Source organism: Boleophthalmus pectinirostris, unplaced genomic scaffold (genome assembly GCF_026225935.1).
Source record: "Boleophthalmus pectinirostris isolate CB_2022bp ecotype Guang Dong unplaced genomic scaffold, ASM2622593v1 HiC_scaffold_9, whole genome shotgun sequence".
Lineage (NCBI taxonomy): Eukaryota > Metazoa > Chordata > Actinopteri > Gobiiformes > Gobiidae > Boleophthalmus > Boleophthalmus pectinirostris.
The window spans coordinates 14,484,048-14,624,581 of record NW_026571541.1 but is presented as its reverse complement, the minus strand read 5'-3'; the positions used below and the strand labels follow the sequence as shown (position 1 = coordinate 14,624,581).

Here is a 140,534-nt window from a genome sequence, read left to right as displayed (position 1 = left end):
ACAAAAGGACTCTCATTCAAGTCTCACTGTTTTTGTTTGCACTATATGAACACGTTTAATTCTACAGTTCTCTGAAATTCGGCATTAAATTTGGCACAACTTATCTTGAGGACTTCCAGTGATCAGGCGCAGTAACCCCAGCAGTAGCAGTCTCAGTTAGCTCACACTTGTCCGGGTCAGCTTTGTGTCAGTGCCCTCTGTCCATGGATGTCTCTGAGGTGCTGTATTCTCCTCTGCAGCTTCTTCCTCATGTGGAGCTCCTCTCTCTGCTCCTCTGTATTTAACTCCCTCGCTGCCTCTCTCCTGGAGCTTGTCAGAGCTTGCTGGTGACAAAGTGATTTGTGGGCGCTGTAGGCTTAGATAACTTTTCCTTTACACTCTCTTGCTCTGCCTCGCTCTCTTCCTCCCTCCCCCTAACTCCTCTCTGGTTCCTGTTACTGGTCTAATAGTGTGGGGAGCTCTCTCCGCCCAGGAAATGAGGGTAACGGCCGCAGTGTAAAACATCTGCTGTTTAACATAGATCTTCTCTGCTCCTGTCCTCACTAAGAAGCACCAGCTATCTGTAGAGAGACACTTTGTCATATTAACTATACTCTGCTGAGTGAGTACACAAGCTTTGCATGGCACACTATTATTGGACAAATTTACATACTGGATGTTCCCCTCAGTACAGATAGCCCCCCAACACCCCAAAAACATCTCTCTCAGGATAAGTGAGCTAAGGAACTTTCAAAACCATGCGATGCACTGGTCCTTTGTTTTGGGTAATGGAATAATGTGAGCTATTTTGAATGCAAATATCAGAACAATAGCTTAGTTTTTTTTTTTTTTTTTTTTTGTCTGTTTGTTTGTTGTTTGTTTTTTGTTTTGTTTTTTCAAATCTCAAACAGCATCAGATTTTATGACGATTTAATTGTTTAGTGACTGGCTGCCAACTGTACATTGTTGCTGTAAGTAGGCCCTATTAGCTACTAAGTTACAAAGTAGGCCTATAACCTAATTTATTGGTCAATGATACATTCATGACACCAACATTAAACATAAATTGTTGCTAATAGGCCTACTAAATTACAGATGGTGAAATAGTAAAAATTACTTTCCAAGTGAGTAATGACGCCTCTTCATGTCTCCCAGTTGTTCTTCGCGGTCCACAGTGCCATCTGGTGGACATGGACCTAAGTGTAAAAACAAGAAAATAGCATACTAACAAAACTATGTAAATTCGCCTGTTTTGTTATTAGACTGAAAGGGACTACAGTTATTTTCTCTGACAACACTGTTCATGATTCGTCGCGTGAAGTATTAATTCATTACCTCCATTATGTCAATCTCAAATCGCACAAACACACAGAAAGTCCCATCAGGCGCGCTTACCTGCGGTTCACCACCTGTCGGAAATGGCGTTCTCCCTGGTAACCACGTAAGTTTGTCCTTGTGCGTCTTGAAACCTGCGTAACGTGTGTGGTGAATTGTCCTTCGTATTGCGCTTTCAGGCGCTCGAGTCTTTTCTCCCTGTGGCCAAAGTGGCAGAGGGGAGCGCACACGTAGTTGTGCTGTCGAGCTTGAGCTAAAGTGGATAAATTATTTGTGGAATATGAAAAATAATAAATGATGAAGACTGAATCTACATTTAGATGGTGGGTAAAATCTGGAGTGCATCCTGGAAACTGGCGACGCACCGGACGAGGATAAAGCACGCATAAAGTGAGTGAACGTTAAGAACGTTATACTGTCATCAGTAGGCTTTGATAATGGCGCACACATAGATTTGGAGATTTTTTTCTTAAAACCCACTCAGTATCAGTTTAGACTACCCTATTAAGAAATGGGCTATTTATCCGTTTATTTTATCAGCAATGCATTTTATTATTATTGTTCATTTCACCTTAAAGATGCTATATGAAAGTAGTTTTAGTTAAACCATTTATGTGAAGTACAACTATATATATAATCATTTTGGCGAGAGTGCATCTGGTAGACGAGTAACATAGGCCTACTACTGAATGTTTCAAAGTGGTTTTAAATTTTATATTTGCCAGCTGAAAATGGAGAAGTATGAAAAGCTTGCCAAAATCGGTGAGGGTTCCTACGGTGTAGTGTTCAAATGCAGACACAGAGACACCGGTCAGATTGTTGCCATCAAGAAGTTTGTGGAATCTGAAGACGATCCAGTCATTAAGAAGATTGCATTGAGAGAAATACGCATGTTAAAGGTACGGTTGTGTTTGTAGGCCTATTTTAATTTGCTCTTGTGACAGTTTTCGTAGTGATTTAGATCCTAATTTCATAATTTATTTTTTAAAATAGTTTCTGTCTCTGCATTTCTTGCAGTTAAAACATGTGAATCTGGTGAACCTACTGGAGGTGTTCCGGAGGAAAAGACGGCTGCATTTGGTCTTTGAGTTTTGTGAACAGACCGTCCTCAATGAGCTGGACAAACACCCCAGAGGGTAAATTTTACTCTGTCCCTGAGTGCATGGGTTAGAGATTATAATGAAGTCTGAGAAGTTAAAGAGTTACTAACAGTATGGTGTGTACAAGTTTGGATAAATATGAAATAACTTAATAACTCTGTTGTTTTGTTGCTTATCCTTACTATAGATAATCATTTAATACATTTTATTTTGCACATAAATATGCAAATCATACTTGAATGTTAATACATATTTATTTATACAGCTCTGACTGACAAATTTAGAACCTTAAAAAGGTGGGGTCTGTTCAAAATTACATTTATAATTAAACATGAACAGTACCCAATAATTCAAATTATTGAAAGTGATGACTTTAATTTGCATATAATGAAAAACTAAATTCTGTATCTCAAATAAATATACAAACAAATATAAGCAATCTTTTGCATAATCATTACCTTCACAATCTAAGTAAATCCTTAACATATTCACCTATCTTATCCATTTTTTCATATTTAAATGAATTTATGCTTAACTATATACCTGCAATGAAAAGGCAAAGATTAAAATTATTCATGCACAGTTTGCTGTGGCTGTCCCTGCATAATGTCCCTCCATTCAACACAGTGCCATTGCTTGTTTCTATGTAAATGTCACTGTGAGCTGTCGCCTCTGCAGCCATGTTTCTTTTCCCACCAGCGAACTACAGAAACTCTAGCTGCTCTTGGAAACAAAGGCACTGTTGCCTCTAGTGACAGGCCTAAGGTTACCCTGGCCATCAGAGCAACCAGAGCAAAGAGCCACTTCTTCTTTTCAAAATACTGAAATAATGGATGTGACCTGACGTGATAGCACTTAATAGTATTCTCCCAGTGTTTTAAATGTAACTCCGCTCTTGGTCTGCACAGTGTCCCCGAGGCCCAGCTCAAGAGTATAGTGTGGCAGACTCTCCAGGCTGTCAACTTCTGCCACAAGCACAATGTATGTATTACATTATTATTTATAAATGATATTATATTATAAACAACAACACATACCACAGTGGTATTATCCTAGGTCTGCTTTTATAAAACGAATGTACTGTTATCAATCATGCCTCTTGATTCTAAAATGTTGTTCACACTTAAACATAGTAAACATATTAAAAATACTTTAACATGTGGAAACTATAGTATAGTACAAAGCATCTCTTCACTGTTTTCTTTAAGGTCCCTGTATAATAAACTAAATAAATAAGCTGTTACATGATATCTATTTCCATATTGATTTTTAACCAAGAATATAAGAATAAAAATCTGCCATTTGCCTTGTATATTACTTATATGGTCATGTTTTGGACTAATCATGTAAAGACCAATATTGCAAATAGCTTGCCCTTTTCTCACTTTTTTCTTTTATTGAACTTTTTCACAGTGCATCCACCGTGATGTCAAACCAGAAAACATCCTTCTGACCAAAACTGGTGTAATCAAACTGTGTGACTTTGGCTTCGCTCGGATCCTGAGTAGGTCACCCAGAGAGCAGTGCATTTATGAGCATTTAGAGTTAATGTGCCACTGATGACTTATTCAGCAAGCGCCTTATATCAGCTCCTACTACCTCCTCACTTTCAGCGTTTGAGCGAATCAATTGCATAGGAGGGGCATTGAGCCAGTTAGTGCACCTGTGTGTGGCGTGTCTCTGTTTACCCTCACTGCCTTGGGTTTCAGTGTTATGTTTCCATACCTTAACATGAAGACATTCAGTGAGCCTTGTAATCCCTTTCTCTACAATGTACCTGCTATTTAGTGTCTATTATTCAGTATTCCCTGTTTTTTCTTTGTGCTTAAGCTGGGCCGGAGGATGACTACACTGACTATGTAGCAACGCGCTGGTATCGAGCCCCTGAGCTGTTGGTGGGGGACACTCAGTATGGGGCTGCTGTGGATGTTTGGGCTCTGGGCTGTGTCTTTGCTGAACTTCTCAATGGGAACCCCCTCTGGCCTGGGAAGTCCGATGTTGACCAGCTTTACCTGATTCAGAAGACTCTAGGTATCAAACACTGCCAATACTACCAAGGTTGAACAATAGTTACAAATAATTATGAGTTCAGTGTACCCAAATGCGATTGTAACAATTTAAGGAAAAATTAGCTTATGATTTACCTTTATGTGTACATTACATAACATTGCCTTCTCCCACACTGGGCAGGCTGTGTTCCTATGGAATAAAAAATATATATATTATAATAAAATTTGTTGGGAAATGCTCATACATTAAGATTGTGCCTACAAAAAAAAAAAAAATTGACAACACATAAATCATTATAAATATCTTTAGTTTCTGCTTTTATCTTTTTGTGTATATAGCTGAGAGATGTATTTGTATTACCATATTTCTTTTCTTTCTTTTTTTTTACTCATACATATACATTTATATAATTATGTCTTAATAATAATAATAATCATCTCAGTCTCTAGTTATTTTTGCTTTACTTATTATTACCATTTATACTTTTGCTCATTGTTATTATTATATATTGTGATGTGCAAGCTACTGCGTCTAAATAGTTTCCCTTGTGGATCAATAAAGTTTGTCTAAGTCTATTAACATAATTTATTAAAACATTGTCTTTTGTCCATACCAGGTGACCTGATCCCCCGACATCAGCAGGTGTTTCGGTCCAATGTTTTCTTCAATGGAGTCAGCATTCCTGAACCAGACACTACAGTAAATGTTTGAAAACTGGTGTATGTTACTATGAACTTTTAATTAATTTATATTTTTCTGTATCAAACTCAGGAGCCCCTTGAAAAGCGCTTCTGTGGTGTTTCTGCTAGTGCCCTCCAAGTAATGAAGGTGTGTAAACAATCCATCAGTTCTCCCTTTTTGATGATTAATAATGTTTATAATGCCTGTGGTTTAAGCATTAAATGTTTAAATTCTCATAAAAAGTATCATGTCTTTTTACATTTTAAGTATAAGGTTTTGATGACAAAGTTACAAAAGATTGCTCAGTAACATATGCATTGATCACACATATATTCTGTGTGTGTTTGTGCATGCGGACAGTCATGTCTGGTGATGGATCCCTCTCTGCGGCGGTCATGTGAGGAGATCCTGGAGCTGCCGTACTTCCAGGAGGAGGCGGCAAACTGGGCCAGAGACACAGATCGCCCCGGGAGACGCCACGACAAGGGCTCCAGGCGCAGACAAGCAGGGGTGAGTTACATGGTCCTAATGAGAATGAAGTAAGATTGATATTCAAATCTATGATCCCTCTGTTACAATACAGTATATTGTATTGATATTTGTTACTAAAATAGTCTTTGATGATGTGATGAGACTTGCTGTTAATGCATCATGATGCTGACCATAAATCCATCCAAAACAACAATATCAAATAGATTTGGAGTCTGTTTTTGTATTTCTGCACTTGTAGCATGTCCAAATGATGGAAACACTGAAAGTACTTATCCATGTTTTCTTGTTTTTAGGCCCAGTACCTGCCACAGTTACCACACTGCAATCTCTCTCCAGCACCTGATATAAAGAAACAGGTGAAGCATAAATATCATCTCCCAAACATCTAGATTTAAAAGACAAAAAGAATTTAGCTTTATGTATGAACATTCTTTAAGTCATTACAAAAACAATAACTCTCCTAACATACAATATCAACCCATTTCCTTATTGGCAACAGGCACATTTCAGTAAAGTCATGAAGATGTTTAAATGCCACAGATGTGCCATCCTCTATTGGCATGCTTTATGTGCACTAAGAGCAAATACTTTTATCTATATGTAATTACTAAATACATAATTTGTGTTTATAGAAAATACTTTATATTCTGCACTACTGTATACTTGGGCATCTCACATAAGTGTAATGTGAAACAATAACTGTAATGCGTGAATAGCCACCAGTGTGGTGTTTTTGTTTACCATTTGCAATTAAAACATCTTCTGCTTCTACTGAAGACTAAACTTTGTATTTAGTATCATGCTTATTTTAGTACTGTATTTGCATCCAAGCAAGCAATACATTGGTAGTTGGGACAAATGCCATCCATCTTGTTATGGGTCACAGGGAGCTGGAGTCTTTCCAGTGAAACAGGTAATGAGCTGGCTTAACAACCATTTTGTTCAATGGTGCCTTTATGAAAGCTCCAGAATATCCTCACAGACTGATTGAGTAATATAATGCTTCAAAGCACTGGTCTTGACAATGATCCAATGATGCATAGTGGCTTCTTTAGCGCGCTAGGATTCAAATTAGCACTCTGACAAACTGACACTCTAGCTTGATTGATCACCACTTTAAACTGCTCAGATTACAGCCTTTGTTTACGGTAGTAATGGGAGTAAGTGTAGCTAAACATGTTTTGTTTGAACGCAAGGATATTGAATTTCTTTAAAACTCGTCTTTGTTGTTTTAGCATAAAATTTATATTTACAATGATATTATCAGCAATATTTTAATTTATACACAGAAGTCAAATGTAGACAATAAAATAAGTGTTATATAAGTGTGTGTGCGTGTGTGTGTGTGTGTGTATATATATATGCATGTATGTGTGTGTGTGTGTGTGTGTGTGTATGTATGTATATATATAATATAATATATTATATATATTTATATATATATATATATATATATATATATATATATATATATATATATATATATATATATATATATATATATATACATAAAAAAAATGTGTTTCTCACCTTCCACGGTGGTAGGTCTCTCTCACCCTCATTCAGCTCGGGTCCTCTACCAGAGGCCTGGGAGCTTGAGAGTTCTGCGCAGTATCTTTGCTGTTCCCAGTACTGCACTTTTCTGGACTGAGATGTCCATTGTTTTTCCCGGTATCTGTTGTAGCCACTCTTCCAGTTTGGGGGTTACAGCCCCGAGTGCTCCGATCACCACAGGCACCACTGATGCCTTTACTTTCCAGGCTCTCTCCAGCTCTTCCTTGAGCCCCTGGTATTTCTCTAGCTTCTCGTGTTCCTTTTTCCTGATATTACCATCGCTTGGTATTGCGATGTCAACCACCACGGCTCTGCTCTGTTTCTTATCCACCACCACTATGTCTGGTTGGTTCGCCATCACCATTCTGTCAGTCTGTATCTGGAAGTCCCACAGGATCTTGGCTCGGTCATTCTCCACAACCTTTGGAGGTGTTTCCCACCTTGATCCTGGGGTTTCCAGCCCGTACTCTGCACAGATGTTTCTGTACACTATGCCCGCCACTTGGTTATGTCGCTCCATGTATGCTTTCCCTGCCAGCATCTTACACCCTGCAGTTATGTGCTGGACTGTCTCAGGAGCCTCTTTGCACAGTCTACACCGTGGGTCTTGTCTGGTGTGGTAGATCTGGGCCTCTATTGCTCGAGTGCCCAGGGCCTGCTCCTGAGCAGCCAGGATCAGTGCCTCTGTGCTGTCCTTCAGACCAGCCCTCTCAAGCCATTGGTAGGATTTCTTGATATCAGCCACTTCAGTTATGCTCCGGTGGTACGCCCCATGTAGGGGTTTGTCCTGCCATGATGGTCCCTCCAGCACCTCTTCCTCTGGACCCCACTGTCTGAGACATTCTCTGAGCACCTCATCTGCCGGGGCCTTGTCCTTGATGTACTCAAGGAGCTTGGATGTTTCATCCTGGACAGTGGTTCCCACACTCACTAGTCCTCGGCCTCCTTCCTTCCGGCCTGCGTATATATATATATATATATATATATATATATATATATATATATATATATATATATATATATATATATATATATATATATATATATATATATATATATATATATATATATATATGGGTCCAGTCAAGCAGTAACGGAGGGAAACAGTGGCAGATTTTTTTTACATTCAAATAGTTCTTATTCAGAAACTAGAGGGACTATTGAAATAAGTAAGGTATTAGAATGTAGGAAAGAGTTAACACTCCAACAGGATAAAGTTAAACCTGCAATATTCTTTTAAGTTGTTGACAAAAAATTAAAAAACTCATGTCGGTAACGGAGGGAATGAAATATGCAGCACTTTTTGGGCAATAAATACAAACAGCGATAACTAGCGGTTCTCACTTACATATCCTTAACAAACTGGTTTGAATATTTGCTTCATATAGTTTTCTACCATATGGTACAAGATTAGGTTGAAAAACCTCTTACTTTTTGAGTAATGAGATTTTTTATTAAGAAAGGTCATGGTAACAGAGGGAAAAGTAACAGAGGGAAAATTGTGCAAGCAAGTAGAAGGTGCATGATTTTGCATAATTTGTCATCTTTTTTCTTCCGAATACTTTAATATTACTTCAAAATGAAAGGTAACTATTTCTATAAAATATGTCAGTCCTTCCAAGCAAATTTGTATCATTTTAAATACTTTTTTTTTTTGAAAATTCATGTACCTTCATCAACAATTCAAAGATCGAATAACACAAGATATAATGAAATACATCAGTTTATTTACATGATTTGCAGGTCTTTGAAATTTGGGAAATAATTTTTGTTCCATGTTGCATACATGGTCTGTTTAAAACGTATGTAACTTTAGAACCAAAAATGGTACAGAAAAAAGGTAAACAGTTTCATAAACTACAGTACATATGCTATCTGTTGAATACATTTTTATATCAGATGCATTAACTTGAATTTTTGGCCTTGCTGTGTACTTCTGTGTATGTATGTATATATAATTTAAAATGTGTCAAAATTGTAAACTGAGTAAGCACAATTATCAAATGTCGCAGGCTGTAATTATTTAAATAGTAACATTTCTGCAAAGATCAAAATATCCTGTTGTACCTGTATTTTAGACATCTAACAACATGTCCAGAAATGCATAAGATTGTATTAGTTTATCAGTTCATATTTCACTCTTCTCTTAAATGTTGATGCTCCTGGATTTTTTTCAAAATCATGTAGCCACTAACACCTTGGTGTTGCAATAATGTTGTATCTACGATACACATTTGCAAAGCTGCTGAATTCTGGAGTCAGTACAATACTGTCCGGTCCTCCAGGGCAACTAAATGTAAAACGCTGCAGTAGTCTCACCAGGAATAAAAAAATCTCCATACGGGCAAGAGACTCCCCAACACAAGCCCTTTTTCCTGAAAAACAAATATAAAAGATAAAAGATTATTTAGATTATGATCCAACTTTTACATTTACATGATCTACTGTATATTGTACTTGTGTGTTTTACCAGCAGAAAAGGGAAGGAAGGCTGGATTTTTCTTGAAGTTGTCGTTTTGGTCTAGAAAGTGTCGAGGGTTGAATAAAAAAGGAGTTGCCCATTGTTTATCCTCTTTAAGAACAGAGTGCAGAACTGCGAAAATCATTGTGCCCTATATTCACAAGACAATATTTTTTATATTTTAATATTCGTACAGTCAATAAACATTTACTCTTTTGAGTGATGAATTGACCTTAGGTATCGTATAGCCCCTAAAGGTGATGTTGTGAAGAGCATAATGTGGAGCTCCTAGAGGTACAAAGTCAATAAAGCGTTGGACTTCATGGAGAACAGCATCTACAAAGGGGAGGGACTTTCTGTCTTCCATAAAAGGAAAACGCTCTTGTCCAATCACACAGTCAATCTCCTTCTGCATTCTCTCTAAAAATGAACACATACAAATAGAGTATAATAATAATATTATTAATAATATCAGTTAGGTCTTTTATTTGTAGCCAATAAAACATCTGTCACTCTACTACATCCACTTACAGAGTAAAGACCTTTTTTTCCTTTAATTAGTTGCTGTTAATCTAGTGGTAGGCTCTGCTCTTGTAGCTGGCAAGTGCTGGTGTTCTTAAGAATAACTGCTTAAATTGATGTACAACTCAGTACTACTTGTTTTGTTGGTTGCATTTTGTAGAATTACTTGTGTTTGCTGCTTGATTAATTGTAAAAGCAATGGGTATTATTACTATTATTTCTTCTGAACAGACATGTCATTCTATTTATAGCCAGGTCATTTCATGATTTTGAGAAATATTGCCTACCTTGTATTTCTGGATACTTGATTAATAGAGTCAAAGCAAATCTTATAGTGGAGCTAGTGCTTTCTGTTCCTGCAGCATACATATTCAGCACAGTGGAGACCAAGTTGTCATAGTGGAACTCAGTGGAAGTACCCTTTTCCTAAAATATACAAAGATACATTTTAGTAGGAATATTTTTTTTGAGTTTATTGATAAGTACGAAAATATAACCTTTATAGCTCTTGTAAGAAAACAGTCGATGTAGTCCCTTGGAGAGTTTGGGGCTAGAGTGTCCTCATGGTCTTTCACCTTCTCAGTTACAAACTCTCTGAGCTCTTCAATACTTTTAAATGCTTTTTGATGTTTCCCAGGTAACCACTCCATCAACCGAGGAAATATGTTGTACAACTGTGGGCAGAATAAAAAGGCTTTCACAATTCAAGCTATAAGTCTTTTGCAGCAACAGTGTCAAAAAAGTTGTCAAACAAAAACTCTTCGTTTGAAAACTCAAGGAAAAAGTACAAATGGATGTAAACAGCACGTTTTCAGGAGCCTGTGATCCATGCAACTGTTCATGGTCCTGTTTAGGTGTTTGATTTTCAACAAAAAAGTGAGAGAGACTAGTGACTGTAATTTAATGTGTGAGAGACAGCACAAATTATCTCAACTATTGTAGTTCTAACTAAACCAGCTCTTTATTACCAGAAAACAAACAGTTAGCATCACACTCCCAGGAAATGTTGATGACATCAGCTGCAAAGTGTCCATAGTGCAATGTATTGAGCTCTGATTGAGTTGAGCATTGAGACATTGTCAGTAGAGTGTCAGCTGTAATTGTTGTACCTTTTTTTTTAAACCATAGAGCACAGGCTACATATATATACAGCTTCCTTAAGTGATCTAATTAAATCATGTTGAAATATGTAGATATAATGACATCATCTTACCGCTGCCCAGGGACTGCTCATCGATGTAATTATTTGAGAAATATTCTGCAGGAGGTGGAGGAAGTGCTTGTCATCATAGGAAAAGCGCTCACCAAAAACCAGGCAGCAGATGACATTGGACACAGAGCAGCTCAGAAAGAAGGTGGGATCAAAAGGTTCACCTGCACAAAATGATAGATGGGGTCAGAAACAGATATGCAGGCTGCTATAAGTGTTGAATGTCTGACTGTAGATCACTATGCTGACTTGGTGGTGATGGAGTGTGAAAACTGTGTGCCACATAATAGATTTATGATTTTTAGATTATTCTATGGTTGTAGCTTTAATTGCTTAGGAGGTGTGGCCATACCTTTTAAAACTACAAAATTGTTTGAAAATTATAAAATGGTAGTTTTTCTTGATCACTTTGCCCTTCATATTTGAGCAACTACAAAAAGAATTTTAGAGCAACACGCCTGACTTAAGAAGATATAAAACATGCGCTGACCAAGTAAAAGTATTTTCAGTCTAACTAATCATTTTCCTCTTGCAATTATTTTATATATTATGTATTTGAAAAAAAAAATCAATTATCATTTTCTGTTATAAATACAGCCAATTGTTTCCCAAATATGAATTCTTTTATACAGTCTATGGAATGAACAAATAAATGAAACCTGTTAAAAGAGAACACAGACACGCATTAATTCATTACCTTTAATGTACAATTGTTGCAATTCTTTATTATTATCATTATTTTTATTAAGTTAATGCAAGACCTAGACAACTTTGTTAGGTTGTATTTATGTATTTATTTTTTAAAAATGTAGCGTACCATTCATTGTTTTGATTCGCTCCACCAGATGTGAGCTCTCCTCTTGGATCCACTGCTCCATTCCTTTGCGCCCCATCCCAAAGTCCCTCAGCGTGCTTAGAGTGAACTGCCTCAGCTGCCTCCAACGTTCTCCATTACTGATCACCAGCCCTTAATAAAACAATAAGGTTGTCCCATCATATGCTTGAAGGTGCACTATGTAACTTTTTGGTTGGAGGGTCTGTCATCTTCTTGCTTCTATGGAAGTGTCACTGCTCTGCTTAAAATGTTCCATTGTATGACATGGCCTGGTAGGGTCTCCATGATGATAGAAAGGTTTAATGCCATAGTGTGAAATATTCCAGACAAAGTAATAACATCTCCATGGAGAAAAGGAGATGACAGACCCTCCACCAGAAGTTGCTGGTGTATCTATAAGCATATTTAAAATAAGTAGTTCTAGTGTAGTACCATAGCCCCTGGTAATTTTGATTAAGAAAGGCAGTGGTCCTCTCCCGTTGAAGTCATCTGCGTGATCTACAAGAGCCTCCTTCACCGCGTCATATCCGACTAGAAAGACGACGCGCTGCAGTCCAGTGTTCACCATAATAACAGGGCCATAACTCTGACTCAGCTGTAGATAAACAACATGTAAGATTGTGCAAAGGAACTCTTGCCCCGCACTGTCTGCGTTACTTCCACATTTTTAACATTCCTTAGGGAGAGTACTTGGCTGCGGTGAAGTTTAAAAACACAATAACATGTCAATCTTTTCCTGCATTTGCCATAAAATTAACTATTCTCCCTCAGGTCCGCATAAAACGACTCAATACATACGGCAGGCATTACTCTTACCTTAACCACAGATTTGTACGGTGCCCTCCTGTCCAGTTGAAGCAGGTTTCCTAAAAGGGGGAGGCCAGTAGGTCCTGGGGGTAAATGCAACTGTCTGGAGTGTTTTCTACCCAAAAGCCACAGCAGAACAAACACGAGTAATGCCAAAATCACAGAGTCAAAAAATGCCATGATGTTCCTTGCATTACACTATCACTGAAAAATGAAAACTTTGCAGCTGTGATTGCCCAATCTTTGCAGAAGGGGGTGTGGTCTCAAAGTCCCTTTTTTTAATGTTGGGTCTATGTGACATACTTACCGGATTAACTATGTTCCCAATTAAAATGTACTTGGTGGCAAAAGCCATTTTTTGCACAGCAGTAAAAAAATAAATAAAATGTATGTGCTTGACATGTACCCATATCAATAAGTGTATCAAGTCAGGTCCAATCCAGTTTTAGAATTTTGGTCAGCAGAAATGATTACACTTTTATCAGTTTAAAATGAAAATAGGAAAATAGCCAGATATTATATACCACTACATTAATACTATATTATACATTATTATTATTACTATATATAATACTATTATATATAATTATTTATAATTATAATTATTTACTACTACAGTCAACTATTTAGCACTGCTTATATTTACTCTGCATGCTTAATTTTATACTTATTTATAGGGGAATGACTTTACAAAAAAAAAAAAATGGATTTGGGAGGGAAAATTATCAACTTTATTACAATATACACACAATTATCATATTACACACACACACATACACACACACACATATATATATATATATTCACATTTATATCCACATTTTACCTACATATAATTCTACAAAAAGATCCATGTAAAAGGAAAATGTTATTACACAAGTTGAACCTATTGCCTCTCTTTGGTACCATAACATCACTTATTTCATTGCATTATGAATTAGCTCATCGCGTTGTGGCAGTGACCTCATATCTTCGGGGCACATTGCCAAAGCCACTGGTCTCAGGAGTCAAGTTGATGCTGTCAGGACCTCCACTGCATGAGAAGGTGAAGTGCTGCAGCAGAGACACTATAAAGATGAACAACTCCATACGGGCCAGGGACTCCCCAACACACGCCCTCTTCCCTGTGACCAGAGGAACACAGCAAGCATAGAAATCAAATAATATAGATCATACAGACCAATCAACTCTATGCATTAAAGTTTACCTGCAGCAAAAGGCATAAAAGCTGGACTTTTCTTAAAGTTCCCGTTTTGATCCAGAAAGTGCTGAGGGTTAAAGGTGAAGGGAGTGGCCCATTGCTTTTCTCCTTTCAGCACAGAGTGTAGCATTGGAAATATGAAAGTGCCCTGTAACAAATACATACTGTATTATACATTCAAAACCCCATGGTTTAAAGCTTATCCAGAACCATTATAATGTATGTAATTTGTGAAAATGAAGTACATGCACCTTTGGGATTGTATAGCCCCTGAAAGTGATGTCTTTGACTGCATAGTGTGGTAGACTGAAGGGCACCATGTCTAGTGAGCGTTGAACCTCGTGAATAACTGCATCACAGAAGGAAAGGGACGTCCTGTCTTCCATGTTGGGACTACGCTCTCGACCAATCACAGTGTCTATTTCCTCCTGCATTCTCTCTGAATATGACAAAAAAATATCAACACATTATTAAGTGTATGGTTTAAAATGGGCGGTCTGCAATAGATGCATACTCTGAATGTCAGGGTATTTGATGAGAGCGCTCAGAGCATATCTGATGGTAGAGCTGGTGGTCTCTGTTCCTGCTGCAAATAGGTTAAGAACTGTAGACCACAGGTTCTCAAAGTGGAACTCAGTGTTTGAGTTGTTTCTCTCCTGAGGGAAAACAAGTGTGTTAATAAACAATGGATTTAGAGGGCTGAATTTATAAAAAGTTCATATTGATATTCAGAAAGATCTATGACCATGTGACATTTGAAAACAGTCAATGTACTTTATGAGACAAATCAATTTGACTTTTACCTTCAATTTTTATTTTTTATATTTTTATATATATTGTAGAATAGTTTTGGTTACAGCAATCAACTATAAGTATGATTCAAGTCTTTTACCTGATTCATGCGGATGAGAAAGCAGTCGATGAAGTCTCGTGGAGAGCTGGGATCCAGTGTCTTCATGTGCTCTTCAATCTTCTTCCTATTGAACTCTCTCACCTCATTAATTTCTGCAAACTTAGTGTGATGTGGGCCAGGAAGGCGATCCATCAGCCAGGGAAAAATGTTGTAGAGCTGAAGAAAGGTGGTAATAAACATGATTTTCTATAATATTGTATGCATGTAAGATTACTTTTAAACTCACCTGTCCAAAAGGGGTGCTGTTAAATTTTATAAACTTGTTTAAGATCTGCAGTTGTCGAAGGAACTGTTTATCTTCACTGTGAAAGCGTTCTCCAAACACTAGGCAGCAGATCACATTGGAGACAGTTTGACTCAAGATAAATGTGGGATCAAAGCACTTCCCTGAAAAAAAAAGTCTATGATAGAAGAGTCACTCACTTCAAACCAGCAATATTAGACACACATTTTGTTGTCAACTTAGCACTTGCAGTTCATTTTGTTTTTTTGTATTTTTTGTATTTTATATTAATTATTATCATCAGTGAATTATATAAATATTTACTTTGGTCAATTGTGATTGGATAAGGGTTAGATTGAGCACTTCCAAAAAGCTAAAGTTAGTGTTAAGCATGTGTTATTAAATGGACTACCTTGAAAGACAGAAATTTGGGGATCTGGGGCAAGAAGCCTCACAACTCAAGCCTTTAATATTAATTAATAGGCAGAGGTTCCAATTCTGGATGCCTAAGACCCTGGGGCCCAGGGCAACAGACCCCTTTGCCCCCCTCTGTCTATGTACCATTGAATGTGTTGATGCGTGCTATCATGTGCTTGCTCTCCTCCTGGATCCACGATTCCATAGCTTTACGTCCCATGCCGAAGTCTCTCAGAGTGGTCAGAGTGAAGCGTCTGAGTTGTTTCCAGCGCTCACCATTACTGATGCCCAAACCTGAATGAGATGATCAGTACAACATATTACTAGTGCTGAACCCAGGATGGTGGAAAAAACTTAGAATAACCTAAACTTACCATAGCCCCGAGTAGCTTTGTGCAGAAAATGTATAGGAGCTCTACCAGAGAAGTCTTCTCCTTGGTCCACTAGAGCCTCCTTCACTGCATCATAGCCCACAAGAACAACAGCTCTCTGCCAGCCCAGGTATATGGTCATCACAGGACCGTATGTTTTACTGAACTGCAGTTAAAAGCAAGGAGCATGTTAAGTAATGCATGCACAATCATTCCTAAAACATTCAAGTGCATTAAACCTTACCTCCATTATGGATTTATATGGTGCATTTTTGTCCATAAATGGCAGGTTTCCAACAATGGGAAGTGCCAAAGGTCCTGGAGGTAAATTACTGTTGCTTTTCACTCTAAATATCCAAAACAGAACTAGTAGAAGCACGCCAAAGAGTGCTGTTGTGTACAGCTCCATGACTTTTCTCTCAGAGTCTTAGTGACTCTGGCTGGGGCTCTTGTATGTTTTTCTTTGACTGAGAGTTGACAGAAGCACAGCTATAGGCCATGAGTCAACCATGTGACTTTTGTGTTCACCTTTGTGCGCTCTCACCTGATTACTGACTTTGATTGACCCGTAAATCTGGTTGCAACAGACTTGACTAAACATGAACTGTCATCCAAACAACACAACATTATGGCTCAGTTACAATCAATCACACTTTTTCACACATTTTTGTGCTTTTTGACTTTTGTTTCTTGCATAACTTCATTTTTTATGTAAATGGGCAGATTTTTTTGGCAGAGCAATGCATATTTGAGTGTTTTAACATTCTTCCATCAGTGTTTCAAGTTTTCAGTTTCTCAAGCCTATTCTAATTCATTCTAGGAAAAATAATGCCTTTGTAGGCCCTTGAGCCCAAAAATGATCAATTGACTTTGATAATCACTATTTTTCAATCTGCCATTGTACAAGTGTAAAGCATGCAATATCCAAGTGTTAGATATTTTCTATATTTTCTATAACCTCTGGCTTTAAATTAGTGTTCTGGCATATTTTTTAGAGGATGATTTCATTTTACCTATATGGTCAACAATGGAAATGCATATAACTGACTTCCATTATAATCACTAGTTTTTAAGCTGCCCTATACAGCATAAATCATGTAATATCTCATTTCTATTTATTTGCTGAACCCTCTGAATCCTCTGTCTTCAAATTAGTGTTCTGACATAATTTTTGAATGATGAAGTAATTTTTTAACCTGATTAATCAGCTGGCTTCACTTCGTAGAAACCATCTGACCTTGCATTGTTAGAATTCGTTCCCTTGACAGTAGGCGGGTACTTTTTATCATGTAACCAATTGCTGCTATTTGGTAGTCACGTATGTAATGTGCCGCTAACGGGACTAACTGGTATATTAATCTTTTCCCAAATCCCGTAGGAAGATGGGCAATAAAGTCTTTCACCTTGATGAAATTCACCAAATATTCTCCTTATTCCAGCTTTAAATCTTCGATCTTGGGAATTGCTGACAACACTGAATATATGGCTCTTCACTGATTGGCTGGTGCCCAAACTTGCACTTCCGGGGTTTTTGCGAACCATCTAGTGTATTTTGATTCCTGACCTAGTTGCTGGAGGGAAATTAAATTGAGTGGAGGCACTAGGTGGCGCCAGCCTGACTAGTAATTTTTACCTTTTATGGTAAATGGTAGAAACACATTTATTTTTGCACTGGTGGGACATTGGTCCTAGCTCCTCCCCTCAGGGCTCCATGACCTCAGGTGTATGTGACTGGGTGAAAGACAGTATCTGATTTTTACTCCAAGAACAGAGGTACAGTATCAGATACATAGGCATACAGAGTGGTACATATGCAGCAGCAACAACAAAGGTATGAAATATATGATGAAATACAAACTGTCCCAAATGTGGTCAAAAAGTCCTCTACAAATCAAAGGAATCATTATTGTCATGATTAAAAGACTCAGAGAATCATATTTTACAATGATTATAAAAAGAACACATCCATCCATCCATTTTCTTCGACTTATCGGGGGCCAGGGGCAGCAGTCTAAGCAGGGCCTCCCAGACTTCCTTCACCCCAGACACCTCCTCCTCCACTGCACTTCCTCCAGTTCCTTTGAGGAAACCCCAAGGCGTTCCTTGGCCAGCTGAAAGATATAGGCCCTCCAACGTGTCCTGGGTCTTCCCCAGGGCAGTGGACGCACGAAAGAACACATGTTGGTGTAAAACTTTGGTTTCATATATGATGTTTACAGCATGATTTTATATGGGTTTCAATCGGAAAAGTAGCCTTTTGTTTACATTGCGCTAAATATCCAAGAAATTACGTAAACAGCAAAATTTACCTCAGAATATTGCTTTAAAGCCAAAGGGTTCAGATGATGTAAAGAAAGATGGACATGCACACGTTTTAGAAAGTCTTATTACATCAGGTTCAAAAACAGTGATTTGAATGGGTTCCAATGGGCACACATAACTCCCACAATGAGTTTGTTTGACTTTGCAGTGCAAAAAAATAACTGATGCTACTAATCTTTCACATACATCAGTGTTTAACAATCAGCACCAAAAAAAAACAGGTTGCCTCGACTGAATTGAAAAGAATCCACTTTTTGTGATATTTGAACTGTGAAATACAATGACTTTATGACAAAATGTTGAGAAATAAAGGGTTAAACATATTTAAAATACAATTTTTTGTGATTTTTAAGAATGAAATTCATTGACTTGAAACAAAATCTGAAATAAAATGTATGTTTTTCAAGGTATTTTTTCTAGCAATAAACCTAATAAACCTAAACCAAACTCCTCACAGACAAAAGAGTTCATCACGTTTGCATTGCAGTATTGGCAGGATATTTATTTTATTAGCCTATATCATTACAGACATTAGGTCTATTTACAATAGCAACAGTTTAAAATGGCAATGCAACAGACCAAACATTTACATTATATCACAACTAGGTTTGTAATTATAATTATCTACTGCACATTAAATTAACATGACATTATTTACAAAATACTGAGGTGATCAATAGCTTTCAAAGGTGCGTTAATTCATTTATGCATGTGGTTTTATTAAATTATAGCATTAAAATAAAGATTTGCAGTTGTTTGTATTTCTACAGATGTTATTATAACCCAGTCTGTGGGTCTAGCAGATGCTCAGACAAATCGCCTTCAACGCCCTGAGATCTGAGTAGATTTGTTACTTTACAAGCAGCTACAAAACAGAGACACACGTGAAGCAAAACAGTGCTGCAGTAACATTAGGGTTTACAAACCTGCATTTGGGGTTGTATGTGCATGTAACAGCTTAGAGCATGATCTTTGACAAATAAAATTAAAAGTAACCAGTGAAATGAAAATATTGATTGATGTTAACTCCAAAAGTCTAAAATCGACACATACAGTTACAGTGGATGCTTCCCACAAGAGACGGGTTTGGGTTTCATTCGTTAAGAGTGTGTGACTATACAGTGTCCCTGGCTGACCTGAGGCTTTTCTGTGGCTTGGAAATAGTGATACAACACAGACAGACAGTGTTCAAAGACTCAGGGTCATGAATGATTTACCTGAGGAGCAAGGGCACTGTGCCAGGAAGAATATGCTGATTCATTTATTTATGAAAAGACGTACACATAATCACATTTCTGAAAGAAAAAAAAGGAATTAAAAAGCAAATGATCCACAGTCAAATGCATCAAAATCAGAGTCCCCCTCAAAGTCGAAGCTGTTGAGGTGTGGGGAGTCCACATCCTGGCTGCAGGCGTGGAAGGCACCCCCTGTGGACAGCTCAGAAAAGCCCCCAGAGCCACTGGTGATCTCAGGAGGCCGACTGGTTGCGAGGGGGGACGTAGGCGCACAGGAGTTGAGGTATCCCAGAGCTGAGGAGGCAGCGGCCCCCCCCATCAGTAGACACACTGCCCGGACCGCACGTGCATCACTGCTGTTGCCATGACGAAGACAATCTGACACCCGGTGTGGAGGGGCTACAGACACGCTCCTCAAAGGTCGCCGCACTCCATTCACTGGATACAAGTAGATTAACAAACAATGCGTTTGAGTGTTATAGATGAGCAATTAATCAAATTCTGATCAAGACTGAAATTCAGTCATTTCTAACTGTCAGTGAAATTTTATTTTGTCAAATTTTATCAGGAGGTCTACAGTCAGTAAAAGTTTGTTGCTTGGTGCAGAGTTCAGACTTGTGATTAATAAACAAAAGGAGAAAAGAAAACTTTTACATATAAGATTTGGAATGGCACAAATAAAGCACTGGATGAAAGCATTACAGTGCATGCCAGTAATTAACCTTTATTGTCACCAGCTATCAGGTGCCAATGGTGCATATTCATACCAACTGTTTCATTACAATGCACTACATAGGAATGTCATTACACAATTTCAGTTATACAGCATAGACTACCTTGATTTGGCTCTTTAAAGGATCCCCCTCTGTCAGCCATGCGACTCAAGGGTGGGGTGTTGTCACATATTTTGGGGGAGCCTGGATCTTTGTCACTGCAGGAGTCCAGCAGGGAGTCTCTGTCTGAGATACATGGTGTGATACTGCGCTGCCTCTGGAGGCTCATGGGAGACATTACACCCTGTGGATCAAAACAGTGCAGAATAACACTGCAGAGTATTATTATGCAGGGTAAAACTAAAGGGCAGAAGTTATTGGCAGATACAGACTAACCTCTCTCACTTTCCGGATCAAATTGAGCCATAAACTGAAAATATAGAAGAGATTAGTCATTCATGTTTGCCTCTTATCTTCTTACACAAACATGCGTAATACTCAGTGGGGCAAGGGAGACATTTATTTTGGTCACTATGTACCAGATAACAACTGGGGTAAAAGACTTACTTGCAGTCATCAGGATTGTCAGCGAGCAGAAGAAGGAACTTGTTTTGAGGCAGGAGAAGGGCAAAGCAGCAGTCCCTCCTGGCCCCCACGGGTAACTTGGGAAGGTCAAGGATGTCTCTGCCCTCAGCGATGGTCTCACAGTTACTCTGCAGAGAAATTACCTGGTCTGGTGGGGACTCTGAGTCACGGCACACCAGCAGACTGCCCTCTGCTGTCAGCACCAGATACTTCTCCTTCCACTGTTTGAACATGAAGCCTCCTGCAAATGAGAAATAAACAACACTGTATTATAATAATTATTATTATTATTATTATTTCACAAATTTGTGTTTTAACTAAATGCAAACAAACTTTAAGAAAAATGCAGTTAGTTGCCTCTTCAATGAAATATAAGGAAATACAATTTTTTCAAGAATTGTGATAAAAGTGTATTGTCCTAAATATATGTGTGTGTGTGTGTGTGTGTGTGCGCGTGCGTGCGTGTGCGTGTGTATATTATTGGGTTTCAGCTCAATATTTATAATAACAGTATATTGAAAACACATGTTAATGGATGGTGAGGATCAGCTCTCTTTCTCTGAGCAGAGGATTACAGCTGAACAAATGCACACTGAGATGGCTGCAGCCTTTCAGCTTTGGAAAATGGAAACATGCATTGTTTATTCACACACACCCACATTAATCATTTATAATACTATCACTACTACTATTCACAATAGTAACTGGTTACCTCAAATACTTACTAAGTAGAATATATCTGGTTTAAATTCTTTTTACTACAATAAAAACAAACACGCAAAGACATTATTCCAGAGCATATTGCAACAACATATACAAGTTATTTTAAAATGCCTCTTCAAACAAATTTGCAGTAAAATATTGAAATAATATCCCTAAAAATTATGTACATAAAAATTAAATTTCATTATATATGTACATAGAAAATATGAAATGAATCTCACCATATTTTCGGAGGAATCCCCGATGCACTCCTGTGTTCATGTCTGCAGTCCACAGTGCAACAAGCTTAGGAATAATGGAACAACGATGGATTCTGAGATAATGCTGAAAAATAGGCTAGAGAGAGAGGAGAGGGAGAGTGAGGCTATAATCCCTACAATTTGGGCCTGTCTATCTAAGCTGGGTCGGTCACTTGTGCGGCTCTACGGCTCTACAGCGTGTATTGATAGAATAAAAATGTACGGAATTTGCACATGTTCCATTAACCCATATTAACTACAGATGAGATGCCTTTTTGTCAGACAGTTTATCGGGGTTTTTTTCTGCTTGCTGTATTCAAAAGTGTGGTATATCAACAAACATTTTAACTCAATTTCACAGCCACACATCCAGAGATTAAGCATTGTTTATCAAGTCAGAAAGTCCTTATATAATAGTGTAGATCAAGTGGAGTCCCATCACAAGTTCAGATCACACCTTATGAATATAAACACCGGACTCTTGTTACTAAAAACATGGTTGGTTTTACTGTGAAAAATAACACATCATTTATATTTGTAAGATTGAAGTTGTTGAAATGCTTTAATTTTTTTCTATTGAACTTTAATGCAGTAAATCTTTATATATTGTGTATATATCTTTGCCCTGAGACGGCTTCCTAAATAAGTGTTGAATTCCGCCCTGCTCAGACAGATTAAAACGGAGGGATTATTATTCTTGTGCATCTGGACACTTGTTGATGTGGAGGGTTGATATGCCAAACAGGGATTTCATTTGTGCACTCCAAATTATCTTTGTCAAAGATATCAACTATGGCAAGTATTCAATGGGGATTAACTATTGTGTCAGAATGCAATCATTGCACTTCAAATAACATTATGTAACAGACTGAGAATAGACCAGGACAGAGGGCATGCATTCAGAAAAAAAGCATTAATCAAAGTGTCTATATTTATAACACAATTGAGCAACAAAAAAGATTTATATGTGAAAAGGTTTGTATGTGATATATTCTGTTCAATCTGATGTTCAATCTGAATGTATCTAATGTATCTAAATGTAACAATTACTTATTAATACCAATTAGTCACTAGTCCATATATGTCCACATACATGTAATTTAAAAAAATGAAATGATTCAATAATTGCTGGTTTGATCACTTTATATTGTCTCTAGCTCACTGCATTAGTAAATTGTCTTTGAAGTCTTTAATTAAAATTATTTCCGAGAGAATGAAAAACAAGCCCATATGTCACTATACAGCTAAGGCAAATAACAATTTTACAATTGGCTACTCTGTTTTTACCCAGAAATAATGCAAAAGAAACTGGTCATGTGATATAGCTTTAGTGGAATTGCATGTGCATCTCTTACCAGGAGATGGCGACATGCACATTCTTGTAAATCTTCAGTAGTCACGTGTCTTCACAAATCATCTGATGTAGCAACAGGTTGAAGACAGTTTTGTTTGTGTTTGGTACAACCAAGGGTAGAAGCCAAATGGATGACGTAATAAACCAGTGCATCACACTTGTCAGAAATTATGTTTATCATATGTTTGAGAGAACGCCCATATTGTTGTTGTTTTAATCTGTCACACATCCCTTACATAACCACTCATTCTTCACTAGCTTTTTTTTTTTTTTTGCATTGAGCCCCTTTAATCCATTTGGTGTAAAACTCATTAATTCTTAAATGGATCATAGTATAAGTCAGCACTTTGGCTTTCACACAGGTTGATTTAAACATTAAGCTGTGTAGCCTGAGCCCATCCCCCTCATCTCAAAAACTCTAGGAAACATCCTCCTCTTTCCAACTCAGTTCAATCCAGAATATAATGCTTTGGAGCAGAGTAGAGAGGAGGACCCCCTTGGTGACGGCCGCCCCTCTTTCTTGTTTCTTTCTATCTGGGAGCAGTGAGAGTGCTATTGCTCAAGCTCCCATTGAAAAGCCAGTGTATACAATGGGGTCTTTCTCAGTCCTTTTCTGTCTCCATTTAAAAACCCTGGGAACACAACACTGTCCACACATCTACTTCTTAAAGGGCCAGAGAGGCTCAGGTCTGCACAGACAACCTGCACCTCCCATTAATTTCATGGGAACAGGAAAAAACAGGAATGCACACAGCAAATCAATTATGTGTGAATGGTACACTACCTTATTGGCTCTGTGCCTGACAAACTCCGCACAGACTAAACATACGTTACCTTATAGGCCACATCAGACAGAGGGAAAACAAACAGCCATCTGTAAAACAACACATTGAGTTATCTTCCAAATTAAAAGAATTTAACTTAATTTAACAGAAAAAATATGTTTTTCTTTGGATAATGAAGGATCCGGTATCTTTAGATATCTTCACTAGCAGCATCGTAACAAGCTCTACATGCCCATGAACACTAAACAGGAAATAAGGTGACAGCCAAGCAGTTTGCCAAGTGACACTGCCAAAAGAGCCATGCTGAGTAGTGACTGGTCCAAGCTCACATTGGCACACTTTCTTAATACATAGATCTAAATAAGGCACCTAGGAGCAAGTTAGAAATCCCTACAAATACGTAGATGTTACCAAGAGATGGGGCTGGAATGACTGCTCAACTAACAATTTGTGATTTTCAGAGATATCTCTTTATTCTAACCTTTATTTGGTTTGATTAGTCAACAAATGAACTGACAAGTCGGCTACTAAAAGGTTGCCGTATGGTTAACATGTTGATCTTCCAGAAAATTAAACATTCTGACTAAAGAGGCGCTCTAAATATGAAAGTTCTAGTCTGTGCGCATAAAACCAAACAAACAATGATTCAGGGACTGTGAATAACAGGCCAATATCTTCCCCAGTCCATTCTGTAATTTTGGGTGAGCCACAACATTATTCTAACAACCACATAAGCCAACTGCTTCTTCATTGTGCAAATCAACTACTGTTATCTTGCTCTTATTGAACTGGTCAAAGAGGCCCGAAACAAAGCACATTCTTGCCTTGTTTCAGATATTTATGTGAATGTAGGTTTTAAAAGGCCACTTGTTTTTATATAGGATAGGCCTATTAGGTTAGGTCTTTTAACATGTTATTAACCTGCCCATATACAGGCTCACTTGTTTTGTCATCATAATTTTAATTTTTAAGTTACTGGATGGAAAAAGATTTCAAAATGGTGCCTTAAGTATCATAAAATCTTAATATGGGTAAAAGCTGATGTTACTTCTAAAATGTGTAAGCTACTGCCCACGCTATTTGGAGACTCGGTTGATTTGTTGTGGCGGGAAACGTGTCCTTTTTCAGCTTTGTATTTACTGCCCAAAGTGGACGTGCGTAATTAAAAAGCGAATGGGGGATTGTATTGAGACAATCAGCATGCCGCGGGGTTACTCACATCCTCAAAGAAAAGCAGCCACGCTCAGCAGGACCAAGAGGAGGAGGCGGAGGGAAAAAGTCGAGTTGAGGAATTTGAATCTTGTTTGAAGGAGGAGAGGGAAAAGAAAGAGCCAGGGGAATGTCTGAGTGAGCCGGTGGGTAGGAGCGAGACTTGGGACGACGCGCGGCAGTAAACACGGGCTTAAAATACGCACAGGCGCTTAACATACAGTTTGAACAGTTTTATCTGACTTTTTGCGCTTTTTTAGCAGTAAAGACACGGCGAGGTTAATAGTGTACGATCTGGGATTAAAACAACTTGAGTGAGACAGCGCAGATTTTTTTTTCTTTTTGAGGGAAGTGAAACGAGAGGATCCTGTTTGATTTGGTCAGTGGATAATCGCATTTTCATCATCAAGCCGGAGTCAAAAGAGAAGTTTTTAAGCTCTTTGAAGTTGCCATGTTTGTGAGATGACCGCGGCTGTATATCTGAACCGTCTTGCCACGAGAAGAATCATGAGCGCATCTGTACGGTGGTTCCTGCTATGTTGCGTAGTCGCGTTGTGTATTGGTCCTGTGAAACCACTGACAGGTAAGAATGCTACTCTACCTGTCACAAAGTTGTTGATACTGTTCATTATTGTTGAATTAAGTGGAAAAAACATCATAACGAGCAATTAGTCCACCTTTTCCTTCAGCTCACAGTTCATTAATTCAATTTGCTTTGAGGTGGAGAGGCAGACCACATCTGTGTGCCTTCAGCATCTGGGAACATGATTTCTAGACTCGTAAAAGAGCCAATAAGCACGGGCAACAAAGAAAACAAACATACACCGTTTATAGGCAGATTTTACATTTTTGTGGTCCTGGTAGAAAAGGTCAGGGTGATGTGAGGCAATGGACAATTACTATAGACTTACTACGCATTCATTGTAGCATGTTCTTCTACATTGTCTGATTTATTTATTGCTGTGTTTATGGTGCACTGTGTCACCTGCCCGTCTTCATGTTATTATTGTGGGGTTTAATAATAAGTACATGTGACATTCGATTATCTTGCACTTATTCTATTAAGCTACACTTTTATATTCTTAAAAATACTTCTGTGAGTGGAGCAGCCTCTCCATAGATCTGACATGTTAATTTGGCATGTTCATGTCACCTGTAATGGAGAAAGATGTAATGCCATACTGTGAAACATGCCAGGTAAAGCAATAACATCTCCAGGAAGACAAGCAGGTGACACATCCTCCACCTGGCATATAGTTTTTTCACACTGCAAAATAAAAGAAAAAGTGAATGATAAGCTGCTGGCAAGTGCGTGTAAATATTAAAATCTTAAAATTGTTAGAAGACATGCTTAAAATGTCTATAGTCACAAATGCCTTTCCTATGATTTCAGGCATAGAGTGTCTGTCATGTTCAGTCCTAAAATGAGCACCAATAAAAATCTGTTAGCTCATGTGTTTTGGTCATTACAGACCAGCTGTGTTGCCTGGGCCCCATAACTTCAACCTTTCGTGGACGTATGACCAGGACAGGCACATCCCTATGATTTACAAGCTCAGAGTGAACGCTTTACAGTTGATTTTTCTTCTTGGAGGACTTTTGGGGGTTTTGCATTAGTTTGGGGGCCCAGGAGAGTGAGGAGGGGATGTTGAGGGGATGCAGTTTTAGTCAGAGCGGGCTGACTCAAACTAACAGGCACATGATGAATGGGGCAAGAGGGCAAAAGTGTAGGGGCGAAAAAGTTTGGGAGGGGAGGTGGCTAAATGTGTAGTGTTCATTTGAAGAAAGGCATGAAAAGGAGACTAGATGAGAAAGGGCAAAGGCGCCGTACTGCATGGGAGGCTGAATTATGTGGTGTTAAAAAGCCATTGGGAATAGGACAAATACATGGACTGTGTTGGGTATTTGGGGAATGTGCCAGTCCACTGACATTTAGCATGGGGGCAAAGACTGGAAGACTATGGCACCACAGAAGGGAAGAAAATCTGTTGGTCATTGAGGGAGCTGTTGAGGACAAAAGAGGAGGAGACAAGGCCTGGATACCTCACTATGGTTAGTGTCTATCTTGGCAAACATAAAAACATACAGGTCAGGCATGCCTCTCCACCTCAGCAGGCTTTGTCCTGCTCTACAAGCTCTATTATGATATGAAAGCAACATCAAGAGAGCGCAAAGACGAAACTAGGTCCGCCTTTGTCAAATGTGGTACTGAAAACAACACAGACACGGCCATGCTCCTCTGAAAGCACCCAGTCAAGTGTAAAAATAAGGGACGGCAATGACTTTTAATGCTCAAAAAGGGCAGTGAGATGTGGGGGGAAATGCATTAGTGGTTTGTTTAACTAATGAAATAACTTGGACCAATATGTAGGTTCACTCCATAAATCTAGTCCCTTAAATGTGATTTGTGTGTGTTTGTGTCTGCTTGGGTCACTTGAGTTACCGTGGAGTCCCCCCGTAGGGTCACAATGATGGGGCCAAAGTTCAAAGGTTGGCAGTGAAGCAGACCAGGAAGGTGGGCCGACAAGCTTGAGAAAATCTTTGCAGACATGGCACTATAAATCAGACATGGGATATTCTTGCCTCAGGAGTCAATAACAAAAAAAAAAAAACATGGCTCTTCTAGTTTTCAGATAGGCACTTTATTGTGACACTTCTGTTATGTCAGTTAGGGCTGCAAGATATATTACAATTTAATCCAAACCTCAAATTGTCTGGCCACAGTTAGCAAAGTGCAAAGGGTGCAGTTCTTTGGGTATAATTATTTCATTTACAAACAACAAAACATTCCTCTTCAAATTGGTTTTATCAGTTACTCAGTTTTCTCTCAAATTTTAAAGGTGCTTTATTACATAAAATTGATTTTTGCGGGCTTTAAGCCATGTTATAATGCCCTTACCTCATCAAAAACATACCTAGAATTGTGTGGGTTTTTTTTCATTCACACATTATTATTAGTCTGTCTACATCTCTAAAGCTCAAAATTCTCTGTTCCACCACCAGATTGGCAATTACAGCTGCTTACATTACCCAAATAATTGTAGTGAAGGTGTATGGAGTTTTAAAACATAGTGTAGCACTTCCTGTATTACCACATGACATCACAAGGAGTATTTTCTGTTTGAGAGAAGAACTCTGTCTAAATATGCAGGGTTTGTGTGCTAAACATGTGTGAATGAAACAGAACACAATTGTTTGTGATGACAACATTCTAACAGAGTTCAGAAAATAGCATTATTTAAGCCCTTTAATGGCCTTAGACATGCTTTCTTAAAATACAATTGCATGTTTGGGCATGAATGAAAAAAACACTTGATAAAGTCATGTTCTTCAAATCTTTTACCCACTCAGCTACATTTTTCTAACTTAAGCAGATTTACAGATGTTTTTGTGGTTCAGCCTTAACCATGTTGAGTTGTGCACTGAGCTGAGTCCAGTTAACAAGAAGCCTTTGTCCCCAATCAGCCCATCCCTCAGGTCGACTCCTCTATCAGCAGAGACACCAGATAACTCCACTCTGTTTGGGACTGGAATGATAATGCTGCTTCTACGTGGAGCAATTTAGTTAATAGGCAAATAAAACTCGCTCACTGAGTCACCAAGAATATCTATAGTAAACTGTAAATCAATATATAGTTTATTTTTGACTATGCTGTTCTTTTTCATCCAAGATAGACTAGGCGGTGGTAAAAGGTAGAACTAATAGAAACTAACTAGAGATTGATTTTTAGTGGTTGGGGTGTGCAGTATTATGTAGCAACTAGCAAGTGCACCTTTTTTTCCCTTTTTTTTTTAAATTAGTTTTTTGGAAAAATACATTTGTAGAAGTACTATGATTAAAACTAACCTAAAAAAACAACAACAATGTGTGTAATCTGTCATGGTTTATTCTGACAGATTTTGAGTTTGAGCGCAGTCCTGCCACAGTCATCTCATCTCTGGGGAAGCCTGTGATGATGCAGTGCACTTTGAAGGGGACAGGAGGAGAGGAGGAGGAGCCCCCTGATGTGCTCTGGCTCCATGAAGGAGAGCCCCTCCAGATTGCAGACACAACCCAGTCCCAGGTGCACACGGGCAGCCACACCTGGACCATCATGAGCACCTTAAGGTGAGAACACTCAGCTATGACCCCACATATCTGTATCTACAAGTGACAAGCCTGGAGGAATCTGCTATGCATTTCCTATATGTTTGGTGTCTCTGTATGTAGGTGTAGTTAAAAGTAAAAACTTTTTGGTGTAAGGATTTATTTTTCTTGTAATGGGAATATTTCAATATAAAGTAATTAATAAATAATATATGGTGGTACAGAATGCTTGGACATACACCAAAAGGGAGTTCTGACTATGAAATTAAATGTGCTATGTATACTTAAAAATAAAGTAGTTGTATTATGTAATATGTGAAGTTGAGAGTGATTGCTGGTTCTTTGTAACATTCCTTGTCTCTGCTGTATACTAAACAGGATTGAGAAGGTCCAGCTGACTGATATGGGCTCATACCAGTGTGCTGTCTTCATTGAAACGGAACAGGCCTTTTCCAACGAGGGAAGCATTCAACTGGAGGGTGAGATTAACTTATGCCTGAACTAACAAACATCACTGGATATTCAAATATGAAACATACCCTTTTATGTATATATTTACAGGACTACCTCATTTCTCGGTGGAGCCCCAGCCCATGTCCATAGTGGCCAATGTGCCATTGATACTTCTCTGTGTCGCCCACGGGCCCCCTGAACCCGTCCATGTCATCTGGCTGCAGGATGGGGTGCCCCTCAATGCTTTAACTGACCCTGTAGCTCTGTCCCCCTCCACACTCAATATTACAGGTACCTCATTTTTTGGTTTATATCAGTACTTATGTGTTGCACTGTAAATAATGTGTAGTAGTAATAGAGGGTCTGAGGTAGGTGACTGGGTGCTGTTGTGTGTTTTGTCTTTGTGGATGGGTAAATACAGGTGACAGAATAGAAAAGACAACTATACACATAATACTAAACACTGACAAGCTCTGAAAGGAGAAGTAAAGGATTTGCTTCAAAGCAAACCACAGTACTGTGCCAGCTCACAGGCTGCTGTGAAGTCCAGTGGTAGACCCACATAGATGAGTCATAGAGGAAGGAGTGAGCAAGAGGCAGAGGCAGCGAGTTGGGCTAAAGGTTTGACTCATGAGAGTAGATTGGCACTGACCAGGCCCCTTTGACGGTAATCTGTGCTCATGACCCAGGAATGGACAGCTGCTCTGGCACACCACAAAATAAGACAAAACTTCAAAACAAAATTTTAAAACATTTACAATCAATAAAATAGAGAGATTGTACAAAACATGTACCAGCTGTGAGATATCCTACTGTGTTTGTGCTGGCACTCACTCAGTAAACCAACAGAGGTAACATAAAGCAGATGCAAATTGACTGTACTTTTCCATACACTCTCAGCATATATTTTATATGTGTGTTGTTTATACCTACATGTATTATAACCAAATAGTATTGCAGTTTACTTGTTCAACAATTTCAGTTTTTGTGAATCCATGCTCAAGGAAAACACCAGGAAAACATTTTTAGGGAGGATGTGATTTGAGCTGTCAGTCACACCCAAATTAGCATCCTAACACTATCTCACTTTGGGAACCCCTTGTCAGTTGTAGCAACAGCACAAGTAGGCACAGACATTTTTAGACTTTGCACTGTCAACTCTCTGCTTTTACTAAAGGAAAGTTGATTCAAGAACTTAACCTTTCCTGCAGACTCAACTCATAACATCCAGGTGTGAGTGAATATGGTGCTACTTCCTTCTCATGAGCCATCAGGAAGAAAGTAGGGATGGGTGATATGCCAGAAAAATCATCACAATACCACGATAGCCATACAGTTATTAACTTTAACTTACTTAAAGGTGCACTGTGTAAGTTTTTGGTTGGGAGTCCGTCAACTTTTTGTTTCTATGGATATGTCATTGTTCTGCCTTGAATGTTCCACAGTATGACATTAAACAGAAAAACAGACATTCTGACTGTGAATGGGGTTACTTCTCCACAGATCTGACTTGTAAGTTCTTCATGATAGGATGGTTTAATACCATATTGTTAAACATTCCAGACAAAGCAATAACATCACTATGGAGAAAAGCATTTGACTGACACTCCACCAGAAAAGTTACACAATGCACCATGACAGAAGCTGATCAATAGAGTCTTGTAAGTTTGAGCAAGTTACATTAAACAGAAAAGCACCAAATCACACAATTGTATTTTGTCTAAAGGATCAGAATGCCATTAATTTTTATCACCATATTGTCCAACCGTAGTAGTGAGTGATGTAATCTTGGCTCAAGATTTACATAAGTCACTGGTCACTTCCGTCCTTTTTCCTCTCCCATAACTCCATTCTTCACAGTGCTGGGCCGTCTGTCCCGAGCACAATGGTGGCATGGTGCAGGCAGCCGCACACAGTAGATTTGTGCCTAAGCCTGTGCTGGTGCAGGGGCAGAGTGGGGGTCACGTGTTTGTGAGGAGCGGGCAGTGGAGGAATGTGTTAGGACTGAGAGCTGTTAGTCAGTTAGGTCCACGCTGTCATGTGTGTCCATGTGTGGAGCTCTTTACAGTAAGCTGAGTTTAAGACAGGGACACATAGGCCTGTCATGATAATTACTTTATTGACATATAATTATATTTTTAGGCTATATGATGAGATTTATTCAGTAGAAGATTGAGTTAATAACAGCTCATGATTTTTTTACAATATTGTAGGTTTAGAATAGTTTTTGTGGTATACATCTGTTCTTGGTTTTATTTTGTCAGTGTGCTTTTTTGTCATGTTAATGTTTATGTCACACTAACTTTACTTTATGCCTTTACTAATAATTTTGTAATAGGTGCATCTGCTTCTTAGAATCGATGTTTCTATGTATGTTTGTATGTATGCATGTTTGTTTGTATTTATGTATGTATGTATGTATGTGTGTGTGTATGTATGTAATTGTTTGGTAAGCTACAAAAACTTGTTACTATGAGTATTTATGAGATATGAATAAATGAAAACCACAATTAAAAACATTATTGAATGACATTTTAAAGATTTTAATGTTAATGTTGTCTCATGTCCACCCAGGTCTTAACCGAACCAGCTCCTTCTCCTGTGAGGCCCATAACCGTAAGGGTGTGGCCACCTCTGGCTCAGGTGTCATTACAGGTTGGTGTCTTGACTATGTTTACACTTTGTTTGTTGTTGTAATTATTGTCTTTATAAGTGTCTTTTCCTGTTTCTATCAGTGCTGCCATCTCAACCCAGTGACCTCAGAGCAGTGGAGATCACTCAGGACAGCCTTCATGTTACCTGGCAACCGGGGTTTGGAGGCGACTATCCCATAATCCACTGCTCTGTTCAGGTGAGACAATGTAACACAGGTAAACGGGAAAGGTCAATACAAAGGGCAAAGCACTATTTTACCTGATACAAAAAGGGTATTTGGGTAGTTTCTTTTAAAAGAATAAGACAAAGCTTTTCTTTTCTCCAAACTCTTCCTAAGCCCCTCCCTTATTTATCCATGTACCTCTGGATCATGTTTCAGTTTGGGAAAGTGGCCTCCTGGACCAGCCCAGAACCACTCCCTCTCTCCATGTCTTTGCCGCTAACTCAGTTCTCATTTTTTTCTCCTGGAAGAGCAACAACTAGAGCACCACCCTTAAAAATCTGTTTCTAATAAAGCTGCCCCTCATACTTCCATGGCCCCCACCCCTCTCTCGCTCTTGGCTCAACCCTCCATAGCACTGCACCCTCACAGGGGAACAAGGAGAGGGGCTGGCCTCAAAATGGGGCAAACGTGAATGTTAATGGCTCTTTGTGTAGACAAAAGAAATTTGGAAAAACTTAAACAAAGCCAAATGATCCCTCTGTGAAAGAGACTGACTATCAAATCATTCTGTTCTTTTAATAATTTGAGGTTAAAACAGTGGTTATAGGCTATCTATATAAAGTATTCTATATTTACTTGTTCCCTTCCCTTCTGAACTCATTACAGTAATATCTTCCTCCAAGTCCACTATAGTTTGCATATTGATTTAATACAGTCAGGCAGATATTTCATTTCCATTTGTATTTAAACTTGGGCATGGCACAAAGAGCACTTTATGGTTTGAGTTGATTTACACAAAACTATTATTTTTAACACAAAATATTTAACCCAGTAAAGTAACATTTAGTAGGTCTAGTGCTTTGCAAAAAAGCAATCACTTGTCAGTAATCTTTAACCATTGTTTAATAATAGCATGAGTAATTTTCAAGTATTACAAGAATGTCAGAGCCTTAGGATGAGACAGTTTTACAACACACTTGACAAGTGAAAGGAAAAGGGTATTAAGAAAGAATGTTAAACTTGAAACAAAACGACAAATGGATATTGTTTTTCTTTGAGTAATACTTAGGGAATGCAGGTTGGACAGTGACTAAGAGATGACTGTTAGAATTGAATTAGATGCACTGCTTATTGTTTACGTTTGGATTCTGACTCATTGCTGTAGGAATGGGTCCACGCTCATTCAGAGAGCCTCATATGGACCTGTCTGACTGCTCCTGCCATAGTTGTTTTAAACTCCATTGTTAAAGCAGGTTATACCAGCAACATGCATGCACACACACAACAACACACAGTAACCTTGCTTCAGCAACAGGTTACTGTTGCTGAAGCAAGGTTACTGTAAAGAATACCACTCTCTCAGGAGCTATTTGTTAACTAGGAACCACGGAAAAAAGGCCAAAACTGCAGCTTTAATGTGGTTTATGAATTGTGTAATGAAGCATTTTTCTGCCCCATGTTCCTGTTTAAAAGTGTTTACAACAGAAGCCTAGTGCCGAGGCAGCAGTTTCTCACCGCTAATCTTTGGCTGATGAGTGTTGTTTTGAGTGCACCTTGCTGAGTTTTGGCTCAGGTTGAAAGCAGAAATTACGCATTATCTCCATTTTGACTGTAAATTACTTTTAGACAATTTAAATCACTACAGGGGCTTAATGTACAGCACCACAGGGCGTTTAAATAAAATGGTAAAGATATGGCAGCCAGCCCCTAGCCCTGTCAAGAATATTCATCAGTATGGCATTGTATGTATCTATCTCCATGCAGACCAAGTTTTGTGGAGAGGTGACCCTGTTCACAGTTAGAATGCATGTCATTAGATAAGTTTAATGACAAAGCATAATAATATCTCCATGGAGACAAGCAGGTGGCAGACCACTCACCAGAATTTTTTTTTTTTTTTTTTTTTTTTTTTCAATTCAATAGATTTTTAAAAAATATATATGTTAATGTTGGGGCTTGTAATTTTTTTTTCTTTTTTATTAAGTATACCTGAAAAGTTAATATGCTTAAAATGTTTATGCTTAATATGTTTACAGATGTTCTTTTCACCATTACAGGCTAAACATGTGACAGAGACCTTCACAGCTGGGCCTGATCGAATGATCCACAACCAGAACGTGAACATTCCTCCACCTACTCACCTGATTGGGGACTTGGAGCCCCACAGCTTGTATGCTGTCCGAGTGTCCTGCCACAGCAGCCAGGGGGCATCAGAGTGGTCACCCTGGGTGGAAATGCGCACCAAAGAAGGAGGTAAGACCCCAGGCTGCATAGGAATTATAAGAGTATGTCACAGGACAAGCTACTGCGCATGTCTCCTGCAGATAGAGCCTCTGTCCTGTATGGTATCATGTCAGTGTCTTGTAGGATTTCAGCAGATTTCAGACTCTTTCAGGAGCAGAGCTAGGTGTATCAATCAAGTATGAGTCGATGTCTGGCTTCTCAAGTTTGAGACACTTATTCTCATCATTTACGCACTCTCCTGTATTTAACTCATATGGGTCATTAAGATGCATCCCACTCACTAATGTTAATTTAGCATCATAACTTATTTTATTTATTAATAAACAAATAATCTTGTCTGTAAATGAGAAGTCTTTCTCATCTGGGTCCTTTGAAATAGTTGCAGTAGTTGAACTGAGATACAGCTTGTGAGTGTGACAGAGGTGTCACATGTGTCACTTATCTGCTGCTCACCAGTCAAGTGCAGTCTGAAAATATAACTAGAGTGTGTTCTTATCTAATGCAGAAGATGTGAGAATGTAGGTCAGTTTTATTTTATTCATTTCTTGGTGACAACATAGTTATTACAATGTTTCTAGTGGTCAGTGTTTGTAGTGGTCAGTGTTCGTAGTGGTCAGCGTTTATAGTGGTCAGTGTTTTGATGCTTAGTGCTTGCATGAAGCTGAGTGATGAATTAAGAAAGAATTCATTTCATTCATTGTTTTTTTTGTTTTGTTTGTTCTTTCCTATCTTGGACAAGTATGAAAAATAATAATGCTTGAAGTAAACAAATCATCACATTTGTTTTCCATATAGAATATTATTTTGATACACCATAGGAAGAAAGCACAAAAAAAGGACCAAAACATTGTAAATGAATGCTTTAGGTACATCTTGTAATTTTGTGTCTGAATGGACAGAAAATGCACTTGTGTACTAAAATAACTAGTTTGAGTCAAAGTCTGAGCACTTTATTGTTACTATTGTGAATCAGTGCCTTGGCAATTGTTTGCATGCTGCATTTGAATTAATGTTTGCAAGTCACTTAAGATGATAGATAAGAAAGATATGAAACTAAACTGTTACCATATTTATAGGCCTGTCATGATAACATATTTTGAAGCATGATATATTGCTACAGAAAAAATATTGAAACTACTTCTCTAACACAAACAACATAACAAAAATATAGCAAGATAATCCCAGTAAACCATTTTTAAATAGAGAGTGTCATTAAAAGGCCTGAGCTGCAACCAATAAATACCAGAATGAACCAATATTTAGCCATAGGAGTTGTGTATTCTACCCTCTACAGCTCAAATCTTATCATATTACAACTAAAATAACAAAAATCTCCTGTACCCACGATAAATATATTGTTCCAGTTTTCATATATTGAACGATAAGCTGATATAGTAATTATCGTGACAGGCCTACATACTTACTCAAACTCATCCTTTTCTGCATTTGCTCCTTGAATTTAGTGTGCATACCACACACGAACAGACAGAGACATATTCAGCTTACTCTTAAAATTGCTTCCTGGTCTGTGTGGATGACAAATACCAGGCTGAAGTAAGTCTCTCTACTTCAAATGTAAACCTAAATGTGAAACAGTACAGTATTAAGAGCAGTGTGTGTGGATGGAGAGCAGGACGCAGATCCAAATGGCTGCTTAACGTCTTAGTTTATACAGAGGTGGGATTTTCCATGCCAGCTCATGCTCCTCTCTCAGCCCGTGAACAGGAATGGAAACAGTGTATGAGGGAAGATATTTTGCTGGATTCACAAGGGGCAGTTCATAGGGAGTTATGATTTGCAAAAGAGCACTTCCCATGAACAGAAAAACAGAAGTATATACTTACAAAAATGAGACTTGAGATATAAGGTCAGTTTCATTTCAGTATAATAAAGTATACTGGGACACACTGTACAACTTCCGATAATGTTTTCTGTATTAATTTGACACCTATTTAATCAAAGTATTTATGATTAGATTCAGCCAATGGTCAGATGGAGTTCAAGAGGCTTTTGGGAGAGATGTGAAAAGGGGAGAGGCAAATACTGGAAGATCTTTGAGTCTGAGATGACATCTTTAACTAAACATTCACAACATTCCTCCAGTCTTTTGTTGAAATGGCCAAGACCATATGTTTCTTATTAATATCTTTACTATCTATAACACTGTATTATCTCTTACATGTGTCATCCTGGCACAGCCTTCCCCATCCCCTGCTCCTCCTAAATTCCTTCTACTACTATTTCACTTCATAAATGCATTTTTGTCAGCTCTAGTCCCATAAATTCAAAACTGTTGAAATAATTTTTTCTCTTCATAAACAAGTAAGTTTGTTTCCCACTTTTACAAACAAGCACAACAGCAGTTATTTTGTGTATCCACTTGCTCTGCTCTATTACTTCATCTTTTCATTTCTTGACCTTGTGTGACCTGTAATGTCTGTTTCCAGAGCGCCTACTGGTCGCTGTGGGAAAAAAGTGGGCTGTTGGTGGGAGCAGGGGAGAAGGAGATGGTGGGACGGTCGCTGGGGGAAGGGTCTGCTTTGTCCAAATACTTGTGCAGCTATTTTCCCAAAGCCCGTCCTGATCCCTGAAGGAGGGAGAGAGAGAGAGACAGACAGAGGGAGAGAGAGAGAGACAGATAGGGAGGGAGAGAGGGAGGTACACAGTCTGCTGGGGGGAGAGGAAGCAAGGTGACCCGCTTGGCCCAACTAATCTGAGAGCCTAGACTTTATCTGCCCTAGACATGTTTAGCAAACTCTTTTGGGGTTTTAAAATAACTACCTCTAGAATATTAGATATTAGATGTGGAAAAAAAAAAACACCAAGCTTCAGATTTTCCACCTTTGCCCAGTGGTAGAACAGTGAAAAATGTGTAGTAGTTTCTAAAAAGGATTACACAGAACTATATTTAAAGGTGCAGTACTATGTAACTTTTCTGGTGGCAGGTAGAACACCTGCATATCTCCATGGAAATGCCTTTAACTGAATAAAGAGAAGATGGTTGAGTTAATTGCCATGCTGTGTAGACCATTCAGTCCACAGCATGGCAACTCAGGTCTATTTACTTCACCGATATATCGCACTTCAAAATTTGTTATCGTGACAGACCTAATCCACTGTAACCCAGAGAGTTTGGTTTGGTTTGGACTCGCATTAGAGTAATGTTTCATGAATCATCCACACATGTGTTACATTATATCAGTCCATGCCCTGAACTAGTTACAATCTCACCATCATTAGCGGCTGTGGTGGCTGTGACTCACTCGTCTTATTCCTGTTTAATGCTTTTATCAGCTAAAATCTAGCCATAGTCACCAAATATCTCAGACAATACACAATTTTACAGTGAATAGACAGTCTATAGTGACACATTGTTATCACTGACACTGATGATGTCCTGATCTGGAAAAATCTTTGAGGAAAAGGGCCTGTTTTCATTTATGGAGAAAGTCATAGTTCTGACTCATAGACGTTCCCATTTGGCTGTATGACCCTTTTCCTTATAAATGTTGACTCATATGTACTGTATTCAAATAATTTTAACCGAAAACAGCTCCTACAGTGTTATTTGAGAAATAGGCATATAATAGCATATGTAACGGTAGCCTTTGGAGGATGCAGATGTTAACTCCTAATAGTTAAACTAATTGTCACCAGAAGTTGTTTTCTTTGGAGCTTTGGACCAGCCTCTTTAATGTGCAGACAAAGAACCCCTACAGTTCAGTCCACTAGCCATTGCAAAATTCCACTCGTGTTTAAGAAATGTCTGTTTTAGTGTGCTGGGTACAAGTTAGATACTGTACAGTGTTTGGTTTTGGAAATGGCAATAAGTTTATGATTTTGGGAGCTCTGATGATTAAAAAAAAACAAACCTGTAAAGTTGTCTTAAAATTTCCATTAAGTCTACTTTTAAGTTCTACTCAAGTCATATTTCTGTAGTATCCATAGCCTAACAATGACCTATACACTAATTTGAATACAATCTTGTTCCTAGCTCTGTTGACCTTGCAGTGGTTGTCAAGAGAGACTAACAGATAAGATAACTTTTAATGAGGTCGATTTGAAGTAGATGGTGGAAAATGACAGCAACAAATAAAGAACAAAAAGCACAGAAGGGATTGAGAGTTAGAGGAGAGGGAGCATTGGGTGACGGAGTGAAGGTGGAGACTTGATTTTGAGGTTGTTTTTGTTGCTGCCGACTGAACAGGGACCACATGTGGAAACAATCAGCTCTGAAACGCTTCCTGATAACATCATCCATATAGGCTGGGTCGTATTTCTCCAACTCACACTGTATTCACACAATGCAAAATGCTAGTTTAAGACTTTTTCACCTCCCAAGAAAAAAAAAAGTTGACAACCAGACAAAGGGGCCCCAAATCAGGCTCTAGCAGAAGGCTCAGAAAGTGGAATGTAGAATGCAATAGTAATCCCACACAAACACAGATTCCTCAGACTATTTCGAGTGAAGATTTATCTCCTCTGAGTATATGTGCTGCCAACAACATATTTTACTAAATTTACTAAAACAGAATTGACAGTGACATAGAGGAGTCACCATGTCTGTGAAAAGGGGGGCACAGATTCTGACTTATTTGTCTAATGAAACCAATCAGTGGTGGGCCGGAGTTGAGCCTTCAGCTGTCGTCACGACTCGAAGGATCAGGCTGTCAAAACAACGCACGTCTGGCTAACCTACAGCCCACTGGCCTCTGGAAGTGTCCTCCACTGCTATATTTAGACTCTCTTGTATGCTTTTATCATGAAAAAGATTGTCCTTAAAGGTGCATTACACAACTTTTCTGGTGGAGGGTCTGTCATCTGCTTGTTTCCATGAAGATGTGATTGCTTTGTCTGGATTGTTCCATGGTATGACATTAAACACATCAAACTAGCATTTATCCATTATGGGTGTTTTTCTATTGCTCAAAAATACAATAATTCTTTCTGTGAATAGAGTTGCCTCTCCACAGATCTGACCTATAATGTAGCCTATAGTTGTCTACTTAGAGATAAATAGGTTTACTCTATACTGTAGAACATTCTAGAAGACAAGCAGGTGACGGACCCTGCTCCAGAAAATTTGTGCAATGCACCTTTGAAATCAACAAGTGCTTCAGTCAAACATTTCCTTATTTTAGTCATATTGAGGTGATTCTACGTATGTCCGACTATTATACATTTGTATGTTTTCTGATTACTGATTAAATGTTTTGGGTTTTTTTATTGTTTGTTTTGTTTGTTTTAGTGCCAGACAATCCACCAGTGAACGTGAGTGCTGTGCTGAATGGGACAGAAGTGCTCATGACATGGCAGGAGCCTCCAGGGAAACACAATGGAGAGCTGCAGGGTTACATGGTGGAGTACAGCACACCTGCCCAGCAGCAGGTCAGTTTTGGCCATCAAACTCTGATGGTAACTTCAGTTGTTTTCCAGTGTGTAATAACAGGGTTCTAAATCATCTTCTTACAAGCATGTAGGTGGTCATGTTTGTAAATGAAATTAAGTTAATAGTTTATAATATTAATCACGGCTCTGACAATCAATAAAAAATAATTGTGACTTGTCGAATATTAAAATATCATTATTGTATTTGAATGATTGCTATCTAATAAATCACATAATCACTGATCAGTTAACTATTAAAATAATTTAGTTGCATCCCTAATTTTCATGTTCATAAAGTATTTTTATTCTCATGTAAGTTATGTATTCTTTGCCACTAACAATATTGTCTGTGTTTTTGCAGCTCACTGTGGACACTGGCTTGGACACGGAGCTGTCCATCAACCTCTCTGCTCCACTGTCCAATGTCTCTTTTCGGGTATGTGCTTATACAGGGGCTGGCCCAGGACCATGGACGCCCACTCAGACTCTTATGCTTATAACTCCTGGTCAGTAATAGCATTTCATACATATTGCACATTTTTACATGTGCAAATGGTAATATTATTTATTCCTTTTTCACTTCAACAGAAATGGAAGGAATAAAAGGTGAGTCAGTGCCTGTGAAATACAATCTGACCTCTATCTTCTTCTTTGACCTCTTAAGAAAAACTTTTTGACACCAATGGGAAGTGAGATAAGTGTTTTTCACCACACAACTTCCCTTTCTTACTTTCTGTGCTCTGTTCCTCTGTGAGCCTGTTCCTTCCTGAATATCAGATAAATGGGAAGGAAGGGAGAGAAAAGAGAAGATGCTCAAAGGGAGGGGGGGTTATCTGGAGACTGGCGGGTTGAATGAGGCGACGTGTCATAAATATTTATAGCAGGCCAGAACAGTGCAACATCTTTGTTTGCTTAGTCTAATACAGGCGGACTGACAATGAAACAACAACAGTCATAGATAAAAACATAGAGGGAGACAGGGAGAGTTGGGGAGGAGGGTGTGAAAGTTACAGACACAGTGGGTGGAGGTTGTGGGAGACTGGAAATATATTTAATGTGGCCAATGGGACAACTCACTGTGCACTTATTTACAGCAGTGTGCAAGGACACCTATTTTTAGAGAGTAAAGTTTGGTTTTAGTCTGACTGAAAGCAAGTAAGCCTCACCACACAAACACATACAGTCATAACAATGCTATAAATCGTACTTTTGTAATTTAAAGTTCATCCAGTTGTGACAATGAGTAGTAACTAAATAAGGCATTTTTGATGATAGTGACACATTTCAAAAAGTAGAGACATGACTGCAAAAAGCTTGAAAATTTGAAAAGGGGAGAGTTTTTATTTAATTATGCTAACAGAGCTAGTTGACATAAACTTATACAGGCCACTGTGGATAGACTTTTTTTAGATGAGTGGTTCACTCTAAAACTTTTGTCCTGTTGATAGAATTACATTTTTCTTTTGCTATGGATAGTACCTGGACAACGAAGAGATCATGTTCAAAAAATGGCCCAAAGAGGATAATGGGACAGTGTTAAGAGACCAAAATTAAAATATACCAGCAATTGACTATTTGGTTGGTGTTAATGTTAAGCTTCCTTCACTCCACCTCTGCCTTTGGCTGAATAATGGCACTTCTTGTACAAAAATACACTGTTCTAGCATTACACTATTTCCTGTTTTCTGGTTACCAAACCTTCACCACTCCACTCTCAGGTGGATCTTCGCCCCCGGCCTTTTCCTGGCACTGGTGGTACGTGGTGATGGCCATCGCTGGAGCTGTGTCCATAGCTGTGCTCATGGCTGTTTATGTGGCCAAGCTGCGGCGAAAGGAGACGCGCTTTGGGTATGTACCATGGTCCTACTCTTAGTAGCTAACGCTATGCCAAACCCAAAATCTGCAGTTTTAACATTCCTCTAAGCTAGTCCTTCGATTCTGCATGCATTCTGAGGTACATGGATACCATAGGAAACATCTGTTCAGTGAGACCAACACTAATTTTGTGAATTATGGACTTCTCAGCTGTGTTTACGCAGCTTTGACCAAAATTATTCAAACTGTGTACAAATGTTAAATTCAAGTCAGTATTTCGTAGTGCCAAATAATTTTTTGGTAGATAAATATACTATTGGGAAATTTAAGTTTATCTAAAATCAATCATTGTCAAGGACTTTAATTTTTATCAAAGCTGTCAAACCACACAAATGTTTTAGCAAGTTTCGCCAACTTGCATCGATGTCAACATTCTATTTTGTCAGTATTCTGATTTTCATTTTTTCACTATTTGAGAATTTCAGGAATATTTGTGTGTGTTTTTTACTTTTGTGCAGGCCAGGTGTATACATTTAACTTAATTCAATTTCTGCCTACTATTATTGTTTTTGTGCTGAATTGTATTGTGCATGATTTTCCAGAGAGGCATTTGAGCCAATGATGGAGAGTGGAGAGCTGGTGGTCCGGTACCGAGCTCGTCGCACCTACAGCCGGAGAACCACAGAAGCTACATGTACGTCTAGACCACAGATGTGAACAAAACAAACCCAAACCCCACGGATATGTCATTAAGAGGATTCACATGTGCAGGCCTACACACGTTTCAGTAATCCGGTTCAACACTCCAGTACAAAAATGTCACATCAAAGCATGTTCAGTCTTGTTTTAGGTATGATTCCTGTGAAAGGGTAACTGCAGCTGCTGTCATGCAAGGTGACAGACTGAGCCAGCTATCAAGTTTAACTAGCATTTCAAGATCAGTCTATACACTTCCAAAAAAAGACAAGGATAACAGTCATACCACACAACAAAAGTTTATAAAAATGAAATTCACGACTCCATTATGCTATTACAGACCTACAATCACAGTTAAATTGTAGTGTTCATTGGTTTTAGCTTCTTGTTATATGCAACTTTTTGAGGACCCATTTTAATGATATAAAATTTAGTTTTAAACTCTTAATTGCTATGTGAACTATTTCTCCTAATTTCTCATCATTCTGAAACCCATGAATAGTCGTTCAGTTTTCCTTGAATCCCCAGCAATGGATACTCAATATGTTTACTAATGTTCTTCTTGTACAGGACTAAACTTGCAAAACAGCCCTTAAATGTGTGGAGTAGGTAAAATGAGAGGGGTGAGATGTGTGGATAACATGCACTCTGACTGAATAGGAACTGCTTTGGGGAATAGACAAAAAGAGGTCAGTTCGAAGGGATTTAGGTGGAATTTACGGCAATGATGTTGACAAGTACTTCTACATAAATTTGAACCCTGAGGACTATTGTATTGCCCAAACATATGCAGCCTAATAACTGGTCATGCTAACACGTGTTGGAACATGCCTATGGACTGAGCGCATTGTTGTCCAGCACGTGGCTGATTGATAGTGGGAAACGACAGCAGCTGAGAGGGAGGGGGCGTTGTCCTGTCACAGCCCTGTCCAGATGTGAAAACACTGTACACATGGAGCTAAATGACTCAACCACAAGCACAAATCCTCTGACCTCATCTCTGTCCATTATTATTGGACAAATAACTTTAAGTACATTTAGATGGGTGTAGATTTTGTCTTTTTTCTGCTATTGTTGTTGTGATGTTGTATTAAATGAATGAATAGGAGAAAGAATTTTAGAGGGACGAGTAGCTAATGGTAGATGTGTTGTAGGCAGAAGTGACGATGAGATGATTTGGATTTTATTGGATTTGAAATGGAGGAATTTGACAGTATGGGTGAAAACCAAAAATGAGCTTTACACAAAAATAGCAAGTTGGATTAGGTGTGACAAAGATGGAAAAGGCAAAGACATATGGCTTGATGAAAAATAACATGGTTCATAGCAATTAACAATTTAAAACAAACTATTATTTCTTTTGAATGGTGAAAAGTACTTAAGATGTCACCTGAACAGGAAGTAAACTCATGACTGCCATCTTTGTAGACAGACATTGCTAGTTCATGTAAATTCAACATAATCTATTACCAAATTCCTCTTTATGTTACACAATGATGAAAAATCTTAACTGTTTTTCTTTTGCTTTGTGGTTTTGGGAAAGTCCTGCTGGGGATTCAGTTCTTTTTTTCTTGCTACACTAAAAATATGTCTTGTCTTGTTTTCAGTGAACAGCCTGGGCATCAGTGATGAGTTGAAACAGAAGCTGCAGGACGTCATGGTGGACAGACACAAACTGACTCTGGGAAAGACCCTTGGAGAAGGTGGGGTCCGACCTTTAGCTCCTAATGTTTTTGGGAAAGGGGAGGAGGTTGTATCAGTAAAAGTACAAGGAGTGTCTGACATATTGCAGCTTGACTTTACAGTACTGACAGCTCTTCTTGCTGTTTTTAAATAACTCATCATTATTAAGCTGTTACTTGCCAAGAATGAACATACTTTTACAATTTTTTTTTTAACAGAATTAAATTTTATTAATTTATTAATGCATGTATTTATTTAAACATTAGGAATTTAGTTTACAGTATGTATTTTAGTTTATTATTTACTATTATTTCAGTGTTAACTTTTCCTTTACACTTTATTACAAGTTTAGCTTAAAGCCTCACTGTGTAACTTCTTAGCCTCAAAAGAGACTAAAATAAAAATCTAATCATTTTCATTTTGAAAAACATGCATACTCCAAGCAAGCTTGCATCTCCACAGATTTGATTCTGACTTGCCCTGGGAAATGGCCTCATCCTGCTTGTCTCCATGGAAATGTTGCTCATTGGTTATTATATTCTACAATATTGCATAAAACTTAATGGAAAATGTTAACCTTTTATTTCTATGGAATTATGTGCTGTCTTCAAAAAGTTGCATGCTGTTGTTTTATGTTTTGTGAATAAATATAAATTCTAGGTGTTACGCTTCACCCCCTCAAACATTAAATCTGATTATAATGGTAATGGCTGCAGTGTATTTGATGTTTTTTGTTGTTTGTTTTTAGGAGAGTTTGGCTCTGTGATGGAAGGGCTGCTCACTCAAGAGGAGTCTGTTCTGAAAGTGGCTGTAAAGACGATGAAGAGTGAGTAGAGTTAGAGCTTTACAATGAGTGTCTTCTTTTTGGGAACACTGTCTAGTTCATAAGCAGCAATCCAGTGTGACAAAGACAAGGCCTAAGGGCTTGAAATCTTACTTTCTGATCAGTAAACTATATCACTAATAAAAGTAATTCTTGTCTCATTTTAGTTGCCATCTGCACACGCTCTGAAATGGAGGATTTTCTGCGTGAAGCAGCCTGCATGAAAGAGTTTGACCATCCCAACGTCATGAGGCTTTTAGGTAAACCACCATTCAAATGCTGTCTTGATATTTTTGCACTTTAGAACAACAAGCTTTATTGCAGGATTGAAGAGAGTTCATAACAATGTATAGGCCAATAATATTTGATACAGATGGGAGACAGCTGAGTTCTAGAGTTTTGTCTTCAATAGAACTTTTCCTTTGGATATTTCTTAAGAGAATACCATGTAATAAATAAGGAAATCTGGCTCTTTCCTCCTCCTATTTCAGGGTGTGACATCCTCAAATAAATTCTGTAATCTGAAACCCATGGTGAAGGAGCAGTTATTAAAGGATGACAAATTGACGATTAACAGTTCATTGATGTAGTATGAGCACTGTTTTATTTCTAAAGATCGTCCATGCATATTTTTGAGTTTATTTCATTTTGTTTTATAGCAAGTACAATTTATAAGTGTTGAGTGTATTTCCACACACTTATCTTGTGCGTGTTTATTCAGGTGTGTGTTTGCAGACAGTGGAGAGTGAAGGTTACCCGTCTCCTGTGGTGATCCTGCCCTACATGAAACATGGAGACCTGCACAGCTATCTGCTCTACTCCAGACTCGGTGACTGCCCTGTGGTGAGTTCAATTAAACAATCAAAATGCCCAATCAGCTGCACACTCACTGCACAAACACAACACAACTTTATTGGCCCAGTGAGTTCAACATTTTATGTCAGCAGAATGAGATCCAAAGGTGAGCAGCACAAACACACCTACTGACCCATATTATTAAAGAACAAATTCTGCTTGATAATACATACAAGCATAGCTAGGTGTTCTAAGGAAAAATCTGGAATAAAGAAAAATGCAATAATTGTACAAATAGCTACAAAGCTGGAAAAAAGACAAAGTACATTAGACTAGAAAACAGTAAATATAAATATAAAAGTACTACTCCACTCCCACACTCATAAAGTGTAAAAACAAAATTTATATTAAAAATGTCCCTGTATAAGTTATATGTGTGTGTTCATATATGTGTGTTCAATGTCAAAATTGTTGTCGTCATTGAAAGTTCTGGTTCAAATGTTTTTTCTGGGGACAACAAATTTATCATTTCACCCCTGACCGATTACTGGCCTCCACACAGCACGAGATACAATGCATTATTAGTGAAGTCATTTTTGGACTGAAAGTACTTTACGCTGCAAGTCCCAGCAGAGTGACTCAAGATACTCAGAGTTAATCAAAACAAGACTAAAATGTTCCATGGATTTGGCAAACATTTAGAAACACAATAGAGCTGAACCATGATTTTCCCATAGGAGCTCTGTGTTAAAACAAGGCCAGCCAGTTCATACTCACTCCATATAGCACATCCACATACACCCCCTGCTGTAGAGAAAGTGTAATACACTATGTTTTGGCAACTTACTTTTTCTGCAACTGTGGAAAAGTTTCATTCAAAGGTGTGAGTCTATGGAACAGTCTAGATGAAAAAATCTAAACTTAAAAAAAATTTCAAAGAAATGTCAAATATGATATGTCAAAAAATATATGAAATGAATTGTAACTGTGCTTTTGTATTAATGAATACTTAAATAAGTCACTTCTAAATGTAGCTGTTACAGATTCATTCATTGTAACATCATTATTTTATATCCATCTTAAATGAATGAATTAAAATTAAAAAATCTAGTGAAATGAAATGGACCATATTAACCCCCCTCTCATTGCCCTACAGTACCTCCCCTCTCAGATGCTGGTGAAGTTTATGACCGACATTGCCCGAGGAATGGAGTACCTCAGTAACAAGAACTTTATCCACAGAGACCTCGCCGCACGCAACTGCATGTAAGCAGCACTCTGTTTCACTTCCTCTAAGAGTTCCTGCTCTGTTCATTTCTCATGTGATGTATTTAGTGAATATATTTAAAGTCTGACCTGATCAAAAGTGGATAGACAAAATGTCATGTCAAGGAAAACATGCATTAACTGAAATTCAAGAAAGAAAGAAGTTTCATATTCATTATTTGTACAACTATAATTTGCATATTTTTCTGTTTTAGGTTGAATGAGAACATGAACGTTTGTGTGGCAGACTTTGGTCTCTCTAAAAAGATCTACAATGGGGATTACTACAGACAAGGGAGGATCTCAAAGATGCCAGTTAAATGGATTGCAATTGAAAGCTTGGCTGACCGTGTTTACACCACTAAGAGTGATGTTGTAAGTTTTCTTTTAAATTTCTAAATTAATGTTACTAATTAAATGTTGTTTTTGTTGTACTGTGTTTACAAAACATGATATTGTTTCTGTAGTGGTCATTTGGAGTGACGATGTGGGAGATTGCCACTAGGGGGCAGACGCCGTACCCTGGAGTGGAGAACAGTGAGATCTATGATTACTTAAGACAGGGCAACCGCCTCAAACAGCCTCCTGACTGTTTGGACAGCATGTGAGTGACTGATCCCTTCCTGCAAAAAACACACTCAGATATTTCATCAGATTAGACGTGCACCAGAGGCTTAAACTCAGACACGTTAATGTAAATCTTTAAGAATATAGTTACATCCTTTGATAGAAATGATAAAAAGTTATTCTCTTAGTGTTTAAGTCAGGGTATGGATCTGATTAACACCTGCCATAATTAATCACTAATGTAACTACTGTATAAACTGCTCTTATGGACTCTTATGGTTTGTTCAGTGTAACTGTAATGTATTTTTAAACAAATCAAATACATGTTTCCATCTTCAGCTACACCTTGATGTTCTCATGCTGGCTTCTGAGTCCCAAAGACCGCCCCTCCTTTGAAACCCTGCGCTGTGAGCTAGAGAAGGCTCTGGATGATCTACCGGACCCCCAGGACCCTGATGAAATCCTGTACGTGAACATGGAGGAGTCATCCATGGAGCTGGGGGCTGTGGGTGGGCGCGACCCTAATGTAGGCCCCTCCCCTCTATGTCTAAAAGGTCTGGACTCTGTCACCACTGTGGAGGTGCACCACCCGAACCGTTACGTCCTCTGTCCACAGCACGAGACCAACCGGGCCCTATGTGACTCTATGGAAAGTCTGGACATGCCCATTTCATCATCCACTGCCACGCTGCCCTTACAGCCGTCCTGCCACTCCACGCCCAACCTGACCCCAGCCCCCACCCCCACCGTGGAGCTGCTAGAGGACAGAGACAGGAGAGTGCCCTGGTAGTGACGGTCAAGGACAATGAACTATTACTGCCAATGTGCCCATATCGAGACTGACTTTATTGACTGTAAAACACACAACGTGCCCCATGAGATGCTTTTGCACAAATGTACTCGTGCCCACACAGCCGAAGACATTCCACAGAAGAGATGCAAAACAAAGATCAAGAATAACCTTATGACATCTGTGTATCAACAACAGTAGTTTATTCATTCAATTGGCCAAACACCACTTTTGGTACAAACAGGCCAAACAGACAAGACAAAAGCTACGGTTTTGGAGATTTTGTTCCAAATGCCATAACAAATCTCTTTGATCAAATACGGCTGGTATATTTTGGACTCCCTTGTACGTTCCTATGACATTCACTGTATGCATTCAAGAGGACACACTGCCGGACAATCAGTATCATTTCAGCTCATGTAGGTTCTCATTTCACATCTGTCCTTGAATGAAACTAAACATCTGTGAATCAGCTGTACACTGCCATAATGCATTGACACTCAGGACAAGGACAATATCTGAACAAGCATTTCCTTACAGTTTTTTGTTTTTCCAACAAGTTTTTAACTTACCAAAAGGGCTGTCAATCAGAATTTCTAAGTTGTCCAACCTAATTAATAATATTTCGTGTTATGTTTATTGCAAGGAAAAGTGTTGAATTTGAAATGCAGGTACTAGTCCAAAGGGACACATAAGATACTGAATAATACTCAAAGGTTCAGACACAGCAGCTCCAGATGTGTTGATGCCTTTACATTTGACAAAAGCACAGTGTTATTATTATACACTTTGTATGTTTTGCTGATATGATTTTGCACTAATGTTTGAAAGTCTTATTTGTAAATGTTTACTTTTTCTATACATGAATTTTATAATTTCGTTGGCAAATATTCAGGCATTGCAAAATATGGCCTTTATCCTTCGAAAAGTAATGAGTGACCATATAAGTCATTCTGCTTCTCTCATGTTTAGGACTGTTTCAGCTTCTTTGCACAGACCTGAGCAGCTTTTCAACAAGGAGGCACTTAATTTAAAATTTATTTTAGTTTTATTGCCCATGAGATTTATAGGCCACACGTGTAAGGAGAAAACCTCTTCTGATAAGGCTCTGTGTTTTTAGTTTGGTACTCTGGTACTTACAATGGTACTGTAAAAAGGAATGGTTGACTTGTTACGTTCTTATTCACAAATATAATCTGTTTGGTTTTAATCATCAATTTGAGTAAGATGGATGAAGATTGTGATACCAAACCAGGGAACTCAGGAAAATAATAATCTAGTTCAAATTTAATCCAGTCCTTATAAAATGTAATATTGTTATCAACATTATTGTATATAGGACTCAAACTAACAAGTCTGCGTTCTATTTTGCTGCCACTTTGACAACTATTGATTTCCACTTAAGTTTCCACTTATGTTTATAATGTAAGGTATACATGTAGCCTAAAATGTACATTTCATGAAATCTACAGTTAAGGTACTGTATCTTAGATTATAAGGCACTGAGCTTTTCTCGTGTATAGTGAATGTATGACATTTTTAATGGTTACTCATCTATTTAGCTAACTGATGATTTTGACCAATTTTTTTTATAAAAGGTTCCATCAACTTCCAAACTTTCCAAGTGCCTTGAGAGAGCCAGTATTTTTCATGTTTGTGGTTCTCCTTTTTATTTGTGTTGATTGGGAGATGATTGTACGTAGTTACATTTATATTGCCATTCTTTTGATTTTTATGCATTTTTATACCTGCAGTATTTTGTATATGAAATAAATTTGTTTCTGTATAACCTCTTCTGTTATTTAGTTAAAGGTGCACTATGCTACTTTAACTGGTGGGGGGGATTTCTCCTTGTCTCCATGGAGATGTCAGTGCCTTTCCTGGATTGTTCCACAGTATGGCTTTAAAGTTATCCACTTTGTATTAATTCAATTACAGGCATTATTGATAAAAACATACCTGGAAAACATGCATAAACAGCGAACCAAATGAAAAGTTACATAATGTTCCTTTAATCAAACTAATAGGCATGAAAGAGCATAGATGAGGTATCTTTATTAGTCATGTAATGCATAGTTCTTCATTGCTGTGTACATTCAGAAGTGGATGTAGGAGATCTGCACATCGCCGTCTATCTGCAGCTGGTCGATCTCATTGAATGACTGCATGCGGTGGAAGAAGTCAAACAGGTGCTGTCCGTTCACAAACACTTTAAACCTCTGATTTCCACAGCGAATTGACATCTGATCAAACAGAAAACACACAGTTAGATATACAGCCCTCATAGACATATACTGCATCTCTTCTCATTTCTCACATCAAAGTACTGTCCCTCTGCAAATGGGTTGAAGTTGAGTTCTCGTTCCTCGTTGCCCCAGCCCCCTCCTATCATACTGTTTCTAACCACGATTCCTTCACTAATCCTTGGATTCAGGTGGAAGGCAATGTCCTGTGTTCTACTGATCACAAAGTTTATAGCCATCCTGAAACACATGCAGTGTATATTAACAGTAAGAAAACTTACTTTAAACATCTCCTCTAAAGAACACATAAGTACGCACAGTGACTACATATTAGCCACATACCTGTTGCCTCCATAGGGCATCATGCCTCTGATGATGATGGTTCTTTTGGGAAACAGCCCTCCAGGAATCATGCCTTGATATGGCACAGGCTGAAAAAGGAAGAAATAATGATAGATAAGCATAGTTAAATGAATATATATTTGCTGCTGTTGCAAACAGATTGCCTTCTTTTGACTTCTATAATTGCACTATTCAAATTAAGCCTACAGCTATTCCATTTGCTTCCACTAGAGGGAGGAGTTGTTTTCTGCTGCAGTATTTTATTTTTACAGCATACTCACTGGGTTGTAAACAGGTTGACCACCCATACCCTGTAATCAAAGGTCAGTATTAAAGGTTGATAGTAAATATTACCAACAGCCTGAACAATGCTGTTTGTATTTTTACCGGAAGGGCTGATCCTGGGTATCCACCCTGAAAGGAAAGAGAGTTTATTATTACTTGTTTCCCATTTTTACATGCAATTTCAGGTTTCATTGAGTCTCTGTTTGCATACCCCCATATCACCACCTGGGTATCCTCCCTGTAAATAGAATATAAAAACATGCAACTTATCTACATGCTTTATACTGGTTCAAATAAATCATATTGCTTTGTTTTATATAGTACAAAATACAATAACCTACCCCCATATTTCCTCCAGGATATCCACCCTGTAAAAGAGATCAAATAAAAATCTGAGCTTATCTTTTATGTTTGCGTTGCATGCATTACTACATACCCCAATGTTGCTACCAGGGTATCCTCCCTGTATAAGCAAGCTTTAGTTAAAATATAATTTTATAATTTCACATATCTATCTTTTTATATATATATATATATATATATATATATATATATATATATATATATATATATATATATATATATATATATATATATATATATATATATATATATATATATATATATCAAGAAAGGGCAGCTTGGCATAAATACATGAAAATGCATACCCCCATGTTGTCTCCTGGGTATCCTCCCTGTGTGAAAGATAGGAGTACATCATGATTGATAATGTGCTGTAAAACTGCAAAAATAATAGATAAATCAAAAAAACTGTGTAGTCACTATAGCACATTGACATACCCCCATGTTGCCACCTGGGTATCCTCCCTAAACAGGAAAGATAGCATTTTATTGTTTTTGATGATGTGTAATATCATATATATTATTATAGTAATTATTATATAATATTTTGAATTTCCAGAACAGCCACATACCCCCATGTTGCCTCCTGGGTATCCTCCCTAAATGTGAAACATACACACTAGATTGGACAATTTGCATAATTTGCATAACTGATATTGTGAGAATATTACTGACGACGTACACCCATGTTGCCTCCAGGGTAACCTCCACCCATGCCCGGGTAACCTCCACCCATGCCTCCACCCATGCCAACCTAAATGAAGAATGATCTATTATTTAGTGAATTAAATAATAATCTGGGAAAATGTAATTGTGAAAAAATAAAACATTATCTTAAACAACAGTGAATGAGTACAAATAATAATTTTAAAAAAAAAGTCTAAACACAGTTTTCACAGGTTCAGGTTCAAAGATCCTAACCCACAGTGCTCCATTCTCACCCCGATAATGTTGATATTCTGAACAGCCACATCTCCTGCAATCTGCAACCCTCCAACCCTCTCCACGGGGATTCGGTGTGGGAACATGTGAAAGTCTTTACCATTGACTCTGATCTGTCACAAAGTGATTTCACAGTGACACACTGTTCAGATTTACACAATACATGTAACTTGTATTAACTGTGTAACATTTACTTGGTAGCCCTGTGATGTGACCATGATCACCATCTCAAATCTCTCTCCTTTACAGAAAGGCATACTTCTGATCTTGTCTTCTGAGTCCCAGCAGTCATTCTGACGGGTGTTGAAGACCACCTTGTCCCAGCCATCAAAGCGAGGGTTACAGTGGAGGGCGATGTCATTAGTGTCAGACTGGCCACACAGTAGGTTCACATGAAACCTGCCAATGATAAACTCATGATTTATGGCCCACATGCAAACAGGTGAGCAACAGGGAGGAGAGGGCACACCATGTTTTGTTTGTGTTGTAGCCAATAAAAGAACAAACCATAAGACAAAACTGCAACACCCCCCAGACCCAGTGTTAATGTATGTTAATATATGTAATTCTCTAAGTACATGTCTGTATAATCCCTCAGTTGTGCAGGTAGGTTCTGCAGCAAATGAAAATTTAAATCTGTCGGCAAATTGTGGACACAAGTTTTTAACAGTAAACACTTTTCGCCACTCATCCAAGCAGGCACTAACTACACAGAAAACAGTTCATCATTCATCCAATGATCCATCCATAATTTGGTCCACTCCTGTCCAAACCCACTACAGACTATAAGAGACTTTACCTGGTGATGTCTTCAGGTATAGATCCCTGGATGTAGATGGATGAGCCCTCCCTCAGGCCTCCATAGATGGGCCCCAGATAGGGAATGCTCTGAATGGTTGAACATGACATAATAATTAGACAGAGCACTTCTCCAAATATGAGAACATGGCAAAAAAAAACTTGTACAATTTGTAGACCAAATTATACATTTTTATGCAGATTATTTTAAAAAAGCTAATAACTTACCCATTATATATTTATCTATTTATACCATTTATATTGATTTAAGATTTGCAGGTACTTACAGGGTTGTAGACAGGCTGGTAACCAGGAGGTGCAACAAAAGTCATGGTGAGAGTTGAAGCAAAGAATGGACCTCAGGTAAAGGGGGGTTTTCACAGTGGTCCTAGTTGGTTTTATGCAGGTGTAGAGGAGGGGCATGGCAGAAAACGATGCCCTGACTGGTTCACTCTGTTTGTTTTGGAGGTGCAAGATGCAAATTAACCTCTGACCCAGGAAAGGAGTGGTGCTGCACTTTAAGTAGTTGACATGTACTTATTTAAACTATGTAGTATTTTATAAAACTATTATTACTGTAGTAAGTGCATGCAGAAAGGTATGAATAGGCCAAAAAGAGCAAAAATAAAAAAAAAATTAAAAAATTAAAATTGCTTTGAGACAAATGTGGAAGAAATGTGTGTAATTCATAAAATATTCAGTCCATCCTACGGCAAACACAAACTCAAGTGAACCTTATCTAAACTACTCTGTAATACAAGTGGAACAAAGAGTTCATAGTGACTCAAGGTGTTCCACATAAATACTTGATACTGAAGATAAAGTATGGCAAGTTTTTTCTGTTATTCCCAAAGAGCCTTCCACATGCTGGAAGTAACATGCCATGAATTTCATCACAAAATACATTTTCTACAATGTGTTTTCTTTGTTGACTGCTTTTCCAAAACATTTGTATACTAGAAAGATAGGTTGTATTGGACATAAAAGTATTTCACCAGTGGTGCGAGGGACTTTCAAGTAACTCTTCATCTACTAGTTGAAATGAAGCCATTTTATCAGCAACCACTTGTGTTAATATTTAACCCTAACTTTTTTGCTATTTAATACAAGAAATTCTTCCTGTCTTTATATCTTATAATAATATTAATATGAATATTTTGTTAATATTTTTTATGATCCAAAATTATGACAATTAAATTCTTTAAAATAATCCTTTTATTGTGTTTTGAAGCACAAGTTTCAGTCAGAGGGCACTCCATGAGGTGAAAGACGTAATTTTCATTCAGTTCAGTACAATGTGTGAATTACAACAGCACACATTTCAGATATCAGTGAACTCAATGCTCCGCTTTTGCAAAAATGGCCCTAAAATACAACTGAGAAAATACAAGGGACAAATGAGTGTGCTGTGAAGGAGGCAAGAAAACTGCCTGAGATCCACACATCACACAACTTTCTTAATACAGAGAACACAGGCTTCCTAAAAATATCTATCATAAAAATCTAACTAGCAAAACAAGTCTTTTGCTTCTAACTATTGTTAAGTCAGAAACATCTCCTTATAATGTCCATAAACATAATGAACATGTCGTTTAGTATAGTTTAAACTCTTCAAAGAAAATAAATATATCTATATGATGTATGTAAAATATGTCTCTTCTTCAAAAGGCATCTCTCTTATCATTTCTATTAACACTTTGGCCTAGTGTTTATGAAATACATTCAGTGGTTATCAGAATGCGCTGAAAGAAACATAAGTGTGCATGTGCAAGTGTCAAAACAGACCAGCTCAATATGCATCAAAACTATAAATAAATAAAAGTGGTTTCTTCCCCGACCCTCGTGTTGGGACATTTTAAGTATTTAAGATGCTGGCGGGCAACCACATACATCCATTGAGATGCATTGTAAGACTTCTGAGTGGATTCAAACTGGTATATTGGGTTCATGCTGGTAAATTTTTCTCTGAATAGGTTTTGGGCAGGTCATTCCTGTAAAGAATTTCCATAAAGTATCACTTTAACACAATTTTAAAGTGTCGAAAAAAATGGTATGCTATGGCTGCATTCATTGTGATATATTTCCACTCATGACACTTGCTCAGTAATTGTACATAAATATCTGATGGCAGCAGCCACATCAAAAGTTCTCCAAACAAAATAAATAATATTTCAAACAAAAGCTAGATCTAAAATGTTCAAAGCGAAAGCAGTGACATTGCTATAGGCACTAGAACGTTCACAGCAGCAGAGAGCCCAGTGTACAAAACATCTGATATGCAAGGCAGCCTATGTTGAGTATCACACAAAACCAGACTGTGTTCTTGGCTTTGGAGTCGGTTTTCATATTTCTCAGATCTGCTCAGTCAATATCCTGTTTAACCAGTACAAAAGTGCAGTCAACGTGTGCATAGCTTCAAACATGCACAACTAAAGTGGGACACACAGTGGACTTGTACATGTCTGATCCTCGACTCCTCCGGATCTCCTCTCGTCATCTGAAGGAATTTAACTGAGCTGATCCTCATACTGTTTTCTGAAACAGTCTCCAGCCGGGAAGAAGTCCCAGCATCGTTCCTGGTACATCTTCCACACATAGGACTCCTAATTCGGTGAAAATAGTTTTAGAAAAATAAAACACTACAAACTGTATGTGGCTTGTTTCTGTAAAAATATACCGACCTGTCCTGTATGCTCTGTTTCATCTTTATTGATTAGATACATCAGGAAGAACCTGAAGGGGAAAAAAATTAACTTTTTAACTGAAGCAGACATCAATCACATAATATAAAATGGGGTCAAACTTACATATAATTGGCTAAATTATGCTCTTCCAGTGTATGTGTCTCAAAGCCATGTGGCGTTGTGTCAAAGTAATCGCTTCCTATTCCACAGATGAAGCATTTAGTCTGAAAAAGTGAAGAAAAATTTAGTTGATATCAAATATCTCCAGATGCTATAGACTATAGACAGACTCTATTATCATACCTCCATGTCCTCTCGGACTTGCTCTTGCTGGTCTCTCAGCTCACCAAAAGCATCAATAATCAAACCTAACATGAATATAGGTTTGTAAGTTTATATTAGCATCACCTGATATGCTTAATACCAGTACAATGCATAAGTAATGGTAAATATCCCATACCCTGAATGATGGCCAACAGGATGACAATGACAAAGAAGAAGAAGGTGATGTCAAAGACCACACGGTACAGCTCATATTCATCACCAGCTGGGTCTTCAATCTCATCTCCAATACCACCACCAGCACGCACCCCCACGTACATGTGGAACAGGTAACACTGCAACAACCCACACATTAAACACACTACACAAAGCAATAACAAACAGTATTTACATCACATAATATGTCCTTTGCTCACAGTCATCATGTCATCACACTTCATGTCTGGCTCATCCTCGTCTTCACTCTTGTTGTAGAACTTTCTAAAGAAGTTAAAGGCGACGACAGTGTAGAGGTAGACCACTACAGCCAGCAAGCCCACTGTCATCACCAGCTGTGCAAAGAAAAGCATAATTTTGCAACAGTATTTTTAGTGAGTGAGTAAACCCCTGTATATACCATATAATATTCAGACCTGTTTGCCATTGTGAGTAACAGAGGACAGGATGGTGCGCAGGGTTTTGACTCCCATTGCAATATCGAGCAGATGACAAGCAAAGAAGAAATTGTTGTAGTGTCCGAGCAGAGACATCAACATGTACCAGACCAGGTAGAGGAAAGTCTAAAATCACAAAATACAAAAAAATTACAATCATTAAGACATTGCATTAATATTATTATTATTAATAATAATAATAAAATAATAATAATAATAATAATAATAATAATAATAATAATAATAATAAATTTATTAATTATTATATTATTATTATTATTATTATTATTATTATTATTATTATTAAGCATCATGGATTTCTTTTTATTTAATTCTTTTACTCACATTGTCAGTGAATACAACTCCAAACTTCCAAATCTGATACTTGATGTCAATAGATGTAATCCTACAAAAATAAAAGGGGAAAATACTTTTATGCATTTTTCAATTTCACTGACACTATTTTAAAAACATTACCCACCAGCTGAACATTGAGGTGTCTGGTTCAGGCTTCTTCTCATGAGTCATAGCGCTGACATCTAGAGAGGCCAAGTCCATTCCAAGCAGTTCAGCAATCCTCTCCCTGCCATAGATGTCACCATATTTGTCGAGCACCTAGCAACAGGTACAGATGACATTAAAAACATTTACTGCATAGTCAACAATTCATGCTGCTACAGAATGAATCCCCTCACCTTTCTCTTCACAAACTTGTCCCAGTAGTTGTTAGGGAATGTCCTGTAATCACCCACAAATGTTTTATTATATTAAGAGAGCAAATACTGAATGTTGAAAAAAAAAATTGTCTAAAATGCTAAAATATTAAAGATGCAGTATGTAACTTTTCAGATGAAGAGTCGGTCATCTGTCTATCTTTTATGGAAATGTAATTGCTTTGCCTAGAATTTTCCAATGAGGCAAGCCCCCTCACAGAAAGGTACATTATTTCAAGATATTGTCTTTGCATTAAAAGCACCTGAAATTGAACAGATGCAAGATAGGTCAGTTTAATGCTATACTGTGGAACATTCCAAATCAGGTGAAGGTGCCTGACCCTTTACCAGAAAAGTTACATAGTGCATCTTTAATATTGGTTGCATAATACATTTACAGCATATATTTATTACTCCAATTAAGACAAAACAAAGTGCACTGTATCCAGTGAATGTGTTTTAGTTTTGCATAACACATAATACTAAAACAGTGATACGTACGGGGTGTTCAGCACAAGTCTGTCCCATTGACCTTTGATGTCATCATCCTCTGGCTGCTCAGTCACATAGAGACCATCAAACTCTAGTTTTCTAGCCAGTTCTTTCTCTCTCTTGAAGATAACCAGAGGCACCTGAAGGAGCAGGAGAACATATAATGCAATGGCAATGGCTTAAATGTGTATCATGCTTTACAAACTCAAGAAGCCTGTCAAAGTGATACACTGCCGTAATTTTTTAATCAATCGTCGCAGAGTGGTAAGCTACTTTAATAGCTATAGTCCAGTTTAGGTCTAGAAGCAAAATTAGTAACAGTGCCTTGCAATATGAACTGTAGATCAATAAAAATAGATGCAACAATTAACAAATAGCAGAGGCAGCAATTAAAGTCATATGCAGAGAATTAAAAACAATACTCTATTTTCAACAATTAACATATTCTTAAGGTGTTAATAATTTGTATTCAAGAACTACTATGCCTTCTAATTGCAATCACTATACCTGAAAAATTGTCAAACACACCTTGAGACAGTTGTATCCAATGATGCAGAGGAAGGAGATGATAGTGTGGACCAATCCAAGGAATGCTAAAGCGGGCTCCATGTAGCCTGTACTCTCCTCCAAGAAATAGTACAAGGGGCCTTCTTCATCATCGTCCTCACCACCATCCTCCAGCCCTGAGCCCTCCTCCTCTGCACCTGAACCTTCAAAAAGACCTGAACCCTCGAAAAGACCTGAGCCTTCAAAGTCTTCTTCACCAGGGGGAGTGTCAGACACCTGTGACAACAGTAAAAAATATAAAATGAATGCTCACAAGTGTATTTTGTGAATGACAAAATGCAATATATTTAATGGACATAATGTGTGTAAGAGTCATGTGATGTCACCTTGTAGAAAAGCAGAATAAAGTTGAGGGCAAAAGCAATAAACAAAGCCAGGAACCGAAGATTGTAGAAGTTGCGAGACAGGTAGTTCTACGAAAAGCATCACATTACAATTTTTGAAAGACAGTCTGGCCACTAGTCTGTTGAATTCACTTCAAATATGCTGAAATGACGAATGTTACCATGAATTTAATCCTCTGGACTTCCAGTTCATTCCACAGCTCAAAGCCCTCTTCCACTGCCTTCTTGTCTTTCTTGGACTTAGTCTGGACCTCGGGCTTTTCCTCCTCCTCTGGCTCTTCCTCCTTGACTTCAGGCTCTGGCTCTGGTTCCTTTTTCTCCACTTTCTCTCCATTTTCAGTGCTAAAAATCAAGGAAATCTTGTATATCTTATATATATATATATATATATATATATATATATATATATATATATATATATATATATATATATATGTATGTATGTATACATATAGATAGATAGATAGATATAACTTACTCAGCTTTTTCAGCCTCTTGGGGAGCTTCCTCTTCTACCTCTGTCTTTTCTTCCCCTTCCCCTTGGCCTCCTGTGGCAGCAGCCAGCTATTTCAAGGTAGAGTGACATTTTGTGGTTAAATACGATCATATATAACATTTTACATAAAACTTTTACATAAAACAAAACACGTAGAATGCTGCATGTGAGAAATTATGGGAAGGGTAAATAGTGCCCTTAGAATTGCAAGGTTCTATCTGACGTTTTTGTAGAACTTGAGTGGTTCATAAAGTATATTGTTGTTCCCGAATACCTTCTGGAATCTATGATCAATATTTTGTTGTGTTTGTTACAATTTGTAGATTTACATAGCTAAAAACTATTTCCTAATTCCAAACCTTAGCATTACCTTTAATATCTCAAAGCTACCCAGAATACAGATTTAACCTATAATAATTCTAAGCAAATACAATATACCAGTAATTGCAAGCTAAGTAATAGACACAACAATGTTAACTCTGTTGATGTTGTGTCTCTTTGTTTTTGTTTGGTTCTGTTTGTGGTAACATGAAATAAAATCTATAAATACTTGAATCATAAAAAACAAATACTTCTGGCTGTGGATATATATCTCACCAGTTTTCTCTTGAGCAGCGGTGTTCCCTCTGGTGTAGGTGGTTCTTCTTGTGTGGTCTCTCCAAAGTCTCCCAGCCCTCCGGGGGTGTTAAAGCCCGGCTGTCGCCCACCCTCTCTCTCCTCTCCATCCTCCTCTTCCTCACCTTCTCCTACGGCATCTAACCCATCTGCTGCTCCCTCTGTGTCCTGTACTTCTCGAGCTCCCGGTTCAGGAGGTAGGTCTCCATGCACCTCATCTTGGGTGGGATCAGGCATACTCGCAAGAATCTCAGTCACTGTCATTTTCTTAGCGCCCTCAACTAAGCCTCCACCAAAGAGCATCTTCCATATGAGTGTGAAGAAGCCTTTACAAACACTGTAGACAAACATCAGAATTCCCATAAAGATTGTGTAGAAAAAAGTGAACAGACCAATCACCATCTCCTTCACTGTCATTTTCCTCAGTTTGCGGTATTTGCGGCGGAGGTTGCGGAAGGTGAACATGTTGAAAAAGTTGACAACGCTCTTTAAAAACTCTGCAAAAGCAGAGGTGGACTCAGCAGCCTCTGCCTCTCCGTTACCCTCCTCTCCTTCTGCAGACTCACCCCCCTCACCCCCACTACCTTCCTCCTCCTCTTCATCATCCTCCTCCTCAACCTCCTCACCCTCAGGCTCAGAAATAGATGCAGCAATGTTCATCTCAAAAATGGTGTCCTCGCAAAAGTTGACAAACATCTCCATCTTTTCGCTCTCTCCTCCCTCATTCACCACATCAAAAATGAACTGCCGCTTGGACTCGCGGACCTGGGGCATTTCCCACTGGTTGCGATTGGCCTCGCTGATCTCAAAGTAAATACGCTCAATCTTTCTGCTGGCTCCCATGATCTCAATGCGGCCAAGGAAAGGACGGAAGTAGTTAAGCACACTCTCTGCCTGCTCCAGGAAGTTTTGCAGACGAGTGTCGTGGGGGACATGCTCGGACAAGTTTGTAAGAAGAACTGCGATATTGAAACCAATGTCTTTGGCGGGTTCCTGGAAGCGGTCAGCAAACTCTTCAAAGTTGATCATCTCATTCTCGTCTGCCTCTGAGCAGGAGAGCAGGAACTGGATCTCAGATGGAGAGTACTGTTTCTGGCTGTCCATGGCTTTGGAGAAGTCCTTTTTGGAGATGAGGCCACGAGGATCTGTTACATAGTCCCTGAAGGCATCAGACGCCACGATGTCTTTGAGCTTCAGGAACATGTCAAAGAACTTCAGGATCATTTCCACATTGCTGGAGGACTCCACCAGCATGTCCACCATCTGCCTGGCAATGGTGCCATTCACCACGTTACCTGATAGAAAAGCAACAGGTGTAAAGTTGTAGAGCCTCAAATGTTTTTCTCATTGTTATTTCAATATATTAATGAGATGTCTTACCCTCAAGAAGTGACAGAAGCATCACTACCATATCTTTCTGCAGATCCAACAGTTCTTTCAACAGACCGATCTGACTCGAGTCCTGTAATGCAAAAAAACAGAAAAAACTCAATGAATTATTTTTTTTCTTAGATTGTTGTTAAATCTATTTATATTGAATTAGTTTTAACATGAGAGTATTACAACACAAGGATTAGTAGCGATAAATATTTTCACCTGTGCTAGTTTCATCATCATATGAGCAAAAACATGAAGGAAGCCAACAACAGCGTCCCACAGTCTGCTGTGAGCCAAAGATTGCTGATTTCCTGTGCAAGGACCCTGCCATAAAAAAAATACAAATATATATTTTAATCTTTAAAAATGTAAAGGCAAAAGTATCTGTATAAAGCAACAACAGCTGTACCTGAATATACTCAGTCAAACTGTTGAAGACTTGTTTGGCCACAGTCATAGCTTTGGAGAAATTCCTTTTCCCTGGTTCATCAATTATGTCTTTTCCTGAGTAATACCAGTAGAAATCACTAATTGACTCCTAAAGGAAACAAGAACATACCATTATATCTTGTTGGATTACATTTTTAGTCTCTTAAATACTTGACTTCATCCTATTTCTGAAATAACATTGTTGAAAAACTGACCTGCAGGCGAAGCAGGTAGTCCACGGTACAGATGATGACATTGATGGTGGTGGTGCTACCAGTCTGTGTTCTTAGATAGTTCTGGAAATCTGAAAAACAAAACTTAAACCTTTAGAAACAATATGAATAGAGTGAAAATTTACATGAACAGAAAAAAGACTTAAGGTTCTCAGCATGTCAATGTTTAGTGTAGAATCTATTTTTCAGACTTACCATTGTTATGACCTTCACAAAGGAGTTGAAGGAAGCGGAAGAGGTCACATGTAAATTCATCGTCTGCCATGACTTTTTCATCTGGACGCAGAGGAAAAGACAAGTTATTCTGATACACAGGATAGATGCATCAGGTTAGGAAAGAAGCAACGTTATTCAAGTGTTCATACATATTAGTGTACTTTCCAACTTACCAGTTTTGCAGTTAAATTTTAAGGCAAATTAATTAACAAAAACAATTCAAATATTTCCATAAATCGTATGCAATAAAACCACTGCTGGCTTTGTTAGATTCATTAAGTTCATTATTTCAGCAAATGGAGCTTGAAGCAGCATCTTAACTTGGCTGTTCACAAAGCATCTTGTAAAATAAAACACAGAAACAAAAAACAATACTGGCCCCGAGACTGCAATGAAAATGACAAACAAATAAATGACCAAGAGGACAACACAAAAAAGAGACACAAACACATATAGAGAATGGATAGACAGTAAATGAAAGATAATACAGATAAAAAAGGAATGATTTGAAGTCACAACACCATGCCAAAAACAGATCTACTGAACTCTAATTCTTTAACAGTAAACAATTGAAATGCACCAGTGCAGAGAGTTTGAATGTTATTGAAGGTCACAAATAGGTTTAGTTACATCAGGAGGTGCAAGGTTCCGTCATTAAAATTAATTTGATTTTAATACTGTAGTTCTGTAATCATGCCATGTAAAACAAGCCTTGGGTTATGATACATGCTCAAGTGTTCCGTAACAAAACAAATGATGGTGATGATGGAGGGATTAACATAGACGGACAATGGAGTGGGTTCGAATACAACTGAACCAACATGATCCAACAATTCCACTGAATACACGGACCTAAACGGTGTTCTATGATCAGACTTATATATTACTTAGGAGCCGATTTTGACCTAGATCTTCGTGACTAAGTTGAAGCGTAAAACATTTTTTCTACATTCCTACCTCTGTAAATTTAACATGCCATGGACAAATTGGTTGATCCTGTTATGGAGCGTGGGGCTGATTATATGCTAGCATGCATGCAATGCTAACAATGGAAATCTATGTCGTATTTAATAATATACCTTATTTGGATACAACATACAAACTCTGTATTCTATGTGTCTACATCAGTGATTCTTAACCATGGGGTTTCGAGCATCTCCTTATGGGCTACATAAATAGTACAATACATTAAATTTATATGTGCATGAGCTTTAGGCTTCTTTGAACCCCCAGTATATATTATAAACAATTAAACTTCCTAAGTGGGGACTATAAATAAGGAGACTTGTCCAAGTTGAGCTTCAGTAGATCTGTGATAGAACAAAGTATTTAGTTTACAGCCAGGAAAAACTAGTCAGGAGACTAAGAGCAAGAATAGACAGAGGACAGAGGAAGGAAAGAGAACAGAAACAGAATCTGAGTTTCATTTACCACGTTCTAGCTTCTTATCTGACGAGAGGGGAGCACATGGGGAGGGGGAAAGACAGTGATTGTGTTTGGGAGAGAAAAAACAAGAAACAACATCACATGGTAGTCAGTTGATGATAACTTGTGTCAAACAAATACAGGGACAAACATTACATTTATTAGGGTACAAATGCTGCGGCGAAGCTCCCACATTCACTTACACTACCTGAAGACAGGAATATATTCAAACTCATTCTGGCACACAAATGCCCAAGCACATAGCAAATGATACAATGTCAGATGACTCAACAAACCAATGCACAATAATATATATAATCCTAGAGATAAACTGTTGTAGGTCATATACTGTGTGAACTGTACTCACTTGTGCCCTCTTCAGAAACCATTCCTAGACCCTCAGCTTTGTTTTGCCTCTCAAATGCATTCAGGTCCAAAACACTGTCAATGTCAGCCATGATTTTAGTAAATTAATGAACAATTTATAATGACATAATGACCAAATCAACAACTTGCCTGCATGTCTGCATTAAAGCCTGAACGCTCAAGAAGAATCCCACATCCTTTTTATCCTTCAGATAGTCCAGCATTCTCTGAATGCAAAGTTATATTTGTTGTTTTATTATTAAACATTATTTTAAAAACAACCAAAATTACTTCACATTGTGGCCAATGTTTATGTACCTGCTGCACATCACAGTTGCCTCCATTGAGGATGGAGATTCCCAGTTTGAGTGTAGAAGAAACCATGGCTCCTGGTTCACCTTAAACAAAAAGATGCAAAAAAGATGCGTCAATTATGTTCTTAGGATATAATATTTTACAGTATTTGAAATTAGTATGTTGAATTGTGTTTCCTCCAAGACTCAAATTTAGGGTATTTAATGGTAACTCTTTCTGCTTTGTACCTTTGCAGGCGCTGATCATCTGCAGCACCATTTCAGCAGCCCCACGATTGTGGAGCCGAGACTGTTGGTACAAAAGCCTCTGTTTCTCCATCTCCTTTTCCTGTGAAGGGCGCAGCACAAAGAACTGAGATGTAACACTGCCAAAAAGAGCTGCACTGCCCCCCGCACACACTCACACGCAGGCACACCACCTGCTTTCTAGTGCAAGAATTTAAAACTTAGAGGATTAAATAATTACATATTATTATACATATAGACAAAACTGATGAAGAGACTAAGTAAAAGTACAGACACTCACATATTTGGCACAAGGTAAACAACCAATGGTAACACTTTATAACAACTGTACTTATTCATGCCTTAATAATGCATGGTCAAAGACATACATTATAATGAGCAAATAGATAATTGAGAATGATTCAGGCTTAGTAAATACTTTTTAATTAATATCCTAACCCCTAGCCCCTAACCCTAGCCCCTTATTTAAGGGATTAGGAGCCTTTATTTATATTTGTTTTTCAATCTTAAAAAAAAATTAATGCTAATTAAGCGGTAGTTATTATAAAGTGGTACCCAACCATAGTGTGCCAACTGGTTGTTTTTGAGAAAACAGCTACCATAGACTAACTATCTTGCAGAATTAATTTGTGAAACTACTGGAATAGGTCTATGATTTAATATGGCATTTAGGCTGTAAGGCTGAAAGCAGCATTCACTAAATATCACTGGGTTTTGTTCTATGGGTCTGAGCTTAATACGTCTAAATAAAACAACTCACACATCCACAGGAACATACACACATTCTCTTCCATTGAAAGACAATGTGTATTAGTGGTGGCAATTGTTATTCCATCTCTCAAAGGCAGCGAACATTCACTGGCGGCAAAAGTTTCTCACATAAAAACAGAACACACTTCATACACGCTTCATAGAGGCAACAGCAGTTTTCTGTATCACATTTACAACATGCAAATACTGTGCCCAAATGTGCAACCAACCATTGATCTCCTAAATAGCCTTTTAGTGTGCACTTGAGCTAACTCGTGAAGTTGTCCCAGTATAACACACCCACCCATTAGTTTATGTAACCCACCCACGTTGTACCATGCAAGGGCCATTGCTCCATCCCTCCTCCCCCATCCCTCGTAAGCCTGACTGTTCATGAGGTAATGAGAGACAAAATAGGTTTGCTCATTGTCATTATGTGTGGGCCATCGTGTTGCATCATGTGTGACAGTTAGGGGTAAAGGCTCTGTTTAAGTACAAAGTAGATGTACGGCTGACTGTGCAGGCTTTTACTGTAGTCCTTTCTGAGCACAGAGAGCAACTGTGGTTAATGCTGTTTAATTTAGTCAAGTAAAGACAAACAAAATTGTTTGGTTAGTTTTGTTAAGAGATTAAATGAAGATGGGAAGATCACAGTTAGAAGGTAAATACAGGGGTAAGTCCAAAAGATTGAGAGGAGTCGCGTAAAAATTAAAGTCATCACTCAAGGAGGTATGAGAATTAGGAATGATGGTTTGTTGACAGCTCCTGGATGGTAACATTGCAACACTTAACACAAAATCTTAACACAAATAACTTTAAATTGTATATAAAATCAAAACAAAACAAAATCAAACATCTAAATCATAAAGTTCAGTGTATACTGCAAAACTACCACCAGGAAAAGCAATGAATCTACAGCTGCTCCTTCACAGTTTCCAAGCCTGGTTCAGAGAGCAAACACATCAAGTGGGGGAAAGTAAGTACACCAATTTAATATATTTGATTCATAGAATATTAGTTAGTTAAATATTACAGAAGTGGAAACTCAATTAGGACTCCAGGGTTGGAATAGGTGAAGAAACCACTGCGCAGTGGTTTGGCTTGGCGTGGGTTTATTTTGTTGTCTTTAACAGCATCATCTCTCTGCACTCAATTCATGCACGAAGGTTGGAGGTTGGTCGGGTTCAGCAAATGCATGCACAGGTCAGTCCACCATAGCAGAGGGTAAACAAGTGTTGTGAGAGCAGGAAAGAGAAGACAGGAAGAGAAAATATGGCTGTGGGGGGGTGTGCCGGGTGTGCCGGTGTGGTGCGGTCACTTATGCGCGGGAGCTGCTTCTTCGCTGGCTCCCGTGTCTCCCCTCCCCTGGCCCCCCCATACCATCTCTGTCTGCCGCACCTCAAAGGAAGGCTCCTCCCCCTCTTCTCCCCCTTCGTCCTCCTCACCAATGTGGCAGCTCTGGAAGGACACAACAGCAAGGTAAATATTCAGCACTCACTCACAAATTACAGTCAAACAAATGCAATAAAATTTATTATAAAATCTGATTATGATATACAGTATCTCTCATGGGCATTGTCCTATGTAACTCAAAACACAAATGATCAATCCTAGAGACTTACCTTTGCCATAATATCAGCATAAGACATATAGAGATGGTCTACATCAAGTTTTCTGAAATATACATAGTAAGAGGATTATAATTATTTCGTGCACAATTATAACAATGATGTACCAATTAAATTAAACTGCGATAACAATTCCCAATTCCTTACAGCTTTTCTGTGAGAGCTGTGCGGCTGAAATGAAGAATCAGCTGGTGAAGGGGATCAGGTTTTGATTCAGTCTCTTCTTCCTCTTCCTCCTCTTCCTCCAACGCTTTCTAATAATTAATTCAGAATATTTTGTATAAAATATAACATGTCTATACATGTTATAAAATATTGCTGAGTTTATAATATATGAATAAATGCGCCTCGAAGTAAGAAGATATTTCTTACAGAAAGGTCATCAATCATCTTATCCTCAAAAGAGTAGCCCTCAGTTTCTAACCAGTTGCGCTTGTATGCATCCAAGAACATGTTTGTTGCTCTGTGTCTATAAGAGGAGACATAATTTTAGAGATGCACCAGGACCATGTTGTATTTGTTAAGAGAAGATCTGTACTTAGGGATGTTGTAAAGAGGCGTCATCCTGAAACAGGCCACTACAGCCCTGCGGCGCTGTTTAGACAGCAACTTGTGCCACACCATTTTCTTGGATTTGAAAGGATGCTCAGTCTGAGGACAGAAGAATTATTAAAGAATATGTATGTATGACTGGGCATTTTTTTGTTTACTAAAACATTATTTATGCAAGTAATACTTACCACTTCAATGTGGTAGAGAACAGCAGACACCTCTTGAACTCTTTTGACCACTTTCTCAGGGTCCTCTGCATCCTCAGCTTTGCCAGACATTTCTTTATAAAGAGACATTTGCCAACGCATGGCTGGGTCTTCAACCTAACATCAGAAATTTCTGTAAATAATGCATTTTAAATTAAGAGAATGGTGATACTGTTGTAAAGACATACCTTGCCCTGCAGATGCAGATTATTGTGCAGGAACTCCCTCACCTCTTCATCTGTGTCTTTCTATATAGCAAAAAATATCCATATTAATTAATAGCAAAGTGAATAAACATGTTTTATTACCATAAAACATTGTAGCATTAAACAGCACACAGTAATTTACCAGTGAGTATCTGATTTTGGCTAGATTGATAAGTTCTTGGTCAGCAGGAGAGCACATGTTAAGGCCAATGGGCAACATTTTCTTCAATGCTGCCACGATTAGCGACGTCTGGACAGAGTAGCGGTCACCGCGTTTCTTCTTCTTTGTGCGCTCCTGCTCTGAGCCCCCAGACTACAACAGAAAACAAAGGATTAGTTGGTTTTGTTGGTGCCAAACAACCAAGAACCAGAACAGATGCGATACAGCCAATTTTTACGACATCAAAGGCTCCTCTACTCTAGAAAGCAGAGACACGGGAGACAAACCACATGTGCACACATGCTTTACAATTCACTGACTACAGAATACAGCAAATGAAAGCTAGACAAAAGATTTCTATAAACACAGAGACCTTTGTACTGCATTTTCTGTTTATATACAATGCAGCTTCACTGTTAGTAGAGCGACCATCAGACAGCAAAGGCCCATAGGGTCAGCTCCGTTGCTCTGAGCTCCTCTCACTCCTGTCCTTTAACTACAGATGCTCATTACTGGCTGTTGTTTGTTATTACAGTTCCACCTCTTAAATCCTTAAGTCACATGCATAATGCATTAATTATATTTATATAGTATAATACACATATGTTATGTTTTTGGGGAAAAGAGACACTGTAATTAACAGATAACAGAACTTAGTAGCAGCAATGTTCAACTAGTAGTTGAGGAATGGAGGTTTAAAGCTTAAAAGCAAGTATTAAATCAGGATAGATTTCACGTGACATCACTATTGCTTTACAGTATATTATAAAAATGAGTGAGATCATTAGATATGAAGGTAAACGTTAAGATGGTGAAATGCTTATGATATACTTTTACAACTCCATACATAAAGCAATTAAAGCTACTTTATAGATGAAATCAATACAATACAGCAAGTCTTCCCCACAGCCAAAAAGATTTACCACAAGAGCTGAAAATTCAAGCATAAACAATATATATATATCACATCTTTATCCAAATCACTTTATCTAAATAAGAAATCATTTGAAAACAAACGTTTCAATCGAACACAAACAGGGTGATGGTGCCCGGTGGCAGAGACTTTACACATATACAGTATACAATATATAATATACAAAATAAAATACAGTACTTTGAACTGCGAAACCGAGCGCCATGAAACCTCACAGGCTTCTACACTGTGCAGAGCCACTCAAGAGCTCTCCTCAAACACAAGACACAGACTGAAACGAACACTGTCCAAACACTTTTTACACATGTTATACCCTTTGTGTCATTTCTGTCCTGTCTGTAGTATTTACAGACTTGTGATCAGTGAGGGCACACTTAATGTGCCAGTATCACTGACAAAAGCAAAAAACAATACTCATAGGCCTGAATTATGCCCTGATGACTATAATAATGTTTTCTTTGTGTTGACAAATTTTTGTGTGAAAATTGCTATTTGTGTGTCAAGTGTCGTAATCCATGGGAGAGTTTGAAAGCTTCCCCGGATCAGGGTGCCATGCGGTCAGCACAGCTCTCGTGCACAAACTCAGTCTAACCTCTGCATCTCCGGCCTAGTCACCCCGCATCCAACCGTCACAGGATATGAGGAAAAAACATAGTTAGCAACACCCCAGTCACCACTGACTAAACCAACAACTAAAATGAAAGGGATACAAGTAAATAAGTTTTTTATTTAATTATAAAACTACAATAATGCATCTGCTCAAAATGGGAAATTTTAGTAAGTTATCATTGATCATGAGTTAGTATTTTAGAGCGAGTGGTTTTAAAGTACATTTTGTAGGACTGGCTCTGTTCACCTTGCTCATCTTGCTCTTGCTGTCTGCCGTGAGGAAAGACATGTTGTTGATCTCGTTCATCACCACAAAGTTTTGCTCTTCCCTTTTAAAGTTCTGTGAAGAAAATTGTATACAATATATAATGTATCATGTATAATGTATAATACAATATATGACAACAACTCAAAGTAAAGGGAATGCAAAAACTTACATGAGACTTTGACCAGAAGATGAAGACCTCACCAACCATCCTAAATAAATCCTCTGCATCAGGATCTGGACAGGTCAACCACCTTGCTCTGGAAACAGAAAAATAAACATATTTAATATATGCTAAATTGCACACCAATCATACATCTGATAAAGAGTGTGGTTACCTATTATTGTCCACATAGCGGATAAGCAAGGGATAGAGAGCATAAAGGTCTCGACAAAGTACAGCAAACTCATCACGGATCGTCCCATTCTCACTGTCCACTTCTGTCTTGCCCTCCATACGCAGATGGTCCTCCTCGGCCACCACTTTGGATGAGCGTTTCTTCAGCTTCTCCATGGTGGGGATGAAGTGTGATTTCAGCATCTCAGGCTTGGCTCTGCTTACAATGGGCTGGGCAAAGACTGGAAAATGATGTACAGTTAGGGGCCAGAAAACATACCAAAAATTTAACTTTTATTTTTGCTTACTGACCAGCTAATCTCTTCATCCAAGAGGCCTCATCTATACCCAGATTGTTTACTACAATCTTCATGATGCTTCCCAGCAGCTGGTTGAGTTGTTCAGAAGTCACATCAGTGCAGAGTTGACCTTCCTGTTCAGGAAAGTTCTCTGGCCCTCTCTCCCACCAGCGAGGCAAATAGTTACATAGCATAGGCAGCGTGATCTCAATAACATGAGGCATCTCTGTGTAGCGAGCTCCAGAATCAGCAAGATCATGGATTTCCTTCATTAAAACTTCCAGTTCTGGGATATCAGGACAAAGCTCCTCTACTTGGTTTGGAAGACCCAGGACTAGACAAACAGAGAAAGGCAGAGTCAGAATTATTGTTCTTTCAATGGCTTGATTAAGATGATTAAAAAAGAAAATCAAACATACTGGATCTCTCTCTTGGTGTCTTGGTAGTGTAAACAGAAAATGCGTTGAACTCATTGAGAGCTGGTTCAAGGAAGGCTACAGGCATTGCTGCTGCCAAGTGGGCCAAGCACTCCCCAAGGGCTGGACGCTGCCTGCATAAGGAGAGGCAGAGGCAGTAGTGAATAAAAGGACAAATCTATACAATTATTTTCAAATAGCAAATCAAGGGATGTGCCAACTTACTTTTCTGCATGTGGAGTCTTTACAGTGCCCAAAGAATAGATACTGCACATAATGCGGTAGCATGATATTTGCAAGTCATCCACTTTAAAATGAAACATACATGTATATTATGAAACATATGTACAGGAGAAATGTATATATTAAATAACTATGATGTGTGACTTACAGATGACATCATCACCAAACTGGTGCTGAGCGATGTGGTCAAACAGAGTGGTAAGAACAGGGAGCAGGGCTATGGTGGTGTAGTTGATGTTTTGGGACACACCTTTGACCTACAGACATATTCAAGTCAATGACACTCATCCACAGTGGAGACATTTAAATGGCGTAGAACCATTTCCAACCTGGTTTCGACTGGAAACTTTTCCTAGTTTTAGATTTTCAACCATTTTCTCAATGTCGTCTGCTGCACTCTCAAAGAACTGGCGAAGGCCAGCCTTCACAATCTCTGGGCCTGATTTCATTACAGTTCTTGTGGGGAAAAAAGAAATAATGTTAAAAAGTACTAATATTATTTTGAATTTCTTATTTTGATGTTTTGAGAGTTACCTGGCATCCAAAGAGCGTGAGAGAATGTGAAGACAGTTAACCACTGCACCTGCATCAGTTCCTATACAAAATACATAAATACTCAGAACCTGGATTTCTTTTAAGGAAATAATATTTTAAAATAAAATAAACAACACAGCACTAGTTTAAAGCATTGCATAAATGCGTATTTGGTCAAATCAATTTTATGTCAATAACAATAAAATATGCAAAGTACATAATTTATTTTGCTAGTAAATGTATTAGTATACCACCAAACTATTTAAAGTCTGATGGTTTTACATTTTTCTCTATTAAGACTACAACACACGCAAAAAAAACTCCAAACAAATAGATAATGTAAAATGTACATTTCAAAAAACCTAAACCAAGCAGAAGCAGAGCTAACAAAGACAAGCAAAAGATGTAGGACAGGAGTAAATACAGTGAATGAAAAAGATTCTGATCCACATAACTAAAAGTAAAACCAGTGACAGCCATCATGCAAACTGCTTACCAAAGAGAGATACTCTGTGCCTCACCAAAGCAGCCAACTTACAGAAGATACTATGGTAAAGGGAGAAAGAGGAGAGGTGGAAGGGGCATTAAGGGAAGAAGGTGATGAAGACATTTAAGATGACAAGGTAAGCACATTTAAGAAATACATTAACAATAATGGCAGAGAGGGCAGACAGACTATATTAAAGACACAAGGTGGTAATGTAATTGGATAAAAGGATTTAGAAGTAAAAAGTGTAAGTAATTTAATTTGTTCAAATTACCTGGCAATCATCTCTTTTTCCTTATTGGATGAATGGCCTCCACTACCCAGGACTTTGGCAGGAGTGGACAGGAAGTAGAGACAGTGGTTCTTGAAATACTGATTTACAAGTGGTAAAAGGATCTATAAAAACAATACACAATTGCACATTATAAATCGATAGCCACTTTTAGCAGCGATTTCAATAATATAGTATATTGTACAATATAAAATCATAAATCTTGTCTACAATTTACCTTGGCAAAAAACTTGATCTCTTGTTCGTGGGGTGATTTCTCCACTCTTCCACTGCTAACTACAGCCTCTGTTTGAAGGAACGACAATCACAATATATAAGCATAGACTGAACTGTAGAAATTTTATAGTTTCATCAAATTTAATTACCAAGATGAGCGATGAACTCTTGTGCAATGTCCATCCATTTAAGAAGTTTTTGAAGGAAGCCATAAGCGAAACGCTTCTCAATGGATGAAATGTCCTGCTCCATGTCCTTCAGCCCTCTGGTTTCATAGATAGAAGCAATTACAATTAACAGTGCCATAAACAAATAAAGGCCTATTTACCTTGTGACAGCATATCCATTGAGTTGTAGGAACTTGAGCAGATCCTGGGCCTTCTCTCTGTCCCTGGCCTTCTCCTTGGCCGTCAGGGTGTCATAAGGCACAAGTAAAGGATGGGTGCCACCACCTACAATTGTAATACTCATTTCAGAAATTCAGAAACATATTTCAATAATGCAAGAAAACTATAAACCTAATAACGAGACATCAAGGGAAAATAACATCTAATTTATTTTACCTTTGGCCTGAAGTTCTAGTTTCTTCTTCCTGCCCCACGTGTTGTGATAGTTCTCAGCTAACTGCTCAGCCATGGACTACAGAAAGGAGAATATATGTATGTGGTATACTGAGTAGAAATAATAATTATTTTGCAGCTATAAAAGGATACCTGGAGTTCTCGAGACAAAGCCATTGCTGTGATGTCAATTGGTTGAGGGTTGTAACCATGACTTGGATCATATGTGGCCTGAAAAAAATTTGTGGATTCATTATTGTTAATTCACTGTGAGTCATTTAGCTTTTACCAAAAGCATCATGCATGAAACACAGTTTTAATACCTGGGCAGTTTGGGAGATTTTGCGTGTGGTGGCAGATTTCTTTTCAACTTCTCCCTCCCCATCTCTGGCTTTTTCCAAGGTCCATTCCCATGCTAACATTGCTTTAATGGATTCCTTTATGGGCCATCGATAAATCTCCTTATCCTAAAGAACAGAAAGGGGCAACCTCATTAACATATGGAATCAGAAGTTTAAAACAAATACAAATGTTAATGCAAAATTACCTTTTCAGAGAAGGTTTTGTATGGCCGGAGCATTGGATGCGTTTTGGCATTCTCATCCAACACTTCACCATAGGTCCAGTTGTTTTGGATCTGAAATAATTTTGTTTATAATTAAGTGCATATACAGTGAAAAGAGCCCATTATACTGTAGTTAGCTGCTGACCTTTTCAAAAGCCCATCTGTCATGAGTATGCTCTGCATATTTGTTGATAAAACCATCAAGTCGCTCAGGGATGATAGTGCTAAAAAAATGTAAAGACGAGGATAGGAATTAAAACTATGAGAGCTGCAGTTACTGAAAACAGAGCAATAATATCATGTAAGAAAATAAAGATCTCAACACTCACTTGGTGGTCTCCACAGGTTTAGGATCAAAGTTGCCTTCAGCATCCACAGAGGCCTTCTTCTCAGTGTGGGACGAGTAGGTGGCATCAACATAGTCAGGAGGGATGGCTCCAGCAATGGCACAGAGGCAGGGCATGGCAATCTTGAAGAGCTCAGCATCAAATTTCTAGAGTTGTCATAACAAAAAAAGTTTAACACAAGACAAGCGCTGATTAACTTTCACATTACTTTATTTGTTCAAATTAATCTTCCACCTTATGTGCCAAAGATTCAAAGATTCCCCAGAACAGTTTTCGGGAGAGATGTAGCTCCTCCTCTGAGGTCACCCCAAAGTTAGCCCATCCATTAGGCAAACAGTAATACTTCCAACAGCGCTCATAGTGATTGGTCAAAAGCTGAGGAAATTACAGAAAAAATGCAATATTGCCATATAAGAAAATATTTATAAGAATAATACATATATATAATGCTGTGACTTTTTGAGACATTTAAAGCTAACCTTAAGAGGCATCTTTGCATATTCATTAAGGATTGGCACATCAAATACCAGCCGTCTAAGTAAATGCTGCAACATCGATGGTCGTAGATATCTGTGAACATTTAAAAAGTGGAGTAAGTATGAAAATATTTAATATAACATAATATTTATGCAAACATTTTAATCACATCATAAAATATAACCAAATACAAAATTTGGACTAACTTGCAGAGAGACATGAGACACTCTTCAATGACATCTCTCTGAGCCTTGGTTAGAGCTCGGCCACGGGACAGCCTGTAGATAGTGTGGAGCATTGAGTCAATCATGATTGCCCGATGATCTGTCCCAGCGAAGAGGGGGGCACATTTGGTAAGCAGAGGCAGCACAGCGGAGCAGAGGTAGCGGTTCAGTGCCAAGGCCATTTCAGTTGTGCTGAATGCAACCTACAACCAGAAAGATGGGGGGGTTATGCTAACAAAACATTCACAGTGACCAGACAGTGTCTGATGACAGTTGTTTGAACTCACAGTATCCAAAGATGCTGAGGCTCTCATGTCAGGAAGGAAGCCGACTTCCAGCACATGTAGCAAGAAGTCCTGATTATCAATGCCATAGACTCGGTCAAGGAACAGTACCATGGAGGCCTTATGGTCTGGCACAAAACTAGCAGACATCTTGGGCTCAATAATCTGGCCATCTGAAATTGACAAAAAAAAAATGGAATACCAAAATATTAAATAATACCAAATAACTGATCATACTGTACCTTTTCCAAATGCTGGAATTTGCACAGGCAAGCTAATAACTCCCACCAGATCCTCTATGGGCACCAGAGACCTCAGGATAGCCCTGATTCTTAGAGCCTCACCCTTGCCAGCTTGAATCAGCTGTGAAAGTGAACAGAGATGATAATAAGTTAAAAATTCACAGGGCCAAATTTATACTTAATGAATACAACTTTTAACACACAAGTTAAAGCACAATATGACTCACATGCATCTCAGGGGCACAACGGCCAAGCAGATCGATAAGCGCAGAGTAGAATGACATGATGGCATTCCCCAGATGTATACGATTTTCCTCATGCTGCTCCTCCCCACCAAACCTTTCAATTCAAGATCAGAGTTTTAAATGATCATTTTAAGTAGTAATATTGATTGTCTAATATAAAAATTATTATACTTACATGAATCTTCTGTCCTTTTTGACAGTTGGTCCATCCCTGGCTGGGTCTTCGGAGATCTTGATTGCATCCTCCATAGCAGCCAGCAAACCATTGCCCCCCTCACCTCTGAGAGCAGGCCCAAAGCACTCAGGCCGACGAATGAGAAGACGCACAACAACATTAGCATTCTCCTCCACGCTCTCTCCTGTAAAGACAAGGAGTCAGAGGAAACACCAAATATATATCTAACTTTAGTTGTCTAGAATACCACAGACCATTGACAAAGACAGCAAAGCGCAGAAAATCAAGGTATCTCTCTCCTCCAACAGGGTTCCAGCTGATGTCAGGGTATCCTTTAGACAGAAGCATTGGACACATCTGCAGTCCACAGCCTGCCAAGTACGTCACAACCTGCAACAGAGAAGTCACTGCACCACTTCTACATATTCATTTCCTGTTTTTCTGTGTAGTTTGGTCATACCATTTCAAGGTCCTGCTCTTGAAGAGCCAAAGCCAGTTCATTATTGTCAATGCAGGAAGCTGCAGCTACATCCAGAGGAGTTGATCCACGCATGCCTGCAAATGTTTAAACATACATATAATATAATGTTAATAATTAACCTTTAAAAACATAGTGTTATGTCTATGTAATCCCTACGTTGTCTGGGTTTCATTGCAAAAGAAAATTGAATTCTGTCAACTGGACTAAGGTTATTGTCTCTTTAAAACTTTTGTGCAGTTGCCAGAATTCAATTTTCCTTTTGCGGCTATATTATTATTATCTTATAATGTATTTTTTGTAGAAAACAGTGGAATCATTCTAGGCCAGGGGGGTCCAAACTTTTTTCATCAAGGGCCACATATGTAAACATTGACGAAGCAGAGGGCTGATCGAAGGCCGTAGACTCGTGCTCAGTACAGTGAATAATTGAAATATGTGCAAGTTTAACACAAATAACATGAATAACACTGATGCCTCATGCTAAGATCCTTAAAACTACACACTAAATATTAAATATTCACTTTATAAAGGCAGATTTTCCAAAAACTTTTAAGTTAATTAGTTAATTTTTAGATGATGTAAGGTAATTTGGGCCAATTCAGCTGGAAGCTTGAGGGCCAAAAAACATTTGTCTGAGGGCCGCATTTGGCCCACGGGCCGTAGTTTGGACATGCCTGTTCTTGGCATTTCCACTTCTAACTCTAAAATAACAAACTACCAAAATAACATTCAACAGAAATAGTTGTTATTATTAGCATGCTATTGTTTTCTATTTAATTGCATGATACAGACCAAGCCCAATGCCGCTGTTCTGTAGCAGATATCCCAGATGGTCAAACATAGAGCGTTGGTTTTGACGACTGATGCGGCAAAAGTAACACAGGAAACGACAGCAGTTGGTCACCATTTGAGGGAATCTTATTTCCTGATTAAAAAAGCAAAGGTAATAAACATTATATATTGTATATGTAACCCACCCAAGTTTTACTTGTTGAATTGGGAGTGTGTTCCTTTAAATTTCATTTAACTATGCAGTGTCATATGCGCCCAGTAGACGGTGCTGTAGGTTCTGTTGCAAATGCACACCATCTTGTGAAGAAACTGGACAGCATATGTAAGCTCTATTGTGCAAAAATGTGGTAAAATATTGCTTAAATTGTTAAATAACAACTCGTTTTTGGTTCTTAGAGATACAACAAATTGTAAAGAGTTCTGGAGAGGAAGTTTTGTCTGTACTTGTTCTCCGGTGAGTGTGCTAAGGTGATATGCTAGCTTAATTTTGTTTTCTACCTTGACTTAACTACATGATGCAATGACCACTTATTATTTACATGATTCAGAGAATGTATAAAAAACCAACTGGAGAAATATATAACTATGTACAAATCAGAACTTACATACAGATTTTAAGGGTTGTTACACTACCATGTGCACTGCTAGTGCCACGTGTTGAATACTGCGCATTGTGTAAAAAAACCTACAAGCTACTGTAATCCAGTTAAAAGTTGTTAGAAATGATTTAAACCAGATCTGAATTTGTGCTTTGCGAAAATTGTATTAATGTTGCCCTGCTTATGCAGGTTGGTTTTTTTGTTGACCCGAATTGACCTGGGACTGTTCGCTGTGAGGCTGGAGTCATTGGATCCAGGACCTGTGGACCTGCTGGATGCCTTGACATCTCTTCTTGGTGGACCTGGCCTTCATTGCATTACAGCTGAATTAAGCTAAGATCTTGTGCACCAACGAAAGAAAGAAACAAAAATTCATACTACCCGGGTAGATGAAACACAATTGTTTTTTTTCAGAGCTCTGAACTTTTTATTCTGAAAGGACAAATTGTTGGACAAAGGACTGATTTATGTAGGGGTAAGCTGGTAATAGTTGGGGAAGAGTATTGATTCTGTTCAATAAATTTTGTACACTTTTCTCATTTCAACCTACAGTCCAAATTTATTACACCTTCTTTCCTCCTTTAGAACCTAGATTCCTGGGTACACGTATCATTCATATCTTACTAGTTCGTTTGGTACAGGTTACATATATATACACCAAGAGGACTAATAATAAACCCTCTCATTAGTAAAATCAAATACAAAGAAAGAAATACCTTTGAGTCTCCACCTCCACCCAGCACGTTGACCATCACCTCCATAACAGTTTCATGCATGCCAAGAGCTCTCATCAGGTTAGGGTGCTGGTAGAATACTTTATTGTTCATGATATTGCTGTAAAAAAAAGAAAACGTACAATACAACTGCAAATGATTCCAAATGATTATAAGTAGTTACAGATAGCAAATCATTAATGTGACACTGAAAAAGATCTCACTAACCCAATGCTTTGAATCATAAGTCGTTCCTCCTCTGGACCCATTTGTACAATAAGCAGAGAGCGGATCTGTCCCAAACACTCCAACAGGTCCATAGTGTCTTGGACGGACACAGCATTAATTGAATAGGCTTTGGGCAGAGCTCTGATTAACTCCCCAAGCCCGTCATACTGCCTATGGAGCAGGCTGAACATAAGACGCACCAGCTCAGGATTCTGTATATAGGACTCCTGTGCCCAGTGGATCATAGTGTGGGAGATGAGCTCCTGAAGCGTGCCTTGGTTAAACAATAGTAGAAGGAATTAAAAAGATACAAGCATTATATTAAACGAGGTGTTGTGTGTGCATATCGTGTATCTTACTTAATTTTGTCTCTTCCTCAACTTCAGGCACTTCTTCTTCTTGTTTCTTGCGCAAACTCTTCATCTTTTCAACGAGACTAAGCAGTCTACCCCTCAGAGAAGTATCCACCTCCTCCTCTTGAGCCTCCTCCTCAATATGGATATCTAAGAACAATATACTCATTAGAAAAGAAACAAATGTGAGTGGATTGGATAAAAAACAGGAATTAGATTATTTACCACAGTGAAGCAGGAGGTCCTTATGGAAGTCTGCAAGACTCTCCTTCACATCTTCAGGCACTGGGCAGTCTTCATCTTCATGCTTGAAGTTGGTCAGCAAAAGTACCTGAAGGACACAAAACATATGATAATGAATTGTAAAATGTATCACTTGTGAGTACCATTGCAGTGTCAATACAATAAAAATCCATTTGAAATAATAACCTGATCTTGTGGTGGAGATCTGAACTCCCGAGTCTTGCGTGCCGTCTCAGCTGCCGACATGGTGAATGCTCTCATTAGCGCATTGTAGCGCACTCGCTGATTGCTTTGAATGTTTTGAACAAACTGGTCTGAATAAGCCACAATGGCTTCCACCCTGTGACGCAACTCACAGTCACAGAAGTACTGGAGAAGTTTACACATCTGTGAAGAAAGAGATGAATCATTTTAAGATAATTTATTTTATTATGATCAGACAAAATATAAAGAAACCACAGTAATAAGTGATTATTTACCTGCAGTTTTACAGACTCCGGGAGTTTCATCTGGAGCAGTCCTTCCTCCAGACCCTCCTCTTCGTCTTTAGGCTCTGCGTCCACAGCCTCAGCCTCCTTCTCTTCCTCTGCCTTTTCACCATCCACTTTGTCACCTTTGGGCTCACCCTCTGCCTCTCCTTCCTCTTTTGGCTCCTCCCCTTCAACTGCAATTTTTTCCTCAGTTTTTGCCTCTTCCTCCTCTTCATCACCGACCCCTTCATCTTCCAGCTCCTCCTCTTCCTCTTCCTCTTCTTTTTCCTCTCCCTCTGTTTCTCCTTCTGCTTTCTCCTCCACTACCTCTTCTTCCTCCTCCTCTTTTCCACTGAAGACATTGGGGTCAATCATTTTGAGGATGTGCTTTGTGTCTTCATCATCAAAGATGCCCATAATAAGCAAGGTGCTGATCAGTTTTAGAATGGGAACAAAGTGGAACTCCACACTGCCCCCTACTGGATCTCGCATGGCCTGGCTACCATCCAGCACAGCCTCTGTCAGCATGCTGATTGCCCTGGTCTTCAGTTCCTGTTGGCCCAAAATGTTAATAGTTCATTTCTGAATCTGTGTAAATGCCATATAGAGCTGCTAATAAAAATGACTACAAAAAGGTTTTAATTTATTGTTATGTATTTGGGAAAATATATCAAACACAATATTTCTTACGGACTGTTGTTTTTGTCCCCTACCTGTAGAGGAAAGACTGGACTTAAAGTGTAGAGGTCAGGGTCAGTACCCACAAAGTTGATGGAAGAGAAATGAAGCTTTGGTCGTAAGCAAGTTGTGAGTCCTACACCAGGAAGAGAATGGGCTTTCTTTGTATCAGGATAGAGATGAATGCTGAGCGTTTCCTCTGTCATAGGGACAATAAACTCCCTATTGGTGCCCAGACGTGCCCGCTTGGCAGATTCCAGGTGGATGCTGATAAGCAGGTCAAAATAACCACTGCGTAGTGGTCCAGGGAGGTAAGTATTCTCAATGGCATAGAAAAGCTGAGATTCATCAACATGGCTACAGAGGGCATGAGCAACCCTATTGTTGCCCAGAGCACACACTGCACAGTACAGCATCAGGGTGTGGTAGTGGAACTTCATTAGATCTTGGCGTTCTGACAGCTCCAAAATGTCAATGCATCTAAAACAAATCACACATTATGCTCCATTGCTCTAACTGTGCAATAACACCGTAATCACAGCCTGTTACCTGTTTTCTTCAGGAATGTGCAGTGCCATCATGGTGAGTGGTTCTGTACACTCCACCATCCAGCCCAGTCTCTCACTTACTTTGCCCACTTCTGGGTTGAGGAAGTGGTTGGGCATGCGGCTCCATATGACTGGGGTGAGCATCTGGACATCTAGCCTGGGAGGGCACTGCGGGACTGGGTTATTGCGCTCGCTGCGAAACATGGCTGCTGAGATGGGCATAATGTTCTGAAGAAAAGACACAGGAAATAAATATAAAAAAGTTTTCATTGACAACATCACAACTATTTAATATTTCCTCACCTTCAGTTTGCCCAGTTCAAGCTGCACCATGTTCTGACTGGAGGGTTGAACAAATACGGCAGGGAACAGCTTGGTGTTTGGTTCAACCTTGGATAAAATCACGTCAGTTTTAAATTTTTAAGGATGTTTATTGTAAAGCAGATTTTACTGTAATTTACTCTTGTGAACTTTTAGCCATATTAGAATGTTGTGGCCTCCTCCAAAACATACCTAGAGTTGTGGTTGCTTTCATTCACATGTTTGAGTATCAGTCTGTCTACATCTCTAAAGCTCAAATTGCTCTGTTCCACCTTGTGATGTCATGAAGCTGTCATTTTCAAGTTAACAGCTACCTTTTACCTTTTGTTTAATAGAGATTGGAAAGTTCTTGGGCTAAAATTGTCCAAATGATACTAGTGAAAGTGTATGAAAAAAACTGAGTGGAGAACTTCCTGTATTGCCATATGACATCACAAGGTGAATATGCAGGATGTGCGTTAAACATGTGCAAATGAAACAAAACACAATTCCAGGTATGTTTTCGACAAGGAAACAACATTATAATATAGATCAGAAAATAGCGTACTACAGCCACTTTAATGAAGTAACTAGGTTGTATTGTATTACCAACCTGGTAAAAAGCATTTATTTCCTTGCCGTTTGCAGTAAAGGTCATGAGTCCTGTTGCCAAATCAACAAGACACCCAACCACCATGTCCTCCTGACTGAATCGGGTCTGCTGAGTGCTAACCAGGTCCCCACCCCAAACCATGTAACAGTTACTATGCTTCATGCTGCAAAGGATAGAGAGAAAATTTCATTGAGATTCAGCTCATATTCTCTTCTACAAACATAGAAAGGACAAAGTGACCTGTCGTGGATGTTGCCCCTGTCATCTCCAACAGTGACAGTGACATTGCGAACTTTGGAGAGATCAAAACTTTGATCATATTGATGATAATCAGGAGTGACCCAACCAATCCACACTCCAGTAGGCTCCTGCCCAGCAAAGATTCTCACAGAGTAATAGTACTGTAGAAAACAAAACACAAAACAATTAAAATATATTTTAAGGATGTAAAAACTAAATACTGGGGTCACTGTTCAATAATTATTTAATAATAATTTAATAACACAATGCATACAGTTGTGGTATTAAGAATAATCTCTGGATCATCCCTGTCATCAGGCACCACATCTTCCACTAAACGGGGCATTGCTGGAGGTGGAGGCGGGGCAAGGGGTGTCATTGCAGCCTTTTTGGCCTTTGAGAAGAATCTAAAAAAGAAAGTTTTTATTTTAGCCATATTATTAGTCATATATTGTATTGAATTAATCATTTCGGTAAATTAACAAAACCTACCCTTTTTTCTTCCCCTTTTCAGAAACAGTATCCTTCTCATTTTCTACAGATAGCTCCTTTGGTACTGAAGGCTCTTTTTTCTCCTCTTCTTGTTCTTTTTTACTGGCAGATTTCTTCAAAACTTCAAACTCTGAGTCAGGCTCCACAACCACCACCTCCTCCTCGGGTATGGTGAGGGCCCTGGTAAGTAGAGTGGTGCCGGCTGGTATCTTGAAAGTTTCATGAAACTGGACTGGCATGCTTAAACGAAGGAAGAGCATGTCTGTATTGGCATTCTGAGAGCCATATGTTTTGTGAGTAACTTTCAAACAGGGGGCGCTATCCACTGTCCCATCCACATGAGATACCTGGAGGTTAAAAGATAAGCATTATCCAATGTATCAGACAATTCAATTTTATGTCTATGTAAATCTCACCTCCATGTGGTTGTGATCTGTGGGAACTGGAACAAACTGAGGCAAACTTTTACTGAACCACATGGTTGTATCGCGCTTCATATTTATAGCAAAAGGTTCAAATCCTTCCTGCAAGCCACAAATGGCAAAGTAGCGCAAACTGCTCACGTTCTGGCCGAGATTGATTCTTCCAACTTGTGAAAGGCCCAATGCACAAACTGGGATAAAACCTAAAGAGAAAACAGATGTAAATATATTGAGCACATTACAACACTTTTTTGTAATACAGAGGAAATGAGAAGGAATAGCCTACCATCCCCAATTTCAATGTCTTTGAATGCCATTTCCGAGCCTGAATCACTTATTAACATTTCTCCATTGAGAGTGAACATGATATTCATCTCAGTAAGATCGATCATGCAGCCAACCACATCACCAGACTGCCACTGCCGGCCAAAAGGTTCATTGCCTATATGCCATCTTTGAGCCTAAACGGAAAATAGCTTTGTCAAACATTAGACAAGCCTATCTATGAATTTCAGAATAAGATAAGATAGGACATTAGACCGTTGCCATAGTGTTAACAATTTAAAAATAAATATTAAACTAAATTATTGCCTGGGAAAATGTCCTCCAAATGAAAGTCATGAATAGACCCTCTAAAAGTTTGTAAGCAAATACATTCAAGCTTTAACTCATGTTAGAATGTTTTTGACCTCATCAAAATCATACCCAGAGTTGTGTTTTGTTTCATTCACCCATGTTTGAGCAAATCATTATTATTATTCTCTCTATATCTCCAATTCGCAAAATGCTCTGTATGGAGTTTAAAGAAGCACTTCCTGTATTACCACATGACATCATAAGGTGTAAAAGTGTGTTTTCAGTTTGATAGAAAAACTCAGTCTAAATACGTAGGATGTGTATGTTAAACATGTGTGAATGAAACAAAACACTCCAGGTATATTTTTGATAAGAAAACACCATTATAACAAGCCTTTTAATAACCACCGTGGCAATGGCACAGCCCTATTATGGGTTATCCCTAATTTAGACCTGAAATAGTCCTGTTATAGACTTGGCTTAGAACTTGTACTTGGAAAGACAACTCTTTTTTTAGGTGGTACTTGAAGTGAAAAGTTTGAGAACCACTGACATAGCATTTTAATGGGTCTATTGATTGATTGAGACTATATAAAGCTATAACTGACCTTATTGCCGTTGAATACATAGGCAAGTTCATCTGCTCCCAGCTCAGTGTCAGAGCGGACATTAGGACGAGCCCAGCCGACTCTCATTTCTCCAGTGGTGACAGCTTCAAACTCAAAATACCACTTTCCCTGAGTAACAGCGTACGACCTCTCTGCCCTGAAGATTCGTACTTTGTCTCCCCGGGTGTTTTCAAGGCCATGGCCACCTGCAAATTAACAGAAAATCATATCAAATTAGTGAATAATTAAATAAGTAGAGATATGTACAGTAGCTGTGTTCAGTGAATGAAACATACTGCTCTCCTGATCTGGAGGCTCGATGTTGTAGCCATAGCCAATGAGAGTTCGGACAGCATTGTTAACACTGTCTCGGTTGGTTTTCTTGGTTCTCTCGTCCAGCAGGTTGTAAGGTACTAGGCGAGGGTTACGCTTATTTAGGATGTCCTAAGATATATTATAAATATTTTAACAGTCTGTAAAGATGTTGTATTTAAAGTGCATAATCAAATTTTTAAAAAATTACCTGTACAATGCTGTAGGTCCATCCTTGTCTTACCCGATCCCTTGCCCACACATTGTGACCGTTTTCAGCCAGTTTTTCCACAAGCTGGTTCTGGTTAGGTGTCAGTTTTACGTGGTTAAGGTCAAGGGGGGCAGGCTTATATCCATTACTCATCACATAGCTTGAAAACAAAAAAAAATATTAATTTACTTTAAAAAAAAAAAAAAAAAAAATCTGAACCAATAATTTAATTGTAAATATTTAGGTACGTCTTAGGTAGCTTGATCTTCTTGAGGTTCTCCTCTGCTTTCTCATCACCCATGCCAACATGGCAACCCAAGGCCAACAGAGTCCTATAAAAGATGACAGATAGAGTAAAATATAACATTATGAGTAGCAGTGATACTTGCTAACAATAAACTCTTCACTCACTTCAGAGTTTCCCCGGACATCTGCAGGTTGTAGTTTCTCTCTGGTTCAGGAAGACTTTGGAAGTCCACTAGACAAGGATGAAGTTTCTTGTTGTCATCCCTGAACTGAGATAGAAGACCGATTTCAATGGTAAAATGAAATAGCTTTCACTATCAGTATATTCAAGTCTATATCTGTACTTACAGAGCCATAGGTCCATCCTTGCTCAATTCTAGTCACAGCCCACAGCTCATGAATATTCTCTGCTAACTTCTCTCGAATACGCTCCAAATGAGGTGGCAAAACAATCTATTTAAAAGTAAAACGAATTTAGGTCAAACTTCAAAACTGAAATAAGATTACAAAATATTTACAAATGTACATTTAAAAAACGATTACCTGAACAGTATCCACTGGGCAGGGAGTGAAAGAAGTATGAGTAAGAGACAAGGTTGGTCCCAGGAGATTTCGGACACCACTGAAGTCATGCTTGTACTCCTTTATGGGTTCAATTCTCATCCTCTCTCTGGGCAACAGAGCTTCATAGCATGGGGCATAACCAGGAGGGGGCATGAACTTGAAATCTCCATGTCGACCACCCAGGAGAAACCGAGCCCTGGGTTAACATGTTATTTGTTTAATTTATTTTTATATGAAAAACAAAAAGTTTGATATTGTTGCAAATTAAAATGAATTTAAACTTACTTGACGCCAGCAGAGAAACTGATGACAGGGAAAAAGAGGCCATCCACATTGAAGTTTTCAAACATGCCTTGAACCGGGTGGCCATTGATGCGGAAGGAGATACTGGGCACACTCAGATCCAGACAACAGCTCACAACATCATCAGCTGCCAGAGTGTGTGCACTGGGGGATGCAACCTGGCGAGGTATGGTACCTGGGGTGCAACAAATTGTCAAGTTAAAATGTTGGACTAATAAAGATACATTTTTATAAATAATTTGATTGAGAATTATTACCTGACCACAGATGCAGCCCATCAAAACCATAGGAGTAAAGGTCATCTCCCACACCATTGCCTCCCCAGCCTTCTCCTCCTCCAGGGTATGGACTGTAACCTTCTGTCATGGCCCAGCCTACACGCAAATGTGTGGCTTGTGCAGTTACAAAGGCTTCCACATAATCCACGATCAACTCAAAATACCACTTCTTGTACTGAGTTGACCCCTCACATGTTCCCAGGAAGATGTTTGGCCTCACACTAAGCAAAATATAAAATATTATGGATAAACTGTCAAAGAAAGTTTGTTTGCACATATTATAAAATATACCTTGTTACATAATTAACAATGTTTGTCTGCAGCAGGAGTTCACGACCAGGAAGTAGGTTTTCAGTGATGAGGTTCTGATTGGACCTCACAGCAACACCATTACACACACAAAGAGAGCGCAAGACATCCAAGACCTAGAGACAAATTATGCATTATATCATGAGCACACTGTATTGGGCATTAGTGCCAAGCAATAGGAACTAACCTTATGGTTCCTTCCATGTTTGTCCAGAAGAGAAATGATGGATTTGATGTGGTTCTCTTGAATGATGTTCAGAACCTCGGGGCTTTCAATAAGTACACAGTACAGCACCTCCAGAATACCTAAAAGTGCACAAAAGACAAATGTCTAAACTTTTGATTCTATATATATAGACCACACTATATGTATGGATATTAAAACCGTATGAGCTACCAGATGAGGCCTCCAGACGGTCTAACTTGCTGACCAGCCAGTCGAGGTTATCACAGAACAATGCACAATTGGAACGGTTTCCTCTGATCAAAGATGCTGCATAATACAGAGATTAGAAATGTTACCCAGTTTTTTTTACAAAGACAACTTAATTATAGGCCAAAGGTGTACCTAGGAGCTCATAGAGCAGGTTTACAATCTCCTTCCAAGATTCTGCTGCTTCCTCTCCTGCAAATTCAGAAAAGTGTGCTGCAGTGTTGTAAACATTTAGACGATCGATACACTCCAACACGATGGTAATCATGCCCTGAAAAACACAGCCATCAGTGAGTATAAGCTTGGTAAGTCTGTTTATTAACAATGTAATATTGCGCCAGCACAGTGGATATTACCTCCTCTTGGAAAAGATTCTGCCTGTTGCGGAGAGAGCGGAGCTTGGTTTGTTTCTCCTCGTGTTCCAGTTCCTCTTCAGGGGGACGGAAGTAGAAGATGAGGTCCTGAAGAGAGAGTATGACTCCTTCCAGAGGAAGGGATACGGACAGTGGGGACTTGCTTTTACCACTCAGAGAGTCCAGACCCCTAAAGAAAATGTAGACTTTCTCATAATTTGCACTTGATTGTTTATTTGTTGAAACATTTTTCTTACTTGATAAATTGTCTAAAAAGGCCTGTGGTGCTATAAATCATTCGAGCAGCTTGAGACTCTTCAGTCTGGGAGCGGGACACAGTCAGAGCGTCATCCATATGACCCTCTTGATGCAGAATAACCTGCAGACAATCAAAGCTTGTTAAGAAAACAGTGCAGACTCCTCCATAGACAAAGTTCAGCCAATTTCAAGCAGGAAAGTTACCTTTCTCTTCATCATTCCCAGACGAGCAGCTTTTGCATCTAAAGCAGCATATGTGAGCCACAGACCAGTGGAGACATGTTGAACAAAGCACATAGACTCTCCATATTGATTTCAGGAATGCCCATTCCCTCCACATCTCGCTTATGTGCTACATCCACCTTCTCCTGCAGGGGGCAATGCAGACAAAACACAGCAGATGTTTAAAGCAAAAACCTAAAATAAAGATATACATTTATCCACAATGTGTTCATATCAAACCTTTGAAACACGGAAGCAGAAAGCTGATTGTTTAGTGTTAGCTCGCTCTGGATCAACAACCAAAAGTCCCTTCTCCTCTTCCAGACACAGGTACCGGCCTGTGGTGATATGGCGAATGCGGAAAGACTGGCCCCACTTCATATGGCTTCCACTCCAGCTACAGAAAATAAACAAAAACAGTTTAGGTCAGTGTTGTAGTTTGCAACACATGCATTAAGGGTGACAGTAGCCCAGTTATTAAGAACATTTGTCCACTAATCAGAAGGTTGGTGGTTTGAATCCCGCTCTCGATGTTAAAATCACTGTGGGAGTGATCAAATCCACTGACCCACAGGTTGACAATATAATTCCAGCTCCCACAGATTAATGCTATGATTGTGTCCTTGGGCAAGACACCACTTTGCCCGTAGTGTCTGCATACACTGGTGTGTGAATGTGTGTATGAATACCCATTCATACACACATTCACACAGAGTGGTTGTGTGATGTAAAGTGCTTTGTGTGCCTTGAAGGCGGAACAGCGCTATATAGAAGTGTGACCATTTACCATTAAATAGTAATATAGTATATAATAGCCTAACCTGATTCTCAGAGGTTCCAGTCTCCACAGTGATCGAGCCTGGCTACATACAGTGCCACCTTCAAAACTGGCAATCCTACAGCACACACAAACAAGGAGTTGCAGTTAATGCACTCCAAAAATGTATTGTTTTTAGCTGAAATTATTTGACATCTTGATCACACCTCCGTTTTTCCTCTCCTTCTTCAGGGGTTGCAATGGCAAGACACTCGTCCATATGTCCATGAAACAGTCTCAACACGTGGCCTCCCGTCAGATAACCTGAATAAGGTCAACAGTTTTATAAATCAGCTTGATCTGCTTTAGATTTTTTTACTTTATTTTTTTTATTAATTCTGCATGCATACCAGTTCCACATAAAACATTGTTGTTTCATTATTTAAAAAGTTACATTGTTAAAATATGTACCTTCAGCAAGTTCACATCCAGAGCTGATGGGGTTCATGTTCCAAAGAGTTTGCATGAAGGAGGCATCTACCATGAGATCTCCACTGGCATAGGACAGGTGCTAATTTACAAGAACAGATTTTGACAAACATACTATACAGTAACAATGTGTAAATTTAGTCAGTTATGAAATGTTTAATAAAAAGACTCTCACCAAGTATCGCTCAGATGACACGCTGACCAGGATGAGGTCATCTCCAACCCTGACTTTCTCACCTTCTGACCTTTGCTTGGAGGCAGGATGAATGGTCCACCAACAGGCCTCACCTGCAAGAAGAGATGGGACACTTATATTCTGTTTAAACTGGAGCTCATTCTTCAAGAAAGCAATGTTAATATATTCTGACATAACAGTAGTTTTTGTACCAGTTGAATCTTCTTGTAAGCCCACATCAAAGGCCAGCTTATCAGTGAGTGACCGCGATGTAGTCAAACAGCTCAGATACTAGAAATAGTAATGGAAAATAAACATTATTAAACATGAGTCATATGTTTTCTCTTTGCTTTGTTATACAAGTCTCACCATTCCTGAGTGATGATGTCTCAAAAGGATGGCATGTCCATAGAGTAGTGTTCGATGACCTCCACCTTGTGACGACTACACAAAAGCAAACACAAGTCACTTATGTTAAACCAGTGACAAAATCTGAGCTGTAAAGAATTGTAAAGAACACAACATATAATACGCTTATTTTAAGAAGAATTAGAAAAAAAAATCTATCTATATATACATACATACATACTAATTCATTAATTAATTATTTTAACCCATCACTACATTCAGTGATCAACCTTGCTTTACTGATTAATTGTATCATGTTCTTTTCCATTTTATTCCAAACCACATGGTTACAAATAAGTATTTATGCTGGGTTAAGCCCATAATCCACTGGTATGAGTGGGGGCTTCATGTCAAGTAGCAGCACTTTACCATTAGCCCTGCTGTGCATTATCACTAGGCTTGGTCAGGACAGGTGTTGGCAGCGGCCTGTGTTTTCACAACTGCAGTATGTGTGTATGTGCTCACACTCTTCACCTTGTGAGGCTTGGTCTGAACAAGGCCTGTAAAGCCAGGTTTAGCTCCTTGTGTAATGACAGACAGTTTATGTCCAAAGAGCAATGGTTAACGATGCACGGAACAAATACCAGTTAACAACAAATATAACACAGGTATAAAAGCACAGTAGGCCAATGATGTGACACATGAGGAAAACGGGTATGACAGTTTTCAGGGGTTCTTCTGTGTTGTGCAATGATTTTGACAGAATAACAACAATACAATGACAAGACTGGAGCAGTGATTTTTCCAGTGAGACACACATTGCAATAAGTATTCCACATACCCATTTATCCAAATCGACAGCCTGCTTAGCATGAAGCAAGACAGGAAGGTAAAGTAAATCAAATTTAAAATATGGGTAAGGTTGTTGTAGCCAGACAGCCAAAGCAGATCTACTCCTACAAATGGAAAGTATAAAAACATGTTTGATATAATCTCACCTCAGTCATCTCCACTGTGTTGGCGAGCATCTCCACCAGTGCTCGCACTGACAGGGACTGCTCCAGAATAAAGGTGCATATGGCCAAGTCCGGGGGCACATTCTGAAACAGAGGACACATTAGTCATACTGATAAAGTTGTGATAATGATGAAATGAAAAGAGCTATGTTTTATTTTTATGCTTTATTGCACCTGAGCGTTGGATGTTGTTTCCAAGAAGCAGAGACGGTTCCCAAAGCCTTCGCAGGACAGACATAACTTAATCTGCTCCTTCAATACAGACGCAGTGCACTGAAGAACCACCTGGTCGTCCTGTACAACATACATAAACAAAAATCTATTTCATGCTGTTCACACAAGCCTGTATGTTGTAAGGAAAAGCAGTAAAACAAAAACACTATGCACTGTGTGCTGTGTATGTTTTTCCATATATCATCCTTAATGAAGAGAGAGCTAAAGTAGAGCAACTTGCCCCAGCTTTAAAGAAGATAGATTATGTGTTTTTGTGGGGTATTTATTAGGACTGATTGATTAGTGAAAAATATATAATTGTGATTTTTCTGACAAGCATTGTGATTGTGAATAGACTGTTTTAATAATAGAATTCTGTTCAAAGTTCACATTTTAAACTTCAGAAGAATTGACAAAAAGACTGAAAAATGAACTGACAAACAAATAGCAACAATGGCATTTCAGAACATGTTATTAGTGCAGGGTTAGCAGTTTTTTTTATGCAGACTAGGACAGGATATTTTGTAGTTTGATGAGGATTATGGAACTTCCAAAATGGCAGCTATTGGTTTACTAATTGTGTCCATTCAAATTGTGCTTTCCACACAACTGCAATCAATCTTGCAGCCCTACTATTTGGTATTAAACTATAACATTCAAATCTGATTAGTATTTTTACATTTTATTCATTATTTATTGTCAACTCCAATACTGATTTGAAACTTAATTATAGAAACAGATCCACCCACATCCTGTTCAACAATACAGGATTACTCAAACATGCATGAATCACTCAAAATACAACTCTAAACTACTCATGAGGGAAGACCGTTATAACATGGTTTTACATAATCAGTGTCTTTTAATTAAATACATTACCACATCTTGCGAATAACTGTATTAAAGAGTGAGCTGACCAGACCTTACAGAGCTGAGGCTTTCTTCCCAGCGTGGTGCATCAAATACACAATGAACAGTCATTTGTTGTGCCTCTGATGGAGGACCCTGGCGTAAATACAGTAATAAACACCTTCCACCCCCCCTTTCTGAAAGCCCCTCGGACACTCACATTCTCAGCTGTCCCATCTAGTCAGTCGTTATGCAAGGAGATCCATCTCTTAACCTGCCTCTAACATTTCCCTCTACTGTGCCAGGCGCATTCCTGACTTCTCACTTCTCAAACAATGACTCACTTTGGCTTTGTGATCTTAACACACTCCATAATAAAAAAATACAATGCAAAATAATGGTTAAGAAATCAGTGGAGCCAGTGTTGACATTCAAATTTGTCTAATACCCACATGTCTCTGTTACAGCATAGGTTTGCTTCCTTGTGGGCATCTCTCCTTAACCCAGAAACATCTCTACAACTGTCCTTGCATTCCCAGCTTAGAGTTATGAAAAGTGGGGCAACACCGCTCTTATTACATGTACTCAACTTAAATGATACCAAAGGGAATAAAGTTAAGGTAAAACTAGGAAATATGGAACAATGGATGTAAAGATTCAACTATCATTTATTAAAATATAATATATATATATATATATATATATATATATATATATATATATATATATATATATATATATATATAATAAATAACAATAATAAAATAAACTATATGGAAAACACATCTAAAAAAACTATAAAAATGAGTCATGGTTCATTCATTATCAGTATATCTTGATAGAAGTAGAAGCTCTTTCAAAAGTTGCTTATATGTGCAAAAAAAACCCATAAAAACAAGATCCAAAAAGAGCAGATTTAAATTCGAAAGAAAATGTAGTCCTCTAAACGCAGGTAGAAAGTGATAATATTGATGTACTTTTGAGGTTATTTTTAGCAACTTTACATGTACATGTAAATACTTGTGAGTGAATATTGACACTATGACATTTACTGTCTGGCAAGTTTTAACACGTCTGATGGATTATAAAAATATATGGTCATTAAAATCATGCAAGCCATATCAAGATACCACTACATTTTATTATTAATGTCTATGTCTATGTCTTTATTATTAATGTACTATCACTTGAGATTTCAAAAACAAAACAGACACATTTTATTTGTCACATTATTATTAAGGACTTTTGGTAATATCACATGAGTGAGATTAATGGTAAAAATATTACAATGCAGATGGTGAATTGTTTTTTCCTCACTCCCCAAACAGTTGGCAACACAAGGCAGGCAGACAAGCTTGCAGACTTTAGTTAGCATGGGCTGTCACTTAAATGGCACTTACAAAGCCCTCCAAATCCATGCTAAATGTTTGGGAAGACCTGTATATTATAATAGCATGAAAGTGTCCTTCACAAGTCACTGTATTTCCAAATGCACTCATTTAGCCATGTGAAAAGCTGACTTATAGACTAACTCATCCTTTTATTAATAGACATAGCTTTCACAACTCATGGGGTGACACATGATACCACAACTGTTGATTATTTGTTAATCTCATGTGGTCAAGTCATTCTAAGCTAGACCAGAAATGAAGAGTTGTGCACCTGACTTTATAAAACCCATCTGCTGCAATAATGTTGTGTCTGGTCTCTAGAATCTGGAGGTCAGTTGTACAAACAATTGCGGCTAAATTGACAGACGGCTACATAAACAGACAGAGCAGGGATCACAAACAGAGGAAGGTAATGCAGAGAGATGTGCTGCCAAATGCAGCAATAGCTGGTAAGCAGACACCTCTGTGTATTCTCTTAGGTCATCTGACGAGCTGTGTGAAGAGGTGAACAGGCTATTCGGGGTTCCCCAGACAATCCGGCTCAATGCCCATCCCAGCAGGAAGCCAACATAAGCAAAATAGTGAGAGAGATTCCTAAGGTCTGGTCCTCCAAAACTACAATGCAAGAGCGGATGCTAATACTGTGCGCTACAAAACAAAATAGATATGGAAATGATTACGGATATATATATATATATATATATATATATATATATATATATATATATATATATATATATATATATATATATATATATATATATATATATATATATATATATATATATATATATATATATATATATATATATACATATATATAAGGAAAGCTGTATTGCCATTGTCAGTGATAGTGATTACAAGAATTAATAACAAAGCAGGTAAGGCAACATGTGTAGCAGAGGCATATTATAACTCCTGAGATTTATTGAAATGTTGATCATTTAAATACTTTTTTTTATTTTTTTAGTTTGGGATACACAAAAAGAACACCTTAAGTATGCTTAAAGAACAATAAATATATCTATAGAGCAGAAATGTGCTTTGCAACTAAAGCATGGAAAACCATGTGCAAGTGTAAAAATTTAAATATTATTTTTAAAAATAGTTAGATACACATTTTAGCACATTCCTGATGCATTGCTATTGAGAAAATATTGAGGTTTTAATTTGAGTCAGTATAACCCCTACAGTGTAATATTGGCAAATACACAAATTGCTAAATATGTTAAACCAGTTGATGTAATATTTAACAGCACTTGAATTTAAGGATGGGGAATCCATTTGAAAGTGTGCTGATGCAGGCCTCTTTGAGACAGTGATGGAGATCCTGCGCACTTCAGAGTGAGGGGAACTCTGTGCAGTGTGTGGGAGGAGGACAGAGCTGCAGATGAGAGCACCACAAACAAACTGGGGGTTCCCTTTGAAAACACTACACAGCCTGCACCCTGGACATTTACAGGTTACACTATAAATACTTTTTTTGCTCTTAGAAAGGCATTCAAAACTTGGGGCTGGGTGATAAGTTTCCATCATATTTATATGTCTCAGTTGGATTGTATTTGTACTTATTTAAAAAAAAAAAAATAGTAATAGTTTCCATTCAAATTAATTTAATGAAAATTACTAAATGAATTTTTATAATTACAATCACTGAATCTCAATCTTGATTCAAATTAATTAATTAAACAAATCTATCCAAGATCTAGACAGACCTAGAATGTTTTACCTCTCAAATGACTGCTTTTGCAAACCATTGTTAATAATATGCTATTCGGAGAAAAAAAAAATAAAAAAAAAAAATACAAAAAAATTATTATGTACCAAATGAGTTCAATAATTATTACTCTATGATCTACTGTCTGCAATCTACAACTGTAAATAGTGTAGGAACCAGAAGATATTATTAACAGTTCAGTATTGCTAAAAAAATGTTTCAGGTAGCGGTAATATGAACAATGTTTTTGATATTGAGATGTTTACTTTCAACTGCCATCAGGAAGTCATTTTCAATCTGAAGGCACTGGACTGAGAGGCAAGAATTTATGCTGCCCTCTCTGAGCTATATTAACCGTGCCATGCAACATTATTCCACCATTTCAGAGAATTTGCTTTATAAATGAATTACACTATCTTCTAAATTCACATTGTCATACCTGACACTACCTCAAGCAGTCAAAGGAAACTATAAAATGGTGAACATATGTATGTTTCAAGTGGTTTGCTTGTGTCTGTTTCTAGCTGTTAACATGGCCATGGGCCTTTCCCTCACCACTTTGCTCCTATTTTAGGTGGTTGCACCTGTCAATATCACATTGCCTCCTTCTGCTGACCAGCAGATAGTTAGCAGTCTCAGTTGGAGAGTGCAGCAGAGGCCCTGCTTTAGCTGTGACTTGTAAGAGGCAAAAACTATACTTTTGATAAAATTTTCAAATTCATGAGATTTATTGTAACTTTTATACTTAAATATTTTGATAATCATTTCTGTGTTTTTATTTATTTATTTATTTGGTTAAGGTTTGGGCCCTCAAAAAGTACTCCTAAATTGTGCTCCAATATGAACACAGTTGATCCTCTGCTGTCAAAAATATCACCAATAACATATTTAAAACTATTCTAAAGACAATAGCACCTTCATATGCAAATACACATATGATAACTGGAACTTGGAACATGGACTAGGAAGTGTCAAAGCACGCCAGTGTATGTTAATAATATGACTCAGACTGTTAATTTATACTGCTAGTACTGTAGGATAATTTTAGACATAAAACCAGACTTTAAAAGAAAACTGTGTCATATGCAAACAAGCATTAATCCCCAGCTCAGGGTGATAATGGTGCTCACTTGACACAAGCAGAGCAGTTTGCATAACAGCTGAGTAACTATCACACTCTTGACAGCCCCCCTCCCCACGTCCCTGTGCCATGCTCCAGCCCAGTCTCTCAGAGCACCTGTTCATTGTGTGCTATACAGTGGAGCAGAAGTTTAACAGGTGCTGTTTGTGTGTCTGTCTTCTGGATACACTACTTCAAAAGACTTGGCCTTTAGACCATCAACCATCTTCTGTATCAGCTGCTGTACTACTGTTAACACTCCTGGTGACAATGAGATGTAAACATGTGTCAAGAAAGCAATCTAAAGACATTAGGAGGAATCGTGTGAGCTTTTCAAATGGATAATTAAATAATGGTGTTGTACTGTACAATCTTAATTTAATATTCTAATCTTGTTTGTCAAGGACTGGTCCCCTCTAGACCAGGACTGACAGTGGTTTCCAGATGTCTGCCGAAATGCCACAGTTTCAAAAACACTGTCCAGAGAGGACCACCTTTAAAACCTTTAGAACCAGTCCTGGACAAATGAAGGACTACATTGACATGTTTTACCAAGGTCAATTATTACTTCTCACTTCTCAGTCGAACTCAAAGATAGATTCCTCTTGCCACAGCTGCCTTGGGATAAAATTATGGAGATGTAGTCTCTGTTGATGTCTTTCTCAGCAGTCCTTAATCACACATAACCCCACTCACTTTTAAACATAAGCAAATGTTGATAGTGGGTATCAAAATGCTAACGTACTGCTAACACCTAAAACATAACAAGCAAATGTGATATCATCACACAGTGTTCCCATTGTCACCACTTAGTCTATAACAAAACTGAATAAAGGGAAAACAGTGTGGTGCTACATTTTCATTTTATGATGAAGAGCACACTACACTCAAAGTAGCTTGTACTAGTACCATGCCATAACAGTGACACACCCTTGGCTGCGAGTACCCACTTTGATGACCACAGTTTATTGAGCAGATGTAAGACGTGATTGACACAACAATGAGCTCTGTTCACATGACACATATTCTTCTATTAGAAGGCAATAGCAACTAGGGCACGGACTCCTCTGGTTTCTGCCTCTAGAGTGTGTGTTCTTATAGTGGCTCGCTATAAAAAGAAACTGCAGTTATAGACTGCAACTCAAATACCCCTTTAAACAGGTCCTGGCTGATTCACATTACATTGTAGTGCTGTGGTACAGTGACAACCATACTGTATATAAGGAATGTGTTTATTCTCAGCAGTACTGTTTCTGGTTTTCTGTAGACACAGGTTTAATAGGACATTTCTTTACTGCTTGTGATCAAAGCTAAAGCACTCTGCAATTGTGGGGGCTGCTGCCTGTGGAGCATTTTATTTTGAAGTGAGAAGACCTGTGGAGTACAGAGCATTCAGTCTATATAAGAAAATAAAACTACATGCTACAGTGGTAACTATGAACTGTAGGGACCATCTGTTAAGGTTAAAAGCACAAAAAGCACTCTGAGGTGGTCACACACAAAGAGAGTCCAAAGAGGCCACCATATGTGTCATTGTATGCCTTAACATGATTAACACAAATATGTTTCATAGAGAAAGAGATCAATACAAAGACCATTTGAAAGAAACATGCAGTATGATAGCAAAGCAACGCTAGTGCAGAGTATGTGAACATCCACAGTTTACAGATATTTTAGAGTATTTAAAAGCATACAATGAAATTTCAAACAAAACGTATTGAGAAATTCAATATCATGTGAGATACTATGCAAATAGGAAATCCTACAACTGACTACAACAAGCATACACACATAGCAACATCATTCTATGTAATTCAATCTATGCAATAAGGCAAAAGAAAAAAACTATGACAACTCTATTTAAAAGCAATATAACAAATATTTCAATATTGACTTCAGAAACATAAACAAAACAGTCAGTGTCATTTAACACAAACATAGTCAAATGTGTGAACTCCAAAGTGTGAACTCTGCTCCAAACCACATGTTTTTACTGACAAAGAATTAACTGTTGAATTCTCAATAAGAAAAAAGAAACAAGCTGATCACTGACAATTTGAAATGATTGGATCTTAGTTCAGTTAAATCGCACAGCCCCCCTACTATTAAAAAACATTAAATTAGATTACTATAATCAATACTGACAATATGTATACCGCAGTTATGTAACAATGAAGGGATGCAACAGCAGTCTGTTTGAGATGAGGAGACGTCCACTTTCACCCAGCACAGCCCTGCTAAGCCCCACACGTAGAAACAGCTGACTCACACGATGCCTTCCATCACCAGCTAATTAAATGGCTGATAACACAGACCATTTGGAGGAAGTTTAAATCCACCAAGCTCACAGGGTTTGAGCATTAACAATTTTAGCCCAGTCTACTCTGCAGAGCGTTAACCTCTGACCAGGACAGTGTCAAGGGTAATCTCATTGAAGCACACTAAGCATTAAAAATTGATTCACGTAGAGTTCACAAACACACACACAAACACAAACACAAACATACACATACATTTTGGCCCCATGTATCTGGTCACATCAACCAAATCAGCTTCAGTCAACTACCATTTCAACTACCAAACCACCATTTCAAACTTGATTCCAGCACTAAGGAAAATGCTTGATATTCTATACTAGTTTTGATACCACCTCAATGATCATAAAAAACATAATTTAATTGGACAGTAGAATGTAATTTCCAGTACAAATAATTGAAGAAGTATTAGTAATATTACCATATGGTCTCAGTATAGATCAATACCCTTAAAAATAATCTGGAATGGTAAAATTTTTGTCTTGTTTACAAGATTATATTTTTTCTTGTAAAAATTTGTATCTAGTTCCAGTGTTAGTTTTAGTATAGATTAGTATAGATCAGTATCTGGGTATCAATTTTCTGACAACCCTAACAGGAATACAACCACTTGAATCAGTTCTGCCTGTAATTAAACATGTTCAAACAATGTGTGTATTTATCATACACACATGGATATACACATGGATACTGGAAATCATAGTTTAATGTAATTCTGTGTTACATTTTCTATCAGTGACTACAGGCTGACCATTTGTGCTGTCATTCTGGTGATTTATAATACTGTGACCCCTAATTCACTTTATCCTCAAAAGGTGCCAAGTAGGGCAGGTGCAGGAACTTCAAAACAAAACAATGAAAAGTTAATGTGTGATAATTTGTTAAGTTAAGTTGTGTAATTTGAAGATTTTGCACACAAACTCTTTGCATGTGTTTTGTGTCATTCTTAAGATATGTCTACTATGTGTCAGAAGTCATGCACCCTTTGGTCAGCTGTCCTCTGTATGGTCTGCGTAGTGAGTTGCTCTGTCTTCTCAGCCCACACTGACAGGCTCTACTTTCCTTAGATATAAATAGATAACGCTAGCAGTTGCACCAGCCCCTGTCTATCTCTCCACATTCGCTCACACATGTTCATAAAAGTTATCTATAAGTTGCAACAAAAATATTAAAATCCAAGATAGGACAGTCATTGGTGAAAGTCTGCGTTACTAATTAGGCGTAACAATCACCAGAGAGTTTCTAAACCAGTTGCAGGATTTAAAGATAGCAACTTACAAGCAGGTCATGACTCATTGAGGGCAGAATATTAATAGTTAATTAATAATTAATTGTAGAATAAAAGACAAATCCAGTTCCATTGCATTTTACTATTATTAGCTTGACTCAAAAAGTTATAGTAAGTTTTATGTGGTCTGGCGAGTATAAACACTGATAGCCAAAGCAATAAAACTCATCGTGACTGAGAGTGTGTTCACATTCCCAATAAGGAAAGTAAGTCAGACTCACCGTTCTCAGGAACTGTATCTCCTCTTCTCCCTCTCCCCCTTCTGCCATCCTTCACCGAGGGTTATTTGTAGCTCCTCGGGAGAAAAGAAAAATTCCTCTTTATTCTCGTCAGTATTCGGGCTGTTTTTATATCTCCTCTTGTATGTCCTTTGCGGTCTGACCGGCCCCAGGGTGGCACCTCGGCTCCTTGCTGCACCTGTGTCACTGTCTTGGGCTCAGTTCATGTGTGTGGGGGTGTTCTGGAGGACAGGTCTGGCTCTAGGCATGTTGAGCCAGAGAGTGAGTGGTCTCTCCTCACGCCTTGCATCCCCCCAGCAGAGGAGGGAGGGACCAGCACCTAGTTAGACAGACACCCACTCCAATCCCACAACACAACAGCAACACACTCCGAGCCCTAAATATGATGCTATAAAAGGCACACTGAATGAATGCACAGGGAGTGTGTGTAAAACAAGCACTTTAAATGTTAACAAAAGTTAGAGAGCAGCACATTTTGGCCACAATGTGTGAAAATATAAAGCTTTTACAAAAAATAACAGATTCATTAAAAAAAAAACTAAAACTGTGTCAAACCAAAGAAAGTAGACCTGGAGGTGTCTAGAGACTGGACAGCTGTTAAATGTGACACAAATGTCACATCCACATACAATAATACATTGGCCCAACATATAACAATTCAGATGACATAAAAATGTTAGCTGACTAACTAAGAATACAAATGAAATGACTACATCAAGAAAAGCCAGTTTATAAAATAGAAAACAGCTTTTGCACAGCTCTTTGAAAAATACATACTCCTGCTCCAGAACAGTGTAATGTGGATTGATATCACAAAAATGGTCAGCATCAAGTACTTTATTTGCCTGTAGACGATATTTTATCAAGACGGAATGTCCAAAATGTAGCACACTAGAGCAGCACGAGCATGGGCGCATCACTCACCTGCTTACTCCCCATCTGGCATCCTTCAGCACGCTATCCTCACCACCGCCAGCCTCGGGCCACTGCTCTGCTCCTCTCGTCTCCAGACCGTACAACATACAGGGCTGGCAAAAGGAAAAGCTGCAACAGCAAACCCCCTCACATTAACAGTGACTCCTGCACCAGATTAAAAGACCGACCATCTGATGACTGTTACCTGTTTTGCCGACTCACGAACCCGCCTTCTCCGTGCGCTGCTGGTGGTGACAATTTTGCTGCAAAAACTCAAGATGGCGACATTGCACAAAGATGAGAGTCTGTGCACATCGCCGCAAAGTGGACAAGTGTGCTTGTGCACGAGGGACTTTGGAGAAATATCATGGTAAATACTGAAGTGTGTCTCTTCATTTAGGATCAAGTGTTTTCATTCGAAAAGAATTAAAAACAATATAATCCTACCACTTGATTTATCTTTTAAATAGTCATATGGATCCAGATTACCATGCCATTGTAAGCAACAGAGTAAAACTAGGCTTCTGCTCAAAGGATAGGTGAGTGTGAATGATAAAACTTAATACATATAGGCTACTCCTATAGGCCTACTATAGCTTATAATTCTGAAACAATGATTTGGTCTTTTTTTTTAAGTGAATTTCAGACCAAAGAGATAATAAAATGGTCTTGTTATGGTATTATGAGAAAGGTATCTATTACTGAATAATTGGAATGATGACACAAAATATATCATTTATTCATAGGTCTATGGGAATCTGGCTTGGTGTATTTGCCCATGCTCTTGAATGCCATATCACACTTTCCTTGCCAGACAGTCAGCTTCCTGCAGAAGAGAGGGCACCTCTGCAGCATTGGGGACATTCATGTGCCCTGTTTGGATGCCTCTTCCTCCTGGTGTCTATTAACAAGGATGCCTTTGAGACCCCTGTCCAGCTGCACCACTGCATTCACCAGCAAAGACACTACTTCCAGTGTAACCACTTGCTTTTTAGAAATGACACAGACAGTTAGGTAAGATAGCTCCTAAAATGCAGTATAGATCTCAATTTTAAAAGTCTGATCAAAGTTTGGCAAAAATCCTGTTTAACTGTAAAAATGCAATTTAGGCGTGACACTTTGATGCACAGCTCTCACTTCCTGGAGTACGCTGATGGTGCTCAGATGATTGCTCATCATTATCTTGCTCTTGTACTACACTTCCTCTGCTGGCACTGCTCATATGCACTAATACGCCTCTATGTTTCTGCCTTTCTGTCAGGGCTCACCCCTCCCCCTTGTGATCACACAAACCCTCACACAAACTGATGTGAGTTCCCCTATCTGTCAGAGCCAGTTCCTCCATTTAGTTAGATGCAGACTTGTTTATGCTAAGGGACAAGCCAGTGAGTCTGTTGGTGCTTCTACTTTATTTTGACACCAGAGTTTTTTTATTTTTATTTCAATAAGTATGCTTTTTTACATGCCAAGGTAGTTTTTAGTTTTGTTACAGATGCAACTATTTTAACCACCAGCAAGGACAAGATTTTGCAGTATTTTGAAGTGGAGTAAGGTCTGTTGTGACAGGTCTGTCTTCACCCTCCGCAGCAGTTGGTCCTGTGCCCTTGCTCTGTCCTGGGCAAACAAACACATGAGAGGAGTAGAAACGTGTTCAAGCATGGAGCTGTAGAGACACTCTTAAATATCCATGTGGATCATCATCTGCACACAAGGAGGACTACACAGGAGAGGAGCACGGCAATGAACAAGACCAAGAGGTACTTTCACACACTTAATGTTTGGTACAAAGTGCAATGGACTACACAAATGTCATCAGTGAGTGCTGAAGTTATGACTTCTGTCAGAGCTGTGAGTAGTTCTAAGGAAACACGCATTTATATTTATTTCCACCTGTTCTGTGTAGCATTGTGTTAGCGGAAGATTATGCTGATCTGTCATCAGTAGAGGTATTGTGTTTAATCTGCCATTACAGATAGGTGCAACATAGTAACTTGAAATAGAAATACTCACATATTAGTAATAGTTAAGTAGTAGCTAATAGTTGTATAGTTGCTATTAGCAATGAAGTGTGAGTTAATGCACAACTCAGAGTAGTCTAACTTTTAATGTGTCATTTGTTGCTGGTGGGGCTGCGACCACAGCTCTCCTCAGGTGATCTGAGAAAGGTTAAACATTAAGGTAGTCTGAAAAGTGACTGAATTTAAGGTGGACCAAAGTGACATTTTGCTCACATGTTTCAAAACCCCATGCCGAATCTAGTGGAAAAAATTGCAGAGTAACAAAGTAATAGTCCATTATTGACTACTAACACCTTTCATGGACTATTTGCACTGTTAGTTGTGGGTAATCCTAGACTTAAGTTCTTCTGATCCCACAGCTTTTTGTGCTGTAACTCAGTGTTTACCAAATGGCTCGAGGGCTCTTTGCTGTGGATGCATCCCCTCAGTGTGTGGGGGAGAGGGACAGGTTGTGAGAGAGTGGGGGCTGAGAGGGAAAAGAGCATCACACAAACAAGGCCTTCAATGGACTTGGGCTTCAATTAATCAATTAAGCAAAGAAAGAGAGGAATTTGCATATTCCCCCACCAGTGTGAGAATCAGGAGGGAGGACCAACGCTGCCGCCAGTAGCCTGACATGATGGGAATGGGGGGGATGGGGGGGGGTCTTTCCAAAGAACAAGTGAAACTGTTTTCTGAATCCTCTGAATAGAAGAGGGATGAAAAAAAAGACAAAATACACAGTTAGGAATATACTGAAGATATTGAACACGTACAAATTAAGGTGAATCATCTTGAACATTTACATTGAACATTTAGATGAAGTACTATACTGAACTGACTAACTGACTGACTGACTGTTCAAGTTAATAAGATTCATAAAGCTAAAATCAGCATGAAACAGCTCAGGAAAACCACAACTTGACACAACACATTTCTACAACTAACACATTCTAGCAACTTTGGTCAGTTGAATTTTATTCTGTACTATTCTATTCTATATTAATGCCTAATGTGTATATTTAAACTCTTATATGTAATCTATATACCAAACCGTTACTGTTACCATAATAGTGGCTAGCTCAAAAAGGCTAGCTGCTTTTGAAAGACTAGCCACAGTGAGAAACACAGTTAATGCTAAGCCTAACCATTAGCAAGACTAAAAGAAAAGTTTGTCTTTATTTACATGATGCGCTGTATTTGTGTTTTGCATAGTAGGCACAAACACTAGGGTTATGGACCCACTATCACGCTATCTGCTGCAGGAAAGAGATAAGATAATGTTAAACTGAAAAGTGTAATACCTGCTATACACTGATGGGGAAATTCCCTTTGAACATCATGACATCAATGACATTTTAGCAACAGCATTTTAACTGTGTGTCAGTCTCTCCGTTTAGATAAGTGATACCGACTTTATTGACTTGACTCACATTATTTTCTTTTTAAATTTAGTTTTCATGAGGTTCATAGGCTTGGAAGTTGGACTATTAAAATTAATGACAATGACATTGGTGAAAAGCTATGGATGTACAGCAGGGAAATGAAAGAGGAAGTAATAGGAGTGTTACTCTACTATAATTTGGGTAAATAATGTAAAATCAGCTTTTGTATTAGCTTAAAGCCACCACAGACATCTGTATTGGCATCAGTGGCATCAAGCTATTTGTCAAGATTAGAACATATAATATACCTAGAAAAATAAATCAATTTGTTTGGATATGGCCACCTTTGGCATGAATCTTTTATATGTAGATATGGCCTTAAAATATTACAATTTACTATGCTTACTTAACACAGTTGGAATCAAGTGGGATGATGTATGCATTCACAGAAATAGGGGGGTTGTTTTAAGTCTGAAACTGCTCATATTAATACATGCTGTGCTTTTGGATGTTAATGTTTTGTTCAAATGAAGCACAAAGTAGTGGCTAATGGGGGGGTTGAGTTGTCACACAGGTACCAGTGTCTGCACATTGGCCCTTGTCCTAGATGAATCCAGGCCTGACTGTAGGGAAACTGCACTGTAACTGGCCAAAGGAACAGTACAGTACAGGACACTGTGTCACCCCTGCATGTTTATTAGTGCACTCTTTCTTCAATGAGTTTTGTTATGTGTGTACATTTTTGCAGTTTTTTTTATAATTGTGTTTATGAAAATGAGAGCCTCCTAGGGAAATGATCCACAAACACAAACGCAGGTCTAGAGAAGGGGATGTAGGTCTGGCCATTCAGGGAACTTGTCACCAGTTCTCTGAAGTCACACAGAGTTTCCTGGTAATGTCATCACATTAGCTGCTGTGTGGAGAACACATTTTTGCTCCACAACATGACACAGTACACTTTTGTAACAAGAGGTTACCCATCTCCTCAATGTTATATTTAACAATACAGTACATTATAGTCAAAATACTTAATTAACACTGATGTTTAGGTTTAAAAGAGTCAGATAGGCTACTTGTGAAATAAGATGTTGCTAAACTGATAAGAGGAAGTATTGATCGCATCATGTAAAAATCACAACTGCCCTAGTTTTTACACTTTCATCCACTATTACATTATGGCACAGTGGGACACTGTTTTATCTAAAATAACATACAGTATGACACAGTGTTTTTCCCTAAACTTACATAATTTTCTTGGAGTCATACTCAAAGCATCAAGGAGTTTTAATCCCACTTAGCAACCATTTGGTTTAAATAACTGCTGGGCTAGTCATCATGTTTTGTTAATGCTGCCCCACAATACTTTACCATATAATGCTGCATTTTATTTGGCATTGCAAATAATGTTGCATATATATGCTTCTTTTTCAGAAAGCCCAGCTCTGCTGAAATGAAGAGCAAAAAGTTGGTCCCAAGGAGGAGAAACACATGTCCCAGTCCTCAGGACATCAGTCGGGCCTTGCAGAGCCCCAGTCCTGCCCCCAGCATCAGTGCAGCCAGCCTGGACGAGCTCATACAGCGCTGCCTCAACAGCTTTGGTCAGTCTCTGTCTCTCTAGAGCTTTGTGTTTTCATGTGTCTTCGTTAGCAACAGGTTATGTAAGTGAAGGATGATGTAGTGTAGAGGATCTACAGGCTGAGAGGGGACCAGGCAATGAAACAAAGGGCAGTCTCACACAATCCAGCTTTGTTAATTTCTGATTCACAGTGCTCACAGGACTTTCCTCTCATATTATACACACTTTCACTATATTCACCGCTCTTTTGTTTAGTCACAACACAAACTACTTTTACTTTACAGAGAATATTAAGTTGGAGGTTATCGTGACAATTGTAAATAAAATGTTCCATACTACAGGTGTTATTGAAGAAGGATCACTTTACATTTTGTATGCAAATAGGAAAAAAATACACAATGAACTCAAATATCTTAAAGTATGTGCTAATTATAGACATGAACCATGATTTCACATGTATGCGTGCTTACATAAACCCACAAGCTAGGAGTAGCTTTTTTGTATTCTTTGACCTTTTTCTTTTAGTGAACATTGAAATTGATTAACTATGTGTGTTGTATGTGTTATTTTATGAATTTTTACCACAATTTCCTGTGTTTCCTTATTGTTATTTTTTCTGAGTTTGCAGATTCAGAGGGGAGGATTTCCAGCCCCAGAGGGTCCCAGCTTGTGCAGATGGTCCTGATGATGCACATGTGGGTGGTGCCGTCACAAACATTTGCCCAGAAACTTCTCACTTTATATCCTTCAACACTGCATGAGTTTGAATCTCAGTCCTCTGCTTTGGATCACATGTTCACACTTAATAATCAGCTCTGGAAACAGCTAAAGCTTTGTTTTGCTTTAGAAAAGCAGATTGAAAGAACTGCTGCTGTGTTGTACTGGGTCCTTGACTCTAGCCCCCACATATAAGGACTGTCCCAGTGACAAGAGAGGGCTGAGGAGGTCACAGATCTGCCACCTTGTCAGGTGAGTAAGGACACGCACCCAAGTGTGTGGCAGAACTGGTTGGGCTGTTCTTTTTGCGAATAGTAAACATATTTAGTGTAATGCTTCATGGCAAGGCGGTGGATCAGCCAGTTCCCGGCGGTGTTTGAGACAGACCCCCTCCTGGAGCAGACCATGGGGGACCTGTGGGCCCTGGTGTGCTCAGATGGAGAAGAGGCACACTCCCAGTTTATTGACACCTCCGGCCCGTAAGTTATGATGCACATTTAATCGGGGTCTAAATTTACTGTCTTGTTTATATGGCAATGCATAGAACAATTTCATAAATATGTTTTTTTGTTTGTTTTTGGTCTTATTTATTCATGTAATTCCTAGGAATCCTCATGAGAACATCTCTCAAGCACCCTCCCCCTCTGTGAAGAAAAGGAAAGTGTCTTTGATATTTGACCACATGGAGCCTGATGAAATGGCTGAACATCTCAGCTATTTGGAGTTTAGGAACTTCTGTAATGTTTCAGTATGTCATAAATTTCTTGGAAATTCCTTTAATTGTTTAAACACCAAGTTGTGACCTGTTGATGTTTTTTTTAGTTTCTAGATTACCGGAGCTACGTAGTGCGGGGGTCTGTGCGGGACAATCCTGCTCTGGAACGGACAGTCATGATGTGTAATGGTGTTTCTCAGTGGGTCCAGCTTATGATCCTGAGCCGGCATACAGCCCAGCAGAGGGCGCAGGTCTTCACCAAGTTCATTCATGTGGCGCAGGTATCAACACATCACATAAACTGATTAAGAGGCTCACAGGGATTTTCTGGGGCAGCCAAGAACTGCTTTGTTTTCAACCTCTTTCATTTGCAGAAACTACGTGCTCTGCAGAACTTCAACACTCTAATGGCTGTAACAGGAGGTTTATGTCACAGTTCAATTTCCCGTCTGAAAGACACCTATAATCTGCTGCCTCCTGATGTCACTAAGGTATTTTTAATTTTACAGTTTACAAAAAGATCTGTATTCAGATGTATTTCATTAGATTATTTAAGAAAATGGAGGGAGGTTTAATGAGTGAAATTATAGTCACTGATGTACAATGTCTGTGTCTTTACAGGTCCTTAATGAGATGACAGAGTTACTTTCTTCTCGCAGCAACTACAGCAACTACCGGCGAGTTTATAACGAGTGCAGTGGTTTCAAAGTACCCATCCTAGGGGTTCACCTCAAGGATCTGATTTCTCTAAATGAGGCTTTGCCGGACTTCATAGACAATGACAAGATCAACCTGAGCAAGCTCCAGCATTTGTACAGCAACATCAATGACCTGTTGTTAATCCACAGCTGCACACCTCCTTTTGAGGCCAACAAAGATCTGCTTCACTTGCTCACGGTAAGTGGCCTATACAGAATTACTGACACGCATTAATGTATTCCTGCTGTTTATTAGGTACTGCCCTGTAATCTCCCAGACAGAACAAAACTAGCCAGTTGCCAAATTATTATCAGTAGTACGTAGTCATTTATGTAGTATATAATGTGGTATGTATGTAATATGAAAAGGGTTTAAAATATCAGTAATCACATAATCTCCTAAAGTTCTTTATTAGCAGAAGTGTTTTTTTGTTTGTTTGTTTTTATGCAGCATTGTTGATATTGTTCATACAGGCACCATTTTATAAATGTTGTCATATCATAAATAATCCTGAAACAAGACATTTTATGATTTTGTGCATGTGTGTGATTGATAAGAATACAATGTAGGGAAATAACATGTTGTAAGGGATTGCATTTTACATATTTATACATTTTACATATATTTTTACATTTCTGCTTCAGCTATCTCTAGACTTATACTACACAGAAGATGAGATATATGAACTGTCTTACACCAAGGAACCCAAGAACCCCAAGATCCAGGTCAGTAGAAAAACACTGACAACGTTTTGCTGATTATTGATTTTTACAGTTACAACACAAGGGACATTTTTGTGCTTACCGTGGGTGTAACTGCAAAACAGAGGCCAGGCCCTAGTACTGAATTACATCAATGTTAACCACATCAAAGCGCTATACGTTACAGAGGCATGTAACGTGGTGGGTGTGCTCTACTTGTTTCTCCCTTGAACAGTTTATAAGGTCTCAATGTATTTGTTCCACAGCCTGTAGCTCCAGTTAAACCACCGGTAGTAGCTGAGTGGGGATCGGGGGTTACTCCCAGACTTGATCCAGACACCATATCCAAACACGTCAAACAAATGGTGGACGTAAGTAGAAAACTCTTTCACTTCCTTTTTAGTGAGCAAGTCAAAGCAGAACAGCCAAACCTCTAGATGAGCACAGTATGGCATTTACAATATGACTGTGTTGCCCCCTACAGTCTATAATGAAGAACTACGACCAGAATCAAGATGGCTACATATCACTGGAGGACTTTGAGAAAATCGCTGCCAACTTTCCTTTCTCATTCCGTACACATGAAACTGACAGGTTAGAAAAAATAAGTACTAAAACGCTATATACGTTTCAACAATCACTCATTCTATTTTTTCTTACTCAAGCAGATTGGGAGAAATAAGTCGTGATGAAATAACCTCTTACTTCATGAGGGGAATGTCTGTATGTGCCAAGCTTGGATATAACTTCAATGAGACACATAATTTCCATGAAACAACATACAAGCGGCCAACATTTTGTGACCACTGTGGAGGATTTGTGAGTCTTGCTGTGTCTTTCAGTTCAAATAAGAATGTAAAACTGCTATAGATCTGTTCATTAATAATGTTCTGTTCTTTTTAGCTATGGGGTGTCATTAAGCAAGGCTTTCATTGTAAAGGTGAGGTTAAGACAATAGGCTGCGTTCATGCTCTGGAATTTGATATTATCATTTCAAATGGCAGGCAGGGACAACGTGACTGTGTTTTTAAAGTCCATACACCTTCAGTAGAATCATTTGGATCATTTCAGTCCTGTAATTGCTCTCTCTAATCATCTCTATTGAACTAAAGTTAAAAGGTAGAGGTTAACTTGAACTGTCATTACATAACATAACAAGGTGGAACATAGCATTTTGAGCTTTGGAGATGTGAAAGAATGTGTGAATGAAACAAAACACAACTCCACATATGTTACTGATGAGGTAATGACATTCTAACATGGCTTGAAGCTCACAAAAGTCCTTTCAGCTGACAATAATCACTTGCTAGAGGTTGAATAATACCACCACCACCACATTCTTTTTTCTTTATTTATATATAATCTATTTAAATTTGACAAATGAACAGCTGACCTAACTTCCAGCTCAGTTTTAACTATCACATGAAAGCAGTCTATGATAACTGTCAACTGCATTTTTACCTTTAACACATTTCTATTATTGTTACCTTTATTATTATTATGTCTGCTTTTTTCTCTAGACTGTGGAATTAATTGTCACAAACACTGCAGAGATATTGTGGGAAGTGAGTGCCTAAAGAAAGACAAAAATACTAGTTCCTGTCCATGCACCCCTGGTCCAGACTCCAAAACCAAGAGCAACAGCTGGAGTATGTGTCTTTTTGCTGTGTGGGCATCATGTATCATTTCTCATATTATATTTTTAAATTGTGTCGTCTGTCTGCAGATTCAGAGGAGGACACCTTTGTATTCCCCCAAAGCAATGATGTCTGCAAAAATAACAATAAAGACTTTAGGCTACTGGACCGCTCTACTCAGACTGACCCAGGAGTTTGGACACCAGACAAAAAGGAGAAGAGAGTACATCATCCACATTCATTTATACATGGTTCTCCAGATAGAAAGGTGAGACTGAGACATTCACAGCTGTGTAAGAACAGGAATATTTAGTTTGTTCATGTATTGGTCATTTCTGTTACTCAGGTCCACACTCTGCCACAAAGGAATCGTGGTGGGTCAGTTTGCTTCTTGCAAGAGAAGATGGAAGAACTGCATCTTAATAAAGACAAAAGCAGAGAGCCAGACTAAACAAAGTCTGTGGGAAGAACATTCAGATATGGGACTGATTATCCTACTTTATCTTGTACCATGTTTTTTCCAACAAATTTGTCCCGTCTTAGTTGTGGTTTACAGTTGGGGCTTAAAATGTATTTTATTTTAATTTATGAACTTCTCAGTTCTCACTGTTATTGGTGCTACCAACATCAGCATACAGATTTGCAGCTGAATTCATATCTCTTCAATTGCCAGTACACACAAGTTGAGGTACGATACCTTTGCCACCAACAGATGACAAGGATGATTGTTAAATGTGAATGAGAAAAATTTTAGTAAAATGTTTTAATGGGCTATATTTGTAGCAAATTCAGCATACTGTCCTTGTACTTACATTTTATTTGTGTTGGGATAACAAGAAAAAAAACACACAATTGTAAAAATCCACCAGCAATTAAATTGCATTTATTGTATAAAGACAAGACAGCTTTGTTACTTAGTCATAATCATGTTCAATTTTCAGTAAAAAAAAAAAAAAAAAAAAAAAGGGTTGTCACAATAGGGTTCAACTACAGGGTGAAAACAAAAATAAAAAAATGCACTTTGATTACTTAAGCTTGACAAATGGTCTAAAAAACAAAAAGCAGATTAACATTTAAATACTACAGTATCAGCATAAAATGTGTTTTAACTTAAAAACATGCCTACTGCTCTCCATCTCAAACGGAAAAATGGGGGATAAAGATAAAAACATGCATTCTGCTCTCATAGGCAGCAAAGAACATTTTATATAGAGTTTTCCTGTCTGGTCATATTGTCCACACTGTACAGACTACAAATTATTGTATTGAAATGTGACCTATGCTCAACCTGCAGAGATTCTTCAATACACATTAAATGTTTTGAAACCCATTTTCTCCTACCATAGAGCCACTGATTTGAGTAAGACTTCTTCATAAATCAAAAAAAAAAAAAAAAAAAAAAAAAAAAAAAAACAATCTGTACACAATTTGTCTACATTAACTGGTGAAGAATGGAGATTACGGTGTTAGGACATTCTAAGTGACTTAATGACTATACAAATTCAACTTGCAGCAGAGGTCAGAGGTGTCAGACACAAGGGGGAGGGCTGTAGTATAGGTACATTTATTGAGAACCAGAGGAAGAGCCTTGGCCCTGTCCATAGCTGCCATACTGACTGTAATACTGGTTCCACTGATTCTGGTTTTGGTAGTACTGCTGCCACTGCTGAGCATACTGCAGAAAGAAAAAAATTGTTAGACAAATGTAAAACAAAGTATCAGAAGAGTGGGTACTGTACACATATGGACAGTAGAGGTACCTGCTGATACTGCTGGTTGTAGCTCTGCTGTTGTTGCTGTGACTGCTGTGCTGGGACCTGTGCTGGCGGTGCCTGTGTCTGCGGCTGTTGCTGGCTGTATGTTTGAGCAGAGGCGGGCGGCTGGCTGTAGCTCTGACTGTACCCTGGGTACTGGCTGTAATTACCATAGTAACCCTGGTTGTAGCTGCTCTGATTGTAGCTGCCCTGGTTGTAGCCCTGCCCATAACCCTGATGGAAAAACATTCAGATGATACAGTTAGCATGTGTCTTTTGGCTAGGGGTGGGACAAGACAATTTCCACAAGATGAAACATGAGATTTTGTGCAGTTCAGTTCACATTTTTCCTCACTATTCTTGATTTACTTTATTTAACATTATCGCTCTTTTTGAACTATAGCTTCTCAAATATAACTTAGCACTAAACCCCTTTTCTGTCCCATCCAAATGTACACAAATGGAAACAATCTCAAGCTCATTTTCCCATGTATGCACAATCTCGTGGCAATTTTGCCTCCAATTTTTGTGGTGCTAGATCTTGTTCCATCTCTACTTGTGGCAAATGACATGAAGATGATCATGAGAGAACTACCTGACTGTATCCACCCTTATTGTAAGGAGCTGGCCGATAGTTGTAGCCTCCACTAGGTGGCTGATTGCGGTTGTATCCACTCCGTGAATCAGGTGTATCTCTGTAGCTGTTGCCCCAGCGATTCTGGTTATAGCCTCCTCGATTATAACCTGGAAAAAACAAAAAACACCAAAATTACATGTCAAAATAAATGTCTGAACCTTAGTAATAATAAAAAATCTAATAAAAAAGCTGTATAACCTCCATGGTATCCTCCACTTTCCCCACTCCGGTTTGGGTAGCCACCACGAGGACCATCACGGTTGTCATAGCGCTGAAAGTTGCCACCACCACCACCGCGACCTCTGAACCCGCCCTGCCTGTTGTCGAAGCGCTTGTCTGGGGGTGGTCCAGCCTTGCGGCCTTCCTCGTTGTATTGCTTCAGCAGCTTTTCAGCATCCTCTCGCTGCAGTTCGGTGAACGTCACCTCCTCCAAGAAGTCACACACTTCTGGCAGAGTGAAGTTGGCTTTGGAGGGTCACAGGCCATCACAGGAAATGATTGATGATTGAGAGAAGAGGGGAGAGGTAGTAGAGGGGCAAGCAGCCACACCACCAGAAGACAAATAAAAAATAAATTACAACTTTACAGTGGTAGCAAAACCAACACAAGATGATTGCAGATGGTGGGGTAACAAACAAACATTACCTCCAGGAAATAATGGAGGAAACATTTGTTAAAAAGCAAAAGAAAAGGTCTAGAGAATTCAGTAGGAAGTGGATACAGGGGGACAAAACAGACAACTAGGGAATGGTGTGAAAGGAAAACAGTTCTGCAAACCAAGAACTTGGTCTAATGAGCCAATTTACAGCAAATATGCCACTTGATGAAATTTTATGCCATTTGTGCAGCAAATCTTTAACTAGACCCTTTTCTGGTCTAAGGCTCAGTTTGCAGTTCATTTGGAGAATAAAATAAAATAAAAAAATAAGTATTGTATATCGCAAATAGTTGGGGGGGAAACATAAAATTTGTGTGAATTATTAAAAATATCCAAGTTCTGATAACTGGCCAAAGTTTATGATGGGGTAAGGGGGAGGGAACATCTTCCAAGTTTGATTTAGAGACACATAGATAAAGTAAAAAGTAGATCTGGTGTTTATTTGTAGCTTCCACAGCATTCCTACCTTTCATTTCTAAAACGGCATGATCGGGCACATCCTTCCCCTGCTCATTGGTTTGCTTTAACGTTCGCTCTTTTAAATCCTCGTCCGTGGGACAAATTACAATAGCCTTGCGTTGAAAACCTTCAAAAGGACGCATTTTTCGTCTCCTTGCTGATCCATATACATTTGTCTAGCAATGGTGACAAGAAAGAAGTAGAAGCTTGTTTGTTATTGTTAACTTGTTAAGGGCTTTCCACTGGAAGGAAGCTGGAATCCTGCAATAATGAAGTGAGAGAGGTTTGACTGATGTCAGGCTACGGTTTTACTCAAGTGCTAATGGCCTCTCATCACTCCACAGACTTACCTTGATTCTGTAGCATCTAGAGCAAAGCATTTACTTAACGGTGTGTGCTAGTTTCAGGGAACCCCAAAAATGTGTCCATGTAAGCAGCTGAACCCATGACCACCAAATTAACAGATTTGATTATGCAATTTATATGTATGTGTGCAAATGTAAAGAAATATATCTGCAAAAGGTTCAATTGTTTAGCAACAAGCTGTAAATCACATTCCAGTCATGCAATTCTCTGGCCCATAACAGTGCAAGTATTTTAACAGTACAAGCACCATGCAAAATATTGACCTAAATAGTGATGCGATAAATTAATGTTTCTGTATACCAAGCATTTAGTAAAAGCTGCATGTAAAAAGAAAAGCACAAACAGCTATAAAGACCATTTTATCTGCAATGTTTTCTGCAAGAGGGAGGAAACTGTGCTGAAACATTTTGTGTAGCATAGGTTAACTTTAATTCCAAACACTGTGTTATTGTTGTATCTGCCTACTGGGTTCCCTCACTTACCTTTACTTACCAAACAGTAGGTTTTCAAGTCCCCATGGAGACATCAGACAAACATATAAGACCTACCTTCTTATACTTACAGAGCCATGGACAAACCAGTTCCTGACCAACCTACCTAAAGCAGCTCTGCTGACCTCAAGGCTCTGGAAATTTAAAGTGGTTAGTCATTACTTACCTGAAAAGGCAACATATTAAAAACACACTTACAAGTTCCATGAATCTTACTTAAAATATCTTTCTAAAAATCAATTATCTCAGCCTTATAAAATTAGCAACAGAAGTTATTTTCTTACTCACCAGCCAGAGCTTACTTGTTTCTCAACATCTTAACATTGTCATGGTTTACTTTACAGTTTTCATATTCACAAGACAAACAATATTGTTTTATGACAAGAAATAGCAAAGTGCAAAAATAATCTGAAGGATGAAAACATGAAATATTCTTTAACTTATGAGAGCCATTAATGTTTAAATATATGATAAGCAAGTGATAAAATGTTGATCAATGCTTCTTCTATCTATAATACACAGATCCCTGAAACATAAATAAAGTCCATTAGAAAGAGAGAGCATGACGGCACATTGGCGGGCTAAGTCCAGAACAGACACAATGTGGTTAAGAGTGCAGTACCTGATCGAGAATGTAGTTGCGTCTCTTGCGGGCGGCGATCTCAATTAAGCGGTTCAGACACTGCGTGGCCTGCTGAATCAGCGTATCCCAGCGACCAGAATAGTTCCTCTGGCGACGCAGACCCATCACCTGAACACCAAAATAATTAGCCATCAGTCCCAAATATTTTAGGTAAAAAGACTACCATTAAACTTTTAGTATTACCTTCATTTTGTCCATGATAGCATTTGTGCCGAGGACGTTGTATTTCTTCTCAGGAAACGCTTCTGCATGCTTCATGGCCCAAGTGGTTTTCCCACAGGCAGGTAGGCCAACCATCAACAGGATCTGAATTCCACATGAAGTCCCAAGTTATTATAAGGCTTCATTAGAGCAACAAGCAGGCAACGTTACTATACACAAAATACATTTGTCGAGACCTACCTCACACTCAGCTTTGCTGTCAGGTCCCTTGGTACCCCTGATCTTATCTTCCAGGTTAATATTGTCAATGTAGGTGTAACCCTCTGGAGGGGGGAAATAGGGCTCCTTCTGACCAAAATTGAACTCCACTGCACAGTTTTTCACCAGAACGTGAGGGAACAAAGCACGACCTGCCAAAGCTTCCTTGGTTGTTCGAAAAGCCACTCCAAGTGAAACGCCATTCTTGGAATAGGACATTTCTACTTCATCACCACTTTCAAAGTCCTGGAATAACAGAAATCCACAAATCAGCTCTTTAGCCTCAGACAAGGCGTGTACAATAATAATAACTGAAAATACTTACAATGTAACAACCAATTACATCATTTTCACCAAAGCGTTCACCATAATCTGCAAACTTGCAGTCACTAGATTTCTTTCCTGTTCCTCCATACCCAAAAGAGAACGGTTCCTCACCTGCAACAAAAAGTGTATTGCCCCAATTTCAAATAAATACTCACAAAAATGTATAGGTTTAAATCTAGAAGAGCTCGTCTTACCAAGCTGAGTGCTGCAGTGGTTGAGAGACCATCCAATTCTAACCACATGGGGATCTGGTTCATTACTGGGCAGGTGTTTTACTGAAATTTCTTCATTGATCTAAGGAAAGTCAAATATGTCAAAACTAGTATGTATGTAATATGTAAATATTTAAATATTTTGAGATCTTTCAAGATGAAGAATATAGATGAACGATTTTTTGTACCTTCATCTCATAACACACACGACCCTTTGTAACTCCGTGAGAAGCCCGCGCTCCTGCCCACAGGTAAGCAAAGCCTTCAATAGTGAGAGGATATCCACTATAGCGGTTTCGTGAGACTTTAAAATGCAAGTCGCAGTTGTCTAAAAAAAACATATAACAGCAGGTTTCAATTTAATAAACAACTAAATATGTACATATATACTGAAGTAAACTCACAAGTATCAATTGTAACAAGTGTGTCATCAATCTTCTCCTCTTCATCTTCAGCAGGAGGCTGAGGTGTGCGTGATCTACAAAATGAAATAGTTCTTTTAATTCAACATCTAATGTATAGATCTATATCTAGATACAACAAATGTAAAACTAAATAAAACTTCAAAGTTGCAAGAGTTCATACCGCTTTTCCTCACGGTGTTCATAATAGCCATATCCTCGATTTTCTTCATATGGTCTCTTGCGGCCTTGGGGCCCACCTTTTCCGCTCTCTGTTTTGACTTCAATTGGAGCAGCCCTCTCTTCACTGCGCTGCTGCTGCTGCTGCTGCTGCTGCTGCTCCTGTGCCCTGTGACTACCCTGCTCAGCATCCTCCGCATTTTCTGTTTTCACTTCAACTTTGATGTCTAAGGAAACACAAGTGGGGGTAATGAATTACTATTCAGTTGAACATCAAAAAAAGATAAAAACCTGCCCAATTGTCAGTTCACTTAGTATGAAATATGATCACAAATAAATTCAATACAGCACAGGACAATTACTAATTACTAATGACCTTGTTTAATTGCAGGAGCTTCTGCTTCCTGCATAGGCTTTGCTTCTTCTGGCACAAAGTGTGACTTGGGAACGTCAGCATCAGTTGCAAAGTCAGGCATGCTGTGGCTTGATTCAGTTGGTTGACTGCCATACGCCTCACCATTGGCCTCTTCCTCATAGTACCCACCAGAATCTCTACCTTCATCATAATCGCCTTCTGGGGGATCATTTCCATCATCATAACCTTCAATTTGATCTGTGAGCAGATAAATACATTTTTGGAGGTTAACTATAGGTATTAGTTATAACATACGTTCAGATAAATGTATTTATCCACAAGGGAAGTTACAATGAATTACAAAACACCTAATGCTACCTTGTTGCACAGCCTCTTCTCCCTCATTATCCTGATCGTCTTTGGAGTACTCCTCCATGCCCTGCTCCTCTTCCTCTTCCCCCTGCTCCTCTGAGACCGCGGCGTCTGTTTGCGCTTCTTCCTCCAGAGCGGCTCTCAGTCTCTCCACCAGGTCAGCCTTAAGGCCCCTAGTGTCCAGGCCGCGTCGTTGAAGTTCCTCCTTCAACTCGTTCACCTTCAGTTTCTTCACGTCAATATCCATGATTGCAGCTGTCTGAACCCCTCCTTTGTTGCTGCAGAATAAATAAATAGTAGGGTGAATATGTATGTATCGTTAAATCAAACACACTACAGTTAAATATGCGACAAATGAGCTAACGCTATGCTAAGGCAGCTAATGTTGCTAGTTACAAGTTTTAATAACAAATGCAACACTGTATATTAATACCACGTTAATATACATCCACGTATATTTACTAGTTGAGAATCATCTTTAATTGCAACCATATTTCTTCTTTTTTTTTTCTCACAAAGCAGCGGAGGCTGATGCTAACAACATTAGCATAGCCTAGCGTGTGCTACTTTGCGAAAATCTGCTGCACGCAGAATATTAGTATTTTGAAAAAATTCCTTGTGGAAATTAAAGTGACTCTTAACGTAATGTTTTTGGAAGCTATGTTTACACTATGCATGCACTCATGAACCCCGTGCAAAGACTATTTTGAAATAAAAGAGACATGAGGCCTACCTGCTCTCACGCGAGTTGCGCGGGTCCTCAGTGAGGAAGAGTGAGTGAGCGCAGATAGTGCCGCCTGGTGACCGAAACCCACACCGGAAGAGCACTGTTTTATGTTCATTTTACACAGTACAGTTCAGTCATGACAGCGATATATACTGCTTTTATTGATCTCATGATTTTATGATCGTTAGTTACACGACTTATGTGTGACATATTTTTGTGTCAATATTATTCCAATGACACATTTCTTAATAAAACAACACCAACATGACAAGTACACCTGTCTTTATTACAAGTCCAAATGACAATGAATGAACAAACAGTCAACTTGGCATTTTAAATTAAGATGACACAAGCATGAAATGTTAAATACCTTAACGGGCACTGAAAATACAAATCTTTTGTGCCAAAATATTATCAACATATTATATTGGGTATTCACTGCTTCATTGCTCCCCTTGATTATTTTTACAATAAACATGCTCACACCAATAAATGTGCTATGAATATCATAGCATCACCTCACAAAATCACTTGCTCAAAACCTGAGCCAATTATAGCACTCAAGACCACAGCACCAGGGTATGCCTTGCCCTTGTCTTCCTCTATGAGAAGCAGAGGACTGCGCATAATGCAGGACTGCAATCAGGCTGCAAAGACAATCATTCAACCCGCTTTTGTCACTTTTTAGAAGAGACTGGGAAAGACACCAGTTGTCGATTGATTTCTCTTAACTGGGTATCTAGTGTCTCTGTGGTTAAAGTCAGTTCTGCAAGTTGAGTCTGTAAGCTTGTGATTGTAGCATTCAGCTCATCTTCTTTGCGTCGCGAGTTAGCAGCTTGTCTACTGTATTCAAGTACCATACAGCCGCCTCCAACAAGAAAGATGATTGCTTCTCCCAGTAATTCTGCACCAAGTTCTGCAGCCGCATCCTCGTTAAGTGGTTTAATAGTTGCCCCTCGAAAGCCCATGATTCGCATCTTTGTTCGCATCTCAATCCAGTGGTATACTGGAAACAATAAACAAAAGATATAGTTAATAAATTGAGCCAACAGATACTTATTGATACTATGTAGTCACATCAAGCAGGGGGTGTTCTTCAAGTATCTCTATTGCTGGAATTATCAGCAGTTACCATGATGACACAATGCACACATTAGTAAACATAGACAAAGTTTCAAGATTGGATGGATTTAAACAACAGATTTTCAGGACCCTGTTATCAATATTAGCGTTTTTGATTCTGTTTAGGTGTTTGATTTTCAACAAAAAGGTGAGAATGATAAACAAAAAAATGGGCTAATGCTAGCCTGCTAGCTTGTGACTGTAATTATAAGTGTAAGAGATTTGTTTAAGAGCACAAATCATCTCACCAGTTGTAGTTTAATCAAGTCAGCTCTTTCTGGCCAGATCGTGTTAAAATAAAGCTCAGAGTAAGTCTAACCTGAGTAACAGAGCTTCTAACAGAGTAGTGCTTTCAATTAGCTTCACAACCCAAGGGACTGTTGATGACATCAACTGTAAAATATCAATACAAGGTTCACAATTTAAGATAAGCAAGTAGATGCCTTCTTTATGTGCAGTCCAATAAATTGTATTTAATTAGCTAACTGGTTTATGTTGTTCTTGTCGTCGTTTTATCACATACCGTGGCTTTTAAACAATATTTTAGCCATATTTGAGCAACATGTACAACAATAGTGGAATTTAGAGGCCATCTACTTTCTAGGACTATAAATAGTTATAATTATAAATTGATATTTTTGTGAGAAATATGAAGACATAAGACCTTCTTGTTCAATGACAACCAGGTCCCGCCTCTAAGAAATACTCTTCCTCTTATTGGTCTAAAAAAATAAGAACGTGATCCTGATTGGACAATATGTTGTTAACCTAAAGGCTGATTGGTTGAATACGCCCCGACCCCACTTTCATTCCTGACAATCCTGACACAGCGAGCTAGCGGTCATTCACGTGAATTGTTTAGTTTACTCACATTGTGCCGGCGGTAGACAAATGTAATTTTTAAAAAATTCACTTCTCCGAGCTCCAGCCTTGATCCTGTTTGCCACAGGTTTGCTCATCTGCCTTACACCAAGGTAGAGGAGCTTGGCGATAGGGAAGGCACCAACAACCATCTTGGCGGAAACGCTCCAATGACGGGCGGAACACGCACACAGGTCACGCGATGACGTACTGAAAGGGATAAAATAAAAATAACATATTTACTGATCAATAAAAATATTACTTCACCTTATTTGATTGACATGACTTACTTCCAAACCATTCAAAGTTATTTATTTTACCCATATTCATATAGCCTACAACACAAAGGCGCTGTATGTCACAAAATAGCCTAATCATCTAAATGACCACAATTAACACAATAGATAAGCTATAAGCTATGTAGGCTCATGAAGTAATATTTAATTTATTTGTAAAGTATCCCAGTGTTTAAAACAGGGACTTTCCTAGAAAGTAAAACACTTGGGGTAATGCGGTAAACTTTCGCTTTAGGCCTGTGCCTATTTGTATTAGATACAATCAAAGGCCTACTTTCAGATATTCATTCATATTTTATATCCATACTTTGATATACGGGATCGGAAGATGTGCCCATACAGCTGCGTAGAACACCTGTCTCGGGTTACAGCGGTGACTAGACCGAGGGGCTGGACTCCAGAATCGGTGGAGCGATGACTACATAAGCGTCTAGAGCTCCTGCCACAAGAGACGAGCAAACTTGACAAAGTTCTTACGGGACTTGAAAAGGACTTAACGCACCCTCAATCAGAAGGGAACAAGTAGGCTTCAAGAGGTAAGACACTTTTGTATGTACATGATTATTGAAAACAGTGTGTAGACGGTGGCGAATGACACTGATAAGGCTGGATCTAAAGAGCAGGAGTCTACAGAAGTGTATGCTGCTAATCATAGGTCTTTTCCGGAAAAGGGGTTTATTCTTATTCTCCCTTTTGGGGCATTTGTGAGGAGGAGCCAGCTACTTGCTTAATGAATATCAGATGTTATACCACTCCTGGCAAAGGCTTCATGAAAGACTGCAACCACAAAGGAAATCCTCTGGCAAAAGCTATGCTGGAAAAGTGTTAGGTGTGTTTGTTATACTGATTTCTAATGTAATGTGAAGTTGAACTTTGAAGTTGCAACTTACTGTCTTATTTCTTACCTTCTCAAAGCCAACCCAACTGTGTCAGGCCAGAATTTTGGCACTCATCCAGCATGCAAGTCTCCTACAGATCCAGATTTTTACAGCTTGCTGCAACCTGTTAAGCCAAATGTATTTGTCAACAATGTGATTTGAATGTTTCCCTCCGCTCCTACGGGCACGTTCAATCACATTTTCTGACTGTGGAGCCAGAGCCAACATTAGAAAGGTTGTTCAACTTGTTAGAAATGCCTGTTATTTTGTGTGACACTGTGAGTTGGTTTGTCACATACTGTTGAGAACTTTAGGGTTCCTGCAACACATAGTGCCAAGCAAGATGTCAACGTTGTAAGTCAGAAATGAGACATTTTACAAAATATTGTTTAAAGTGCATGTTGAAAAGACGTTAATTAGATAATTGTAAACCTATATTAAAGGTCCACTAGGACCTCATCACTTTACCCTGTAATGGATTCAGCTATTTACATGGAGACAGGCAGGTAACGCACTTCAACTCTATGAAAAGGTGACCTTGCTCTCAGTAAAAAAGCATGTTTAAAAATAGCCTATAAGTTTAGCTTATAAACTGATACTTGTTTCATTGTAGCCTACTGTAGAACCTTCCAGGCAAAGCAATAACATATCTGTAACCCTGAAATTATTGTGGATGTCAATTTAAATGATAATGATTATTTAATGAACAGTATGATCCAAAGAAAGCATTTGGCTTTTCAAGTACTACCACATAAAAAACAGGTCTATAACAGAACTATTCCAGGTCTAATCTAGGGCTAAACCAAGTCTAAAAAAATATCCAAAGAAGGATAAAAACGTGGAGTGAAGGAAGTCTGGGAGTCCCTGCTTAGACTGCTGCCCCCGCGACCTGGCCCCGGATAAGCGGAAGAAAATGGATGAATGGATAAAAATGTTGTTTAAATTAGGCAAATCCACATACTGAAGAGCTCTTCCAAGTACCACCTGAATAAGCTCATGTTCCAAAAGTGATACCCATACCACAATTTGAAAAACACTAGTATAATTGTAATTAAAGAAATAACATCTGTTGCTAAAAAAAAGTAAATATTAATTTAACATGCTTTTTATTGGGCTGTTTGTGCTACATTTACATCCATAAATTCAGATTTGATTTCATAAAGCTGGTCACACTAAAAATGTGATCTAAAATGGTTTCTTCTTCCCACAATAATAGTAACTCTAAAATATGACTTAGTGACATCCCTAAATATAATCGGGTAAACTGTTTTCTTTAGCACAGCAAGGTTACATTCTGGTGACTAACCTGGGAAAAAACATTGTAGGTACATTTTAAACATACTGTAGCTGGTGTTTTTACAGGCAGGAGAAGCATGTAGACAGTAGTAGTTGTAACTACATTGCACTGAGGTCACTTTAAAAACATTTGTCACAGTCATGATTTGTTACAGTGGGTAAAGTACAACTTTATATTTCAATGCACAAAATTACATTATAATTATGTAGATTCCCCTGGTTTCTCTTGGCCTCACTCACCACAAATTGATGAGTAGGCCTTAGAATCAAGATACACTCCCAGTTCCGACCCATGAGGTAATAATGTGCAAATGTACACAAGTTAATTATTACAAGTTAAACCCTAACATACAAGGTTGCACAAGGTTTTTGCTTTGACTTGAGTTATAAAGTGGTCAGTTAAAAAGATCTCACTGCCTTTCAGTCTGAGCCAAGTTCCTTGCTAGGTTACAGTGTTAAAAAATGTGGAGGAAGGATATGGAGGAGGGACCAACTATTGTGAAACAAGGCAAAGGGAGAGAGGATGAAGGCAAAGGGAGAGAGTTCTACAGAAACTTAATACATACTGTCAGGATATGTCGGCTATGGCAGTTCTCAAATCTTTCATACCATGTACCACCAAGAAAATGTTTGGCCTTCTTAGTAACACCAGGTTTAAATAGAGGTATTTCAAGCAGAAACTAGGACAACATCAAGTATAAACATAGACTACACAACTGCTATATATACACAGTTGTAGGCAATAAATAGAATAAAAGACATTATTACCAGGTATTTCAGTTTCTCATGGTTATAATCTGAAGCATAGATGTTTAAATCTAGCTCATCCTAATTAATGCACTGGCTCTTGTTTGTGATACGTGCCTGTATGAATGACAGCAGTGACTAAGCAGCTGGCCTTCGTCATGACTCGTGTGAGTTAACAGATTATGCACAGAATTGAAATGAAACATGTCTAGATAGTGTATAAAATGTTTTTTGTTTATATGTTATATGTTTTTATCTCATACATTCATAATGGTAGAGTAAGAGGTTTTTGGTTTTTGTAAATAAAGTATAAAGGCCATAATTAACATATTTAACAAGGCTAAAAATGAAAATAATTTGCATTTAGCATTAACAAGCGCCATAAAAGACCCCATAAAATCGAAGGTGGACCTCTCAAGAGGCTTTCCTTTTCGGGGAAAACACAAGCATTTTAACTATTTAAGAATAATGGCTTAAAGCGCTATCCACAAAACAACTACTGGACCACGGGTGTATTTGGGAATTTGGTATAGCTGTGGAAAGGACAGTAAGATGATTTCACAGTGAAATAATAAATTGTATTAATAACTCAACACAATTTCAGAGTGAAAAGGTGGTGGTGTCATAAACAGTATTGCTGATAGGATGCAGAGATTTGGTGTGATTTTGGGTTGACGCTTGTGACTGTAGTGAGAGTGTTGTGTCTTTCAGTGTTTGACAGAGATAAGGACCTCGGCCCTCAGACAATGTTTGTGCTGAATGCCATCAGAGGTGTGGTGAGGAATGTGGGCCTGCGACCTGAACTCAGCTACACAACAGCATGACAGTACTGTTATTATCGACCTGTCCTTTCCCAGAACAATTATATAACTCACAAGCCTCTCAAATTCAAAGAGTTTTTTAGGACTAACTCTTATCTGTGTTAGCTGGCAAACTACCTACCAAAAGTCAAATAAAATACCCTAGATCGTCAAACTTTTTTCATCAAGGGCCACATATCTAAACACAGACGAAGCAGAGGGCCGATCGAGGGCCGTAGACATGCTCAGTACAGGGAATAATTGAAATATGTGCATGTTTAACACATTAGAATGAGCCATCAGTCTTTATTCATGCTAAGATCCTTAAAACCACACACTAAGTATGAAATATTAGCTTTATCAAGGTAGATTTTCAAAAAACTTGCAGTAAAAAAATATTTTTCAATTGATGCAAGGTAATTTGGGCCAACTGACCTGAAAGTCTGAGGGCCAAGAAAAACTTGTCTGAGGGCCCCCTTTGGCCCCCAGGCCATAGTTTGGACATGCCTGCCCTAGATAATGGGAATGCAGTTGTAGTTTAAATTGCTTTGCTGACATTTACATATGAAGACCGATTAATCATTTATGAGTAAAATGGGAGTTGCTTTACATGCCTTGACATGATATCATTTTTTAAATCTAAAAGGGCATTGTAAAAATGTACTGTTGTCATGGTCCTGCTTTTCAACTCTACTAGGGTGTGCCTATCTTGCTGTGTCTTCTTCAAAAGTTACTAGGTCACCTTTGGTGTTATTGTTACATGCAAATCACATTACAAGGGACAATACTCTTAAACTAATAATGTTTTTGTTGGCACTCAAGGCTGTCTAGAGTGTTAGTACACTATAATCTGTTAATGAGTTGTGTGTGCTATTGTCTGAGGCTTTTGAATTGATGAATGTGTTGTCACCCTGAAACACCTGGAAACACAGACATAGATTAGTCAGAGAGCAGAGAGTAGACTAACTGCTTTTCACATGCACTGGGACTGTATGGCCAATGGTACTGTATATCTGCTATCAGCTACATTGCAAATTGAGGCTTGTTACAACATGAACACAGTATGTAACAAATCCATAATGTCTAGATGTGGCCTTAGGCACTGTTTAAAATAGAGCAATTTTGTTTTGTGTTGTTGAATGAGATGAAGCTACAAAGTAGATCGTGTTGTGCAACGATTTAAGATGTTAGTCTAAGGTGGATTTTAACTGTTTCTGTGTTCCAAATTCAGGAGCTGAATGTTGCTACCATGACATCACAGGCAGGCTATGGCAGCAGCATGCTATGTAAGTTTGTGTTTATGCAACTGTCTTTTTGTTCTGAGTGCTTAATAACTTTGTTTTGTTTTTATGTAACTGATGTACAGTCCGGTCAATAAATGAAGACCTGAATGCATCACTGGCCACAGCCGATGAATTATCCAAAGAGTTTAGTTCTCTGCTCAAAGAAGTATCATCAGATGGGAATGGCACGCCATCACAGGTACACTCCTGTTTTTTATGATTTGTTGTTGAGGGTTACACACTGTGGTTAACCCCATTAAAACATAAAAAAAACACACACACAGTACATTTTGGTATTTTCTCCACAGACCGGATTTAAAGAGTATAGGGAGACATCAGAGCCCATTCGCATGTCAAGCACATCGGTCACATCAACGGGGGCAAGTGGCAGCAGTACTGACAGCTACAGCAGCCAACCATTTTACAAAAGTCCTAACACTAATCGATCTCTGGACTCTGTCCTATCAGACAATCGTCCAGTTTCACCAGCTTTTTCTCATATCAAACTTCCACCTTCCAAAATTCAGTGGGAGCCACTCTCTGGACCTGACAGCTTTTCCTTCAGAATAGACAGCCCCAAACAATCTCCAAAAACCCATAGGCGAAATTCCCCTGTCAGGAGTCCACGTATTTCAACCAGTTACATGGAGAGAAGCGTTTCTCCCATTCCTTCAGCTCTTCCTCCATCACCCCGCACCTCCACTAGCTCTTACTCCTCCTCTGGCATGCTCAGCCCTTATGATAATGCCCAGATGGGACGAAGATCTCCGAGACCAGACAGAAGCCCTTCACCACTGTCTTTCAATCACCCTATATCCAGCACTTTACCTCGAAACTTCAGACCAGCAGGTATATTGTCAATAAATATTCAGTTATTTTTTTTAATAACATTCCAATTCAACATATTTTATGCAGAAGAAACAATGCAGCGTCAGAAGTCTCCCAGCAAGTGGAGTGAGACAGATCTTGACATGTCCTATGAGAGAAAACCTCACCACACATATGACAGTTAGTTTATTTTTATCACAATTATATATCACATTGCAATAATTAAGTGTAAAAAAGCTTTAAAGCTCACCTCCGTATTCTCCAGAAACTGATTGGCTGCGGCCTATGGTGCCAAGCAGCAGCTGGAGGGAATCAAACCTGGATGGGCCTCTCCAGCCAAGCCCCAAAAAGGTAGGCCTAAAATATACATATCAATAAAATACAATGTGCTTGAGCATTTTGACAATAGTGTGTGACACCCATATTCCCCCTGGTTCTTCTGTTGTAGGAGTCTCGCTCTCCATCTCATCAGTCATACAGTTCCCTTCCTCGTACCACACGTATTGCCGTTCCTCCGGATGCTTCTTCACAGGGATTTTCACCGTACCTCCCTCAACCCATCATCTCCCGTATCTCTATGCCTCCCACTTCGACCCCGCCACGCCAGCGCCGACCCATTCCTCTATCTGTCATAATGCGTCTACAGAATCCCCATCTGTCAACCTATCAGCCTGCTGTACCCCTCCCAAGGGAGTACTTCTTCCCACCTGCACAACAACCCCAACAAAGGCCCCCTGAGCTCAGACAGCCACCTGTGTACAGTGATGGTAAAAGATTAACATTTTTGAAAACTTTAACACACAACTGTATGAAACTTGTATGTCTCTGTCTTTACAGCGCTGAATCCATCTGATGTTGATGCTGAGTTGGAGGCTATTGATATGACGCATCATATGAGTGTAATTGATGAAAACACCATACTTGAGCCCATCAAAGACCAGGGGGCTCAGATTGCGCCCCGCCCCCTTAGCCCCACCAGACTGCAGCCAGTGGTGGCCCCGGAGGCCCAGGTTCAAGAGATCCCAAATCTGGAGGAGCTGTTGGCCATACGAGCAGAGATCCCCCGTGCTTTGAAGAGAAGGGGGTCCATGGACCAGACTCGCCCTCTAAAGAGTGCATCCCGTTATGAGCCTAACCAGTATAAGCATCTCATCAGCAATCTCTTCCGCAAAAAGGAACGCCATTCTAAAGGGGATCCCGGTAGTGATGACAGCAGCTCTGATGAAGAAGAATTTGCCACCCCTCCTTCTCTTCCTACAGCCACAATGTCTCCCCATGGATACAAGGTAAGAATCACAGATGACTCAATTAGAAATGTTAAAATTGTATATGACCTTGTATTATGTGTTTAACACAGCACTCCTTTGTGCAGAGTTATCAGTCCATCCTGCGTAAGCCCAGAGAGCGCAAGTCATCTGGGAAGCGAGCTCGCCTGAGCCCCCTGGTGTTGGCCCTGGATGGGGCACTTGTGGGTGAACTGGACACAGTTCAGCGGGCCATGCAAGAGGTGTGTGCCCAGACCTAATACAGTAATAAATATGATGTATATAGCACTTTTTTGACACTCAAAGAGGCTTTACATTATATTATTCATTCACTCCACACTCTGTGGTTGCAGCTGCCAGTTTGTGCCATCTGCCCCTCCGACCACAGCCAATCACTCACACACAGACACACACCACTTTGATACATGGCAATGTCGGCAAAGTGGCTTGCCTAAGGGCATAGCAATATTTTTTTCCACTGGGGCCACACTGTGGCACCTGATATTCCCAGTGGTCTTACATCTAAGTTTTAACCAGGCCCAGCCTTGTTTAGCTTCTGAGATCTGATGAGATCAGGCTTTGACCAGGTTGGCCATATATATGCCTGTATAATACAGAATGTCATTGGTGTTCAGTTAAAAAAACATACTTACAAAAGAATCTCATGTTATAAATAAAATAATTGTTTTTGGCAGATGAATGATCCCAGCCAACCTAATGATGAAGGTATAACTGCTCTTCACAATGCAATCTGTGGAGGCCACTACAATGTTGTGGACTTCTTGGTCCGTATTGGAGCAAATGTCAGTGCTCCAGACAGCCATGGATGGTACATAGTATTTACTTTTGGTTTTTTTTGTTTTTTTAATCTCAGTAAGCGATAATAGTACTTGGGAAATCTGACATGTATTGTATTTGTTGCTCATAGGACACCTCTACATTGTGCAGCTTCATGTAACGACAGAAATCTTTGTGAGTTTTTGGTGAGAAATGGAGCAGCTGTTATGGCCGTAACAGAAAGTGACTGGGCAACTGCTTCACAAAAGTGTGATCCATTTGCAGTTGGATTCGAGGAGTGTGAAAACTTCCTAAGGGGTGAGTTCAACCATGAACGCACTATAATTTAGTAATCATAATTCAGTGGATCAAGAGTTTCAAGTCCTACAGTCTGAACATGCAGGAACATGTTTATTTTTGCACAGTCACGAGATTGTAGCACAGCTATTTCCTTACTTTACATTATTAGCATAGTTATGGTAAAATACTGTATATTACACCTCACTAACACTGACATTGGGCTCACATTATTTAACGCAGGTACTGATTGTTGAAATATATAGATCGTGTCTTATTATTCCCTTTTGGAAATGTAAGTAACTGTCCTATTACAGGAGTGGAGGAGGCCATGGGTGTGGAGAACAGTGGTGTCTTATATGCTCTTTGGAGTTACCCAGCCCAAGCACCTGATGAGTTAAGCTTTAAGGATGGAGATATGGTTACAATTCTACAGAAACAAGAGGGCTCTGACTGGTGGTGGGCCTCACTGTGTGGAAGAGAAGGGTTTGTGCCTAATAACTACTTTGGGGTAAGCTCCAAAAATTACATTCATACGTCCCAACAAGTGGTATTAAAGTGTAATAACTTTTTTCCTTTTGTTTTTAGTTATTCCCAAAGGTACGACCAAAAACTATGTGCTGAATAGCTGAAGAACACTATTTGGTATGCAGTGTAGTGTAATTTTTTAATTACAGGAAAATATTTATCCGTGTGCCATAAAATGTTGGCCTTACTGACAAGGATATCTGTTTGTGCCCATCCAAACCAGTCCTTCGGTGCAGCTTAGGTAATCTACCAGGATCGGTAGTGGTCCACAGTACAGCACCTGGAAACCAACATGCAGACCAGGAGAACCTAGATGGAAGATTACTCAAAATGTCCTGTCAAACTTTGTTTAGCTGCTAATGGTATATAAAGTCGAAACATTACATAGAAAAACAATAACCATTATTTTGGGACTTTAACTTTAAAAACCTTAGATTATAACACGGTTGTTTGATTCAATTCATCAAACTCTCACTTACCAGTTCTGCTTTTTTATGCATCATCAAAAACAAAGATCATTGTGTGCCTGTTAACACTGTTACTGGAAAAACCTGACTAAATGGAGGGAACTGTTTGTGACAATAGAGAATTGCTGCCCCTATAACATAGATTAAACTGTTAATTTAATGCCATAATAATGGGTGTGTCTATGATCCCTGCTCTGTAAGAGCTATGTGTAGGTTGTACCATTTTTACAAATGAGGAATGTATATAGTGAATAGTGACACTGACTTACATTTGTATTAACAGTGAACAGAATAAAACATTTGAATATGTGCTAACTTAGTTTCCTGCTTGTAAAGTGAGCCAGAGGAAAATAGACTACTTTAATCATACACTTTTGCACCTTCTAAAAATGAGCTTATTCAAGACGTGATATGGCACTATTTTTTTAAGTGAAAAGTCCATTACTAACCAACAGGTGGCACTATACATTAGGTCTAACGCTGCGCTTCTGTAGAAAAGCCACATTAAGATTCCAGTATTGCTTTTTGTTAAAAAAAAATGCTCTTTTATCATATCCTTTATTAAACATACATGTTTGTTTTGAGGTCTGTTTATTCATAAGACTTCTTCCACCTTCCACCACCAGTCCAGACTATCTTTTATTGTTTTAATTAAGGCAGACTAAGGCCTTCATCATGCTTATAGGCAATTTATGGAGAAGAGGAGACTCCGTGTAGAATAGTAATTAAGGAAATGTTTTGTACAGTGTATAAGTGTTCATTGATTTGAGGCTGCAAGTTGCTATACAGACATGTTATGAGCTAACATTTACCAAACAGGAATGATGGCTCATTGAAATCCCATTATCTGCAGCCAGAGTGCAAAGAGCCGTTATTGTAGGTTCAGGACAGGACCGAGGTGACTTGCCCAGTCTGCTCCATGTTCTCACACTTTTTAGACTTCTCACTAAACATTGAACTGCCACAGTCATGCTGATAACTGCCTCTGCGGTCTGTGCCCATCTCAAACTCCTGACACCTCAAGACAGTCAGATCAGGTCAAATAGACGCCACAAAGCTCTTAAAGGAAATGGCAGAGTGAAATGCCACAGAAGTTCTCAAAATTGTAGAGATAAAATTATAAAACATTGTTAATTATCATTATAAATTCAAATTTAAGCACACAAAGGGAAAATCATTTGAAAACATATATTAAAAATCACAAACATAAGTACCACTAAGACTGCTACAACTACTTTAATAGTAAATGCTGCTACATCCCATATTTATATATTTACTATTGATAAATTTACTTACATAGGCTAATTGCTTGTAAGTGTCAAGTTCTAAAGAATCTATACGTCTGTTTTGAAATTGAGCTTGATTGCTTAAAGGAGCAACTTTTTCAGTGCAGGGTTCACTACCTTCCTCATCTTAATGAAGATGTAATTGCTTTTCATAAAATGTTCAGCAGTATGCCAATAAATGTATCCATACTCATGAAGACAAGCAGATAATGCCATTAGCTGAAGTTACAGTCCAATTCTGTGGACAAAGGCAACCCTGGTCACAGTAAGAATGCAACCAGCTTAGCACAACACAAGCCTGACGATGCAGACTCAATATAAAACTGTCTTATGCACAGAGACATGAATACACTGTCATTCTGATGATAACAAGAGTAAACCCACAGGTCATTAAATTTGAATGCCATCTCACTTGCACTTCAGAGGTGAGTCATTTAGGTTTTTTGCAAGAAGAGGACTTTACAATGTGATCTCACCAAACCCATATATTCATAATTTAGAGATTACAAACACAACTGTAACTGTAGCTATTTAGCCATGGGAGTATTTTTAAAGGTCCTATCTTACGTATGCAGATCTGATCATTGTGAGCTTTAAGCCATGTTAATGTCGTCCTCAAAAACATACCTGGAATTGTGTTTTGTTTCATTCACACACACCGTTATTATTAGTCTGTCTACATCTCCAAAGCTCAAAATGCTGTTTCACCTTGTGATGTCATGAAGTCAAGTTAACAACTATTTTTTCCTTTTATTCAGTAGAGATTGCCCAGGGCTGAAATTATCCAATTCATTTTAAATAAGGTGTATGGAGTTTAGCAACACTGTGTAACACTTCCTGTATGACATGGCATTACAAGGTGGAATAGAGTGTTTTCTGTGTGATACAGCCTAAAAATTCAGGGTTCGTGTGTTAAACATGTCTGAATGAAACAAAACACAACTCCAGGTATGTTTCTGATGAGGAAACAGCATTATAACATAGATGAAAAAAATAGCATAATATGGGCCCTTAAAAGGCACATGCACTGGCAATTGCATATTTACTTCCAAATATACAGACAATAACAGGCTTGACATTATGAAGATAACAAAAAAAGCTGTGTACTTCATCTGCTAGTGGCCATAATGTTATGGTAAATTAGTATGTAACAACAAACAGCTAAAATAAGTCACTCCAGTTCAATATTGCAAATAATCCACCATTGCTATTTTTATACTGCATACTCTCTTCAATCCACCTTGGCCTCTGTAATGCTATAGGAGGCAGTCTTCAGAAACGTATGCACCTACTGTTTTTCTGTTAAAAAAACAAAAATAAGCAAAACAATCCCAGATATCCCTCCATATTTATGAGTATATTTCATGGTTGTCATTGTGGCCAGCTCTCTCTCTGTTCCTGTGGAGTAATGAATAATAGAGGAGTGCTTGTCCTTGCTCACTCGCCTAGTTAATCAGAGCTTGCCTGGCCGCCCTCCTCTTGCCACTCCTCACTTTAATAAATCATTCAGGCCTTCAAGATGACAAGCCTGTCAGCTCACACTAAGTAGGGCCAACCTGCTTTAAACTCTGCCATGTTTTTGTCCTCTTTAGGATGGATTTGAAACTGGAAGCTAGGTAATGCTTCTTTCATTTGCTCATTGATATTCAGTGATGGGACAAGACACAATTTCCACAAGACGAGACAAAATACAAGATCGGGTCCACGAGAACAAGACAAGAGGAGATTTTAGATTTATAATTCCTAATATATAAATTTCCAATTTCCAATATAAGTTTCCAATTTTGGCCTCACAAAAAACATTTTGAATTAAAAACACAATTTCCAATTTTTTTATTAGTCAAATATATTATAGCCTACTACATATAAATATAACAATCTGTCACTGTTAACATGTATGCAGATATGCAGTTTTCAAATGGTCAAGGTGCCTTTGTGGTTGGACTACATGAAAAAACATTCAGATTATTTTAAGTCTAGACTCATTCGACTGTAAAATGCAGACTATCCCTGGAGTCAGTTTGCCCATGGGGTCATGAGCAGTTTCTTCTCTGTGTTTGGGTTTTGCTTATTTAGATGAACTCTGCCTGATGTAACATTTAAAGGGAAAGTCATAGAAGACAGCTCAACATTGTGGGCATTTGTGGGCATCACACTGAGTCACAAGAAATCAAAAGCAAAAAGGGTAGGATTTTCTAAAGGGTACAGTGATTTAGGATTAAATTCTGTAGGTCCATAAAAGGTCACAGATAGGTCACAGTCAGTCTACTTGTATTGGTCCCATGCATGGAAGGTATTGGAGGGTGGGCTATATTGATAAAAATTAATTACTCAATATTTTTGGGGATTCTCAGTGTAAAAGGTTCCACAAAGCAAATAAACAAACTGCAGAAATATCACCTCATACCTTTGTATGATTCTGCTCTTTTTTATTGACAATGCTGATATTTCTTTATTGCATAAGTGTTCAGAGATAACTGTAATGTTTCAGACATTTACAAATTGTAAAGTGCATCCAGGACAAACTGCAAAACAAATATGCTGACATACTGTATACATTGTACTCAAAAATTATAAAGTAAATGCTCTCAATGTAAAATAATAAAATATTATAAATATATATATTAAAAAACAATAAAAGTGCTATTTGTGTCACAATCCTCTGCTTCCATCCTCCCACTTGCTACAACCTCCCATCTCTCCACATTTCTGCATGTACAGACTCACAGTGCCAGGACAGCACTTCTTCCAAATCGGTCTGCATTACCCATGATTCCACAGCTCATTCCTCCTCAGTGAAGTGGGGTATTAATCACTGTAAATGCTGAAAAGCCACAGATCCTTGTCCAGTCCAGCATCCCTCATCTGCCTGACTAGCATGTTTCTGTCCCATGGCATTAACAACTCAAGCTCCTCTCAGGACTCACATAGGGATTTAAAGGGCCACTTAAGCCATAATTTTATTATTAACTGTATGTGTGGGCATGTGTAGTGAGCGCATACCACGGACAGGAAATGATCATTTTACACTCTCCTAATTAGCTGTATTAATTTGATCATGAATTACTATTACACTATTAAATAATATAGACTGCAATCAATAGTACTTATGGATAAGTCATATTAGTACCCAATATATAGCGCTAAAGATGATTTGTTCACTTATTTTTTGTAGAGCTGATAAACTCATTGATTCATTCTGCACTGAAGCTCAAAGGTTTCCTTAGATCAAAACAAATTAGAATCTCCTTAGAAACCTATGTTAAATATGTGTTAATATGACTTTGTCATAGCCTCAATAATTTTAAGATGCATTTCAAAATGTATTTTTATCAAATGTGCTTATAGTGCAATAAAAATAAAACATGACCCTCGTAAAGACAGAAAATTATACACATGCACTCTGGAGTTTTTTGTTGTTTTTTTTTTCCCCGCCAGTCCCAAATCCCTAGTATCCCACTCTCTCACACAACACAATCCTGTATTATGCTATTCTTTAAACACCCATGGTTTATACATGATCTGCTGTTGAATATCCAAACTTATTGTATGTGGATAGTGAGATGACGGAGCTGTGTTCATGTGTGGGCGTTTGTGTAAATTTCACACTGTGCTATCTCCATTGTGCTGGTTTCCCTCAGCGACTCTCCTTGTGTATGATAAATAATTAACTCCAAGAACACAGTGAGAGAACATGCAAGGGCTAAAAAACAACTGGTGTAGGTATTTTTCTATGGAGCATTTCCTTTGTTGGGCTGTGTATCACCCTCCTCATGTTTAAATCAAGTTGCTTCAGCTCAGAGCAGATGTGAGATTGAGACATTTTTGTGTTTGGTTCAGAATATTTGGCACACAGACACGGTTATTGTTTATGTTTATATTATATTATTTATATTGTGCATTATAAAGTAATCGGTTGTTTTTGTTTTCAGGCCTATTGTGTAGGATTTGGGGGGAGGTTGGTAGCCTATAATGCACTAGAAGGTCTTTTAGTATCAGTATACAGGTGTTTTGGCATTTTTTACAGGAATTCTCAAATCACCTTGTACAGCATAAATATATAATCTAGCTCCATAAATAAGTAGCTTTAAGACATATAAGATGAATGAGGCTGTGGACCCAATTGTTGACATAAAGAATCAGGCATATCATTTGTGTCTAGTTAGGCCCGAGCGCCAGAGGCTGGCGAAAGGCCTAATAGTATCGCAAAGCGATGCTCCGAGTGGCCGAAAAATTGAATGGCGCGACGTGACTCGCCCGTAGTGACCAGGGACCCTCGGCATCACGTAGCAATGCGCCAGAGGTTTCCGAAAATTTAGTTTGTCGGCCAAAAAAAAATCGAACATTGTTCTCGCATCAGAATATTATTCTTTCGTCTTTCTTTCTTTCTTTCTTATTATTTTTTTCCTAACCAACTCACCCATTTTTCACCCACTAAACAATGACGAAAAGTCCTGGAAATTTTGCCATCTGGTAAAACTCGCGCTTCCCTACGTTTTGGCTATTTCCATTTTCCAAACATAAATAAAATGGCTCGTCAGCGCCACCAAACGACTCAAAAATGCATTAGGGAATACGAATGACACAAAAAAAATGTGCACGTACAATCATGAAATTTGACACAGAAGTGGATCATGTCAAAACAAGGAAAAAATATTATTACACCAACACCGTGCGCTCCACTAGGGGGCAGCAATATTGGCTGAAAGTTTGCTAAGCTTTTACGAACTCTTCCGAGGGCGTTCACCCGAACGAGCTAAAATTTGGTCCACATTATCTCAAGACGTGGAACATCAAAAGTTATCCACATTTTTCACACACGTCTTACGGTCTCTGAGCAGTGAAGCAACAAAAAATGCACACAATTTTGGAGATTTACAAATTCCTCCCATTTGCTCAAACGAACTCCGATTTCAATGAAATTTGAAACAGTTGTTAAACTCTCTGCCCTGAAGCTACTTGATGTGAAAATTATGAATTTGGCGCATTAGCGCACCCTATAGATTGAAACAAAATTTAATATAGAAGAAAATCATTTGCTCCCAAACAGTTGTTCAAAAATTTCAGAAATTTTGCACAAAATTCCATTTTGGCATCCTGATCCAAAAGTCAGTGACACCCATGTCATATTTTTTATGGCGTTGCCATAGCGATGACATAAACTCTCCATTGGTAAAATCTACAAATTCTGGCACAAAACTTTGGCCGATTTCACTCAAATTTGAATCGTTGATTGACACCCCGAACCTGAACAGATTTATATAAGAAAATCTCAGATGGGCACAATAGTGCCCCCTAGGGAAATTGCATGGTAGTGCAAACATTTACTTTGTTGTAGACATATAAAATTTGGTACACAGATTCATGACATGGTCTTGATCAAAAAAGTCAATAATGACCCCATGCCATTTCCCATCGTGTTGCCATGGTGACAGGCTAAACATCTGCCCTTGCCAATAGGACGCCCAACAAAAACTTTGGCGTAGCCAAACCAAATTTGGTACACATATGCATCATGGGAATAGGAACAAAAAAGTATATTACGTGGTTGCTCGGCAACCAACAGGAAGTCAGCCATATTGGATTGATAGTGCGACCTATCCTCATATTTAAACAAATTCGTCCTAGGGCTTTTGACCCAGACAGAATCATTCTGTATCATCTAGACAAGTGGGACATTAAAAGTTGTTAAAAGCTTTTTTAAAAAGGTCAAACAGTGTTGCCGTGGCAACGGTGCAAATTTCGGTTTCGTTTTTAGGGCTCACCATCAAACTTCAATGCCTGATAATTTGCACAAACTTTGGCCGATTTCACTCAAATTTTAATCGTGAGTTCACACCTCAACCCTGAAAAGACTGATGTAAGTAAAGAGGGTGCAATAGCGCCCCCTAGTGATTTGCACAAACTTTGGCCAATTTCACTCAAATTTTAATCGTGGGTTCACACCCCGACCATGAACAGACTGATGTAAGAAAATACAAAAATGGGTGCAATAGCGCCCCCTAGTAAAATTGTATGTAAAAATAAGGTTTTATTTGTCACAGATATACAAAATTTGGTACTCACATTTGTGACATGGTCTCACCCCATTTACATTGTGTTGACATGGCAACAAGCCAAAATTGTATCCTTGCCAATGGGACGTCCTTACACAAACGCTGGCGTAGCCAAACCAAATTTGGTAGCCAGATGCATCATGGCAATAAGAACAAAAATGTATATTGTGACCACGCCCCTTTACAAACCGGAAGTCCGCCATCTTGGATTTATTTTTATTTTTTTCCAAATTATTTAAAATTGCAGAGTTAGATTAAGATTTTTAGGGCTAGGGTTGGGGCTATGGTTAGGATTATGATTAGGGTAAGGTTTAAGTTTAGGCTTAAACCTTAAGTTTAGGGTTAGGGTCGCCGTTTGTGGGGCGCGGCGTTTGCGGAGCGCGGCGTAAGCACGCGCGAGGGCCGATCATTGCCGCTTGCGGCTATATTTATGATTATAATTATGCTTTCCTTTTATTTTTACACTCAAAGAAGCTCTACATTGGATTATTTAGTCATTCCACACCTGATAGTGGTGAGCAACTTATGTAGCCACAGCTGCCCTAGGGTAGATAAATGGAAACAAAGCTGTACAAAGCGCAGGCCCAACACTGCTTGGCTTCCAAGATCAGGTGAGATTGGTCATTTTAAAAGTGGTATGGCGGCCGTCTACAGGCCCCTGCCCTAAGCATTTATAATGTCTTTTATCATGTTTTAGCTTTCCTGCTTGCTTTGTATTGGATTAGTGTTTTCTCCATTGAGCTACTTAGCACCTAAAGCTTTTTGCTAATGCTACTCTCCACACTCTTTGCTGATGTGGCCCTCTCCAGTGCTGCCACAGCGTTCTTGAAGCAATAACAGATTCTTACATTGAAATTCTAAGGCCCTCAGCGCTTCCCATCTCATTGATAATGTTAACACAAGCCCTCTGCTGAAAAATGTGTTCATTTGTCATGTCTTTCCCCCTGCGGTCTCTGCATTTGTACTGTTGCCTTTCTCATCCCGTCCTTAACTCATCACTCTTCAATCGGCTCAGACAAGCCCAGAGGCCATGTACGGGCTCTATGACCCATTGACACACAGACATCAATAACTTTGGCACATGACATTAGAAAACAAATATTTACTCTATAAAAGGTATTTTTCAATGGATTCACAAAGAGAGCAATGCAAAAAATCAAAAACAATTTATGTAACTAGGGGTGACAGTGGGGGGGCCTGCTTATTTCTGCACCACCAACATACTGATGGTTGCATGGTTCTAATGCCTGCATATGTTGCTCTTTGCACTCAGTATGTTGGAGACTTCTATTTTCAGTTACTACAGAATGAATGTTGTCAGCTATTATTCTTTGATTTCTTTGAACTTTGGGCCTTAAAAGTGTAATGACAAATGGACTGTAGAACTGACAAAGTTTAATTATAAACTGTCTTAAAATAAATGCACGTTCTTGGATTTATTGAGCTTGATTTAAACTGACTAGAAAGAAAGATTTTGCTCAAAGCGGGATGCAATACAAAATGTCAACATATTTTATTTTCAGTATTTTTGTCTACATATAGATCAGTGCTAATCCCATAATGGAAAGAGAATGTATTAAAGGACCCCTCCCACTCAGGTTTGTGGTAAACATTAATGTGTGCTGCTGAATCGATACAGGACTGACATGAACAAAGTGTTACATGTGTCCAACCCCAATACAATATGTTAGTGCCCTCATCTCAAATACCCCCCAGTCTCCTTCCCCGTCCTCTACTCCATCGGCCGTTGCCAATAAATAAAAAGGGACAAGCAGAAAGAGATGAGAGAGGTGCACAGCATCAGAAAGATGTAAAAAAAAATAGAGAAAATGTATTTGAGGATGTGCATGGACTAAAAAGTCTTATTGATCCCTTGTTCAACATAGACAGAGCAGCTGTGAGACAGCATAAGACAAATGGGGCATTCAATAGGAGATTTGTGGCTGCACTGGACCAAACAACAACAAAAAATAGCCAAAAGGTTAAAACGTTTCGGGGGAGGGGAGTGCTCCTCATTAAATACTCCGCCTAAGCCCTGTGGATTTCATTGATTGTCAGTAGCCAAGCCTGATCCCTTTGGCGGTCCCTAAAATGAGCATGTGACTGCTGTTGTTTGTGAATCTTAAGTCCAATCCGTCCTGACTGGATCTTATAATGTGGAGTGGCCCATGCAGCTTTAAGTGGGTCAGAGGGTGATGCCTGATACAAAGTGAAGTCTGCCTGGCCTGGGGCATCTCTCTTCTCTGCAGCAGAACCACCAAATGACTCTGCACCACTTCTCCATCCCTCACTTTCTGCTCCTTGGACAATAGTATTTTTATATTTACCTCATGCGACATTGGCAGACTGTAGATTTTTATCTCACACCTTTCAGCATTTATGTAACTGTTTGTGCTGCAGGAGCTAACCTTACCATAGTGTTAATGGTGTTTCAACCTAAAATCCAGTTTCTGTCAGTAATCCTCTTTAAAAAAGAAAGAAAAGACTACACACAGTGCTTGTGTCTTTTCAATTAATTTCTTTAATAAGCCCAACTGCTGTGACCCGGGGCAGAATAAGTGCCTTTAATTCTCTCAAATTTAAACAACAGTGGATTTGCTACGTTAGACACTATGTTAGACACTACTATGATGTATCAAAAGATTGGGGTTGTTCAATTTTCTCCCCCAACCAGAGACATATTTGGCAGGCTATATGTGTTAATTGTGAATTGATAATAAACGATATATTGTGTTCTGGTGGGTTTAAACAAAAAGATGCTTAACATGTCATTATGGATTAAGGGTGTTTCATTGTAACATATTGAGATTATTTTAAAATATAATCCTAATAGCCTATTTGAAATGAACAGCAATGCCATATGCGGAGAGGAAGGGCCATATTGCGCACGTGCAGGGAGTGATCCTCATCGCTCCCATGTCCCTGATCTGTGATAGGACGTGGGAAGGGTTATCCTATTATTTCAGTGTCGTTAACAGAAGGCTTTAGGACCCCGCGGTGTAGCACTGGTCAGCAGCAGACCCGAGGCAGAGCAGAGGCGGAGAGGATGCGGAGGAGAGGGCTGCGGCTGCGACAATGTGACAGCGAGAGGACTGCAGAAAGTTGACGCCCGGAAAGATGAACTGAATTTTGGGTGATTTGTAAACCCCGATAGATGAAGAAAGGGGCAGTGTGACACACAGGTTTAACGGGATAAGCGCAAAAGGCACACCTGTGTTTAGGTCTTCCGTTGACCTCAGCTCGTGCGTTTCGAGCTGTGCAC

At 38.7% G+C, this 140,534-nt stretch overlaps 13 protein-coding genes and 1 long non-coding RNA gene across 21 annotated transcripts in view; 6 read left to right on the top strand and 8 right to left on the bottom strand.

Moving 5' to 3' along the window:
* Positions 1-403, bottom strand: part of LOC129412653 (transforming growth factor beta-1 proprotein-like) — a 6,603-nt gene extending 6,200 nt beyond the window's left edge. Inside the window, exon 1 of the mRNA XM_055166866.1 lies at positions 1-403. This exon is cut by the window's left edge and continues 1,171 nt beyond it. The gene's annotated coding sequence lies outside the window, so the exon portion shown is untranslated.
* Positions 404-471: 68 nt separating this feature from the next.
* On the top strand, positions 472-6,368 carry LOC110163583 (cyclin-dependent kinase-like 1). 4 transcript variants are annotated; one of them, XM_055166865.1, is made up of 11 exons: positions 472-601; positions 1,635-1,704; positions 2,040-2,213; positions 2,332-2,450; positions 3,323-3,395; positions 3,828-3,918; positions 4,245-4,445; positions 5,041-5,123; positions 5,196-5,252; positions 5,466-5,615; positions 5,891-6,368. In XM_055166865.1, exons 3-11 carry the CDS (start codon positions 2,046-2,048, stop codon positions 5,984-5,986), a joined length of 1,038 nt encoding a protein of 345 aa, XP_055022840.1. In that variant the 5' UTR covers positions 472-601; positions 1,635-1,704; positions 2,040-2,045; the 3' UTR covers positions 5,987-6,368. The 4 variants fall into 4 exon arrangements, with proteins under 4 accessions (XP_055022840.1, XP_055022837.1, XP_055022839.1 ...); XM_055166862.1 differs by having other exon boundaries at positions 2,329-2,450; XM_055166864.1 differs by lacking the exon at positions 472-601 and adding an exon at positions 651-777 and having other exon boundaries at positions 2,329-2,450.
* A 2,490-nt stretch (positions 6,369-8,858) lies between these two features.
* Positions 8,859-13,209, bottom strand: LOC110163769 (cytochrome P450 2F3-like). The gene is made up of 9 exons (XM_020928780.2): positions 12,996-13,209; positions 12,612-12,774; positions 12,162-12,311; positions 11,348-11,508; positions 10,632-10,808; positions 10,422-10,560; positions 9,845-10,032; positions 9,622-9,763; positions 8,859-9,526 (listed from the first exon to the last, which is right to left on the bottom strand). Exons 1-9 carry the CDS (start codon positions 13,164-13,166, stop codon positions 9,342-9,344), a joined length of 1,476 nt encoding a protein of 491 aa, XP_020784439.2. The 5' UTR covers positions 13,167-13,209; the 3' UTR covers positions 8,859-9,341.
* A 498-nt stretch (positions 13,210-13,707) lies between these two features.
* Positions 13,708-16,557, bottom strand: LOC110163613 (cytochrome P450 2A4-like). Its single transcript, XM_020928607.2, has 9 exons — positions 16,356-16,557; positions 16,115-16,277; positions 15,885-16,034; positions 15,327-15,487; positions 15,080-15,256; positions 14,702-14,843; positions 14,439-14,626; positions 14,194-14,335; positions 13,708-14,110 (listed from the first exon to the last, which is right to left on the bottom strand). The coding sequence occupies exons 1-9, from the start codon at positions 16,518-16,520 to the stop codon at positions 13,929-13,931; spliced, it is 1,470 nt and encodes a 489-aa protein (XP_020784266.2). The 5' UTR covers positions 16,521-16,557; the 3' UTR covers positions 13,708-13,928.
* A 2,375-nt stretch (positions 16,558-18,932) lies between these two features.
* si:ch1073-83n3.2 (uncharacterized) lies at positions 18,933-21,950 on the bottom strand. The gene is made up of 5 exons (XM_020928763.2): positions 21,911-21,950; positions 20,949-21,207; positions 20,778-20,811; positions 20,505-20,685; positions 18,933-20,106 (listed from the first exon to the last, which is right to left on the bottom strand). The coding sequence occupies exons 1-5, from the start codon at positions 21,948-21,950 to the stop codon at positions 19,748-19,750; spliced, it is 873 nt and encodes a 290-aa protein (XP_020784422.2). The 3' UTR covers positions 18,933-19,747.
* A 3,381-nt stretch (positions 21,951-25,331) lies between these two features.
* On the top strand, positions 25,332-50,478 carry LOC110163612 (tyrosine-protein kinase receptor UFO). The gene is made up of 20 exons (XM_020928606.2): positions 25,332-25,859; positions 29,174-29,384; positions 29,742-29,842; positions 29,925-30,107; positions 32,391-32,471; positions 32,552-32,667; positions 34,692-34,887; positions 40,127-40,266; positions 40,628-40,772; positions 40,855-40,872; positions 41,985-42,114; positions 42,684-42,775; positions 44,385-44,480; positions 45,209-45,286; positions 45,451-45,543; positions 46,005-46,126; positions 47,235-47,344; positions 47,560-47,719; positions 47,812-47,948; positions 48,251-50,478. The coding sequence occupies exons 1-20, from the start codon at positions 25,739-25,741 to the stop codon at positions 48,699-48,701; spliced, it is 2,781 nt and encodes a 926-aa protein (XP_020784265.1). The 5' UTR covers positions 25,332-25,738; the 3' UTR covers positions 48,702-50,478.
* A 319-nt stretch (positions 50,479-50,797) lies between these two features.
* LOC110163754 (galectin-4-like) lies at positions 50,798-54,006 on the bottom strand. Its single transcript, XM_055147769.1, has 12 exons — positions 53,962-54,006; positions 53,676-53,764; positions 53,071-53,275; positions 52,876-52,989; positions 52,617-52,688; positions 52,240-52,266; positions 52,008-52,034; positions 51,674-51,700; positions 51,568-51,597; positions 51,287-51,375; positions 51,019-51,184; positions 50,798-50,944 (listed from the first exon to the last, which is right to left on the bottom strand). The coding sequence occupies exons 1-12, from the start codon at positions 54,004-54,006 to the stop codon at positions 50,798-50,800; spliced, it is 1,038 nt and encodes a 345-aa protein (XP_055003744.1).
* Positions 54,007-54,871: 865 nt separating this feature from the next.
* Positions 54,872-100,472, bottom strand: ryr1b (ryanodine receptor 1b (skeletal)). The gene is given in 106 exon segments (XM_055166800.1): positions 54,872-56,277; positions 56,356-56,407; positions 56,482-56,582; positions 56,662-56,726; positions 56,819-56,975; positions 57,057-57,191; positions 57,273-57,419; positions 57,639-57,699; positions 57,775-57,908; positions 57,989-58,031; positions 58,508-58,638; positions 59,027-59,281; positions 59,392-59,478; positions 59,571-59,751; positions 59,888-59,973; positions 60,503-61,815; positions 61,901-61,982; positions 62,117-62,221; positions 62,307-62,435; positions 62,542-62,630; positions 62,755-62,835; positions 64,207-64,224; positions 64,568-64,641; positions 64,717-64,793; positions 64,885-64,964; positions 65,109-65,208; positions 67,257-67,334; positions 67,499-67,550; positions 67,652-67,758; positions 67,877-67,973; positions 68,043-68,155; positions 68,245-68,379; positions 68,451-68,510; positions 68,611-68,781; positions 70,419-70,511; positions 70,609-70,696; positions 70,775-71,015; positions 71,086-71,406; positions 71,492-71,622; positions 71,714-71,795; positions 71,880-71,988; positions 72,061-72,187; positions 72,266-72,326; positions 72,762-72,811; positions 73,027-73,148; positions 73,262-73,329; positions 73,410-73,525; positions 73,589-73,712; positions 73,824-73,899; positions 73,974-74,051; positions 74,144-74,287; positions 74,368-74,457; positions 74,531-74,609; positions 74,715-74,878; positions 74,967-75,107; positions 75,212-75,302; positions 75,416-75,636; positions 75,721-75,890; positions 75,960-76,080; positions 76,187-76,298; positions 76,380-76,563; positions 76,634-76,769; positions 76,840-76,934; positions 77,653-77,785; positions 78,968-79,085; positions 79,193-79,466; positions 79,552-79,695; positions 79,771-79,876; positions 79,975-80,175; positions 80,268-80,810; positions 80,972-81,416; positions 81,486-81,712; positions 81,788-81,874; positions 82,398-82,560; positions 82,638-82,798; positions 82,912-83,044; positions 83,130-83,476; positions 83,546-83,754; positions 83,838-84,012; positions 84,736-84,941; positions 85,032-85,179; positions 85,259-85,418; positions 85,507-85,590; positions 85,670-85,773; positions 85,853-85,957; positions 86,048-86,264; positions 86,354-86,546; positions 86,629-86,870; positions 86,941-87,074; positions 87,146-87,264; positions 87,356-87,451; positions 87,527-87,662; positions 87,748-87,934; positions 88,002-88,123; positions 88,207-88,313; positions 88,316-88,370; positions 88,465-88,621; positions 89,046-89,120; positions 89,209-89,305; positions 89,453-89,552; positions 89,646-89,758; positions 89,858-89,936; positions 90,015-90,089; positions 90,992-91,093; positions 91,184-91,303; positions 100,124-100,472. Coding segments are annotated over 106 exon segments (15,174 nt in total). The 5' UTR covers positions 100,172-100,472; the 3' UTR covers positions 54,872-56,181.
* On the top strand, positions 77,911-79,973 carry LOC110163773 (uncharacterized). Its single transcript, XR_002318871.2, has 3 exons — positions 77,911-77,974; positions 78,049-78,106; positions 78,441-79,973. It is a non-coding gene; the product is annotated as an uncharacterized LOC110163773 (long non-coding RNA).
* A 1,906-nt stretch (positions 100,473-102,378) lies between the features above and the next one.
* rasgrp4 (RAS guanyl releasing protein 4) lies at positions 102,379-111,383 on the top strand. Of its 3 annotated transcripts, none has more exons than XM_055166747.1 (17): positions 102,379-102,813; positions 105,870-106,036; positions 106,643-106,758; positions 106,925-106,983; positions 107,079-107,210; positions 107,338-107,479; positions 107,554-107,727; positions 107,821-107,937; positions 108,068-108,343; positions 108,790-108,870; positions 109,113-109,217; positions 109,331-109,440; positions 109,512-109,665; positions 109,750-109,786; positions 110,367-110,495; positions 110,573-110,751; positions 110,830-111,383. In XM_055166747.1, the coding sequence occupies exons 1-17, from the start codon at positions 102,797-102,799 to the stop codon at positions 110,932-110,934; spliced, it is 2,100 nt and encodes a 699-aa protein (XP_055022722.1). In that variant the 5' UTR covers positions 102,379-102,796; the 3' UTR covers positions 110,935-111,383. The 3 variants fall into 3 exon arrangements, with proteins under 3 accessions (XP_055022722.1, XP_055022723.1, XP_020784273.1); XM_055166748.1 differs by having other exon boundaries at positions 102,380-102,813; positions 109,515-109,665; XM_020928614.2 differs by lacking the exons at positions 102,379-102,813; positions 105,870-106,036; positions 106,643-106,758 and having other exon boundaries at positions 106,765-106,983; positions 107,060-107,210.
* hnrnpul1 (heterogeneous nuclear ribonucleoprotein U-like 1) lies at positions 111,347-118,565 on the bottom strand. The gene is made up of 16 exons (XM_020928610.2): positions 118,492-118,565; positions 117,765-118,036; positions 117,408-117,644; positions 117,036-117,258; positions 116,855-116,928; positions 116,639-116,778; positions 116,433-116,532; positions 116,237-116,349; positions 115,894-116,157; positions 115,675-115,797; positions 115,471-115,599; positions 113,999-114,167; positions 113,073-113,339; positions 112,833-112,981; positions 112,244-112,471; positions 111,347-112,158 (listed from the first exon to the last, which is right to left on the bottom strand). The coding sequence occupies exons 2-16, from the start codon at positions 118,003-118,005 to the stop codon at positions 112,048-112,050; spliced, it is 2,568 nt and encodes an 855-aa protein (XP_020784269.2). The 5' UTR covers positions 118,006-118,036; positions 118,492-118,565; the 3' UTR covers positions 111,347-112,047.
* Positions 118,566-118,750: 185 nt separating this feature from the next.
* On the bottom strand, positions 118,751-121,198 carry opa3 (outer mitochondrial membrane lipid metabolism regulator OPA3). Its single transcript, XM_055166908.1, has 3 exons — positions 121,072-121,198; positions 120,479-120,678; positions 118,751-119,491 (listed from the first exon to the last, which is right to left on the bottom strand). The coding sequence occupies exons 2-3, from the start codon at positions 120,618-120,620 to the stop codon at positions 119,163-119,165; spliced, it is 471 nt and encodes a 156-aa protein (XP_055022883.1). The 5' UTR covers positions 120,621-120,678; positions 121,072-121,198; the 3' UTR covers positions 118,751-119,162.
* ppp1r13l (protein phosphatase 1, regulatory subunit 13 like) lies at positions 121,160-130,514 on the top strand. 3 transcript variants are annotated; one of them, XM_055166906.1, is made up of 14 exons: positions 121,160-121,300; positions 125,717-125,771; positions 125,852-125,967; positions 126,077-126,617; positions 126,684-126,776; positions 126,862-126,947; positions 127,045-127,363; positions 127,434-127,882; positions 127,954-128,103; positions 128,557-128,690; positions 128,790-128,956; positions 129,253-129,446; positions 129,524-129,580; positions 129,687-130,514. In XM_055166906.1, the coding sequence occupies exons 2-13, from the start codon at positions 125,735-125,737 to the stop codon at positions 129,557-129,559; spliced, it is 2,322 nt and encodes a 773-aa protein (XP_055022881.1). In that variant the 5' UTR covers positions 121,160-121,300; positions 125,717-125,734; the 3' UTR covers positions 129,560-129,580; positions 129,687-130,514. The 3 variants fall into 3 exon arrangements, with proteins under 3 accessions (XP_055022881.1, XP_055022882.1, XP_055022879.1); XM_055166907.1 differs by having other exon boundaries at positions 127,969-128,103; positions 129,524-130,514; XM_055166904.1 differs by having other exon boundaries at positions 129,524-130,514.
* Positions 130,515-140,096: 9,582 nt separating this feature from the next.
* Positions 140,097-140,534, top strand: part of tmem91 (transmembrane protein 91) — a 5,556-nt gene continuing 5,118 nt past the window's right edge. The window contains exon 1 of the mRNA XM_055147873.1: positions 140,097-140,534. This exon is cut by the window's right edge and continues 75 nt beyond it. The gene's annotated coding sequence lies outside the window, so the exon portion shown is untranslated.

Coding starts and splice junctions, on each gene's coding strand:
- LOC110163583 (XM_055166862.1), top strand. CDS start 2,046: ATGGAGAAGTATGAAAAGCTTGCCAAAATCGGTGAGGGTTCCTACGGT. Junction 4,446..5,040: donor CCTGATTCAGAAGACTCTAG/GTATCAAACACT, acceptor TGTCCATACCAG/GTGACCTGATCCCCCGACAT. Junction 5,616..5,890: donor CCAGGCGCAGACAAGCAGGG/GTGAGTTACATG, acceptor TCTTGTTTTTAG/GCCCAGTACCTGCCACAGTT.
- LOC110163769 (XM_020928780.2), bottom strand. CDS start 13,166: ATGGCATTTTTTGACTCTGTGATTTTGGCATTACTCGTGTTTGTTCTG. Junction 11,509..12,161: donor GCGAATCAAAACAATGAATG/GTACGCTACATT, acceptor CATTTTGTGCAG/GTGAACCTTTTGATCCCACC. Junction 9,764..9,844: donor GGGGCTATACGATACCTAAG/GTCAATTCATCA, acceptor TTGTGAATATAG/GGCACAATGATTTTCGCAGT.
- LOC110163613 (XM_020928607.2), bottom strand. CDS start 16,520: ATGGAGCTGTACACAACAGCACTCTTTGGCGTGCTTCTACTAGTTCTG. Junction 16,278..16,355: donor CATATAAATCCATAATGGAG/GTAAGGTTTAAT, acceptor TTTTAACTGCAG/TTCAGTAAAACATACGGTCC. Junction 14,111..14,193: donor TTTTATGCCTTTTGCTGCAG/GTAAACTTTAAT, acceptor CTCTGGTCACAG/GGAAGAGGGCGTGTGTTGGG.
- si:ch1073-83n3.2 (XM_020928763.2), bottom strand. CDS start 21,950: ATGAACACAGGAGTGCATCGGGGATTCCTCCGAAAATATG. Junction 21,208..21,910: donor GGGATTCCTCCGAAAATATG/GTGAGATTCATT, acceptor TCTCATTTGCAG/GAGGCTTCATGTTCAAACAG. Junction 20,107..20,504: donor CTTTAAAGAGCCAAATCAAG/GTAGTCTATGCT, acceptor ACTTGTATCCAG/TGAATGGAGTGCGGCGACCT.
- LOC110163612 (XM_020928606.2), top strand. CDS start 25,739: ATGACCGCGGCTGTATATCTGAACCGTCTTGCCACGAGAAGAATCATG. Junction 32,472..32,551: donor TGGCTCAGGTGTCATTACAG/GTTGGTGTCTTG, acceptor TGTTTCTATCAG/TGCTGCCATCTCAACCCAGT. Junction 44,481..45,208: donor GGGAAAGACCCTTGGAGAAG/GTGGGGTCCGAC, acceptor GTTTGTTTTTAG/GAGAGTTTGGCTCTGTGATG.
- LOC110163754 (XM_055147769.1), bottom strand. CDS start 54,006: ATGACTTTTGTTGCACCTCCTGGTTACCAGCCTGTCTACAACCCT. Junction 52,035..52,239: donor ACCCAGGAGACAACATGGGG/GTATGCATTTTC, acceptor TTGCTTATACAG/GGAGGATACCCTGGTAGCAA. Junction 51,598..51,673: donor ACCCAGGATCAGCCCTTCCG/GTAAAAATACAA, acceptor CTTTGATTACAG/GGTATGGGTGGTCAACCTGT.
- rasgrp4 (XM_055166747.1), top strand. Junction 106,984..107,078: donor CAGATCTGCCACCTTGTCAG/GTGAGTAAGGAC, acceptor CTTCATGGCAAG/GCGGTGGATCAGCCAGTTCC. Junction 109,441..109,511: donor CGTACACATGAAACTGACAG/GTTAGAAAAAAT, acceptor TTCTTACTCAAG/CAGATTGGGAGAAATAAGTC.
- hnrnpul1 (XM_020928610.2), bottom strand. CDS start 118,005: ATGGATATTGACGTGAAGAAACTGAAGGTGAACGAGTTGAAGGAGGAA. Junction 116,779..116,854: donor ACTTGTTACAATTGATACTT/GTGAGTTTACTT, acceptor TGTTTTTTTTAG/ACAACTGCGACTTGCATTTT. Junction 112,472..112,832: donor ATAAGGGTGGATACAGTCAG/GTAGTTCTCTCA, acceptor TTTTTCCATCAG/GGTTATGGGCAGGGCTACAA.
- opa3 (XM_055166908.1), bottom strand. CDS start 120,620: ATGGTTGTTGGTGCCTTCCCTATCGCCAAGCTCCTCTACCTTGGTGTA. Junction 119,492..120,478: donor TTGTCTACCGCCGGCACAAT/GTGAGTAAACTA, acceptor TATTGTTTCCAG/TATACCACTGGATTGAGATG.
- ppp1r13l (XM_055166906.1), top strand. CDS start 125,735: ATGACATCACAGGCAGGCTATGGCAGCAGCATGCTAT. Junction 125,772..125,851: donor CTATGGCAGCAGCATGCTAT/GTAAGTTTGTGT, acceptor ACTGATGTACAG/TCCGGTCAATAAATGAAGAC. Junction 125,968..126,076: donor GGAATGGCACGCCATCACAG/GTACACTCCTGT, acceptor TTTTCTCCACAG/ACCGGATTTAAAGAGTATAG.